Source organism: Amblyomma mixtum, chromosome 3, assembly GCF_055824585.1.
Source record: "Amblyomma mixtum isolate Tamu chromosome 3, ASM5582458v1, whole genome shotgun sequence".
Taxonomy (NCBI): domain Eukaryota; kingdom Metazoa; phylum Arthropoda; class Arachnida; order Ixodida; family Ixodidae; genus Amblyomma; species Amblyomma mixtum.
The window spans coordinates 68,014,800-68,158,978 of record NC_143014.1 but is presented as its reverse complement, the minus strand read 5'-3'; the positions used below and the strand labels follow the sequence as shown (position 1 = coordinate 68,158,978).

The window sequence follows — 144,179 nt, the reverse complement described above, 5'->3', positions numbered from 1 at the left end:
AAACTGTATTTACATGGTTACATGATTAATTACATTATTTACATAGAGCGGGACTGAGAATGGCTCTCAGTGGAAGGGGAACGTCTTCGTCAACCGTAGTCGACTGGAGCTAGCAGGCTTCTCTCGGCCACACTCACGGCCGAGTTAAATATCGTTCGGTTTCCCCAGATCCCTGGCTGGGGAATAATGGTCGACGAGCACTGTCCAATCGGATGGACCGAAGGGGACGTTCTTGTTACCACCCACGGCTGGGCAGGTGCGGGTTTTTCCACTCTCTCGCAGCTGGGTCGATGAGAGGGGGAGATGCTGACTCATCCAGCCCTGCGGGAAAGGAATCTCCCGAAGTCTTCCAGCAGGTGAATGAACTTGCTTCCCCGCCGATTGCCCAGAACGCGAGTCGGGGACACAGAATTCTTCAATTATCCGCCAGCGTGACCGGCGCCGGCACGTCGCCTCCGCTGTGGTCGCTCGGACAATACCTCCGGCGCGTCCCCGGCCTTCGCCGCTATAGTGGTCACCTCCGCTCAAGGAATTTCGCTGGGGTTACTGCTGACAATGGCCCTTGACATTCTTGCTACACTAATCCGCTGAGGCTCGGAGGGGCATTCCAAGCATCCCACTTCCCACCGCCGTCGCGAGGTTGTCGGCCTCGATGAATGTTCACGGTAGCTGCTTGATCGGGCCCACGTGGTCCGAAGTACGGTCACAACAGCACGTCCGCCGCCCGAAGAGGTCTCGTAGTGGTTGCAGCCAACGCTGCTGCGCGCAGAGACCTGGAGTTGTGTCCGTTCGGCTTTTGGTCACAGCTGGGACCAAAGGTTCTTCTTGCTTCGTTGACAACTGTAACGGTCTCAACCAGCAAGGTACACAGCCCAACAAGCAGAAAGCGCCAAACCGACTTTAAGAACTGCCAAGCTGTTTTCGGTCGACAAAGTCTGTTTAGAAAAAAATGAGCTGTCGCGTGAAATTTACGTCCTCTTCCGAAAGTTTCCAAGTTTGACCAAACCAGAATACACAGAGCTTGTTTAGCCAAAAGGGAAAAATTTCCTAAAATTTTTTTTTTGGGGGGGGGGGTGCCGTAGCACGGTTTTTGTCACAGAAAGCCACCTCCCGTGAGAGCACAAAGGGAAGGTGGAGCTGCTGAACATACATACAAAACAGAGAAAAAAAAATGATTCCCGCTAAAGCAAAAAACAAAATACAAATTTGCATAGCGGATTAACGCCCGGGGAGTCAGGAAAGGGCATTACACGGGAAAGCTTCGGCTGAGGCCATCAGCGTTGCCATTACTCGCACCTTTCGGCAACGCATGTGAACTGAGTCCCGCAATGCCAAGCTCCGAAATTTCGCTCTCATTTCGCATAGGAGAGTGATATGAACAAAAGACAAAAAACAAGCATTAAACTCAATATGAGATTATGCGTCATATCCGCCCCTTGCGCGGCCGTGGTCCGACAGATGCTTTAGCAGATGAGACATTACATAATGCTAGGAATTTCAGCTTGCATTTCTGTACAGGAGAGTTAAATGAACAAAAAGAAACAAGCAATAAACTGAATAGGATTATTACTCGAAACCGTCCAGAAACAACGTTACGATTAGAGGAATTTACTGGTTCCTATTCTTCAGCCGCCCCCTGCGCGGCCGCGGTCGGATTGCTGCTCTAGCAGGTGCAACAGGACACAAGGCTAGGAATTTCAGCTTGGGACCCTTAACTGTTCCTCGTCCAAGTCTCGCGGTTCTGAAGTTTGGCTGACGCTCAGAAAGCAGAATGCGAGAAGGGAACGAACGAGTGCGAATGCCGTGCCAGCGTATCCGTCTCTCTCGGATTGGGTTCGCGCGTGGCGTTCTCTTGGCTTGTGTTCCCACGGGGCGGGTGCTAACTCTTGAGCACCGAGGTGCCAAATTGGGGCGGCTACGCGGTTCGGATTTCAGTCGAGCAGTCAACAAGAGCCGCACTTTCCCCTTAATTAACTCTTCCCGTTTGGCCACCTCTTTACGCTGCCGCTCCGTGGAAACCCTCGCTGTTAGTTTGCGGGGCGCGTCACTAGCCATCGCGGAACCGTCACAGGTTAAGTCGTCGGCGTTCGCCTCATTTCCAATTTGTGATCCAGCCTGCTCTGGCTCACTACCGTGAGAGTTTATAAGGGTTACAGGGTCACGTTTGCCCTCTTCACCCGCGTGCTCTGCTGGCGCTGCGAATTCTGGAGCCTTCGAACTGGTGAGGACCTGCGCAGCGTTATCTCCAAGACTAAGGCCCTTTTCTTTGGGCAGCCTATCCAAGCGATTTGGGAAAATCGAGGGATGCTGCATAGGCAGGTCTTGGGAGACGGCTGCCTCGGTCAGACGCAGCTCGAGCGGGCTCTCGATCGCGACGCGGGCAGTAAGTTGGTCGTGTTGGATACCTTTCCTATCCTTATACTGGCGGTACAGCAGGCCAGAACGGAGCTGGAAAGGTATGTTCTTCCGTGACACACCTATGTCACTTTGGTGACTCAAGTTGCGTAGAGATTGGTCTTTCTCTTGCTCAGCGGTGAACGTTTCTCTGTCCACACGAAGGAGTTCGAGAAAGCCATCTGAGTGGGGCAACACTAGATTCGTATTCAGTTCCTCACCTAGCCCCAGCTCATCCCTTGCGCCTACTTCGGAAGACTCACTATAGCCTGCACCATTGTCGGTACTCTTTACCCCTGTGCTACCAGTGAGTAAGTCCTGGGCTGGCTCGTCATTAGGTAGCGCGGAGCCGTCACAGCTTAAGTCGCCGGCGTTCGTCTCATCCACAGTTTGCAATAAAGCCTGCTCTAGCTCATGACCGTGAGAATTTACAGGCTTCGGGCTTACAGGTTGAGGTTTGCCCTGTTCAACCACGTGCTCTGCTGGCGCCGCGACCTCACGAGCCTTCGAAATGGTAAGGACCTGCGCAGCACTATCTCCAAAACAAAGGCCTTTTTCTTTGGGCAGCATATCCAAGCGATTTGAGAAAATCGAGGGATGCTGCTTAGGCAGGTTTTGGGAGAGGGCTGCCTCGGTCAGACGCACCCCGAGCGGGCTCTCGATCGCGACTCGGCCAGTTAGCAAAGAGACGCTGGTTTCATTGGAACATAACTCATTTTCGGGTGTTTGGTCGCGAGCGGCTGTCATTCCCTCATCGTTAAACTGATCATTGTTTCCAGGCAGCGCAGAGGCGCCTTCCTCGCTTACAATAGAACTTGCAGTTGCCGCTTTCAGCGCGCGACTGCTTTCTGGAGGACTACATTTTTGCTCTGCGCCTACGCCTTTCTGGGTTGGAAGGACAATCTGCGCGGCATCGCGCTTTTCAGCTAATGCCGCGCTCTGGCTTGGAGTTCCACAGTCGCTTTCAGGTCTGCCCTCTTCAACTACGTGCTCTGCTGGCGCTGCGAATTCACGAGCCTTCGAAGTGGTAAGGACCTGCGCAGCGTTATCTCCAAAACAAAGGCCTTTTTCTTTGGGCAACATATCCAAGCGATTTGAGCAAATCGAGGGATGCTGCTTAGGCAGGTTTTGGGAGATGGCTGCCTCGGTCAGACGCACCCCGAGCGGGCTCTCGATCGCGACGCGGCCAATGGGCAAAGACACGCAGTTTTCATTGCCGACTTTAATTTCTTTTCGCGCCGAAACCTCCTGATTTAATGTCGAATTCCTGTCGGCGCGCTTCGCCTCTAAAATTTGTTGCAACTCCAAACGCTTTAGAGCAATTTCTTTATCTAACCTGTCAGCCTCCTTTTTAGCGGCTTCCTTGCGGTAAAGGCGTTCTTTTTCAACCCTGTCGGCCTCCTCCTTGCGTTCTTTTTCAACCCTGACGGCCTTCTCCTTGCGTTCCTTTTCAACCCTGTCGGCCTCCTCCTTGCGTTCTTTTTCAACCCTGACGGCCTTCTCCTTAGCGTTCCTGATTCCCTCCTGAATGACTTCCCAGGTCTCCAAAATTTTGTCTCCCTCCTCCTTAGCACCACATTCCTTAATAGCCTCAATCAGCTGCGGCTTTCTGTGACTTTTCCTGGCCTCAATACCCAGCTTTTCACACAGCAACATCAACTCTGGCTTCTTTAGCTTGCTCAAATCCATGGCAATTCTCGAACGAGGACTTTCAAAAATAAGCTGCTACGTGAAATGCTTAAGCGAGCACGTGCAGAAAAACAATCTACAGGTAGTGATAAATTTCCAGAGTTATCAAGCCTGGCAGATTCTTAAAGAAAGTCAAGCGCTCACCACTGCTGAAGCCAGGACCAAGCGTGGACGATCCCGCCGCTGCCAACCAGTTGATATGTTTTGCCGTGCTAGTAGCGTGTCCCACCAGTCTCCTCGGAGGCGTGGGTTCGGATCCCACCGCTGCCACCAGTTGATATGTTTCGCCGTGCTTGTAGCGTGTCCCACCAGGCATCTGATCCAGGATCACCGCCGCATTGCCGAAGGAGGAAGGAAACGTGCCCGGAGACGGGGAGTAGGGGAAGTGAAGGAAAAAACTGTATTTACATGGTTACATGATTAATTACATTATTTACATAGAGCGGGACTGAGAATGGCTCTCAGTGGAAGGGGAACGTCTTCGTCAACCGTAGTCGACTGGAGCTAGCAGGCTTCTCTCGGCCACACTCACGGCCGAGTTAAATATCGTTCGGTTTCCCCAGATCCCTGGCTGGGGAATAATGGTCGACGAGCACTGTCCAATCGGATGGACCGAAGGGGACGTTCTTGTTACCACCCACGGCTGGGCAGGTGCGGGTTTTTCCACTCTCTCGCAGCTGGGTCGATGAGAGGGGGAGATGCTGACTCATCCAGCCCTGCGGGAAAGGAATCTCCCGAAGTCTTCCAGCAGGTGAATGAACTTGCTTCCCCGCCGATTGCCCAGAACGCGAGTCGGGGACACAGAATTCTTCAATTATCCGCCAGCGTGACCGGCGCCGGCACGTCGCCTCCGCTGTGGTCGCTCGGACAATACCTCCGGCGCGTCCCCGGCCTTCGCCGCTATAGTGGTCACCTCCGCTCAAGGAATTTCGCTGGGGTTACTGCTGACAATGGCCCTTGACATTCTTGCTACACTAATCCGCTGAGGCTCGGAGGGGCCTTCCAAGCATCCCACTTCCTACCGCCGTCGCGAGGTTGTCGGCCTCGATGAATGTTCACGGTAGCTGCTTGATCGGGCCCACGTGGTCCGAAGTACGGTCACAACACCCCTGGCTATCCGCGCGCAGCGAGAGTGCCTGCCGCCGAACCCCCCTCTTTATTGCAACCCTGCCGTTATCACTGTTGGAAAGATGCTGAGCTGGTTCGGGCAACACCGCCAGGTGCTGCCTTCACCCAGGCGTGCTCACTTCAGCCTCGGTGGCCGCGCGGACTGAAGGGCCGAGATAACACGTAATGCCAAAACGGCCGTCTTGCGCCCATGTACAGCGCACGCCGCTCCTCGATGCGAGAAACGGGGCAACGAAGCGCATGGCGCTGTCAGCAGAGTATCAGTCGATCATGAATCAAGGGACTGCATGATATGTGCTGTGATGTTGATAGGCCTGCAGAAAAAGTGGGTCCGTGCTACCGGCGCCATCTCGCAGCGTCCTGTCGCCGCTGCTAGGCAGCGCGCGTAAGCACGTTTTCGCTGCTCCGCGACCCTTCCTGTGCTCCGTATTATTCTGGCCGCACCTGTACATGCTGAAATAATTTATTATACCGAGCAACCTTTACACTGCCTGCTTGCTTTGTGGTTCTGGCATGTTCATCACGCTTTCGACTAGCGCTGGATTAGGGCTTATTCCTTCACTGCTGATGACATCTCCCAGAAATGCTATTTTCTGGACGCCAAACTCGCATTTTGCTATAGGTTGAACGTTAGGCCTGCAGCTTCAGCTGCTTTCAGTGCAGACCTTAGCCGTTCGTCGTGTTCTTCCCTAGTCGTACCCCAAACGAGAACGTCATCCACATACACCCGTACTCCAGAGATTTCGTCAAACACCTCATTCAGTGCCTTTTGAAATACCTCTCTGGCAGACGCGGTCCCGAAAGGAAGCCGGCAAAAGCAGTACCGGCCGAAGGGCGTTGCGAACGTGCACAGTTCCGATGAACGCTCATCAAGCGGGATCTGGTGAGAAAGCCGGCGTTCGCGTCCAGACAAGAAAAGCACCTCGCACTGGCCAACTCCACCTCGATATCCTCCCGGCGCGGCATTTGGTAATGTTCTCTCTTTAGGCTGGCATTGATTCTCCTGGGGTCCATGCAAACCCTCATTTTGCCATCTTTCTTACGAGCAATGACCACAGGGCTTACCCAGTCGGTCGGGTCACTGACCTTCCTCATGATTCCTTCCCGTTCCATCCGTTGTAGCTCAGTACGCAAAGCCTCCTGTAAGGCTATGGGCACCCTTCGAGCAGCTTGAACGATGGGCACAGCATCCTTACGCAACAGTGTTCACGCCATAGGCGCCAAGTTCCTTCAAAGAGCCGAGGGTACATCTTAGCCACTTCTTGGGAGGCGGTCGTCGTGACGGTTTCTACTGTGCGCTGGAGTAGCCCTAGATGCTCGCTGGCTTGCAGTCGCAAGATGGCCTGGTGGTCTTTTTTGACAACGAAAAATTCCGTGAAAATTTTTCGCTCACCTATTTTCACCAGTGCTGAGCACGTGCCGCAGTGTTTGATGATACCACCTCCGTACGACCGCAGGACGGCACCGCTGGGCTTCAGTGCGCCAGTGTTTAGCTTTCGAAAGAGCGAAATGGGTACAAGGTTCGCCTGGGAGCCAGTGTCGACCTTGAACGTCACATCCTTCCGCCAACTTCGGCCTTCACGAACCAGTCGCGGTGGCTGTTACGCTACTGATGGCTACGTCCGGTACGGCGAAGTTGTATTCCTGCTGTACTTCCTTGCACACTGCGATACGATACACTGAAGACCCCCAAATTTGGAAGTTGGCCCAGTCCAGAAACTTCCAAAGGAACCCCAAAATTTTGGCAGTAAACCCACCACAGAAATAGGACTAAGACACTGAGGATGTATTCGTTGGTGGATTTATTGGGTGGATTTAGTATAGTAAAGCACTCGAACATTCTGATCCATAAGGGCAATGGAAGCGGTTCCGACACGACTTCTGACGGGAAAGTCGCAAGAACATTAGGCACTCACTGTAAACACCACAACAGGCAACCTAGCGGCTATCACATTTTCTTCTTTAAGGACTTTGGTTAAGAAGGCCCCAGAGTTTTTTATAAGGTGTATACGTCCTCGGGAATTCAACTATTTTCTTACTAATCTATTGCTAGCATTCTGTTACATTTTATTTTTCAAAAGAAACTTGTAACCAGTGATATAACTTCGAGAGATTGAAATCGGGGGCGAACACTCTTGTGGCATGGAATTGCCTCGCGTTAGAGCGACAGCGGTCGATCTGCGGAGAAGCCACGCACGCGAGGATTTTCGCAAATGCAAGCCCCAGCGACCTGCATTTGACCAGCCCCCTGGTCCGCTCTTCGGTTTTCGCATTTCACCACGACAGCACAATAGAATGTCGCGTTTAGTGGGCTTAGGCTTTGTACCAGAGCGCGAATAACAGGAAAGAGCGACGTTTTGCGTAGCTTCATAGTGATGCGCACGATCTTCGTGTGTTAAAGCAACGCACTTCCCTCCAGCGCGTGCAAGGAGACAGACTCTTCAGTGTGGCTACTGATGCGTTCACAAGGAAACATGGAAAAAATACTGACGAGAAGCGCATGTCTAGTACAGTTCTATCGCCTCTTGCCTTCACATGTGCTTCCGAAGAATTCAGTATGCTTTACTAACTTACCTCAAGAGGCAACTTTGCCAAGCCAAAATTTGCAATTTACAATTTTTTCATCCGCCGACAGACTAAGAATCATGCTCTGTCTTATCAGCTAGACCACCGATTTTCATACCGGGAAACACGAATGGTAAGTTGAGCACGAAATATGGATCCCTTAAACTTTCTTTCTGGCAAGCTGAACAACACCCTTTGTCACCAGGATGAAGATGCTAGTAGCGAACTGTAACAAAGAAACAAAGCTTGCAAAGTTTTTGCGCACGCTAACCTAACAATACTAGTCATGACTCCCAAGTCGTCAGTATAAGTCAAGGAGCACACAACCGACAAAAAAGAAAAATAAAGAGCAAGCTAAGGCTGACAAGGTATACACGATAGAGGTAGGACAGAAAACTGGGCTTCAATAAAACGGAGAGTTGAGCTAGGTGGTACACACTGCTGGGGAAAAAACAGCGCTGAGACAAGGGACAAAGAAAGAAGACATCAGGACAACAGAAAAAGAAAACAATAAGAAACAGCGCTGGTCCTGTTGACTTTTTCTTTCTTTGTCCCTCGTCTCAGCGCGGTTTTTTCCCCAAAACTGGGCTTGTTGGTACGGGCTGATTTTGTGTACATCACCACGAAGTCTCGCGTCGTCTTCCCTTCGTCTCTCGTTATCTCGAACTTCACACATAATGGCACCGGGTAAGTTGAATACATGCGCATGGGGCTGGACTTTGCAGAATCCTGAGAGAGCGGAGGCTGGCTTTGCATATGCTGGACAACTATAGGCACCCAGTTCACTGCGTTGTAAATTCTATAGGTATTGCAGCCTGTATGAACGAAGAAACCTTTTGCAGATAAGTCCACATTCCGGCGGCGATTCGTTGTGCGCGGCAGAAGTAAGGATGTGTGTTATGGACAGGCGTGAGAAGCTCTGTGAAAGATCTCAGTCGGTAACAACACTTAACAACGATGAAGTTCGCACAAAAGATCTTCACTCTCTTTACAGTGGCATATACGCTAGATTTAAAACCCCCGTTTCCCTCACGCAGTCTTCGAAATCCTCACACAAGTCTCTCCGTTTTGAAGACCGTGCCGAAATCTGACCTGTTATCACATTTATAAGGGTGGTTTTGGCACTACATGTCCTTCAAAGCGCCTAACACCACACCATTCTAGCTCTCCAGAGCGGAACAACCGGACAGCACAATAAAAGTGCCCCACTACAGCGCAGTATCAGCATCGAGAGCAATACAGGTAACACTACAGTGTCAGGGAATGAAGTGTCACGTGCCCTTGCCTGCGATAAAATGGATACGAGACCAGCCCCTCCCGTGGCCCGGCGAATACGACCCAAGAATACATCGGGACGCCGTAATGTCACCTTCTTTGAAAGCAAATCAGTGGTCCTTGCTACAACATACGCATAGTATATAGCCACAAGAGTGAATAAGTAGGATAAGGCAAAGCGTTCCGCTCGCTCGAGCCTAGACGCAGCATCGAAGTAACGAAAAACACGAAGCAATTCTTAGGTGTTCTACTGAATAGCGCAAGGATTACCAAGGGCGAAGTAGGGCCAGGAGGAGTGAGGGGAAGAGGTAGGGAGGCATGTGCGCATTTATTCTGTATTGCTCTGGCCGAACGTTTGCGTGCTCTGGCCTACCGCTGACATGCAGCACCCCGTGCACGACGCATACTCCTTGGCCCCACACGGAAACACAGCGCATTCACAATCGCGCTTTTTTCCGTTCGGTCATGGTTGCCCGACTGGGTAGGCCATCGCTGACCTATACGACGCTTCTATTCGCGATCTAGTTCCCGCCATAATGATTGCGCGTGCACAGGCCCCGGTATCTCTGCGGCGTTTCAAGTAGTCACTCAAGGACTTCCCAACAAAGGAGGAGACAAAGAAAAAAAAATCTCATGAGCCCGGTCATCTCCCGCGCGCACGCAATTCCTCCCGACCTCCTCCTCTATGCGGTTACGTCATCACAGGGATCGATGCGCGAAGCAACGACCAAGAGAAATACGAAGAGGTAAAGTATTTGTCTTTGGATCCATTTTGCAAGCATTTTATAGTGAATCACAAAATGAAGAACAACTCGCAGTGAACCTTCATTTCAAACTGCAATGAACAAATTATTGCTGCGGCCCGGAAAAGATGACGACGTCTGAGTGGAATGCGAGCAGGGAGAGGAATAAGAGAATGGAATGTTTTTGCCCACGATCGGAACGGGTTCGGACAGTGTGCTTGGTCACTGATTTAGTCTCAACATTTACGATGCCTGAGACGCGAAGCCGACCTGATGTGCAAGATGCGAACGCCGAGGATTACAGTCGTCGAGGAGACTCCTTCCACTTGCCACACGACGACGCCGCCGCCACAACCAAGATCGACGCAGTCCTTCGCCAAGCGCAGCCGGTGAGCACCGCTTCACCAGCGTCGCGACGCCACATCCAATACGCCCATGCTTCCTCGCGCCTTCACTCACGCCCACTTCCCTGCTGTGGTGGCGATGGAGAAGGAGGAATTTTGGAGTTGTCGCGGAGGGGCTTCGGTGGCTGCACCTGTCTCAACTGCTCGCTCGTCCAGGACACCACGACGCGGCGGACGTCGAAGTCTTCCTTCCTCGGGGACAACCAGAGACGCTTGCAAAGCAGCGTTGGAGTTCCTGTACTGCTGAAGACAGCAGCGTAGCCCGCGTACTTGGGGCTGGAGGTCAAAGCTTCCCCGACGCCGCCCTGTTTATGACACTGACCTCCGCTGCGCCTGCCACAAGCATCAGTCGAGAAGGCCGTATTTGGCAGGGAAGAGAAATTGGACGCATTTCAGAAGAAAAAAAGAAAATATGCAATCATAAATTCGTTATGCGATAATGAAAACGTGCAGCTATTGTCTCATATCTCCCAGCTGCAGCCGCGCCTTTATGTAAGTGATGAAGGAGGGATCGAAAGGAGTGAGAGAGAAAGAGCTGTCTTAGTTCCGGGCTTCGGATTAATTTAACCACTAGGGTTGCTTAACCCAACTTTGGGCTACACGCTTCTCAATAATTAAAGAACCTAACAGTAACGGTTAAAAGTTAACTTTTCAGTATTAGTTAACCAGCCTGCTAGTTAGCACATCTTAGCTGTATTCTGATGCACTACACCGCTAACAATGTTATGCCGAGAAAGAACGCTCTTCTAACTCAAATAGCTATTTTTGAAAGTTGTGTAAATGCTTATGTGAATCAAACAACGCGAAGTATTGGACGGCGTCGAATCATCGCCTGCGCAGGAAATTCTATGGAGGAGACAGGACGCTTCTAGTCAAAAACAAAATTTAAAAAATAACGACCAACGTATGCAGCGCAGGGCGCACGTGCGGGCGTAGAAAGTGCCTGCTTGAATACGGCCGCCCAGTTCGGGCACGCTGTGGCTTGAATTTCACGGCAAAGCAAGATTTCGTGTATAAGCGGCACGTGCATTTCCGGCAACCTTTAAAGGTAAATTTCAGCGACAGCTTCGGCGGCATGCAATGCTAAATGTTCGCGACTACGCCGTTTCGTTGCGATGTCGGTGGCGCTCATAATTGTATCTGGCGTCTGTGGGAAGTTTTCCCGCTGCGCGATTGTGGCCGCGTTCCGTGCGACACTCGCATAGACGGCAGTTATGGCTTTTGCGGGGCTCCCGTTGACGTGACGCGCCTCATACACGAAGCTCACTCTCGGCTGCCTCCATGGACGCCCAGCACTGACATTCGATCTCTCTGCTTTCAGGCCATGATTGCACGAAGACTAGCGTCTGAATCAGTCACTCTATAGCGGTTCTCACCTGGCCCTTCACGGCCCCCCTCCCACTCCGCTTGCTCCCCATCGTGCCTTCCTCTTCCTCATCTGCGGTAACGTACTATAGCGATCGATGCGCTCCCCAGTGACAAAGCAGCGGAGAGAAAGACGAAAAGTTGAAGTGTGTGTGACTTGCTTAGCTTTGTAGGCTCATGTGGTATGTAATGAGCATATATTATTAATACCGTCGCACTGAACCTTCATTTAAAGCTGCAGTGAACAAATTATTGCTGCGGCCCGGAAAAACGACCACGGGCAGTTGGAGTGCACGAGCAAGGCGAAGAAGAAGAGAAAGGACCGTTTTTGCACGCGATCGGAGCTGCTTCGGACAGTGTGCTTGGTCACTGATTTATCCTCAACATTCACGATGTCTGAGATACGAAGCCGAACTGATGTGCAAGATGCGAACACCGAGGAATATACTCGACGAGGAGACTCCATGCACACGCCCCACGACGACGCCTTCACCACCACCAGGGGCGACGCAGTCCTTCGCCAGCCGCAGCGGGTGAGCACTGCTTCTCCAGCGTCGCGAAGCCACATCCAAAACGCCGATGCTTCCTCGCGCCTTCACTCACGCCCACTTCCCTGCGGTGGTGGCGAGGAGGCGAAATTGTGGCGTTGTCACCGAGGTGCTTCGATGACTGCGCCTGTGTCAACTAGTCGTTCGTCCAGGACACCTCGATGTGGCGGACGCCGAAGACTCATTTCCTCGGAGACATCGGAATACTCTTGCGAGCAGGAATTGGTGTTCCTCTACGGCTAAAGACAGCAGCGTATACCCCGCGGACTTTGGGCTGGAGTTGAACACGCCGCTAACGTCAGCAAGCCGTTTGTTGATAACTGTGACCTCGGCTGCGGCTGCCGCTGCTGTCAGTCGAGACGATTTTAGTAGTGAAATGAATTGGTCTCAAGTTCGGCAAAAAAAAAAAAACTCGATAAGTAGTGTCCTTAATAAATTCGTTATGTAAAAATAAAACGTGGAGTAGTGTCTGTCTCTCGGTGGACAACTCAAGCGTGCAGTGATGGAAGGGATGAAGAAAGGAGTGAAAGGAGGACGAGGGAAACAGGGCGCTGTAGAGAAGGGCACCTTATTAATTTCGGAGAGTTGGGGTTCTTCAATGTGCGCGGACATCGTACAGTCGCGGACAGAATAAAATGGATCACGGCTCCGGTTACAAAAACGCGGCTCAGCGCCATCTAGTGGAAATGCTGCCTGGTGTCGAGACCTTTTCTTGAGCATGCTTGCCCTATATTAACTCGCAGCCTCTCCACATTGCTCGCTTCAGCTCGGTGCGCGCCAGTCGTAGCGAGTAGCGCGAGATGACGCCGGTGTAGGCACCGCAGGTGATGCGCTGCCGGAATAGCTTCCCGCGCGCGATTGTTCGCCGCGTCCCGCTCCCGCGCGGCAGCTGACTACAGCTGCGTAAGTGCCGTCGCCGGCCGGATGAATTTTTTCTACTGCGTGAAGAGAATCCAGCTTAGACGGCGGCCGAATGGTGTGGCGTGGCCCTGGTAGGTTAGAATTCTCGGTTAGTGACCGGTCTCGAGAATGACGGCGCGGGATCCGCTGTTGATACTAGTCATATGTTGTCTTACGCTGTACGCTTTCTAAGCAGTGGATGTAGTTTTAGGTAACTCCCATAGTCCGCTCTCATGCTGTTTTTTTCCTTCGAACGTGGAGTGCTTGAACGCCGTGCAAACAATATGTCCAGTTTCAGGGTCTACCGCCTACAGCTAGAAATTAACAGCCTTTCTTTACAATGACTGCCTTGCCGTCGCTTTGGAGCTTTTTGTTGGATTGCAGGTGCGATGTGCAAGCATAGCCGGAGCCTTTTAGAGGTCGCGGCCTTTAATTATCTCCATTTATGTGCCGACCTCGAATATCAGCGCTCCGAGTTGCATGCAGTGCACAATTTCGAAAACGTAAAACTCGGTGATCTAGTCTGTGATACACATCGACTACCCCTCTACACAGGAGAACATTGTATGCGCATTTTTTTTATTGATATGCACACACTGCCACCGTTCTCAGTAAACAACCCTTCATGTACTTGTTCTCCTGCGCTTGTGTTCTCTGCCGTCACTTAGGAAGGTAACCCAGTGATCAATGGCAGCCACAGAGAAACCGAGTTTGTTAGCGATTGTTTATTCGCACTTGAAGAAAATCATGTCGAATTTCTCACTAGCGGCACTTTCTTTGCGTTCTGCATATTCAGTAGCTTACGAAGTGTCCTCCCGCAGCCAAAACTTGTGCTACCCGTCGAGGCATTGATTCCTACAAGGACACTACTTCGGGATGCGCTCGGAGCGCGTTCCACTCGCCGATGACTTGCCCCAGTTTGTCCGCTGTGTCATTTCCGAGGCGGCGTGCAGCTAGGCGCCTTTTCATAAGCCCCCAGACATTTTTATTGTGTTTCAAATCAGCGCCGTTTGGCGGCCACTGCAGCACACCGACCTCGTGGTCCTTGAGCAGCCTGGACACTCGACACCCTGTGTGCACCGGGCTCCGGTCGTACTGGAGCAAGTACAGGGCGTCTTCGAATGGCCCGTCCAGCAGGTACGGCACCAGACTGTACTCCAGTATGTCACAATACTGCCGCGCCCTGAAGCGGTTCTGTATTCGTACAAGCGGGCCCAGGCCGTCTTTGGTGATGGCGCCCCAGACGTTCACCGAGCGCCATCGGTGTCCGTGTTTGGAACAGCCACCTGCCTGAAGTAGGAGGAGGAAAAATGTTTAAAGACCAAATAATAGTACTGACTGCCCTGCTGGTTGGAATTCCTCAGTCTAGAGCCCCAGTGTCCTTGGTCGACGAGCGCACCAGTTGGATGAGCGCTCGTTGGCTCTCCAAGGTGAGGCTGGTCAGCTGTACTTCCCGCTGCTTGGGTGACGTGTCCGGTGTCTGCAAAATGTTCCGGTTTATCCTGACACCCCCGTAACATATGAAAGAATGTCGGACTAATGCTGCACCAAAGGCAACGGTTTTGGTATTGGGTGGGATGTGAAGTGTCGAATCTGCAAAGGTTTGGAAAGGCACTTGTTTGAATTTGACGCCAAGCATAGGCTTCCTCTGGGGTGAGGCACCTACGTTGTGGTGGTGAATAAAATCCGAAGCTCGAGCCGCTAAGTGTTCTAAATACCGGGGTGTGGCGGGGGGGGGGGGGGGGTACCGCTGCACTACTGCACCAGAAATGATGTAATGATTGGATTGGAGGCCCCGCGATCTATGAATGTGAGAGGGTCGTGACGCACCTCCATTATAGAGCACCTCCAAATCTGAAAATCTGAAGACCCCCCAGATTTAAAAGTTGGCCTACCCCCGCAACTTCCAAAGGACCCCCAAAATTTTGCCAGCAGGCCAACCACAGTAAATGGAGTAAGGCATTAAGGTTCTATTAGCTGGTGGATTTAATGGGTGGATTCAGTATAGTCAGGCACTCGAACGTTAAGAAGATGGACTTATGCTTTCCATGAGGGCAATGGAACCGGTTCCGACCGCAGTTTGTTTTGACGGGAACCTTGCAAGAGGATTAGGCACTCATTGTAAACATCGAAGAATCAACTTAATTGCTACCACATTTTCTTCTTTAAGTAATTTGGTTAAGAAGGTCCCGAAGTTTTTTGTAAGGCGTATATTCTCTCGGTAATTATTTTCTCAGTAATCGATTACTGAATATCTGCCAGAATTTATTTTTCAAAATCAAGTTGTAACCAGCGATATAACTGAGAAATGAACTCGGTAGGAAATGTTTCACGGAATTACCTCGCGTTGGAGCGACAGCGGTCGAGCAGCGGAGAAGCTACTACACACGCGAGGATTTGCGCACATGCAAGCACCAGCGGCCTGCATTTAAACAACCCCGTGCTCCGCGCTTCGCTTTTCGCATTTCACCAAGACAGCACAATCGAATGTCACGTTTGGTTAGCTTGGGCTTTGTACCAGTGAGCGAATAACAGGAAAGAGCGACGTTATCCGTTGCTTCGTGGTGATGCGCACGGTCTTCGTGTGTTAAAGCAACGCTCTTCCCTACAGCGCGTACAAGGAAAGACTCTTCAGTGTGGCTACACATGCGTTCACACGGAATACTGACGAGAAGAGCATGTCTTGCACAGTTCTTTCGTCTCTTGCCTGCACATGCGCTTCCCAAGAATTCAGAATGCTTCACTGCCTTATATCAGCCGCCGCGGTGGCTCAGTGGCTATGGTGCTCGGCTGCTGGCCCGAAAGACGCGGGTTCGATCCCGGCCGCGGCGGCTGAATTTCTTTGGAGGAGAAATTCGAGGCCCGTGTACTGTGCGATGTCAGTGCACGTTAAAGAACCCCAGGTGGTCGAAATTTCCGGAGCCCTCCACTACGGCGTCTCTCATAGCCTTAGACGCTTTGGGACGTTAAACCCCATAAACCAACCAAACCAACTGCCTTATATCAAGAGACAACTTTGTTAAGCCATAATTTACAATTTACATTTTTTTCATCTGCTGACAGTCCCAGAATCATGTTCGGTCTTATCAACTAGACGCCCGATTTTGATGCGGGGAGCCACGAGTGGTAAGTTGAGCTAGAGATATGCATCCCCTTCAACTTTCCTTCTGGCAAGCTGGACAAGACACTATGTGCAAGAATGAAGACGCTACTAGCGCACTCTAATAAACCTAACAAAACAAGTAATGCCTGCAAAACCGTTAATATAAGTCAAGATAAAGACAACCGACAAAAAAGAAAAAGCAAGCTAAGATCGACAATGTATACACTAAACAGGTAGAACAGAAAACTGGGCTTGTTGGTTCGGGCTGATTTTGTGCACATCCCCACGAAGTCTGGCGTCGTCTTCCCTTCGTCTCTCGTTATCTCGCGCTTCTTCACACATAGTGACACCGAGGAAGTTCAATACACGCGCATGGGGCTTGACCTTGCAGAATCCTGTGAGAGCGGAGGCTGGCTTTGCTTGCTTTGGACAACTATATACACCCAGCTCACTGCATTGTAGATACTATAGAGTATGCATCCTGTACGAACGAAGAAACCTTTGCAGATGAGAACACGTTTCAGCGGCGATACGCTGTGTGCTGCAGAAGTAAGAATATTCGTTATATGCAGGCATAACAAGCTCTATGAGAGGTCTCAATCGGTAGCAACACTTAACAGCGGTGAAGTTCGCACGAAAGACCTTCACCCTCTTTACAGTGGCATATACACTCGTTGTAAAACCACTGTTTCCCGCGCAGTCTCCGACATCCTCACACAGGTCTCGCCATTTTGAACAGCCTGTACAAATCTGACCTGTTATCACATTTACAAGGGTGGTTCACTACATGTCCTTCAATGCATCAAACATCACACCATTCTCGATCTCCCAGAGCGGCATATCAGGGCAGCACAATCATTCCCACTACAGCGCAGTATCAGGGTCGAGAGCAATGCAGGTCACAATACAGTCCCCGGGAAGGAAGTGTCCCACACCTTCGCCTGCGACACAATGGATGCGAGAACTGCCCCTCCCGTGGCCAGACGTATATGACCTAGAATACTTCAGGACGCCTTAATGCCACCTCCTTTGCCAGCAAATCAGGCGTACTTCCTACAGCATACGCATAGCTGCTACAAGAATGATTCAGTACGTTAAGGCAAAGCGTTCCGTTGCTCAAGCCTGGAGTGAGCATCGGAGTGAACAAAAACACGAAGGACGTCCTAGGTGTTCTACTGAACAGCGTAAGGATTACCAAGAGCGAAGCAGGGACAGGAGGAGGGAAAGGAAGGTGTAGGGAGGCACGCGCGGAGTCATTCATTATTCCACTCGCCGCACGTTTGCGGGCTCTGTCCTACCGTTGACTTGCAGCACCCTGTTGCGGACGGAGGAGCCCTTAGAGTTGTGTGGGTGTCGTTCAGGGCCGCAGGTCACGGCTTTGAAGGAGGATGGCGAACTCCATTAAGGAAGAAACTGTACAGGAGGTTTATTCTACATATTTACAAGTGTAAGTGAAGAGATCAGAAGTGAGAGACGATTCTGCCGCATTCGTTGTCGACTTTTATATCCTTTTTGTTCCCTAAATTCCCTATGTTGTGGACGCCCACGCCAGAGTGGGAGGGGCCCAGAGCTTTCACTTGTGCGCACAAACACAACACCGCACTTAGGGTCACTCCCCCGTCACATGTTGAATCTGAGGGAAAGAAGGTTGCTGTCGAGGAAGCGTCGACTGCGGTAGGTGATGGTTTCCGGCCAGCCGAAGGTTCCGCGGGTCACCGACATCTGTTGTTCATCAAATGACACCCGCCGCTCGAGGCCGGAACGAAGAGGTCACGAAAAAGCCGGAAAGTGGTCCCTCGTCCTTGGAGATGTTCGAATGATGCCCGCCAGCTCGTCGCGGTGCTTGGCCCGCCAAAGAGCCACAGGAAACGAAGCCCTTTGTTCCCCGGCACGGTCACGGCAATTGGGGAAGATAACGTCCGTCTCCACGCGGCCGCGGCGGCGACACGTGAAGAGACTTCGGAAAGGCGGTCTGGTTTTGCTAAAACTTCAGCCCCTTCTTTTTGGTTCTGCACTCCGACCGGGAAGGGCTCGGTAATGGGAATCAGCTGTCACCTGGGTCCCCTGTGTGGTCCATGACGGCAGGCTTGGGGCAACGGTCGCCGAGTAGAAAGCAGGTACTCTCAGCCACCCAGGATACATATGTGTTCTGGCTGCTTCCGCCGCTGCTTAGCCTTCGCCGTACCTTGCTTCACGATGACACCCGTCTGGAAGTAATTCTTTCCAGGCCCGTGTACTACGATCTTAACCGCTCCTCCGCGGCCAGGAGAATCTCGACCGGCCAGTGGTCACGATCACTCGCCGACGAGAGATGGGCTTGAGATGTAGTCTGGGATGCCTATCTTGATTTTCTCTGCGAACATACAGCAGAGTCCTAATCTTCGCACAAGGGAGGCATTAGTTGAAACCAACCACACAACACAGCGCCACTTCCCAGGCAGTGCAGGGAAATTCACCCGAGATCCACCATGCAGGCTGTTAAGCAATATAAATGGGAAGCCTAAAATTGAACTCAGAATTTTGTAGTTGACAACAACAGTCGTGGCCATAAAGCGAAACTACATGTAACCTCATAACGGCCGAAATCAAACGGCCACGTAGCACGATTTAGGCGTGGTCTCTCAAAGCTTTGACCCACAACTAAAATTTCGATTGAAACCGCAAAGCTTAAATCACCCCAATATCCTCTGTCAACTAAAAGGATTTGCCTCAGTTCAAAATTTTGCCCAGCTCATCCTTACGTGATCTTTCCGAGGAAACACTGTCGAAAAGATTGCTATCTCGAAGTTGAGAGTACATTGAAGCATGCAGATATAATTCGGTCATGGTTGCACGACTGGATAGGTCATCGCTGACCTATACCGCGCGTCTGTTCCCGATATAGTGCCTGCCGTAATGATTGCATGTACACAGGCCCCGGTATCGCCGCGGCGTTTCAAGCGGTCACTCAATGAGTTCCCAACTGAGGAGGAGACAAAGACAAGAAGAAAAAAAAAAACTCACTCGCCCGGCCCCCTCCTGCGCGGGCGCAATTCGTTCCGACCTCCTCCTCTATGCGGTTACGTCATCACAGGGATCTATGCGCTAAGGTGTGACCAAGAGGAATACGAAGAGGTAAAATAATTGGCCTTGGATCAATTTTTCAAGCATTTTATAGTGTATTATATAATGAACAAATATTATTACACATCCTCACAGTGAACCTTGAGTTAAAACTGCAGTCAACAAATTATTACTGTGGGCCGGAAAAGACGACGACCTGTAAGTGGAATGCACGAGCAGGGAGAGGAAGAAAAGAATGGAACGTTTTTGCACGTGATCGGAACGGGTTCGGGCAGTGAGCTTGGTCACAGAGTTAGTCTCAACCTTTACGATGCCTGAGACGCGATGCCGACCTGAGGTGCAAGATGCGAACGCCCAGGCGTACGCACGAAGGGGAGACTCCTTCCACTTGCCCCGAGACGACGCCATTACCAGCACGAGGAGCGACGCAGTCCTTCGCCAGGAGCAGCCGGTGAGCACTGCTTCTCCAGCGTCGCGACGCCACATCCAAGACGCCCATGCTTCCTCGCGCCTTCACTCACGACCACTTCCCTGCGGTGGTGGCGAGGAAGGGAAATTTTGGCGTTGTCGAGGAGAGGTTTAGACGACTGCGGCTGGGTCAACTGCTCGCTCGGCCAGGACGCCACGATGCGGCGGACATCGAAGTCTTCTTTCCTCTGGGACATCGGAAGACACTTGCGAGCAGGCATTGGGGTTCCTGTACGGCTGAAGACAGGAGCGTAGCCCGCAGGCTTGGGGCTGGAATTAAACGCGTCCCCGACGCCAGCAAGCTCTCACTTCGATGACTGTGGCCTCCGCTGCGGCTGCCGCTGCTGTGAGTCAAGAGAATTTATTGGTGAAATGAACTGGTCTGAACTTCCACAAAAAACTTCATAATTAGTTGCCGTAATAAATTTGATATGTGAAAATAAAACGTGCAGTAGTGTCAGTCTCTCGGTGGAGACTTCAACCGTGCCGTGAACGAAGGAATGAATAAGGGAGTGAAAAAAGGAAGAGAGAAACAGGGTGCCGCTCTGGAGGGCTCCTTATGATTTCGAACATTTGGATTCTTCAAGGTGCGCTGACATCGCATCAAACATGCGTGTTTTGCATTTCGTTTCCTTCGAAACGCGACCGCCGCGGCAATGATTTCATCCGGCGTCGCCGTGTTGAGCAGCCGAACGCCTTAAGCAATGAGCAGCCGCAGCAGTTTCAAGTTCAAACTACGTGAAAAACACGGCACTTCAGAACTAGGAAGTGTCATCTACGTGAAAGATCAATAGATTGCTGCCCGCTTGTCAAGTGAATCACAATGTACAGCCTTTGTCAAAAGTTTAGAGCACAGTAGGCAGTCTTGTACTTAACGTGTTACGAGTAATAGATCACCTGTAATAACGTACGTTTCCTTGTAATTTAGTAATGAACTGATTACTTATGATGCGACAGCATGCATGTTGTCTCGTACAAAAAAAAAATTCGGCTGCTCTGCGAAGAAATTCTCTGATTGGTCGAGGGAGCTTTCGTGGCCTGCTGACGCCATCCCAGCCTGTCCACAATGGCAGGTGGCAACCTGCCCATCATATTGTGGAGAAAACTGCGCAAGAGCCCTGGGGGAGCTCGGGATGCGCTTCCTGGACCTCAAAAGCTCCACCAGCGGCTGTGTTTGGACGAGCCACCTGCCTGAAGTAGAAGGAAAAATGTTTTCAGACTAAAAAATAGTACTGACTGCACTGGTGGTTGGAATCCTCAGTCTAGAGCCCCACTGACCTTGGCTGACGAGCGCACCAGTTGGATAAGCGCTCGTTGGGTCTCCAAGGTGTCGCCGGTCAGCTGTAGCTGCCGCTGCTTGGGTGGCTGGCGTGTCCGGTGTCTGTAAATGTTGCGGTTTAGCCTGGCACCCACAAAATATATGAAAGAGTGTGGGACTAATGCTGCACCAAATGCAGGCATTTTTGGTTTTTATTGGGATGTGTTGTGTCGACTCTCCAAAGGTTTGGAAAGGTACTGGTTTGAATTTAACGCCAAGTATAGGCTTCCTCATAAGTGAGGCACCTATGTTGTAGTGGTGGATAAATCCGGAAGTCGAGCCGCTAAGTCTCAGGGTGTTCTAAATACCGGGGGGGGGGGGGGGGGATCCGTTGCCCCACGGCACCAGTAATAAAGTAATGATTAGTGGACCCCGCAGTGACTCGGTGGCAAACACTCGAATAGCGCGGAATTGCCTCGCGTTAGAGGGACAACGGTCGAGCTGCGACATTCAAGCCCCAGCGGCCCCGTGCTCCGCTCTTCGCTTTTCTCATTCCACCACGACGGCACAATGGAATGTCACGTTTAGTGAGCTTGAGCTTTCTACCAGAGCGGGAATAACTTGAAAGAGCGACGTTTTGCGTGGCTTCGTGTTGGTGCGCACGATCTTCATGGGTTAAAGCAAGACACTTCCCTCCAGCGCGTGCAAGGAGAGACTCTTCAGTGTGGCTACTGATGCATTCACAAGGAAACGTGGGAAGAAATGCTGACGAGAAGCGCATGTCTTGCACAGTCCTGCCGTCTCTTGCCTTCACATGCACTTCCCAAAAATTAAGCATGCTTTACTAACTTATCTCAAGAGACAACTTTGTTAAGCCATAATTTACAATTTACAATTTTTTCATCTGCGTGCCGACAGACTAAGAATCATGTTTTGTCTCATGAACTAGACGTCCGATTTTGATACGGGGAGCCACGAGTGGTAAGTTGAGCTAGAAATGTGCATCCCCTTCAACTTTCTTTCTGGCAAGCTGAAGAAGACCCTTTGTGCAAGAATGAAGACGCTACTAGCGCATTGTTTTAACAAAAAGCAAACCATGCAAAGTTTTGGCGCACGCTAACCTACCAATACTAGTCATGCCTCTAAAATCGGTAATATAAGTCAAGATGAAGAAGATAAAGACAACCTACAGAAAATAAAAAGCAAGCTAAGGACGAAAAGGTATACACCAAAGAGGTAGGACAGAAAACTGAGCTGGTTAGTGCGCGCTGATTTTGTGCACATCACCACGAAATCTGGCGTCGTCTTCCCCTCGTATCTCGTTATCTCGCGCTTCTTCACACATAGTGGCACCGAAGAAGTTCAGTACACGCGCATGGGGCTTGACCTTGCAGAATCCCGAGAGAGCGGAGGCTGGCTTTGCTTGCTTTGGACAACTAGAGGCACCCAGCTCACTGCATTGTAAATACTATAGGAGATGCAGCCTGTACGAACAAAGAAACCTTTGCATCGTAAAAAAACCAGCGCTTAAGAACACGGATAGAGGACAAGGTGAAACAGACTGACGGCGCCTTCTCTTCTGTCCGTGTTCTTAAGCGCTGGTTTTTTTGCGATGGATCACCACCATCTCGCCCAATCCTCAGTTCTTCTGCAAACCTTTGCAGATAAGTACACGTTTCTGCGGCGATTCGTTGTGTGCGGCAGAAGTAAGGATATTCGTTATATGCAGGCGTAAGAAGTTCTATGAGAAGTCTCAACCGGTAACAACACTTAACAACGGTGAAGTTCGCACAAAAGACGTTCACTCTCTTTATAGTGGCATATACACTCGTTGTAAAACCACTGTTTCCCGCGCAGTCTTCGACATCCTTACACAGGTCTCGCCATTTTGAACACCCTGTCAAAATCTGACTTGTTATCACATTTACCAGGCTGGTTTTGGCCCTACATGTCCTTCCCAGCGCCAAACACCACACCATTCTTGCTCTCCCAGAACGGAATATCCGGACAGCACAATAAAACTCACCCACTACAGCGCGGTGTCAGCATCGAGAGCAATGCAGTACACACTAGAGTGTCAGGGAATGAAGTGTCACATCCCTTGGCCTGCGATACAATGGATACAAGAACTGCCCCCCCCCCCCCCTGTCCCTACGAATATGACCCTAGAATACATCGGGACGCCTTAATGCCACCTCATTTGCCCTCAAATCTGGGGTACTTACTACAGCATACCCATAGTACGTAAAAAATATTATTCAGTACGTTGAGGCAAAGCGTGCGGCTCGCTCGAGCATGGAGTCTGGAGTCTGCAGCGGAGTTAACATAAACACGAAAGTCTTCCTGGGTGTTCTACTGAATAGCGCAATGATTACAAAGGGCGAGTAAGGACAGGATGAGGGAGGAGAAATGGTAGTTAGGCACATGCGCAGTTATTCGTTATTCCACTCGCCGCACGTTTACGGGCTCTGTCCTACCGTTGACATGCAGCACCGCGTGCACGACGCATATTCCTTGGCCCCACATGGAAGCCTAGCGCTGACACATTCGCGCTCTTTTCCCTTCGGTCATGGTTGCACGACTGGGTGGGTCATCGCTGACCTATACCGCGCTTCTATTCGCGATCTAGTGCCCGCCGTAATGATTGTGCGTAGACAGAGAGACCCCGGTATCTCCTCGGCGTTTCAAGCAGTGGCTCAAGTAGTTCTCGACAGAGAAGACAAACAGAAAGAAAACTCATGCTTCCGGCCCTGTCCCACGCATTACGTCATCACAGGGATTCATGCGCTCAGCAGCGACAAAGAGAAATACGAAGAGGTAAAGATTTGTACTTGGTTCAATTTTGCATCATCATCAAAATCGTCATCAGCCAGACTACGCCCACTGCAGGGCAAAGGCGTCTCTGATTTCTCTCCAATTAACCCTGTCCTTTGTCAATTGCGGCCGCCGTATATGGCAAACTTCTTAATCTCATATGCCCACCTAAGTTTCTGCCGCCCCGTGTTACGTTTGCCTTCTCCTGGAATCCACTCCGTTACCCCTAAGGACCAGTGGTTGTCTTGTCTTCGCATTAGATGCCTTGCCAAAGCGCATTTCTTCCTCCTGATTTCGCCCACTTCCGATCTATTAAGGTTACACCTATCATTTTTCTTTCCATGGCTCGCTGCGCTCTCCTTAACTTAAGCTGAACCCTATTTGTTAGCCTCCACGTTTCTGCTCCGTAGGTGAGTACCGGTAAGATACAGCTGTTGTATACTTTTCTCTTGAGGGATAATGGTAAACTGCCATTCATGATCTGAGAGAACCTGATATATGCGTTCAACCCTATTCTTATTCTTCTAATTATTTCCGAACTGGAAACTTTTGTAAACATTTTACAATGTGTTATATAAGGAACAAATATTACTCCACATCCTCGCAGTGAACGTTCATTTAAAGCTGCGGTGAACAAATTATTGCTTCGGCCCGGGAAAGACGACGACGAGTAATAGGAATGCACTAGCAGGGAGAACGTTTTGTACAAATTCTAGCTCTGCGTCCCAAAATTTTAGATTTAAATATACTCCATTCTCTGCACATGAGTGCGTTTGTATCCGCTATGCACCCTGGCCAATCCCCCGCCGTGGGTATGTGCCATTCAGCCCGAGGACATCATCATCATCATCATCATCAACAAGAGAAAGTACGTTTTTGCACGTGATCGGAACGGGTTCGGAGAGCCAGCTTGGTCACTGGTTTAGTCCCAACCTTTACGATGCCTGAGACGCGAAGACGACCTGAGGTGCGAGATGCGAACGCCCAGGATTACGCTCGACGAGATGACTCCTTCCACACGCTCCACGACGACGCCATCACCACCACCAGGAGCGACGCAGTCCTTCGCCAGCCGCAGCGGGTGAGCACTGATTCTCCAGCGTCGCGACGCCACATCCGAAACGCCAATGCTTCCTCGGGCCTTCACTCATGCCCACTTCCCTGCGATCGGGGCGAGGAAGCGAAATTTTGGCTTTGTCGAGGAGGTGCTTCGACGACTGCGCCTGGTTCAACTGTTCGCTCGTACAGGGCACCATGACGCGGCGGACGTCGAAGTTTTCTTTCCTCGGGAACAACTGAAGACGCTTGCGAGCCGGCATTGGTGCTCCTGTACGGCTGTAGAGGGCAGCGTAGCCTGCGGATTTATGGCTGGAGTTAAACGCGTCCCCGACGTCTGCAAGACCTCAGTTGATGACTGTGGCCTCCGCTGCGGCTGCCGCTGCTGTCAGTGTAGACGATTAGTGTGGTGAAAAGAGCTAATCTGAAGTTCAGCAAAAAACTCGATAAGTAGTTGGCGTAATAAATTCGTTATGTAAAAATAAAACGTGAAGTATTGTCTATCTCTCGGTGGACACCTCAACCGTGCCTGATGGAAGGGGGCAGAAATGAGTGAAAGAAGAACGAGAGAAACAGGGCGCCGTAGTGGAGGGCGCCTTATTAATTTCGGACAGTAGGGGCAAGCTGGTAAGCTGGACAAGACTCTTTGTGCAAGAATCAAGACACTGATAGCGTACTCTAACAAAAAACATAGCATTCAATGTTTTTGCGCAGGCTAACCTTACAATACTAGTCATGCCTCCCAAGTCGTTTATATAAGCCAAGATAAAAACAACCGACAAAAAAGAAAAAAAGCAAGCTAAAGCCCACAAGGAATACACCAAAGAGGTAGGACAGAAAACTGGGCTTGTTGGTACGGGCTGATGGTGTTTACATCACCACAAAGTCAGGCGTCGTCTTCCCTTCGTCTCTCGTTATCTCGCGCTTCTTTACACATAGTGGCACCTAGGCAGTTCAATACATGCGCATGGGGCTGGACCTTGCAGAATCCTGAGAGAGCGGAGGTAGGCTTGACATACGTTGGACAATTAGAGGCACCCAGCTCACTGCATTGTAAACAATATAGGAAATGCAACCTGTACGAACGAAGAAATCTTTTGCAGATAAGTCCACGTCTCTGCGGCGATTCGTTATGTACAGGCATAAGAAGCTCTGTGAAAGGTCTCAATCGATAATCACTTTTAACAGCGGTGAAGTTCGCACGAAAGACCTTCACTCTCTTTACAGTGGCACATACACTCGTTGTAAAACCACTGTTTCCCGCGCAGTCTCCGACATCCTCACACAGGTCTCGCCATTTTGAAGACCCTGTCCAAATCTGACCTGTTATCACATTTACAGGGGTGGTTCACTACATGTCCTTCAATGCGTCAAACATCACACCATTCTCGATCTCCCAGAGCGGCACATCAGGGCAGCACAATCACCCCCACTACAGCGCAGTATCAGCATCGAGAGCAATGCAGGTCACAATACAGTCCCAGGGAATGAAGTGTTCCACACCTTCGCCTGCGACACAATGGATGCGAGAACTGGCCCTCCCGTGGCCAGACGTATATGACCCTAGAATACTTCAGGACGCCTTAATGTCACCTCCTTTGCCAGCAAATCAGGGGTATTTGCTACAGCATACGCATAGCAGCTACAAGAATGATTCAGTACGTTCAGCGTTCCGTTGCTCGAGCCTGGAGCGAGCATCGTAGTGACCCAAAACAGGAAGGACTTCCTAGGTGTTCTACTGAATAGCGGAAAGATTACCAAGAGCGAAGCAGGGGTAGGAGGAGGGAGGGGAAGGTGTAGGGAGGCACGCGCGGAGTCATTCAGTATTCCACTCGCCGCACGTTTGCGTGCTCTGGCCTACGGTTGACATGCAGCACCCCGTGCAGGACGCATACTCCTTGGCACCGCACGTAAGCCTTGCGCTGACGTTCGCGCTCTTTTAAGGCTAAAGCCTTTAATGGCTCATACTGATGTCCTTTAGCAGAGGGGGTCACACCTTTGGCAGCGTTTAACTCATGTTAACTAGGGAATTGAAAAAGATAGCACAAAACGAATGGTTGCTCCAAATAGAGGAGGAAAAAATGACCCTGGAAGCCACGTTTAATGGCTGTAGAGTAATTAGTTAATTAATTACAGTAAAAAATGTCTAAATTGCGTGGAATTAGCGCGGACGTCGATACAGCCATGGTATGGCGTGACGTCACATCCACCGGAAGTCGTCACGGCATAGTGAAAATTGCCACAGATTAGTCGGAAAAACCTCGGATTTTTGTCAAATTAGATGGGAAAATGTGTAATTAAGCGTAATTAACACTTAAGATCCGCGAAACTTGTATAATTTGGGTATCGATGTAGCCACGGGAACGGTGTGACGTCACATCCACTGGAAGTCGTCACGGCATAGTGTCCTGAGCTTTCGCCGCTCAACACTTTAGTTGCCAATGTGTGCTCGCAATTTTTTCCTTCTGTCATGGTTGCACGACTGGGTAGGTCATCACTGACCTATACTGCGCTTCTATTCGCGATCTAGTGCCCGCCATAATGATTGCGCCTACACAGGGTCCGATACCTGCGCAGTGTTTCAAGCGGTCATTCAAGGAGTTCCGAACAGAGAAGACAAAGACACACAAAAAATTAAATATCATGGGTCCGGCCCTCTCCGGCGCGCGCAGTTCCTTGCGACCTCCTCCTCTATGCGGTTACGTCATCACAGGGATCGATGCGCTAAGCAGCGAAAAACGAAAATTACAAAGATGGTAAGTTGTCCACTGATGAATTTCGCAAGAATTTTATTGTGTTTATATAATGAACATATATTATTTCACATCCTCGCAGTGAACCTTCATTTAAAACTGCAGTGAACAAATCATTGCTGCTGGCCGGAAAAGATGATGAAATGCAATCAGAGTGCACGAACAAGGCGAAGAAGAGAAAGGAACGTTTTTGCACGTGATCGGAACGGCTTCGGACAGCGAGCTTGGTCACTGATTTAGTCTCGATCTTTGCTATGCCTGAGACGCAAAGCCGACTTCAGGTGCGCGATGCCAACGCGGAGGCTTACGCTCGACGTGGAGATTCTTTCCACATGCACCACGACGACGGCACCACCGCCACCAAGAGCGACGCAGTCCTTGGCCAGCCGCAGGCGGTGAGCTCTGCTTCTCCAGCGTCGCGATGCCACATCCAAAGCGCCCATGCTTCCTCGCGCCTTCACTCATGCCCACTTCCTTGCGGTGGTGGCGAGGAAGCGAAATTTTGGAGTTGTCGCGGAGGTGCTTCGACGACTGCGCCTGGATCAACTGCTCGCTCTTCCAGGACACCACGACGCGGCTGACGTCGAAGTCATCTTTCCTCGGGGACAACGGAAGACGCTTGCGAGCCGGCATGGGGGCTCCTGCACGGCTGAAGGCAGGAGCGTCGTCCGTGGACTTGGGGCTGGAGGTCAACGCTTCCCCGACGTCGCCCTGTTCATGACGCTGGCCTCCGTTGTGCCAGCTACTTGCATCTGTCGAGACGACCCTATTTGGCAGGAAAAAGAAACTGCACGAAGCTCCGAAGAAAAAGAGAAAATATGCAGTAATAAATTCGTTATGCGATTATTGTAAATGTGCAGCTACAGTCTCAGAACTCCCAGTCGCAGCCACGCCTTGTGGTAAGTGATGAAGGAGGGATCGAAAGCAGTGAGAGAGAAATAGGCGGCGTAGTTGTAGGCTTCGGATTAATTTAAGCACCAGTATGGCTTAACACAACTGTGGGTTACAAGCCTCTCAATAATTAAGGAGCCTAAAAGTATTAGTTAACCAGCCTGCAAGTTAGCACGTCTTAACTGTGTTGTTGCGGAAGCAACACTACGCTAAGTGCGAGCGATTTCGCGGAGCCCCGAAGAGCCCCATCTGCTCATGCGCGTGGAGCGACTGTGAGACAGTTCCTGCGTAATTTCGTTTCCTCAAATACAGGTTTCATTTTCTTCATTACGGCCCCTGTGATGTTCGCTGAACTTTCTGATGCGCCATCCAGTCTCCAGCACAGAGTGTACCGAGCGAGACTTTAACATGTGCACTTGTCCCTGGTCGAAGGGTTACCAAATTCGTGGAACCGCGAACGCACGACAGAGGCTCAGTGGCTGCTCTATTGTTGCCTGTGGCACCGCCGGCAGAGCGCTCGTTCCGTCTCCCTCTTGCCTTCCCACCACAGATATCTTTCCAACACGCAGCTTTGTGGTGTGCTCAGTGTTTGAGTACTTTCAGTCGTGTTTGTGGTCAGTGGATGTTTTTTTTAACCTTCTCGTTTCCCTACGTGTCAGTTATTCGCTTTGCTCATGTATGTACTACATGGTTTATTGTGAGGACGCAGGTGTACGGTGGCCGATCGGTACGCGATGCGGCGTCAATGGGTCGTTTGATCTTTGGGTGCTCAGAAGAGGCACCTGGGCGTTTGACCCCTCAGCGACAGCTTTTTTTCTTTTTTTATAAGGAACCTTGAGTGATTGTTCCCGAGGCATACGTGTGTCCCGTATGCACGTGCGCGGAAAAGCAGACGTAGAACAAGGCGGAGGTTCGGAATGCAGTCAGTTCAGTGCTGTTTGTAAGCGTGCTCGGAACCTCTCCTTCCCCAAGTATTTGGTTACCTGATATCCTTTCCCCAGTCTTTGATTAGCTGACGGAAACTTTAGTTTCCTTTCCCTAACAATCGACTGGTGAGAAGTGTCGCCTGTTTTATTATTGGTTGCTGTCCCCGCCAAGGGCGGACACAGAGGGCTTAAATCTAAGCGCTCTCGGTTAAGCGGGGGCTGATTTCGTATAATCAACGGTTCAGTCATGCTGTAAATAGTTTTCTCCTTGCTCGTTCCTTATTGTTTATTTTTGTGTAAATAAATAGTTAACCTTCTTTTCCTGCGTCCAGTAATGTAAATGTTTGCGAGTCCGAACCATCAATCCATCGAGAAACCCGATTTCATCATCTACAAGTGTTTCCCCACGTCGCCACGTAAAGGGGAAACTCAACTGCCCCTCTTTCTCTTTCTTTCACTCCGACTTCCTCCCTTCGTGTACGCTGCGGTTCAGGTGTCCACAGATATGACAGAGAATTACTGCGCCATTTCCTTTCCTCAAAAAACGTTGCGTTCAAAGGGCAAAGAATCGCGCCGAACGGGTGGTGGCGTTCCGTGGATTCCCTGGCAGCGTTCCACTACTAAAGGCGAAGCTTAAGCGTCATTAATTAGCAATTAATTAGTATTTAGTCATTAATCAGTAATTACCCATTAATTAGTAATTATCATTACTTAGTAATTGGTACTTTATTATGTGGGACGTCATCCAGAGGTGACGTCACCAGTGCCACAGAGGCAGTCAAAGTGGTGCGGAAAACGCTTTCGCCTCTACGCACTTTAGACAATCAAAGTGCCGCCTGAGATGCCGCCGCCGCTGCGATTGTCGCGCCGTTGGTTCCGCAATTCCACTCGGGATGTCCATTGGTCAGAGCACAGCCAATTTCTGATGTACTACACTGCTGACAATGCTATGCCGAAAAAGAGCACTCTTCTAGCTCAAAAAGCCTATTCTTGAAAATTGTGTAAAAGCTTAGGTGAAACACCTTGTATAACAACGGGAAATACTTGACGGCGTCGAATCAGCGCCTGGGCAGAAAATTCTATGATGGAGACAGGGCGCTTGCAGTGAAAAAAAAAAAAAAAACGAACAACGTATACAACACAGGGCGCAAGTGCGGTCGTAGAAAGTGCATTCTTGAATACGGCCGCCGAGTTCGGGCACGCTGTGGCTTGAATTTCACGGCAAAGCAAGATACCGCATATAAGCAGCACGGGCATTTCCCGCAACCTCTAAGGGGAATTTTAAAGACAGCTGGGGTGGTACGCAATGCTAAATGTTCGCGACTACGCCTTTTCGTTGCGATGCCGGTGGTAAGCACATTTGTATCTGTGTCTGTTGGATGTTTTCCCGCTGCTTATTTGGGGCCAGCGTTCCGTTCTGTGCGCCGCTGGAATATATCGCAGTCATGGCTTCTGCGGGCCTCCTGCTGGCGTACAGCGTCCCATGCACGAAGCTCACTCTCGGATCTGCCCGTAGAAGCCCAGCACTGACATTCGATCTCTCTGCTTTCAGGCCATGATTGCACGAAGACTAGCGTCTGGAGCAGTCGCTCTAGCTGTTCTCACGTACCCCTTCACGGTCCCCCTCCACCTCCGCTTGCTTCCCATCGTGCCTTCCTCTTCATCATCTGCGGTAACGTCACTACAGCACCTTATGCGCTCCCCACTGTCCCCAGTGACGAAGCAAGAAAGAGAAAGACGAAAAGGCGAAGTTTGTGTCCCTTGCTTAGTTTTGTAAGGACCATAGTGCGGTATATAATGAACATATATTATTGGATACCGTCACAGTGAACCTTCAGTTAAAACTACAGTGAACAAATTATTGCTGCGGCCCAGAAAAAACGACGACGTGCAAACGGAGTGCACGAGCAAGAAGAAGAACAAGAGAAAGGAACGTTTCTGCACGTGAACAGAACGGCTTCGGACAGTGTGCTTGGTCACTGATTCAGTCTCGACCTTTGCTATGCCTGAGACGCGAAGCAGACCTCAGGTGCGCGATGCCAACGCCCAGGATTACGGTCGACGAGGAGACTCCTTCCACTTGCCCCACGACGGCGCCATCAGCACCACCAGGAGAGACGCAGTCATTCGCCAGCCTCAGCCGGTGAGCTCTGCTTCTCCAGCGTCGCGACGCCACATCCAAAGCGCCCATGCTTCCTCGCGCCTTCACTCACGCCCACTTCCCTGCGGTGGTGGCGAGGAAGCGAAATTTTGGCGTTGTCGAGGAGGTGCTTCGTCGGCTGCGCCTTGATCAACTGCTCGCTCGTCCAGGATACCACGATGCGGCGGACATCGAAGTCTTCTTTCCTTGAGGACATCGGAAGACTCTTGCGAGTAGGCATTGGGGTTCCTGTACGGTTAAAGGCAGCAGCGTAGCCCGCAGGCTTGGGTCTGGAGTTGAACGCTTCCCCGACGCCAGCAAGCTCTCACTAAGGTGACTGTGGCCCCCGCTGCGGCTGCCGCTGCTGTCAGCTGAGACAATTTTAGTGGTGAAATGAACTGGTTCGAAGTACAGCAAAAAACTTGATAAGTAGTTGCCGTAATAAATTCGATATGTGAAAATAAAACGTGCAGCAGTGTCTGTCTCTCCGTGGACACCTCAACCATGCCATGATGGAAGGGATGTAGAAGGGAGAAGAAGAACGAGAGAAACAGAGCGCCTTATCAATTTCGGACGCTTCGGGTTCTTCAACGTGCGCTCACATCGCACATCAAACAGACGTGTTTTGCATTTCGTTTCCATCGAAACGCGAACGTCGCGGCAATGATTTCATCCAACGCTCCCGTGTTCAGCAGCCGAACGCCTTAATCACTGGTCAGCCGCAGCAGGCTCGAAATCAAACGACGAGAAAAAGCACAGCGCTTCAGAACTAGACTAGGAAGTGTCATCTACGTGAAAGATCAATAGATTGTCGTGCGCTTGTAAAGTGAATCACAATGTACGTACAGCCTTTGTGAAAAGTTTAGAGTAGTACTTAAGGTGTTACGAGTAATGTATCACCTGTAATAACGTACATTTTCTTGCAATTTAGTTATGATCTGGTTTGGTTTGGTTTATGGGGTTTAACGTCCCAAAGCGACTCAGGCTATGAGAGACGCCGTAGTGAAGGGCTCCGGAAATTTCGACCACCTGGGGTTCTTTAACGTGCACTGACATCGCACAGTACACAGGCCTCTAGAATTTCTCCTCCAAAGAGATTCTAGCCGCCGCGGCCGGGATCGAACCCGCGTCTTTTGGGTCAGTAGCCGAGCACCATAACCACTGAGCCACCGCGGCGGCTCAGTTATGATCTGATTTCTTATAATGCGATATCATTTAGGTTGTCTCTCACAAAAAAAAATTTCGGCTGCTCTGTCAAGAAAATTCCTGATTGGTCAGGGAGCTTTCGCGGCCTGCTGACGCCATCACAACCTGCCAATCGTATCGTGGAGCAAACTGCGCAAGAGCCTTAGGGCAGAGAGGGATGCACGACCTGGATCCCAAAAGCCCCACCGGTGGCTGTGTTTGGACCAACTGCACAAAGTAGGAGGAGGAAAAATGTTTAAAGGCCACAAAACAGTACTGACTGCCCTGGTGGTTGGAATCCTCAGTCTAGAGCCCCAGTGTCCTTGTCCGACGAGCGCTCCAGTTGGATAAGCGCTCGTTGGCTCTCCAAGGTGACGCTGGTCAGTTCTAACTCCTGATGCTTGGGTGACGTGTCCGGTGTCTGTAAATGTTGCGGTTTAGCCTGACAAACCCATCACATATGAAAGAGTGTCAGACTAATGCTGCGCCAAATGGAGTCGTTTTGTCTTTGGGTGGGATGTGCTGTGTCGAATCTGCAAAAGTATGAAAGGCATTTGTTTGAATTTGACGCCAAGTATACGCTTCCTCTGAGGTGAGACACCTATGTTGTGGGGGGGGATAAAATCCGAAGGTCGAGCCGCTAAGTGTTCTAAAAATCGGAGGGCGGGGAGGGACCGCTGCACCAGTAATGATGTAATGATAAGAGGACCCCGCGATCTATGAATGTGTCTGAGAGGGTCGTGAGGCCATCAACACCATTTGAACTTCATGCAGTGAAGCAATCATAGAGCACCTCCAAATTGGAAGACCCTCAAAATATGGAAGTTGGGCCACCCCCGAGATTTCCAAAGGATCCCCAAAATTTTGGCAGCAGGCCCACCTCAGAACATAGACTAAGACATTAAGGTTGTATTATGTGGTGGATTTATTGGGTGGATTTATTACAGTAAGGCACTCGAACATTCTAGAAAGTGAACTCATGTTTTCCATAAATGCAATGGAACCGGTTCCGACCGGAGTTCTTCGGCAAAATCGCAAGAACATTAGGCACTCATTGTAAACAACACAGCAGGCAACCTAACTGCTGTCGCATTTTCTTCTTTAAGGAATTTGGTTAAGAGGGCCCCCGAGTTTTTTATAAGGCGTATACGTCCTCGGTAATTCAATTATTTTCTCATTAATCGAATACTAGTAATCAGTGACATTTTATTTTCCAAAAGCAAGCTGTAACCAGTGGCATAACTTCGAGAAATTGAACTCGGTGGCAAACACTCATATAGCACGGATTTGCCTCACGTTAAAGCGACAAAGGTCGAGCTGTGTAGAAGCCACGCACGCGAGGATTTTGCACATGCAAGGCCGAACTGCCTGCATTTGACCAGGCCCCTGGTCCGCTCTTCGCTTTTCGCATTCCACCTCGACGTCGCAACGGAATGTCACGTTTAGTGAGCTTGGTCTTGTTGAGGACGAGGTTCGGGGTTGCGGCTCGACGGATCCACGGTCAGCACGACGCCCGTTCCCACCTCCAGGCCTTGGACAGGAATGCCGCTGAGCGACGGAGTTAGAAGGTGGCGAAAGAAGACTTGAATTTATTTACATAATTACAACAGTTAGAAACAGAAAATGCGACTGTGACTACATATGTACTAGAGTCCGGAACAGGAAGTGTCTCTGCGACTGCTTTCGTCGCCGAGTTTTATGCGATCCGTCTTCCCTAGCTTCCCCAGGATGATGACGTCAACTCCAGGCTAGGAGAGGCCGGAAACCTTCACTCGCGCGCACAAACCTCCACCCCCGCACCTGTGGACACTCGTCACGCAAGTCACGTCACGCGATGAGCCGGGGAGACAAGGATGCCTTCGAGGTAAAGTTGATTCCAGGATGCAAGGTTCTCGGACGCGCCGAAGGTTCCCCGGGCTGCCAACACCTGTCCGTCAGAAGACATCACTCACGAAGGGTCGGAATGCGAGACCATGAAAAGGGTGGAAGTGGGCCTTTGTTCCTTGAGGACGTTCTTGAATGTTGCGGAAGTCCTCCGCCAGCCCGCCGCGATGCTCGATTCCCAGAAGAGCCACCAAAGACGACGGCCCCTGACATCCGCCATAGTCGCTTGTGTCCTCTTGTTCGGGTGGGGTCCCGCACTGAGACGTAACAAAGGAGGCTACCCTAGCCTCGTGCTGAATCCGGAACGACTTGAGGCAAGCGTCGTTGAGTTGACAGGCGTTTCTCGGAACCATCCAGGCGACACCTGCATGTTGGTTGCTTCCCGCTGATGCCGTCCTTAACAGCTCCTCCGCGGCCAGGAAAATCTCGATCGGCCAGTGGTCACAATCACTAGCCGAGGAGAGATGGGCTTGGGTTGTAGCGTGGGATGCCTTTCTTGAGTTTCTCTGCGAGCACACAACAGCGTCCTAATCCTCGCACAATGGAGGCATTAGTAGAAACCGACCACCCAACACAGCGCCACTCCCCAGGCAGTGCCCGAGATTCACCCGAGATCCGCCAGGCTGCTATGCAATACAATTCGTTGTGGGCATAAAATTGAACTGAAAATTTTGCAATTGACAGCAATAGTCGTGGCCATAAAGCGAGACTACATGCAACCTCATGACCGCCGATGTCAAACCGCCACGCTGCACGATTTAGGCATAGCTCAGAGGATTATCTCACAGCTAAAGCTTCGATGAAAACCGTAGATCACCCAATACCCTTTGCCAACGAAAAGACTTCATCTTAGCTCAAAATTTTGCCCTCCTTATCCTTACAAGATCTTTCCGAGGAAACACTGTTGCAAAGCCTGCCATCTCGAAGCCGAGACAATTAATCAAGCAGATGTAATTCTGCTTCTTGTTATTCAAGCCACGTGCCCGTACACGATGCTCTGCCGGAGTCTTTCCGTTAGTGTCTAAGAACACTATCGGCTAACTAAACAAAAAAAAACACTGTGCATAATCACACCTTAAATGCCCTCAACCGACACTTTCTATTGTCAGTTACCATTAATTGCCACAATATCACAGTCTGTCCTAACGTGATATTTCCCTACTCATTTGGCAAACTGAACTAACCTTAATTTTCCCTGTTTGCCTTTCTTCCTAAAGGAAAACCATAAACAGAACAACTAAAAAGAAAGCTCCTGGTCCTAACAATTTACTCTCTAGGACCCTGCAGAAACTTTTGCTGAGCTTTAGCTTGTCATCGCGTGTTCAAACCCTACAACCAACTTTCTCAAAATGCTAACAAAAAAGAAAGCGATAAGCACATGTTCCCTCTCTCTTGTGTTCAGGGATTCGTTTCAGCCGCGCCCTTCGGGGTCGCGTCCGTCTGGCCTTTCTTCCAGCTCCGGAAGCGTGACGAATGACGTCACCCCTGGCCTGAGTCATTCCCTGAACCCTGTCTCGGTCTTTGTGCCTCGTCCAGACGCTGGGGAAACCTCGGTAGCGCGTCTAGTGCCGGACCCTACTACACAACAATGGTCTTCCAGTAAGGGGATTGCCTGTCCGCCCTTCACACTTGGCGCCAGCTACACTATTCCCCCTCTGACAGGTTTACCGACACCGCAGACATAAACGAGTTCCTCGTACCTTTCTCTGTAGCCTGGCTCTACAAACCTGCCGTGCTGGCTTACGACGCTGTCTTTTTCTTCTGGCGATAATTCCCTGCACTTTCAAGGAATCGCGTGGTCGGATGTTTCTGCAGTCTGAGCGCGTTACTTCTACTTTTATTCTCCTTTTTCGAGAAACTGGTGCTCTGTTGCCAGCAGGACGACTCACTATCATGCTGACTGCCCTTGTCTTAAGACAACATGACTCGGCCACTTTCGCACGTGGTCTTTTTGTTGGCTTACTGCCGCTTCCCGCTTTAGGCGACAGCTTCCTGACTTTTTTGGGGGGTTTGCTATCTGACCTATCCGCACGCGTCGCACGATCAGAATCCGCTTTCTGACACGCAGTGCGGTTCTTTTCTCTAGGCTCTGGAACCGCCCCATCTTCCTTTACATCAGCTACCCTTCGCACTGTTAACTCTAGACACGAGCCTTCCAGTCCTTTTTGCACCGGCAGTGGCGCGCCTTCTCCTTGCTGCGAGCCTCCCACGTGCACCTCGGGATCAACCACCAACTCTTTAGGCTTCCCGTACGCGCTAAGGGTACACCTCTCTCTGGGATGACGAGCAACCATCTCGTTGGCGTCGCAGCTACTCCCCAACTCTATGCAACCGACCTCCGGAGGTTTCATGGCCTCCGGGTTATTCGACCCAATCCTCTGAGAATTGTTCTGTTGCATTTGCGCGCCTACCTGACTGCCTTTGAGCACACCTGGCTCATCTTCGTCAACCACCCTGCGGTGGGACCGTTCTGCACTGTGTCGAGCACACTTTTCAAGGCTGCCCTCAATTTCACTTTGGGAACCTGTAGATATGGGCACCTCTACTTCTTCCCTTTTACGCCCGTGCCGCTTGGACGCCTGAACAAACTTCGTTCTCGTGACGTCACGCTTATTCAAATCGGCCACGCTCTGGCGTGCCTTTCCCTGAAACTCGGGTGCAAGGTGTTCCCCTTTTCCTGCTGCACCTTCGTTCCGACCAGACGCGTGCATGGGTCCCTCTATCGTAGCGTTGCGTCGGTCCCGCTCGGCAACGGTCTCTCTAACCTCTTCGGAACTTCTCTTTAGAGTTGTCGCGTTTCGATCCCACACGTTCCGATAACGCGCCTGTTTCTTATTCGCAGTGTTGAGACCTTTACTCTCCGCAACAGTCTTAAGCTTAGCGGGTTTCGTCTGGACAGAAGCGGTATCGTACTTAAATGGCTCCCTCACTTTACCGTTCAAGTTCATCCGGCCGCTTACGCATTCTGTCCAAACTCCAAAGTGGCGGAATAAAGCTGCCTTGGCTGTTCCGTAGTCATCCATATCCTCATCGGACAGGCTCAGTACTACATTAGCAGGCTGAGGCGGCAAAAGAGACACTAGCATGTGGCTCCAAATATCATTGTCTAATTTAGACTTCTCACAGCTACTTTCAAATTTGTCAAGAGATTTTGAAATGCTTTCTCCTCTCTTGAGTACTCGAAGCTGAGATCGCGTCAGATCCCAGTTTCCCTCGACAATGCTCTGGTCGACTTTTGCTATTATGCGCTTGTGCTCTGCCTGTTGCGCCTTTTCGCACCGTTTAAAACTACCTTCTTCTTGTGCATGTTCTTGGCACTCTGATTCCCCACTCTCCGCTTTTGTCGAAGTTCTGCTTCCTTCATTTTTGACTGCGACTCGTAGCATCTCAACTCTAAGCTGCATTATTTTCAACTCTCGTTCCTGTTCCTCTATTTCCCGCTCTTGTTTCTCTACATCCCGCTTCCGTTGCTCTGTTGCTAGCCGTTGCTCTTCTACTCTTGTTTGCTCATTTTCCTCTTCCTTTCGCTTATCTTCTGCTTTCTTTAGCTCGGGTTTGAGGAGTTTCCAAGTAAACTCAATTGTTTCCTCGTCAGCGGTTTCTAAGAGCGACTTACAAATATTGGCTTTCTTCATCTCCTCCTGTACTACCGCACCCAACTCCTCGCACAGCGCTAGCAAATCTGCCTCCGGCCATGTCACGAGATCCATGCTTGCTGCTCCTAGACCCAGCTTTGCTGTTCAAACTGTTGTCGTGAGGTTAACACACACACGCCTCATCGAACAACTTCCCACGATTCCCAGCAGTTCAACGTTATAACCCAAACATTTGAAGCCTGGCAAATCTCAAGCAAAGTCCGAGCACTCACCCAAAGAAGCAGCACCACGAAGCATGGTCGATCCAACCGCTGCCACCAATTGTTGAGGACGAGGTTCGGGGTCGCGGCTCGACGGATCCACGGTCAGCACGACGCCCGTTCCCACCTCCAGGCCTTGGACAGGAATGCCGTTGAGCGACGGAGTTAGAAGGTGGCGAAAGATATTGGAGCACATGCTCCTTCGCTGTACCGCTTCTGCAGTGCCGCGTCGCGAGATGCTCGCGGCCTACAGGGCGCTGAGAATCATCCCGGACAGTCTCGAAGCGCTCCTGTGGCCGCGCGGCAGTGCGCGCACCCGTGACAGAACAATGTTGAGCCTCTGTGCGTTCATCGAGCAGGCGGACTTGACTCCCCGCTTGCTCTACGCCAGGTAGTGCACGCGTGACACGAACGCTCCGTGGGTGCTACCTCGGACGGTATACGCGGCCGGGCGCCCCACCCCAGCCACTAGTGCAGTGTGCCGCGCGCGCGATTAGTCCGAGACAGGACGCTACGTGCGCGCGGCTATGTACATACAGTTTACTTCTTGTGTAAGTGATTGTGCGCAGTGGCCGTTCGCGCGCACTTATTTTCGGACAATGCTTGGACATTAGCGCGCGAGCGGCGCGAACTTGATTACTTTTGTATTTTGTAAATAGTGTACAAAGCTCTCCCCTGTCCTTTCTTGCTGTCGCTCCCCTCTATACTTCTCCTCACTATCCTTTCCCTTTCGTTTCCGCCGGCTGCAGCTCGGGTGCTTAAGATATTAGATAGCAATTGCCGCGGCCGGCAACACTCTTTTGCTTCAATTTTTATTTTTTAAATAAACCACTACCACCAGAAGGTGGCGAAAGAAGACTTGAATTTATTTACATAATTACAACAGTTAGAAACAGAAAATGCGACTGTGACTACATATTTACTAGAGTCCGGAACAGGAAGTGTCTCTGCAACTGCTTTCGTCGCCGAGTTTTATGCGATCCGTCTTCCCTAGCTTCCCCAGGATGATGACGTCAACTCCAGGCTAGGAGAGGCCGGAAACCTTCACTCGCGCGCACAAACCTCCACCCCCGCACCTGTGGACACTCGTCACGCACGTCACGTCACACGTTGAGCCGGGGAGACAAGGATGCCTTCGAGGTAAAGTTGATTCCAGGATGCAAGGTTCTCGGACGCGCCGAAGGTTCCCCGGGCTGCCAACACCTGTCCGTCAGAAGACATCACTCACGAAGGGTCGGAATGCGAGACCATGAAAAGGGCGGAAGTGGGCCTTTGTCCCTTGAGGACGTTCTTGAATGTTGCGGAAGTCCCCCGCCAGCCCGCCGCGATGCTCGATTCTCAGAAGAGCCACCAAAGACGACGGCCCCTGACATCCGCCATAGTCGCTTGTGTCCTCTTGTTCGGGTGGGGTCCCGCACTGAGACGTAACAAAGGAGGCTACCCTAGCGTCGTGCTGAATCCGGAACGACTTGAGGCAAGCGTCGTTGAGTTGACAGGCGTTTCTCGGAACCATCCAGGCGACACCTGCATGTTGGTTGCTTCCCGCTGATGCCGTCCTTAACAGTCTTTGCACCAGACCGCGAAAGAGCGATGTTCTGCGCAGCTTCGTGTTGGTGCGCACGGTCCTCGTGTGTTAAAGCAACGCACTTCCCTCCAGCGCGTACAAGTAGTGACTCTTCATTGTGGCTACTGATACGTTCAGAAGGACATGTGGAAAAAATGCGGACGAGAGAGAGAGAAAGAGAATGATGAACGGAAATGCAGGAATGTTAACTAGGTGACGCCCAGTATGCTACCTTTGAAATGCTGACGTAAATTTCCAAAAACAGCTGCAGGCGAAACTGTCAATGTAAGACAATAGATCAAGCAAGACGCACTAGCTCATTCTCGTCCCTGCATATTTGCGCTATGCTAATAAAAGATGGTCCAGTGTTTACGTTAATCCCCCAAGGTGGACTAGATTTGTATTAGGGGAGAATTACTCCTTAGCATCCACTCCAGTGCAGCCATACGGCTGCAAAAGAAAGCTATGCAGCTTACACATCAAAATGGTATTGAAAAATTCGTCCTGGTCCGGAGTTAGAGCCCAGGATTCCCGCCGCTCTTGGGCAGCCGCTCTACCAACTGGGCTAACCTGGATCTAACTTGGACGGCGAGCCCGTTGTAGCGCGAGAACGAATTGATCAGCAGCTGGAAGTTGGAGCACAGTTGGTCTAATGTTTAAGGGAATACCCCAAAGTGGTGCGGGTTTGTAATAAAATCGCAATTACTTGTTATCATCCACACAAGCACAGCCGTACGGCTACACATTAAAGCTATACATCTTCCCAATAGTCTTCGTGGTCGAGGAAAAAATTGGTCCTGGTCCGGCGTTTAGACCCAGGACCATCGCCTAACATGGGCAGTCGCGAAAGTGAATTCAGCAACTCGGAGTTGTTGATAAATTCGCTCTCGCCCTACCATGTGCTAGCCGTCCAGTTAGCTCAGTTGGTAGAAGTACTGCCACAGTGAGGTGGTAGTTCCGGGTTCAAATCCCGAACCACCACGAATTATTCTTCAGCTGCGAAGTTTACGCGGAAGCTGTATACCCTTCCTTGGTAGCCTATGGAGTGGATGACAATGAGTAATTACTCCATACTACTAATAAAAGATGGATGAAAAATTACGTAACTGTAATCTATAGCTTCTCTGCAATTGTTCAGTTACTTTTGGGGGGCTGTAAATGACGGCTGAAATCAGTTAGATTGCAGATGGAGCTGTAATTTTAATCGGTTACTTGTTTTCTGTAACATGTACAAGACTGTCACAGGGGTTTGCGTGACCCAGAAGAAAACCTGACAAGACTCTAAAGCTTTTGACAACTGCTATACGTTGTCAGAAAAGTAAAGCAATTTGCCTATATTGCTTTAGTGAAACGAAAACAAAGGGATCTCTGTCACTCATTACGAACAACGGCTACTATCGTTCATCTTCATCAATATATTTGAACCAGCTTTCATTTTTCCAGCCCTTTCCTTCTCCGCTTTCGCGTGTATCGTAGGTCGTTGTTGTTGTTGTTGTTGTTGTTGTTGTTGTTGTTGTTGTTGTTGTTGTTGTTGTTGTTGTTGCCTCAAAAACGATGGCACGTACCCACGGTGGGGGATTGGCCAGGGTTTGCTGGAGATCCAAACAGGAAAAAAACTCATCCAGGTTTATCTCAAGCGGCTCTTAAATATAAATAGAGGAATTTGTGGGAAAAAAAAAATCTCGAATTTTGAGAGAACTTGAGGAAATCTTAATGAAAATCGAGGAAACAAAGCGGTGTGGGTTGAATAACTAAATTTTAAAGCAATAATCAGAAATAAAGTAATTTTTGAGAGAAAAGTAAAGGCATCCAGAAGTTCACGCGAAAATCTCCCAATTTCAATAATATACTTGTGAAGAAGCTGACACACCTGCTTAAGGACATGCCCTTTGAAGGTTGCAGGTGTCGTCCTATTAGCATCACGTGCCTGGCGCTACCTTTGTTGTCGTCGGGTGAGGCACGCGCTCTCCCACGATCACGTGATCCCTGCGTTAACGCAGCTCGTGTCTCGCGTCTCATGTTACCTTCGTCGTCACAGGGTGGGGCGCGCGGTCGCAACAATGCGTCACCAAACGCCTCGAAACGCTTCTCACGAAAACACCCTGAGATTCGTCATGGCCTCCTCCATCGCCGGTTTCTGTCGCACTTCGCCAGTCGTCGTTTCTGGCGACTGGGGCCGCACCCTGTCAGCGTTGCGCCTGGAGAATTCACTCTCGAAACCAATCCAGTGCAGCCGACAATGTCACGAAACACAGCGATTGATCTGGAGTTCTGATCTGACCTGATCTGGAGTGCAGTGTACAAAGCGAGTTGACCTACAGGCTCGCATTTCACCGAATAAAAACAGGCATAAGCTCAGTCAAAAAATGTCGTTACTAATATCATTGCTTAATAGTTTACTAAAATCATACGGAGTGCGCAATAGAATTAGGCGGCAGGGTAGCTAGACACGATACTGGCAAGCTATCGGAGACGCAAGCTTGTTTAAAGAATGTCAAAGTATGAAAGCCTCTAACGCCACAGATATTAGAGAGCTGGAAAAACTGTAAATGGTAATCAATAAGCCTGAGGTAAACGACATAAGGAAGCACAATATGGGGAAGATTGAGCAAGCTCTAAAGAAATGGGGTATCCTAAATGTGGTCAAAAGGGTATTAGTCATTGGCAAATATCAGGTTTACACCCTAAGACTGAAAACTGGGCTAGTTGGAATAGACTCATATTGAATCTATTCATATCGAAGCCAGTGGTGTGGACGAGTTAGACATCGCGTCGCTAACGGAAGGAGTGAAGAAATCCTTGCAGGTAATGCAAAGGAGGAACTACAGCTAGTTGGGATCAGGTCTCTGCACATCTGTTGAAAGAAGGTGGCACACTGTGCTAGCAAAACTTGCCACTCTAAGCGCACTGCCTCACGACCTCGAGAATATCAGTCATGGAAGAACGTTAACATCATCATAATCCATCAGACGGGGTACGCCAAGGACTTCAAAACTTACAGACCGATCATTTTACTGTCCGTTGTTTGCAAGGTATTTCCTAAGGTAATCGATAATCGAATTAGATCGACCTTAGACTACAGTCAACCAAAAGACCAGGCTAGCTTTACGAAGGGCTACTCGACAATAGCCCATATTCACACCACCACTCAGGTGAGAGGGAAATGCGCAGAATGTAACCAACCTGTATATATACTATAGCCTTTACAGACAGCGAGAAAGCATTTGACTCAGTCGGAACATCAGCAGTTATGTAGGCATTGTGTAATCATGGTGTGGGAGAGGCATACGTAAAGGTGCTGTAAAATATCTATATCGCGGTTGCACAGTGACCATAGCCCTTCATATTAGGCAAAGTGATAAAATACAATTCAGGAAGGATGTCAAGCAACGAGACACGATCTCCCCGGTACTATTCACCTCGTGTTCACAGGTATTCAGAGAACCAGAGTGGAAAGAGTTGGGGATAAAAGTTAGTGAATAATACCTTAGCAATCTTCGATTTGTTGGTGACATTGCCTGGCTAACTAACTCATGGGTCGTGCTCGGGGCTCGAGGTAGCAAACGGAAGCGCAGAATAAGCGAAAACCTACAGCTATAGTCGCACAGCCAAAGCCGCAAGGCACAGAGGGCAAATGTCAGCGCTATAGGCGGTCATGGATGCGGCGGAGAGGAAGCATCATGCTCGGGGTCAGCGGGAGGCCAGGGTCCACAACTGCTGTTATTGTGGTGTTGTGAGCAGAGTGGATTAGGGAACAAACGTGAGTTAACGACATCCTATAATCGAAATAAAGAAGAAATGGCCTTATGCAGGGCATGTAATGCGGATACAGGTTAAGCGATGGTCCATTAAGTAAGGAAGAGGATTCCAAAAGAGGGCAAGCGTAGCAGGGGGGTCGAGAGCTAGGTGGGCTAATGAGATTAGGAAGTTTGTGGTGGATAAAGGGGCCCGCTGCAGGCACAGGACAGGGTTGATTGGAAGGGTACGGGAGAGCCCTTTGGCCTGCAGTGGACGTAGTTAGGCTGACGATGATGATGGTGACGAACTCGAGCTATGTCAAGCGTGGCTGCGACCTTTCGCTCGAATATCATACAAACGCCAACGCTCCCTTGAGAAGTACCTGACTCGTGAAATGAAATGGTTTACAGCATGCCATGCCAATTCAAGAGCAACCTTAAAATCAATAGAGGTGGGTGTGCTCTGCGAGGAAACGTTGCCAACTCTTGCAAATCGCTTAGTAGACTAAGAAGACGTTGAGAAAACTGCAGCAATGCTTATAGAAATTATTACCGGCCGTACCATAACTTTATGACATCGCATGCCGCTGGTGTCAAGACATGATGTCACTGCACGAGCGTTTTCAGCACAACTGTTGATAAAGGCCATCACTTCAGCTCACCAAGTTACAAAATCAGTGTTTTCTTTGGCATAAACCTTTCTCTTTCTCTGTTACGTTGAAATGTATTTGTCTTGTTAGACACCCTTAGGTAAGAAATGGTTACAGGCTGAGCGAGCCACACGGTCATCAAAATTCGTGTTGTGAAAGATTACATCGCGCTTCGTTTCCGGGTCAATGCTTTCCTCTACGCCCAGCTTATCCTGCGTCAACTAGTGGCGTCACCGTACTTGACGTCAACGCAAAACACCGCGAACGGCCAGGAGGTGAGGGTGGTGAAGCTAGGAAGGGGGGTTTCCTCGTTGCGTGTGTCATGTGTCGCTGTGCCGTCACAACGCTAAGCGCGAACAAAATAAATAAACGCCTGTCATCAGGCTGCCTCTGCTCTGCCGTCGCAGTGACACACATGGCCATTCAGGCCGCTAGATAGTGCAGCGTGGCGTGCGGGCACAGTATGATCAAGTTTCACAAAAAAAATACAAACCAGGCTGCTCGAATACGTGCGGTCTCGTTTTCTACACGTAATGTTCACTCCTATACGGATAAAAAAAAAGTGGCGTGCAGTTCTGACTCACATAGCTCATGAATAGAATAAATAGCAAAATGGCTTCCTTGGATGCCTTTGTTGAACGACTTTGTACGAAATAGCTTCGTTCAACATTGAACCGAAGTCGAGTTCACGTTTTGCATACCTGTATAATAAAGCAGTCTTTCCTCAGTAACCTTCGTCTATTCAGCGGCTGGCACAGCTCAATGCGCGGTCGAGGTAAAACGCCTGTAAAATGTCAATATCGCCTGCAAAAATAACTGTTTAAATACTATTCTATATTAAATTTTAGGTTCATTTTAGGCATTGTTATATCCAGCTCTAGTGGTCGAAAGTTGTGCATTAGTGTTATAGGCACAGAAGTAACCAAAAACGCTGTAACAGGCATGCTAACCAAATCAAGACCCCTGGAGGGCTAGAGTTGCACCGACTAATTTCCCCACTATAGCCTGGGAGTTCAGAACCGCAAGAAAATTTGTGTTTAAAGAACCCCGAGTAAGCGGCGGATTCTTTGCGAATGAGCAAAGCGCTTGAAAAGCACAAAGTGGAAAAAAATGCGCGAAGGAAGTCGTCAAAGGAACTCCGCGATGTCAGGTTAGACGGACTTATTCGGATGACAGAGGAGAAATGTTTACTAACAGGAACTGCCCCCTCCCCCCCCCCCCCTCAGACTATCCTCCCCCCATGAAAAATGAAAAAAAAAAAACGTTTGTCACGACAATACATCACCATACATCATGCGGAAGTGCGGAAGCATTGAATGAAAGATTATGTTGTAACGCTGGAGGTATTTGAAATGAAACTGCAATCTAAATCCCACCTTCAAACTTACTAACACGCGATAATTGATGCAGTTTTTGAGAACATACAGTGTAGTTTTGTGGGCAGGCAAGGCACTGCACGCTTCAATGAATATGAGAAAGGTAGAGAGCAAACTCAAATTATTGTTTTGCTTCAGCGACAATGGACAAAGACAAGCCGCTATATCTGACTCAAAACGGAGGCCCTCTAGTAATAACCAAAAGGCGTAACTGCGCTCTTTCGCTTCCTGTGCGTCTTTAGCGGCAAAATCTTGCGAATGCGCCTCTCTGGTGCATTTTCCTTCTCCTCTTCGAGCGCAAGATCGCGATGATTCTGGATGCAAAATAAACAAGTTCTTCCGGACCGACGCAGAAGTGAGCTGTGCGCCCCTATTTTCGCAAGGGCTGGCCAGTGCTGGCCCTCGAGCAGCGGCAGCGGGGCAGTAATTGGAGGTGTCAGTGACTTTAACGCGAAGTGTAGCCGACGCGCGGTAACCGGGGGGACCGCGTCAGCGGCGGAAACCGTCTGGGTGCGCGCAGCAGGCCCGCCGCGCACGGGGCACGCGACCGCTGCCGGCGCGGGGCAGCTCGCCGGCGGCGCGCCCCGCTCAACGCCCTCCCCCCGAGGCGTCCGCCCACTCGAGGGAGACGTTCGGCCCGTCCTGATTTACGATTAGCCCCGCAACCAATGTGGGCAAGGCCCGCCCCCTTTGCTCTTGTTTTGCTTGCCCGTTCCCTCGGGCAGCCTCCCCCCTTCTCGCCGCGTTCTAGAGCCAGACAAGTGCCCCAGCCGTCAGCTGCCTCGCCTCAGGGCTCTCCTCCGGCTTCGTGCGACGCGCGAGGAGTGCGCGCGCGACGGTTCCACATCGCTACTCCGCGGTTTCGGATAGTGAGCCCTCGTCGCCAGCGGGGCCCTCATTGAGCGCAGCGGAAGCTACCATGGCCGTACGGTGCTATAAACGCGGGCTTTCGACCCTGTGAGCGGAAGTTGGTGAAAGCAGCCGCGCGAGCGGGCGCCTCTTGGCAGGCACACGATGAAGATGGTCAAGATCGAAATGCCAATGCCCAACGCCATGGACACCACCCACGACGCCAACCAGCTGTGTGAGCACACCCGTTTGGACGAACTGTCGATCAGCATGCCAGCAGTGAGCACCACGAATAACTGCTCGTCGAGCAACAACGCCAGTCTCAATGCCTCCAGTGAGCCTGACTCTGAGGACAAGGTTGTGTCTACTACAAAGAAGTCTGGGGCAGGCGTACGGCGACAGGAGAAGCCTCCGTATTCCTACATCGCCCTCATAGTGATGGCGATACAAAGTTCCCCTACAAAGAGGCTGACGCTGAACGAGATATACAACTTTCTTCAACAGCGATTTCCCTTCTTTAGAGGAACCTACCAAGGATGGAAAAACTCAGTCAGGCACAATCTGTCGTTGAATGAGTGCTTCATCAAGCTGCCCAAGGGACTCGGCCGCCCAGGAAAGGGACACTATTGGACTATTGATCCGAGCAGCGAGCCCATGTTCGAGGAGGGCTCTTTTCGCCGGAGACCCCGAGGGTTTCGGAGAAAATGTCAGACCATGAAAGCTTACACGACCTACTACCCAACGCCATCAAGCACAAGCCTTCTTTCTCCGTCACCGTACGACCTGCTCAGCCAGCCGCAACATCATACCGGTGTCCTACCAGGCCACGCTCAAGTTGGAACAAGCCACCACCAGGCCTACATGTCTCCCGACCCGCAGTCAATGATGCCGTCATCCACAGCTGCACTGGCGCCTACGTCTCACTGCAGCTTCCCATCAACGGGCCAAAACTCGCTAGGCCCCGTGGGGCATCACTACTTGGCCAACTGCTCTCTGCCCCAGCCCATGACGCCCATGTCCACTGCAGGCACTGGCGACCTCCCCCTCAACTCGTCCATGTACTCCGCCGCAGCTCCGGGCATCACCATGGACACCATGTCAGCGGCTTGGAGCAGCTGCCCGCCGCACCCGAGCGTTACTCATAGCTCGCAGTACATTAAGCAGCCCCCGCCGAGCCCCGTGCCCAGTCCGGTGTCCCAGATGCAAAGTCTGCCGCCGGACCTCAGCTCCATGCCTTACTCTACCGGATCGCCGAGCCTCCACGGGCAGTCGCTGCTAGGAAACACGGCAGACAGCATGGACATCGCATTAGCAGGTGAGCCGCAATTCATTGCACACTGCGAATTAAATGGAGGGAGCCTTAAGCAGCAATTCAGCAAGCATTCCAACCGCACTCCCAACCTTCCGAAGTTTGGAGAATGGGACTGACTGTCTCTTCTTATCTATGGAGGTTTGGAGTGCCAGGGGTGGTTTGGAGTGCCAGGGGCACGAGCAGGTGCCAGCTTCGCTCAAGCGCACGTTGGGCTCTTCTAAGCCTGTACTTATGCGTCACAGAGGGCACGGTCCGATACGATATTGCTTACAAGATTACTGTTTAAATTTAACACAGTAGGATTTCCGACATTCGAAATCTACGTAACAGCACTCGTTGCGGAAAAGCTGATAACACAGTGCTCTAAGAACCCGTGGGGTCGCTATTTTCACCCTTACGCGCGCCCGTGAAACCATAGTTCAGTACCCTGATGCGGCCACACCGAACTCCTAAGAGGATTCTGTCTGGTCGAGTCAGGAAACGCATGCCCTACCAAGAAGTTCAAGCAAACGATGCTAAAAAATGAGTGCTTTGTTTTTATGTCTCACATAGCGCCACTGCATCCATACATGAACGAAATGAACCTTTTCTTGTCATGAACGAAATAAATGTTTACAGTAACGCCGTTTCATTGTATACAAATAGAGACGTACACCGTTGTCAAATATATACAGGCCAACAGGCTTTTATACTGGACCACACATGCGGTTCTTGTAGAACTTCAAGGGCTCATGAGCTCTGGAGAAGTGAGTGCGATAACCTCCCACATCCTCGCTAGGTTTGGAACGCTGGAAACGCAAAACAAGCCACACTGCACCGCCCAGAAGCTATCCAAATAGCCTGCATATCTATGACGAATTATGGACGTGATCAGTCGTAAAATCACAGCGAAAAGTCATGAAATGAAAAGCGGAAAGTGCGAAACATTGAAACTAATTTCAACGTTTTTTTTTTCTGTGCACAAAAACGAACTTCGATGAATTCTTTCATCTACCACAAAGGAGCGTTATGCTACAGGCATGTTGCGTATTGAAAAACCCCACCGGGATAAAGTTAAACTATGGAGCTACCTTCTTTCTTGGCTTTCGTAACTGAAGCATGAGCGGTAAACAGTAAATCTGCACTGCGAAAAGAGCTAAAAGATATTCGCTGAAAAGGGCGATATCGTGATATTACCGTAGCCCTTCTGCTACAATCAACTTGGTTAAATCCCTCACTTGTGGTTGCTCCATGGCTCTTGTTCTTAGGCACTATCACACGGAAACGAAATGCAGATGCATCATTGTGCATTCACAACTTCGACACGCTACTTAATTCATCCCTTTCGCAACTGTACGGGCCTCAGTGCGCAGAGACAATAAGCGCTTTCCGGGGCACTGGAAAAACTTGTCACCAACTCACTACGAAAATGAGGATTACGTCAACCAGTTTTAGAACGACACCCGGTACGGACACTAACTAAAATATTGAGGCTTGCAGGCTTGAGCGACTGTTCATAAAAGTGTTTCAGCTTCATTCGCAGTGTTTTCGGGAACGCCCTGCTCTTGCTTTGTTTTCTTTCTTCTTTCCGCTCTTTCATCTTCCCAGTACAGGGTAAGTAGTCAAAGGTAATGGCCTCCTACTAACAGCCTATCTTTCTCCTCCCGATCTTGTTCCTCTCTTTCACGTTATATATTAAACGATCACTTCCGAAGAAACCTCAGGCCATTGGTTCTTCAAGGTGCCATAACCTATATACACTCCACTACTAGTTGCGAGTGACGCGCAACAATATGTAGAGTACAGAAAAGAGTAAACCAAGAGGAAAGTTTGTCAGTTAAGAAAAACAACACCAGGCCTTTACTTATCCATCGAAGCGAAATTGAGGCATTTATTTAGCCCAATGAGCCGGTGTTGTGATAAACTACAATAGGAAACCTTGATATATACACACCAAAACCGCACTCATTTTTACCACAGCGTTAGGGCAAACAACTATAATGTGCCATCCACGGTGTGTGCCGCACATTGCGTCCCGCCGTGCGGGTGACGCACAGATGGAAACTGAGAGGCTCAGCCATTTCTCACAATTTTTCTTTCCTCTGATATATAATTATTTTTTCTTCTTTGCAAGGACAGCGCCCGAAACGCTGTTCCGTGAAATGTAAGCAGTCTGCGAACACTTACTCGCATCATATAACAGCTGAATTTGCGAAGTTTTCCATTCCTCTCTTGCTGCTGCGAACTTTGGCTGCATTTCGGCAGTGCTTATTGTTCGGTAGAGCGATAGTAACATATTAACGAAACTTGATTATATCTCATATTTGCACCTCCGAATGGTTGCACAAATTATACCAGAGTCACATCACTGTAGGGCTGTGCTTGCATCTATTTTTTGTTTCGCTTCCACTTCTCGCTAACGGCGACCTCCTACAGGGCATAATAAATAAAAAGCATAAACAGCCACCAAGCTCAGTGGAAGAAATACCCTATGGGGAATTTGAACATCAGCGCAGCATTTTTTTTTGGACACATATTCGTTTCATGAATTGGTGCATTCAATGGCTTTTCACCGACTGAGAGAGTTGGCTGAGCAGCTCTGTCTGTGTTGAAGCTCGCTTGGAGGAAATCTTTAGTTCATAATTTCTCAAAAGTTTCTGCAACATAGCTTAATGATTTATTCTAGTCTGTTAAAAAAAGTAGCTACCGTCACCTCAACGCAGGAAATGTATAAACAAAAAAGCAAAGAAAGGGTTCTCCTCTAATACCAATTGTGTTTAGAGAGTGTATTTATAATATATTGATCATTGATAATGCATTGATAATTGATTGATAATGTAATGATAACTTTCATCGGTGCAGCGGAAATTAGTAATTGCTGTGCACTTCATCGCACTGCAGTTACGAACGACAAAGAGGCATAACAGACGAAACAGGTGCGCATCCATTGCGTCTCCTTGTCCTTCTTAACTGTAGCGCTATGGAGCGTTCAAAATTTCCCACCAACTAGCCCAACTAAAGGCCTTCTTATTAAAATTAGTAACACTGCTTAATCACAGAACTACAGACAACCTCAGATACATTGTGTTCCGAAAATATTGCAGCAAAGCCATCAAAACTCCGTAAGGCATGCATGTTGCCGGGCCAGTTGGTTTTGCATCTCTAAACTTGGAATAAAACCACCTTGGCGCAAATAATTTCACGAGGACAAAACAGACGAGGAAACAAAGGACAGGCGCTTGTCCGTTGTCTCCGAGTCTCTTTTGTCCTTGTGAAATTATTTGCGCCAAGGTTGTTTTATTCCATGTTTTAAAAACGCCATCATGCATAAAGTAAACGATGCCGAAAATTATGTTAACAGCCAGCTACACCATGTCATTGCTCTTTCAAAATCTTCTCTCGGTTTCATGTACACTCACACAACTTCGTAGCTGTGCGCTTGGTTTATTTTGCTTGCCTCAGTATTTCCTACGCCTGTAAACAGCGATTGTCACAGGTCAATCTATTTTTGGAACGTAAAAATATTTTGCTATCAGTCCAAATGACGCCGAGACAAAATCAGTGTTTAGTATGACGTCTGTGTTTATCAAAGAGGATGTTGCTTGCCGCAATTATTACGAGATATATTCATATATATCAGTGCACTCACTGCAGCGCAGTATCTCACTGCAGTGGAAACCTCGGAAGTCATGCAAGCACTGCGGAATAAGGGCGTAGAAGAGACTTGCGTGAAAATACTGGAAGATATCCATAACGACTGCACAGCTGCAATATTCCTCCATAACGTCAGCAATAAAATTCCAATAAGGAAAGGTGTCAGGAAGGCAGACACGATCTCGCCAGTGCTATTCACTGCCTGTTTACACGATGCATTCCGAGGCCTTGATTGGTAACAGTTGGGGTTAAGGGTTAATGGAGAATACCTAAATATTTTCGATTCGCTGGTGACATTGCCTTGCTGTGTCACTCAGGAGATGAGCTTCAAAGTATGATCAATGAGTTAGACAGGCAGAGCAGAACGGTGGGTCTAAAAATTAACTTGCAGAAAACAAAAGTAACGTTCAAGTCTCGCAAGGGAGCAGCAGTTCACGATTGGTAGCGAGATGTTGGCTACGTGGAGGCTAACGAAAAGGGTTCAGCTTAAGTTAAGGTCAACGCAGCAAGCTACGGAAAGAAAAATGATAGGCGTAACGTTAAGAAACTCAAGCGGGCAGAGTGGGTGGGGAACAAGCGCGGGTTAATGACATCCTAGTCGAAATTAAGAGGAAGAAATGGTTGGGTTTATTGGGGTTTAACGTCTCAAAGCGACTCAGGCTATGTGGGACGCCGTAGTGAAGGGCTCCGGAAATTTCGACCACCTGGGGTTCTTTAACGTGCACTGACATCGCACAGTAAATGGGCCTCTAGAATTTCTCCTTCATCGAAATTCAGCCGCCGCGGCCGGGATCGAACCCGCGTCTTTCGGGTCAGCAGCCGAGCGCCGTAACCACTAAGCCACCACGGCGGGGCGGAAGAAATGGGCTTGGGCAGGGAATGTAATGCGAAGGCGAAATAGCCGCTGGTCCTTAAGGGTAACGGAGTGGATTCCAAAAGAAGGTAAACGTAGCAGGGGGCGGCAGAAAGTTAGGTGGGCGGGTGAGATTAAGAAGTTTGCGGGAATACGGTGGCAGCATCTGTCAAAAGAAGGTTAATTAGAGAGACATGGGAGAGGCCTTTGCCCTGCAGTGGGCGTAGTCAGGCTGATGATGATGATGCTATTCATATACTATATTGAAACATGGAAGGAAGTACATCTGTATGGACCAAGCTGTGACCGCATATCCAGACCACGGGAAAGAAACACAGGGCAGAAGAGTGGAGAAAATTTGGTAGGCACTCTCAGAATATGATCAGCAACCTACCAACATCCATTAAAAGGGAAATGTATAATAGGTGTATCTTGCTACAACTCGCCAATGGGGCTCAACTTGGAAGCTAACAGAAAGGCTTGAACTCAAACTGCGGAGAACGAAGCAAGCTATATATAGGGCACCACCCAGGGGAACTTCATTTCCAGGAGCAACGTCAACGGAAAGAGAAACAGAGTTCATTAGAGAACGAACTCGACTTGATATTGATATCAAGAGGAGGAAATGAAACTGGCAGGACACGTACTAAGGAGAAGAGATTATATTGGGTAAAACAGCGGACTACAAGCAGTGGAAGGAGCATATACTGTACGTCATGGATGCGACAGAGAGTCGTGCGGAGAAGCTTGATTACGAAGTTTGCGGGGATAGGTTGCGGCAACTTGCGCACAAGTGGCCTGATTGCAAACTGCGTGGAGGTACTGTAATACAGACTTTTTGAGCTTGTCCCCCACCGAACGCGTTCAAGCCGTCATCTGCGCGCTCTCAGCGCACTGTTCCAAGGAGCCTTAGCTATTTGGCGCAACCGTAATACGTAGACGGGCAGCACCCGCAGTATCCGCGGAAGCGAAGCATCTCCGACACTCCACAGGGTTCTCTCGCAATGGCCCCGAGGTTCAGGTGACATGAGGTGTATGTGTGATGCCGCAGCCTTTTTGCTTCCGGAGATCGGCTGTCTCCACCCAATAAAGGTAACGAGGATGAGAGCAGGCACATGTGGAATAAGGGATTGACGAGAGCGACTTGTCTGGGACCCTAGATTAGGGTTCAGGGCATCGCTACTTCTGTTCGGTAGAATTCCGCAAGATTCGTCAAAACTAAAGATTGCTGGGAACGCAGGTCCCATGTGAGATCTATGGCATGTGAGATCTATGGCAAAAATGCGATGCCTACCCGACTAATGAAAGCTTAAAAAGTCTGCGATTGGGCTAGTTGGTGCACTGTTTCCCGTCATGTTAGTGAAAACCTGTTTAGGGGCGTACTCTCAAATGCATAACACGCAACTTGTAAATCGAACGCCCAGTGCTACTTCAGGTGATCCGAAGCCGCTTCGGACACAACCGGAACATTCGCCGAGCCGCGCTCAGTGATTTACAACGTTACAGCCCTCTTATGAAACACAGCGCTGGCGGACAACGGACGAGAATGAAGACACACAGAAGACACACAATGCGTTTCTGTGTGTCTTCATTCTCGTCCGTTGTCCGCCAGCGCTGTGTTTCAAAATAATGCTCTTCCAACTCGCCCAGCATCATACCTTGCTCACGTTACAGCCCTGGCTCTCCAGAGGATTTAGAAAATGAAAGGGATAGTCCGCCTTTCTTCTACACGACTGAAACACGCTATTATTCTTGAATCAGGACAGCCAGCAGCGTAAAAGGACTGCCCTAACACTGCTCAGCGACATGTGCGATCCCATAGGAAGTGGTGCGAAAACTCTCGAAACGCATTCTGGGCAACTGTATACAGTAGAGGAAGCACGATCCATGATGAGAGGGACATGTCTCGGGAAGTACGTTATCACTCGGGGCATCATTACCTCTATTCTCGTGTGCATAGCTGAAAATACGATTCGCTGTTTTGAGGGAACTAACTGAGCTTGTTGTTAAAGATGGGACATTGAGAATACAGTAAATGAAAATTCTTCAAATTCAATATCGCAGCAACCTTCTGTCTATATGCATTATAAATAGAAAGTAGCAGAGAGTTTTTGTTCTGTACATGACGGGACAGAAGTAAGCTTCAACCTTTTTTTTTTTCTTTAGAACCTGAAATTGGAGCCTGGTGTTAAATCAGTCAGAACATGTGCCACAGCAGACGCTGCAGGCTGTGTCCGTTCGTGTCCTCTGAAAACAAGGAACTGAAGGCGTTGTTCTTTTTGATATTAGGCTTCCAAAGCGTTTTTGGGAAGCCTTGCTTAAGTTTACTTTCCCCCTTCTGCCCATCATACCAAGTATATTTCAGCTCCTTTATAATTTTAGATTGAGCCTTGATGCTGCCAAAAAACACTGCATATTGAGTGTTAACGACCTCTCACCTTTCTTCACACCTTTTGCGCTCTCGGCTGCGGAGTAGCCGCATAAATAAGTGCAGTCAGCCTTGCACTGTAATGCCGGCAAAGCTCCGCCGATTCAGCTCATTTGATGCTCGTATAAAAGTGTGCTATAAAAGTCACAATGACATTAAGTCTACATTTTTAAGGGCATTGAGAAAGACCGCTTCACACTTTTCTTACACTACACTGTAGCGCCAAAAACACTCCTGCAGATTCCGCATCCACGCTCAAGAGATTGTCGGTATTTTATGCAGCCGTTACGACCTGATCACTCAGGTGTTGTAATAGCCGTGCAACTCAACATTGAAAATTGCAAGACAACATGCAATGTCCATGGGCTCCCGTCAGTATGGAAAACACTGATAGACATTGCAAGGAACTGAAGTAAAATGCCTGTGGATATTATAAATAGAGTTAAACAAAACAATAAAACAAACACTAGTTTTCCTGTTTTGAGCTTACGGGCGAGATACGGAAAAGTTTCGTCAAATGCATAACGCCGCCCCAAAAGTGCATAACGAGCATATGACGCAGTCATTGAGAGTGGTGGGGTGAGTTTCCGAGTGGAACTGCCGAGTGATCTCAGAAGATGTTACGCGGCATGTCATTCTCCAGGTTCGCACCTACAGCATCAGCCCCTTGCTGGTTATGTAAAGGACTCCACTTGCTTTTCAGAAATGTCCTCTGAATTGCTGAAGACAGGAGGAGGGAAGCCTACGACCTACAGTGAAGTCGCAGTGCAGTGACAGCCTCTCGCCTGCGTACCTACACTTCTAAGCAACACTGTAGGTGTAACTAGGAGTAAGAAAATGAGCAACTATTGGGTCTTTCCTAACTAATGCAATGTGAAAAAAAGTGAATAGAGAACGAAGGCATAAGTTGATATTTAACTACTTCAGTGAATTAACGACAGCACGAACCCAGAACACAAGCCGAGCAGTTAAATGTTAACGTTCACTGCAGCTCACGCCCTGCAGATGCAGCGATCCAAACAACTGATTTTCATCGACGATGACGTAATTACTTGAATGCCGAGGGGCTGTGTTGCTCTGTTTTATTTCCCAGCGTCGAAAAAGGCATAACACGAAAATGTTTAAAGAAAGCGGGATGTTTCGCTGAAAGAATTTTCTCTTCATTACATAAAACCTAGGAGTTGCTCCTTCCGCAATGGTTGCCGCTATAATGGCCGTGGTTTTCCCAGGTTTTTCCTCATTGTTTTAATGCCTTCGAATGCTAAGCCCTAGGAATATAAGAGCAAGAGATCAATGCCTAGAAAGACCGACATGTGAACCTGCTGATGAGCAAGAATCGATTATCGCTCATCAATAACAGGAGCTCCTTTGTGCACACTGCGTCTAAAGTCACTGCTGTCTCAACAAAAATTCATTATAGGCAGTTCCTTGCCATCGAAGAAGGAAAAATTACAAGGCGAACATTGAAGATGCTGCGAATTTCAGCGCTATAGCCGGTTGCTTAAGCCTGCTTCTTTGTGATGTTAAAGATGAATGGGGCGGTTAAGCGTGCAGCTGCCTCTTAAATTCGCAGCAACTTCGAGAGTCTGCTGCTGAGCGAACACGCGAATCCGAACGGGCTGGCGTTGAAGCGACGCTCAAATGACCCGAGCGGCAACATCGTGCCCTGCATGGTGCCGTTGTCTCGTGTTCTCAGTCAGCATCGCGAGCTCGAGGATCGGGATCATCTCGCCGTTGACGCTTTCGCTTCGTTTCACGGGCTTGGAACTCCAAGATTTTCAAGTAGTCGCAGCTTGTGCTCGTGGCGACTTTAGGCGAACTTCTTTCGAGGGCTGCTTCGGGCGGCCTATCTTCCTTGCCACAATATAGCAATCGACCTAGTGGCGGCGCGTTCACGAGCCACATGACGCGAGAGCGTGACGGCATAAAAGCGCATGCCTTCAGATGGCGCGAGTCCACCGCCAGTACCTCTAACAGTGCGCAGTAAAAGACCATTTCGATTCATCAATCTATAGGAGACCTTTTCCCACCTTACGGACACTACTCTTTCACATCATCGCTATAAATGCATTCCATCTGCTATCACTCTTCGCACAAGGTGCATCATCTTTCGCATCAATAAGCACTTCCAGATAACTTCAACAGGCTTGTTTTTGCAACCGCCATCCAAGAGACGAGGCATTATTTTTTGTACTGACAAGACACACTGTTTTACAGTCATCGTTTTATACAAAGATCTTGCGATGTTGCCTACCTCACCAGCAACTCTTAGTTGTTCAAACAACGCTCTGCAAAAATGAGTTCATGGGCCCCTTTCGACATGATTCCCCTTCCTTGATGAATGCGCATATAAAATCATTTGTGGTCGTATTGACATAGTGAATAATCTGAATAAACGTAGCTGTAGCTGTAGGGTCGAATGTGTGAAACTTGGAGGTAATGCATGCGAAGTCTTTTTCGGCTAGCACTTGAAATAGTGAAGTAATCACCGATTGAAATCCGGACGCCCTTCAAGCTTCTCCGCAGCGCACAACACCAAGTGGGGGGTGCATGATGACGTCATCGAAGGTATCGGTACATTTCTAACGCACAAACGCCTGCTTTGAAGGAATAAAACCAACACCACCGAAGGCGAACCCTGATGAGAGTTGTTTGGCAGCGTCTAACGCCTGAGGGCAGGGTGTGGCGGAAAGACAACGGTAATTTGAAATCATACCTTCCGTGACGTCATTCTGAGTTTCCCTGCACACCTCCGGTGCAGTGAGGAGAAGCGCAAAATTCAATCGTCGATTACGTCATTGTTTTAAATGCTAGTGCAAAAACACTTGGCATGCTTTACCTGCAGCCTACAAAGTTTTGAATACTTGAATATCGCGAAATTCTCAAAAAAGTGCTGCAGTTGCTCTCTAAGGAGGACGCAGTTTCGTCCCCTTCTTGTCAAACTGGTCTATAGACAGTCTACAGACTTCTTATAGACTCCATTACCTTCCGATAGATATTTCCATTTGTCTATTCACAGTCTATAGACTCTCTATACACAAAAGTCTACTACAAGTATACGGCCATAAGTCTATCGATTGACTATAGACTGTCTATTGAATTTGTGTTGCCTATAGATTATTCTCGAGGATTTGTCTATAGGCAGTCTACAGACCTTGTAGACAAAAGCCAACGTCTCCCTCAGACCGGTCACTACCCCAACCGACCAATTACCGGCTGCACTTCTCGCCGGTTCATCGAACGAGGAAAGGTCACAGAGGAGCAGAACACTCCCACCGAAGCTTGCGTGTGGAATATTGTCTACCTAGTCTATGTATACTAACACGAACGTGTTCTCTGCATGACTCCAGGGAAAGTCTGGAAAATCTGTCTCATGTACTCATGGCACAAAAACTCTGCCGATTCGAAACAAAGCGTGCCTTACTCGAAAGGCAGCTGAGATCTACGCGACTGCAAGGCCGACCTCTTGGCATAACGAAACTTCTACTTCTGTCGCCTCCTTTCGTATATCATACAGTAACGGCGGACACTTATGCACACAATGTCGTAAGACATTGAAATGTCAGACAGAGGCTAGAATTATTTCAGGTACATTTGTAGCTATGATCTTCGGGGCGATGCTAGCGCTGGATTCAGCTCCTTGAACACTTCCAAAGTCTTAATGACGAACTCTCGTAAATATATATATGCGCACTGGTCGTGCGTCAACGTCTGCATGATGTACCGCAATGCGTTTCAGCCAGATACTGTGGCGCGCCGTCAGCATAACAGCACATCATCATCCTTAGGACCCGGTAGAAACTTAATTCCGTACAGATTTATGGGTAAATTTTTATTTATAATTTTAGAAGAAAATCTCAAAACAATTCGCGCTCCCAGCAGTCCAGACAGATGGGATCAATTTGCGCTAGTTTGTAGCATGTAACATTGAGCGCCCCAAGGGCAACCACATTTAAAAAATTATGATGTACTTTAGGAAGTTTGAAAATTACAGGAAAAGATTTGACTCAAAGTATGGTATGGTATCGTGGGGGAAGGTTAACGTCCCAAAGCGACACGTGGGCTGAAATACGCCTCACTGAATTTTCACAACCATCTTCACTATGAAAAAACCTGCTTTCGCAGTCTGTTCTTCCGGTGTCTCTTGATTCATACATACGTCACGAACGCGCCATTCTGGCGAAGGAAAAAATGCATTTTTACATTGTCTTCCAAGCAGAGAAATTGTTTTCAGGGAGTCAAACTAAAAGCAATGGATTCACTTTAAATATCACAATGAAGTGAACAAAAACAATGCTTCGCTTAAGCCTGCCACCTCGCGGTGCGTGCAGGAAGACCTGTCTCACCCTGAACCCACTTTCTGTGACATAAAGAATGGCCGCGAGGCTGGGGATGAGGCAGGCGGCCAACTGGTCAGCGTCACGGCTTGCGTCGCTGGCAATGCGGCCACATTGAAGAACGCTACCGAATTAAGCCTGCCAAAAGACAGAGACGTCAACAAGCAAAGCCGCAGGAATTGGCCGCGTTCCGACTAGCGAAAGAGGCGAGAGCTGGAAGCTTATTGCATTGCCACGTACCGGTCGTAGATTGCGAATGACGCGCCTATTGCAAACGGGATGCCGAAAGCGCTGGCAAACAACAGGCCGACGGGCCGACAGGCTGTGCATCCTGTGCACTTGGACACGAATGTTGCGCAACGTATGACGTCTCTTAGCCATCTAGCAGTGCACTGCGATTTACTCTGGAAGGATGGAAAGTAAGGCGAGTTAGTCGCGACTGAACATGGTTGACACAGAGCTCCGTGTTGTCTCGCCCGTTCTTCTTTGTCCTTCGGCTTTTGCGGTGTTGTAACCATATTAGTGCACTGAACTAAGTGCATTACGGGCTCATTTTATCTTAACAGCACGTAATGGTAATTGTGATATAGCTCTTCTTCCGCTGCATTAAGCAGCGGTGAGTTGACCTTTACAGACGCATGTCAGGAGCGCATCCGGGACCGCAATGAGGTTGTCAAATGCTTCTTCTTTCAGTATTGGTTAGCCTTTTTTATTTCGGGCCGTTGTTACTTTTGTGCCCCACTCCTAATATAAATATGTGACGTCTTTCAGAAATCGAAGTCGGTAGTGACGCTAATCATTCTGTCTTGCGTCCTTTCTTACTCACGCTGTCGTTATGATCTAGCGACACAGCGCAACAGCTTCCATGTCAAACCAAAAGACTTATCAAACGCTTACGATGCATTCTACTGGTGCAGTATTCACTGCGCCATGCGTTGACAAATGATACCACACGATTGCGAACCATACCAAAAGCTGCATTAACTTGAAGTGCACCATGGACTCGTCATTGATCACGGTGTTGGAATTTATAGCAGTGCGATGAGAAAAGAAATGCCAAAACAGTACGCAGCGTCAAGTTCACGCCGAGTTGTAGTAAAAGCATCATTAAGAGCCTTGAACCTGGTTTCTTAAAATACAACCACAGATAGAGAAAATAGATTTTTAAAACTAACTTTGCATTCGGTTCCGTAAAACTTCGTGGATGGTTCGGGAACTCACGCTGCACGCGAAAATTCTGCTCTCCTAGTTAATATACGGCCAGCTAGGCATACAGCATGACTCCGGCCTGAAAGGCGAGTGATTTTTCTACAGCTATTGATCACCACTCCTTAGAGATGGCTATGTCGTATTTCCGGTTCTCGACTGCAATATATGTCAAGACCACAGCAATACACAACAAGTAGCTTTGCTGACTGCCCTTCCAAAAATGTGAGGTCGGGATCAGAGGCTCTTGAAAGCTTTTGAACGAAAAGTTTAACCTCTCGTTGTGTCTTGCCCGATACGAAACACAAAAGAAAATCCAAGCAATATATACAACCGAAATACAGAAGCCATAGAAAGAGTGGTCTTAGCGGCTCAGCAACGCCAAGATTTTCAGAAATAAACAACTCGTAAAAAATTAAGCGAAGCTAAGTTGTCCGCAGTAGCAATACAAAACAAACGTGTACCGCGGCACGCAGTGTAACTAACGAACAGTTTATTCTGTCAAGGTCGTGCCCGTCGCCATTCTAGTGGTTTCTCACTCTCTCGACAAGTACCACGCGTTTTGCCAGCGGCATTTTAGCTTTTTGGAAGTTATGCACGCTGTGACTGGTGAGCCGGGATGGCCATAAGGCTGAGTCGGTGGCGGTGTCGGACTTGAGTTGAATCAAGTTATAAGCTGCTGGTGGTGTTAACCTTGCGATTATTCTGCTGGCAATTTCTTCACCGTTGCTACATTAAGCACTGATTGCAAGAGTTTTGGCACATGTGACCTAGCACAGCTACATCGCCACGCACACCGCCATAACCCTACCCCACATAAACCCCATAATAGTCATCAACTGCTGCTGTCACCATTTTGAGTCCAGAATAGTACCTTGAATGACCGGATTGAACAGCGCACAATGCCCAAACTGCCACGTTAGAACCTCTAAGGAATTTTTAAAAAAGGCAGGAGGCCTCTTTCCTGTACGTCCGGTTTCCGTGCGGGGGTAAACAATGTTTTGAAGTAATGCGATCGTTCGTCGTACAGTGTTCCGGGTGGTGTCATACGATTTCTCGTTGCATATAGCATACGTCTCTTAGGTTGGAACCTCGTTCCAGGCAGGTATTCGAACCGAGTGTCCGAGTGTTTCATTCGGCCCTTTTTGGATTCAGCGCTTATGGAATCGGCGTGCAGAGGCGCATATTCGTTTAATTTCTCAGTGCGCAACTGCGCCTTCACAGCACGTAAGCACCCTTAAGTGCCCTCTGAATTTTTGTCGACGATTATGACAGATATCGAGGCTGTTGCGGTGATTTTAGCCACAGACGGGTTGCCATTTCGAAGAACTGCACAATTGACATTTGAAGGAATAAGGGAGGAGGATGGCGCTGAACTTTTCGGCACACCACTTGAGTCCACGCCTGTTTCTTTTGCTCCTCTATGTTTCTCGTGCGCTATAAACATGTTAATCGCGCAAAACTACACATTCGTTTTGTATAAACAAGTGCTCTCCTTCGTGTCTGTTATTAGAACGTCTCTCTGCGCTACGTTTTTCCATCCGCACTTCGCAGCAACCAGGTGCCGAATTTTTACGGCACAAATTTTGTTGCTTACAACGCCAAAGCTTTTGTTTGGACTGCAACTATAAATCGTGCAAATATTTAAAAACTGCGAACAAGACGCGCAGTGATAGATAAGGTCGAGTGGTGTGCTGTTGTCATGCGATGTTATACGCATGGACTTGCCTGTGTGGTGTAGCGCCTAGTTCGGTTATACACCTGTTATTTACAATACTACATATCGTGACCCTTTGTAGAAAAAGAGAAATAGGGCAGAGTAAGGTGGAAGGAAGCAAGGTAGGTTAAATGGAGTGGTGCTCGGTGGTTTGCTACCCCACGCTGGGAAAAAGGGCACGGGGAAGAAAGAGACAAATTAGCGAGAAAGACGGGATTGAGCAGAGAGAGAGAGAAATACTTTATGGACGGGTGAGGAAACATGCCACAAAGTCAGAGGCGTCAGGACAAGACGGCGTACTTGAGGAAGCGTGTGGTGTATTCAAATCAGCATGAATCGACGCGTGATGACGACAACCAATTTCCGACGCAGAGGGTCTGCTGTTCTCAAATGTATCAAGGACAGCTCAAAAGAAGTTGATGTATGGCCTCCATGCAACCACAACCGTTGCACACAGCACTGTCAACCACTTCGACGAGGAAAGAATGAGCTTCCATGAAGGTGACACCTAACCACAGCATATACGAATGAGTACAGATGGAGGAGGAACGTTCTGTAAGAACGTAAAATTTTTGAAAGATCACTGATGTGGCACGTTTCGCCAAACTATATGGTGTCTGCAGTAAGTGCTCTGTGGTGCTTGAAAAATGGCAGCACTCAGGACAACGGCATGCTTTCCTTAAGAACGACAGCAAATAATTTTGGAAGAAACCTCTCAAACATTTTTCATACAATGACAGAGTTTGTTGACAAAATGTTTGTTTACGACCCATTTAAGATAGAGAGGGCAGTACAGACGCGGCCGGTCTCATGGTAAACCACATATTTATTTTGGCTTCTCGGTCGAAAAATCGAGTTCAGCTTGGTTTTCCTTGTAAAATTTCTCGTTTGAGGCGGGGGGGAGTGGGTGAGGGGGGGCGCCAAATTTACCCCTGGGCTTCAGTGATGTTCTTATCGGCCCTGTACACCAAGAATCGTCCTCATTCGCATGAACATTTTCCACTGGCACTCCAAAGATTTCTGTACGGAAGCATGAGTTTGAGGATGCTGAGGGTGTAGTTGTCCAGAAAGTATGGACTTGGCTTGCTATAGTCAGCCCACGAATCTTCGGTTGCGATGACTGTACATATCATTTCGTAATAGTGATGTGTGCATCCATATTTCCGGATGCTGTTTCCACCTAAAAATAAGGGTAACAATGTCGACTTATAACTGAAAAAATGTCGTAAGGTAAAAGTTTAGATGCGTATGTGCATGCGAGGAGGAATAGTTGATTTGGTTTGCTTCGTAATCGTAATCGTCGTAATCCATCGTAATCGTTTATATTCCATTTCTCCAAACCGCCCTCCTAGTAAATACCCCCTTCGGCAACACAGAAACTTGGTCCCTAAAACAAGGACAAATTACGGAAAACAAAAGCTCGATTATCAGATTCCAGTCGTTCTCAATAACCCATCTCTAAGTGTCATGTTTGATTTCCCAAAGAACAAGTTTAAAAAAGACATCAAAAGGTTACTAATCAGCACTGACGCAATATAATTTCGGTTTTACTTAGCGTAGCATCTCTTGTTTTCATGTTAAATTGTTTGTGTGTTTGCGTTTCCTTTTGTGACCTCCTGCCATGTTTATATACTACCTTTGATATGATTTATGGCGCACTGTCTTTGTTTTATTTATTATTGAAATACTGTCGCTTGCTGCAATGTTTTTTTGTCCCAATGTATTTTTGTCATATTACTTTAAATTGTGTTATTTATGTGCTGCACACTGCTGCATGAACTGTATTGGGGAACTGTGACCTCGTCAGGCCTTACCGCCTTTTGTCACAGTTCCCTCTTTCATTTATTTGAAGGAAAATAAACCTCAAACTTCAAATAGACCTCAAACTTATGGCGGTTTAACGTCCCAAAGTGACTCAGGCTATGAGGGACGCCGTAGTGAAGGGCTCCGGAAATTTCTACCACCTGGGGTTCTTTATAGCGTTTATTGCTTGTCGTTACGTGTCGATACATAATTGTTTATTGCTTCCGTGTGCGTGTGCGCGCACGCGCACGTGCATAAACTATACATGAGCGGGACACCGCAAAACGCCAGACGTAAATTCCCTTTTCTATGAATTCCCAGAGAAAGAGAACTCGCGCGCAACAGAAAAGGCCTACGAGTGTTCGCTCAAGTGTCGTCTACAAATACAAAGCAGCCATAAATGAAAACTGAGAATAGACGAAGGTAAAAATAATGCAGGTACATATATTCAACTTGGGGTTTTAAGCGAAGCGTTGGACTCGACGGAAACTTGGAAATAGGGTGCCTCACGGAATCTGATTGCGACCGCTACTACTTATATTAATCCGAAAAGTGTTTCGTTTCATTTTTGTAACATATAACATTTCTAGCGCCAGCTTCACGGAAGTCGCGTTGCTCTTAAATTTCAGTCAATGGAGCCAACAGGTTAAGTCAGCCTAGATAGAGCAGGCGAAGAGCCACAAATAGAAAATCTGAATGTTTAAGACTTCGGAAAGCGAGATGAGGAGGGAAATATTGGTGGAGAAGCGCTCGCCTCCCTTGAGCTTATATTTTACGGAATAAGAGCGGTGATTTCTACAGCTGACAGTTCCTGATTCACAGCGCATTCGTCTACATTCGAAAGTGTGAGTACACATTGCAATGCTGACGGGTGGTGGACATGTTATCTCGCCGTCGCAAGGCGAATTCTTAGCTTCGAGAAAACGATGCACATCAACAGCGAATAACTGTCCAAAGTGATAAACGCTTGTCCGGCCCAAATTTGTTTCACTGGCGAAAAATAAAGGCTGGCTGTACTCGGCGTGCTTGCGCGTGCGACAGCAGCGGCATCGGTCGCTGGGTTGGGGGAGGGCGTGTGATTTATTCCTGCGCTACAGCGAGCCGACCCCAGCCAGATGACGCCTCTCACGAGTGCCATGCCGAATGTCGAACACCACCAACGGCGTGTCCCGTCTGTCCGTCGGCTACAGTTTCAATTTTAGCGCGGCCCTAATTTTTTCTGACGAGCGTCGTAAAAGAGCCCCTATCCCGGCACCGCGCGCGGGCCAAGCTGCTCGCTCCAAAGAACATAAACAAGCGTCCGGGGCTTCCTCCCGCCGGCAGCCCTCGGCGTTGCAATGCCTCGGAAGAGGGAAAAGAAAAAGACCAGCCGAGTCGGAGGGGGGTGGGAGCGCGCGGTTTCGGCAGCAGCACGTGGCGGCCCGGCGGCCAGCAGTCGGGAGTTCGCGCGCGTTCAGCACGGAGGGGGCACCAACATAGCCAAGAAGCGATCCGAAGAAAGCGAGGCGGTCCCGCTGCCAATAGCCACAGCGGCGCATGCACGGACGGGCACGCCGGACGGCGGAATGATGCGCGCAGCGCTTGGAAGCCTGCCCATCAGCCGACCGGCTGTTTGCTTAGCGCACGGCCCCACGCTCGGGTATCCCGCTGTGCCCTCTGGCGGGGGCGCTGAGCGCGTTCGGCGCAGCCGGCGTCGGCCGTACGGCGCAGATGAATCTCCGAGACGAGGTGGAAGGCCAGTATTCACTTTTCGAGGGGACCTCTCCAGGCATCTTGGAGAGGTGGTTTTTGCTCGAAGACATTTTTTTCGCTTTGTACGTCACGAAAGTTTGTTAACCATGTGGCTCCAAACGTCTTCCTCAAAATTCACGTTTAAAAAGCGCAACAGAATTCAACTCTTTATTTCCCAGAAATATTCTGGTGAGTCACCGGGGCTAAAAGCTGCCATTGTAAACTTGTCGAGGCCCAGGGCCCAATACACTACAAGGTAGGGCATACCATAAAAATTAGACACAAATATAAAACTACATGAAAGCATGAATGCATAGCAAGGATGTATGCGTATCAAATTTCGTTCGATCTAGGACGTGTATAAAGTTTCGTAGTATTATAGCGATATGAAACCATAGATATGAGAGATTATCAAAACAAATACCTAAGCAAACTGAATAACATGAGTCCAATACAAGATACACAATCAGAAGCAATTGAAACGCACGCGGGGAGAGTCAACAAAGTGTTCAAAACACGATACTACTATAAAAGATCTCATTTTCACGAGGACCAAGTTTCCGTATTTTCCGCGAACCGCACAAAGGTAGCGAACAGTATGCTCCGCGAATAACTTCGGAAAAGCATCGACTTATAATTTGGCAACAAATATTTCTGAAATTAAACGCGTTATTTCTATCTACAACTGCGTGTAACGGGCAGAGACGTTCCTACTCCCATTCTGAAACTGAATTTATTAAGTTGTCATCGTCCTATAACCTGCAGCGCGAGGTTCTGTTCGTTCGGTTTGTTTGCGTTTGCCGAGCTCATCACCTCTCCGTGAAACATCTGGAGTCCAGCGACGAGCACGGAAAGCGTCATGTAGCTTTTGACGGCATTTAAGAGTAAGATTCTGTATAATTCGAAAAACATAACAGAAGATTTTGTCATCCCAAATGATTTTCGAGCTGTTTTTGTAGTAAAATTCTTGTAGTAAAAACACAATTTTCTTTATTCCTTGTCGTAGTGACAGAGCTGCCGCTGCAACAGGCGACTTCGCATTACTACAGAAAAATCTGCCGTTGCGACAAGACAACGTAAAATTTTGTCGTATTTTGGGACCGACTCGGTCCAAGTTTTCGCCTGGGTTAAGCTAGCCGCATGAACGAACTGAGTTTACTAGAAAAAAAAAAAGGAATGTATACGTCCTGGCTGGAGGATGCGGAATTCATCACGCGCTGGAATTATTTCCAAAAATATCGTATGTAAGGGGCAGCAATCAGTGCATTTTATTTTTACCTACTGTGCCGATTTCCTGCTGATGACGCTTCCGCGAGAATGGGGCACTATGTATAATGAGCCACGCACACTCTAAACCCGAATACGCCTATATGGGAGTAAGATGTCCTCTAGCGCACTCCCTTGTGTTCGCGAAACATGCCTAAATTGCGGCCTTAGACTAATTCGCGAAATACCGAGCCTCGAAAAATAAGTCGTTCGCAGTAATCGTCCTGAAGGGATGGGTGAGTTTATAGTTAACTTTTAATTGGGCCTATATATGAAACAGAAGTATTTGACGAATGTTCACGAGTAAGTTCTCCATATTATACCACTAGAGCTCAAATTGTGTTAGTGTGTACATACTACGGCGTGAAAAGTAAACAAGACAAAGCTTCGAGACCAAAGTGTGCAGACGGGAGGCCTTGCGGAACTTAGCAGACCTGTATACCGTGTTTACTCGCACAATGGATGAATTTTTTTTCTGCAAAAAATCTCTGAAAGTTTAGGGGGTGCGGTCATCAAGCTGGGTAAACTGTTAATCAAAAAATTGCAGGGGCAAAGATTGGACAATCATAGAGTGGTGGAATAAATAACTCAGCTGATACGACTCATCTTCCGAATAAACCAAAACGCACTCTTCAACGCAGTGTTCGCGCTCGAGAGCACAGTCAACAACTTTTATCTTAAACCCGCACGTATAAATGCGTAGCAGTCCATATTTCTATCCAAAGAGAGAACAACTAGAATTCACTCTAGCATGATTCACAAGATTCAGCGCAGAGCCCAAGAGGAGCAAGTTGCTAACGAGAGCGCTCATGTAACTGAAGCCCGTTGTAGTTGTAGTTGTAGTTGTCGTAGAAATGGCAGACCGAACACCGAAATTCGCTGCGGCCAGGCATTGCTTCGAATCGTTCCCGGATTCCTCCAAGGACGAGGTTGAAAAGCTTTGTTTAAGGCCAGCACTAAGGCCCAGTGGAGAAGAGCGCTTGTTCCGCCAAGGCCCGTTAGTCACCTGCCTAGCCCGAATGAAGCCAAACACTACAGGAAGAAGCGGAGGGTAAGGGAAACAAGGAGAGGTAATGGCAGTGTTACCTGAGTAGTGAATGTGCTCTGTGTCTTTCTTGATCTCTGGACGGTTGGGACAGTGAGCTGTGTCACGCCATCCGAAGTCGCAGAGCATTAGGCAGGAGAGTGTTACCTTTAACTTTCCGAAGGACATGTGCTTGTTCCTTGTTCTGTGACGGGTGAGGTACGGGGTAAAATGGTGCGATTTAACCTGGTGTTCTAGTAGTGTTGAGTGAACTATTTGGCCGTTGTATGTTGCGGCGTCTTCCACTGACGTTGGATTTGGCGAGGGAATCGAAGGCGCCAGGACGTTGATTTTGCGGGCCCGCTGATGAACCAACTCATTTCCCTCGATCCCATCATGACCAGGTGTATCCAACGCTGGGTGATTGTAATGTTCGAATTGCTGATATAGGAGTCTACTAGAATGGCATGTAGGTGAGTTTCCAGTAGTCAGCGTTGTATGTTGCGGATGACTCTGCTGGAGTTGGATGTTGATATTAGCGGTTTGGTGTTTTGTCAGTAAATATGCTTCCTGCATGGCATACATTATCGCGTGCATTTCTAAAGTGGCTATGTTGGGAGGGTTGGAAAATGGCCCAGCTCCTCCCGGAAAATTGTTGTTTCCTGTTCGTCCCGTTCGCAGAGGTGTAGCATGTCTTGACATTCAACTGACAACTCTCTGTAGTGCTGCGTAGTTGTTTAGGCGTTCAAAAAAGGGCGCCTTCTAGTAATCACTGTCATGATCAGCAGACTGCGCAAAGAGACAGGGGTGCGTCCATTACACGAAGGAGGAAAAATTTTTGCTTTTTGACAATCAATGTAGAGGGTGCGTTCCTTATGCGAGTAAATACGCTATATGAGGGTTTAAGTGCACATTTGCTGCAGGAATACATTGCGCCTCCAAGTTATAATACCCCGGACCACTTTGCAGTTTATCAGAGGATCTTGTTTGGTTCAGTTTTCACGCGAGTGGTACTTGCGAGAACGGGACACTCCTCTCAAGGGAAGGACTTGTCTCGAGCGTTTTCGAGAGACAGCGTGGAGGATGCCCGTTGCAGTCCAGGCGTTTCTGCGTACACGCAGGACGACCGAAAGCGCGTCTGAGCGATACTGCGTACCATGAAGCCCCGCTCTTTGAGTCCGTCACTGCTGTCACTACGTAATAATGCAGGGAAACTTTCCTCTATTATTTGGCCTAAGCTCTCGGCCACTACATATGATCGCTTCATAACAGCATGGAATGCTCATGGTTGAGGCACGCAGGCCCGGAACCTCGGAAACCAGTGGTGCTGCCTTTAAAAGTACTGAAACCTTGTTCAGCAGACAGCTCTGTGACTTACGGCTGTGGGCCCGGTGCCCGACCACAAATTTCATGAATGCTGTCGTGGGACATACCATCCACTGCGCTCGGTCCTAACTTTCCGCCTAATGCGCACATACCAGAAAAAAACGCTCCGATTCAGTCGTGTGCGAGCCGAGACGCCCCCTCCCAAAGCGAAACCACCCAAAGAAAGGAGGGAAGAGAACGGCGCCGCGTTGCGCGAGATGCGAGGCGCGGCTCAAGGGCCAAGGCCTCGGGGCAATCGCCTTCCCCGCTCGCTCTGGGCATAGGTGCTTGTTCGGTGCCCGGATCGCTTACAGCGCCCAAGTCCTTGGTGCCTCACATTTCAACGCGCCTGTAGAGAAACTGGCAGGCCGTGAAAGAAGACGAAATCCGAGACTCCGTTGAGCTTTCTCTGCAGGCGAAGAAAGGCCCCGAGAAAATATGGGCGCCATTCTTTTTTCCATCTCGCCCTCATTTTTCCCCGTTTCTTGTTGTTGGTAGGTCCATGGCGGGGATAATTTATTGCTCGCCCTCATCGCTGCGGGATAGCGGACGGAAGGCACACGCGCCCTCGGCCATTTCTCTGGGTGCTATATAGACTGCAGCTCTCGGAAATATGCCCGAGAATTACGGTATATCGAAACGGTGCTCCGTAGTTAGGCTCCCCATAACTCCTTTTTTAGAAGTCTCTATTGCTCCTCTTTGCTCGAGTCTCAACCAACACACATATCACGGGAACAGAAACCAAGTTGAACACGGCGCGAAAAACACGAGGATCCCAAGGAATGCGGGGCATTGCAAAAAATCAAGTCTGTAGAGCACGGAAATGCGTGAACTACGCCAGCGGTGATGTAACTTTCCTCACATGTGGCCTGAGGGAAATTAGGAGTTGCTGTAAACGCATGGATGACAGTGTCGGTGGCACGGTCGCGCATGAACATCTTAATTCCTGCTAGAACATGCATAAACGCAGTCAGAGCAGCTCCACACCTGCTATTTACTTCTCTGTCCACGCGTGCCGCCCGTAAACAATCGCATCAGTTGTTATCCTGCTCTCAGATGTCCTTACGATGTCATATTATTGTAGCGAAGCGTGCTTTCGTGCCGGGACGAGAGCTCCGCCGCATCGAAGAAGGGGACCAGCAGGCGTCGATAAGATGCATTGATCAACTTGATTTATTAAAGGTAGATGCGAATCACTGGTTAAACTTAGAAACTGAGACAAAAATATAACAGGTGACATAGTAAAACAGTCAGTCGTACCCCTGGGCGTGCAGCATCTTTGGAGCGGAGGACCCGAGCAGCAGCCGGGAGGCAGCCGTTCTCTCTCGAGTCCCCTTGTTGTTGAGAAACCCGCTCTTAAATACGCTTCACCAGCATTCTGGCGACCCTTTTCTTGACCAATCAAAAAAGCCGCCACCGGAGCCAACCGGAGGAGCTCCGGCAGCATTCTGAGGACCCTTTTTGGAACCAATAAGACCAATCAGGAAAGCCGTTACCGGAACCAATCGAACACATCCTTTCAAGACATGCCGACAGCAAACTCATACACTTTCTCAGACTAAAATACACAAAAACACCCAGTGTGCGCCGGCTCGCAACCTTGTACGGGTAGGGACGGAATGCGCGCGCGTTTGAGTGTGTATGTTGTGCGCAAACCGGGTGACGACGGACCTAACTGCCCAAACGCATACCGCGGAACGCGGGCCAGAGAGCCCCCTGCGGCAAGACCTGGGAAATGGCGCCAGAAAGCGGTCGGGAATCCACAGCAAAACACCGACTCTGTGATCTGATCCGACCGCGCCTAGCGAACAGAAGCGGGGGACGCACGCGGGGCCGCTCCACAGGGGAGCTGTGTCTTCCTCGCAACAAGAGGGCCGCAACTATACGAAAACCGATGGCACCAAGAACGCACTCTTCTCGTCGGCTCCCGGCTCCAGCATTTGGCGCGAAAAACTCGAAAACTCGCTATGCGACATTATTAGCAAGTATACCCTTTGTCAAAAATATGCGGCCCAAGTGGTCTGCTTCTGGGCATTACAACAAGGCTCGTTTTGCATCGTCATCGGTCGAAATCGCTTGAAGGTGGGAGAAACTCTTGTCCTTACCTTTCTACGTCTAAGGGTGCTAGAGAGCTCCCAAACCCCTCGGACCGTATATTTTTGACAAAGGCTGCACATAAACAGGCGCCACGCAGCGCCAGAATATGTGCTTGAATGCGGACGCTCATTTTCATTGTATTATCTGCGCCAGTCATATGATGGCTCGGCTGCTAGGGCGCCTTGCTTCTAACCGCGAATCCGCGTGTCCAACGTCCGAACGCACTGGCTGCCCCGCGAAAGGGAGCGAAACGCAAGCAAAGAAAGGCGTTTCCAACATTCTTGATCGCGTTAAAGAACGTGCGATGATCACATCGGGATACTTGAGAGCTGTACTGTGTAGCGCTGGTGTGTATTTCTAAAATATGCGATAAATAATCTAACCGTAGGTTTACAAAAACTGTGTATCTATAGACGCCCGCAACGCGATGCAAATTTCCGCCTTCGGTGCCGCTACCTATAGCATGCTTCGCAACCTTTGTGTAAGCGGAAGCTAGAAGAACCGTGACGAGTTTGCCATATATGTGCAAGATAAACGTAAGGCTCAGAGCACATATACGAGTACGCTCATGGCTTGAAGTATAAGCGCCCACGACGCACTCGAGCGCGCACTTCAGACGCACAGCTCACGGCGGAAGGCAACCCGGTCGACGCCCCCAGACCATCTCTGAGTGCGTTGAGGTTTCTCGCAAACTATAGCCCGCTTCGCACTTGGCGCACGTAGGCTGGCCACTCGAGATCCGCGCTCTGTGTTCCATGGGCAACGACCAGCTCGGGACGCGAGTGAGCGCATCGCGCTTTTCAGCGTCACTTGTGTTGCCGCCTTAAATCACGCCGCGTGTGACTCCTCGGGCCTCCATACGTAACGGCGTGCATGCAGAGAACGTTACTTGCTGATGCCGTTACCTGAAATGCGCTGTCCGTTGCTCGCACCGCCTGCAAGGCAGCAAGTCAGCTGCAACTCCGCTAAGTGGACGCACGGTTCATCTAAACTGGCGTTGTTTTCGCGCGCATGACGCACTCCGTGGGAAACGCTGTGTGCGAAGCGCACGGCGCGGACGGTGGTGCTGTCACGTCGCCGCGGACTTCCTGAGCTCCGAAAACCGCTGCACGCGCGCCGCACTCCGTAAACAGGGCAGCAGCAGCATACATGCGCGTGGTGTGGGTACAGGCGTCCACAGCTGTCAACAATGCGTTTGCGTGCTGCGCGTTATAATGCCATTCCTAACCAAGCATACGAAATGCACGTCCCGAGCACCCCAAGAGATTGTTTGCAACGGTCAGTATAAGTCGCGTACTTGGTGCAAAGCAGAGACGGACTTTGAGTCGCATAAAATATAAGGTGATGCTCGGGGTTTGCTTGCATGGCGTCGACGAACGAGATCAGCTGTATCTGCGCTTAACTGTGCAACACTGAAGATGTTGCCCTGCTGCACTCTTGAGAAGCAATAAAGTATGTTTTTGGTTGTCAAGAGCGATCACACAGTGCCATCGTACGTTTAAAAATGTTGTTTATTAGCACCAGTGAGACGAGTGCACTGTCCGCGAAGAAACTATACCACCCGTTGGCTTTTTCACAAAGAATTGCCTATTATAATGCATGCATTTCATTTGCGCCACATAAAAAAAAAGGTTCACCTACATTCCTGAGAAAAGAGTCTACTGGTACGATTTTTGTGGCTATCATCACTTTAAAAAGCAGATTTTTAATGAGTCCAGCCAGAGCTGCTTCCTTGATTTATTTGTTGATTACGCCACGCTATAAGCCCTTGACCCGATCCGCTTGCATTGTCAGCTTCAAAGGAAAGGATGCTCGTCTGAAGTGCTGTCTTCTAACGATGTCTGTCTATAAACTCTGAGTGCACTGTTCACGAAAACGTTAAGTGTTGTGTTTACGCGCTGATGAGTGTAGAAGCACCACGGGAAGAAACATGCACGAACGCGATGGACGAACTGCTTACGACCACAATAATAAACACGGTCGGGTTGTTGAACACCAAAAACAAGCCTGGGAGCCTGGGCACCGTGCAGAACGTGCTTTCGCTCTAGCGCATTTAGAAACGCGCTGGCACTAATAAGCTCAGGCGTTCCAACACAAATTTCTACCGTGCAACGGCAACGCTCAAAAGGCGCCGACACTGGCAATACTGACATGCAAGAGCTCGAAAGACGGGCACGCACGTCAACATCGCACTTTCGCATTCCTGTGTTGGAGTACGAACGTCACGCTGCCGCAAAGTTTGAAACTGTTCACTTATACGCAGTTCGGTCCACGGTGGGAATGTAAGTATCAGTTAATTTTGAAATGGAAACTGCTCTTAAGATATATTGACCTATTTGAGCATTTTATGCAGCCAGTGAATCATGGCTCTTGCTTTATCGTCGAGCTTGCCAGCCATTTAAAATTCAGCTCGAAAGAAACTGCTACGTGGTATAAAGGGCATGCTAGAGGTTCGCCATTATTTCGAAGTACCACACCAATAATTTTCTACTCTGCTCTTAATTACAGCCACAATTTGCATTGCTTCATGGGGCGCTCAGAGTTCCACTTCAAAACTTACAAAATCAAGCTATTCCCATCATCTCTTAAAACCGTCGCCACGCTAACCTTGTTGCATTATTGATGTCTTTTAATACTCTGTCTTTACAGGATGTAATTCGATAAAACTTCGCCATATTTGCTTACCGAGTCATTCATGAATGCAACCTTCTTCAGCAGATTCACCCTCACCAGAATATTGATCTTAACCGAACTAGATCTGCATATACCATCATTCAACACAGCCTACTAGTTTCCAAAGTTCGAATTACAGCATCCAATCAGTTAGTTTTCAGATAATTTCTTTACGCCCGCTTTATGGTTTAAAAAAACGCCTTAATTGTTGATCTTCAACTCGTGTGATCTGATAGGCAGCGCGCTGGCACGAGGCAAAAGAAGAGTCGACTTCGAAAAAAAATACAGCAATGCAAAATGCGCAGTTATACCGAGCTGTCCGCAGTTATACAGAGTTGTCTGGCCAAACTTAATACACAGGCTCATTCTAAGTGCTGAGAATGCAGCATGCATAGTGATGAAAGTGTAGTATTTCAACTTGCTGTTTCGCGGAAGTCTGTGCCATCATTTATTGCCGAAGAAAATTTTCCTTGCGCGCGTACTAGATAAACAAATTTGCTTACAGTGGATACTGTTAGTAAATGCGGTTATTTCGTATCGAGGGCTTTTGATAACTCCTTTTTGGACAGCGTCTGAAAGACATATATTTGGGAAGCGACACCGACTGACCCAGAGTTTACTTTTGGAATGCTCCTTCCAACTTGCAGATCAGAAACATGGCTTAAACGCATTTGGCGATCGTTTTATAAAATGCACGATTCTGGCATCTGGCGGTTACTACCATATCCTCTTAGATAAGAAGCAACCTTGCCAGTCGCAGTGTATTTTGAGGTAAAATACGCGTAGAGGTGGATATGCACTCCACCGATTGAAAATATAGAGGCATGGTGCAACGCCCATCAAAAATTGCATTTGCATCCTAACGGTGTGGAAATGCGTTGAAGGCGTCAAATTCCTGAGGACACGTGTTGGGGTGCTGCAGGCTCCAAGAATTTTTTTTTTTAAGAGGATTAATTTGTGGCACAAACACAGACAGAGACAGGCGTTTTTGAGAGCTTCAGTTTTCCCGACGTGTGCGTATTGAATTAATACACTCACGCAAGGTTCTAGCCGCGTGCTTATAACCCACTCCGGGACCTAGACCTTTCGATAAACAAAGAGCTCGCACAAATAATCGCCGCACAGTGAAACGTCCTGCTGCTAGGAAGCTTAGGGAGCACTCTCCATAAATATCACACTTTCTCCTCCGCTCTGAGAAAACGCTCGTCGCACGTTCCGGATACAGCGGTTAGCGACTAACGTGCGGAAGCATCGGCACTGGCCCCATTTGCGCGAAATCGCTGGGGCGGCATGCCGGCAAGCGAGCGTGAAACGAGCAGCGATCCGGCGGTGAGAAAGCGGAACCGGCCGGTGTCGGGTTGCGGCCGGGGGGCCCGCCGCTGTTGTCACACGTGTATCCTGTCCGCCGCTGGTGGCCACCGCGACGCACGTGCGCGCTGCCGACGCGGCAGCTCCCTTTCCGCGCTGATTCACGCGCCACTCCTTCGGATGTTGCGGCCACCTCGATTCCCAGTGGCATCGCGCTGTCACCCTTGTTTACGAGACAGCCTGTACGACGAGCCTGTGCGGAGCTCTGCACTGTAGTTGAGCGCCGACGGTTGAGCGTTACAGAACCCGCCAACAGCTGCGCACTTCGTCGCATCGAGCTCGCCAGCCAGTTCATGGGGGTAGGGGAGGGGGAGTCGCGCAGTTCGACCAGCTTCCCTCTGTCCGCCGTTGTGCAAGCTGCGTGCAGCTGCAGCGTTCTCAAGCATCTGCGGTATGGTCGTCCTCTGGTGCTCCACTAACGGATCGCGCGCTCAGTTCTTCGAGGAAGCCAGTGGAGATGCGCTGTACGTCGCGTCCAGTAAATAAGTGCGCTGCATGGTTCTGTAACTTCGTCTTGGTGCGGAAGGGCTACGGCAACACTTCGAGGAGACTTCTGGGGGCATTCAAAGTCGTAAAAATCGGCACCGGGAACGGAGTACTGAAGACCATCTGTATAAGAGAGGGTACGACAGATATACTCTAAGCACGAATACGCCTTTATGGGGGTAAAAAGGGAGTAACCTGGTATTTAGCGCCACCAGATGATAACTTTACTCCATTTTACTCCTTCCTGTTTAGAGTGTACGGCAGCCATCGGTAGTGTTGCCTCGCACATCCGAATAAGGGACGAAAATAACCCCGGGAGGAGCTCACACATCTTAAAGACCGTAAGCGAGGTCTGGGGAGAGCAGGGGGCTTGAGAAGGAAATGACGTGATTACAGGGAACGAAATAAGAGCAGGAAGTTTATAAGTACGGCTCTCATATGCTTCTAAAGTTACAAATGTAGAGGAACTCATGAGCATATGAGCACCGTGTTAATTAGTAAACTTGGCATCCGCGTAAGTAAAGGACAAAGGCACTGAAGAGGCACTCGGTACAATCGCTGGTCCCGTGTTAGAGCAACGCCACGCTAAAGAAGCTGCAGTGAGAGTTTCTGTGGTCAGAACGTCGACACACGGAAGGCGAGCTGTCTCCAAACTATGGCCTGTTGAAACGAACAAGAACAAAAAAAAACTGTATATAACATAAAATATGTATGCACATGCATACCACAAAGCCACTTTACAAGACGGCTTGTATGGCAATATGCACATGCTCCGTTTGTTTCTTCGCGCTGTTGAAACTGTTTATGCAAACTTTCACCTTCGTTAGCTGGAGAAATGCGCGTGTTACTATACCAGGTGTTTCAGGGAAGCCCGCCACTAATTTTTAAACTAGGTTGTTTGAGTATGAAGGCCGCTTCTGCGGCACAGCAATACCTGCGTTTCCGGACACCAAAAAACAGTCGAATAATGTTAACTAGCTAACGGCTTCAATAATTTCTGTGCATTAACTGTTATACTTGGACACCCGGTTGAAATTAGAGATTTGTAGCCGGTCGTTGCCAATAAATAGCCTTATCAGTTTTTAGAATTTCGAAAGCCCCATTACCCTCCGCTTTGTGGCTGGGCAAATTAGCTATTTCGACTATACGTGTACAGGAGATGTTGTTTTGCCTGCATGCTTTTCGAAAGTGCGTGTCTTTTCGTACGATGGAGCAAAATTTGTTGGGCCACATCGTGCCCTGAACACCTGGTATATCGCTGCGTGACATTAACTGAGCATTTTCTTTTCTTTAAATTTCAAGAAAAGAAAATGCATCACGAACTAGCCCGGCAACGTGGTTTATTAAGCGGACATCAAGTGAGCACTCGTGACATCGCGATTACTTTGGGGCTGACTCACAGCGCAGGCGCACGAACATATACAAGAACACACAACTAAAAATTTCTCTCTTTGATCTCTGGATGGGCGTTAATGCAATGAGTTCTCCAAGTTTAAGCGCATTTCGTCATTTATAGGCTCGGAAAAACGCGCGGGACGACTACAGCACTGAAAAGCGTACGTCCTGAAAGAAATCCCTTCTCAACCCGGACTACCGCATAGCGCTACACCAAAGCTCTAGCTGGGCCTTGTCATTCAGCAGGTCGTCAATTGTCTTGGCAACATTGGACGCTCGCAGCACCAGCCAGCTCCGTTACTGCCGGTGAGCGAGAATCAGTCTTCGGTGTGCGCCTTCCGCCCGCGCGGCGATCGAGAGCCGTCTTCGAGCTGAGCGGAGCCCAGTTTCTGCGACGACGCAAACAATAACTGTAGAAGTAACCTTTAGGCTCCGTCGGTTCGGGGGTAACTCTACACCCGCGGCTGCGAGGCTGACAGCGGGCGCCTCATAAACAAGCGCGCCTCCGCGCGGGGCCCGGCGCGCCGTCGCCGCACGGCCTCTGGCCGCGCCAGGATCGCTCCCGAGGCAGTGCGGCCTGCCTCGCGGGGACTTGCAGCCTTGTAGCCGCTTGCGCGACGGAGCCGGGCTGCATTCCACCGCCTGCGGAGATCGCAATTGGCTTCTCCTTCTGCTCATCCCGAAGCCCACGGGTTTTGAAAGCACCGTCATCGCCTCTGGAAACGTGGCGTCACTAGGTACAAAGAAAGCGCGCATCCTCCCGCTGAACGCTGTCTCTTTTAGCTGCCATTTTTGAGTGCCTTGCCGTGATGGTTAGTTATTGATAGACTTTCTTAATCGTTGTAAAGGTACTTAAACGCAGTTTGGTCTTTAGTGTCATCGGTACACAACTTAAATACAGCTCGCTTACGCGCGTCTAATCTAACGCCAAGCATTGTGGATCATGCAGTGAGCACATTTTGTCGCCTCGGCTGCACGCATGTAGAGGTTGGGCACCGCTTCCGAAGCCAGCGCGCCGGATCTTTGATGTCGGGGCGTGAAGGTGTACGCATATCTCGTCCCTCGTATCATGCGTGCTCGGAAAAACTTGCACGAGGGAATTTTTATCTCGCATGACAATCCGTAACAGTGGCTCAGCGTCTCATAGTACCTCTTTCAGAAATACTCCCTTCGGTTTATTGCCCTTATCGAACCCAACATAATGCATTGAAAATGTTTTGATCGCCCGCATGTGAACATATTTTCCGGTTTAGGCGGGAACCAATACCATTTCTAAAGAGATATTTTGCAGCTAGCCAGCAGTGAATGATGCCGTAAGAAGGAGTGCAAACTTCATAAATAAAAACTTGTAGGCTTTAACGTATCGAAGATACACATTGGCTATCAGGGACGCTGTAGTGGAGGGCTCCGGATTAATTTAGACCAGCTGGGGTCGTTAACGTGCACTGACATCGCACAGCAAACAGATGCTTTTGCATTCCGGTCGCCGTAGCTGCAATTCGATCCCCCGACCTTGGGATCACTAGCCGAACGCCAAAGCTACTACCTACGCCTCGGCGGCGAGTCGAGAATGCTTCCTGCCTCACACGCTTCTGGAAGCGATGAATATGCACCAGCACTTAATAATGAACGTAATATTCCCTTGGTGCAACTGACCTATCTCATTTTTGAGTTTGTGCATCCTATGATCTTTTCTTCGCATTCAGCATTCAAGATTTGTTCACTTTAAGACGAAGTTTTCGGAAGGCGTACCACGGATCTTCTCGAAGCTGCTTTTGCCTCAGTGAACCAGTCGTTAATACCAAGATGGTGAATTAAACAGAAAACGAGCAGTCATATTTAAGCGGAAATTGATATAGGCGTGTTTCACATTTAACCGGTTTAGGCAACTTCAACGTAGACGTGAAAGCAAAATATCAAGAAGGTGTATGTCAAAGTTCGTCACGACAGTTTTAACCTTTTCGATAACCTACTTCTCGAGGTTTCATGATTAAAACTTGTTTTCGTTCGTGCAAGCGTCTATTAGCTTACCGTTGTAATCATTTCTCATTGTCCATTATACGCCCGTCCTTACGTTTCTCTCTTCTTTCTGGATTGTCTAGTGCTTGCGCTCATCGTTCATCATAAGAATATCGTGCACCAACTAGCCCCAACCAAAGTTTTATTGAAGTTCCATTATAAGTCTCTCCGAACAGAGCCTGCTCCTGACCGGTCTCGAGTAGGAGTTAAATGGGGCTCGAATAGATGCAAGCTTGAACAGGAAAATTTGATCCTCGTGAGCAGATAGGAAAAGCACATTACATGTATATTCCACGCTGTTGCAAAGCAACACGGTGGTGTCTTTACGTATATTTAGAAGTTTATACTGCGATATGCAACCCTTACATTTCAAACGCATACGCTCACAAGATGCTTTTACCTTCCGGTGCGAACGACATCAGCAAAACAATATGCACTACAGTGCTACACTGCACACACGTATGAGACTGCCGCATGTAGTATTCATGGTCTAGACCACTTGAAACCACCACATTTACTTCTTATTACCAAAAGGAAGATGCCACAGCTATGACAAATGGACATTATATTACTGTTACACGGACTGTCTTTTCGGGTTTGGTCGTAAAATCGAACTATATTCTTTCTTATAACTTCATTTCCTACATACTAATCTCCCTTTCTAGTCATATGGTTACATGCACACTCGGCGAATAATAACAATTAAATTTCGTCTTCTCCCCATGCTCCGTCTTGCTGCTTTTAGGATAAAAAAAAAGCAGAAAGCCTACAAGAAAGAGAGAAAGAGCAAGAAATAGAAAGAAAGAGCTTTAATAAAGCAAAATGAGTAAATGTATGCGTCCCCTGCTTTCAAGCGCGCGTCTGCTGTGATGTCGTGAAAAACGGAGGTCTACACTGTCATTATCACTGCGCTTCATGCTTTCCTCGAATAATGATTTGGGGCCTGAGCGGACTCGCCGACGTTATAGACTAAACAAACGCTCGCCGCAAGCCCCACAGCGACACAGAGCTGGCGATGGCTTTTGTGCAGACAGACATAACACTGCTTGCAGTGCGCAGACACGTTCCACGTCCTTGAAAGAAGAGGTTTTACTTGCGCTTTGGAATCTGCTGATGTTCGAGACAAACGGATAGCCACAGCACTTAGCACAAGATGTAATAGAACGAAGCATAATAAAAAATTCTGCTTTTTTCCTTATCGGTTTAAAGATTTCACCGCAGCTTCTTCTATTATGCTGACTCCTTCAGACAACGTGTTCGTATCCACGAGTGTTTCACATTGAGTTTTCAGTCTTCCATGTGTAAATAACGTGAGACTCAGAAGTAGCAGGCAGCATCGCAGATAAGTGTGAAAGAAAGCCATTGAATTTCAGTTCATTTTAATGGGCTCCTGGGAAGAAGAGAAATAGGTTGCCAGAATTTCTCAAGTATAAAAACTATAAGGCTGACACAAAAATCCCCCGAATTCTAGCTTGAACAAGGAGCGGCGACAGTTGTCCTCCGCCGTTGTCCGGTTTCACGAAATTCGCCATCTGGTCGAGAGGTATCGTGACCTTGTCACGTCATCACAGCGTACCCACCATAGCAGGTGGCATCTGTCAACCGAACTGTGAGCAACGTGCGTGCCCTCGCCCTCGCCCCCCCACCCCCCCGTCCTCTCCGATTTACAGTGCCCCAAAATTCGTTGATTGGTCGAGAGAGGCCACGTGTCCTTGTGACGTCCTCACAACATGTATCTCTTGGTTGCAAGCAACCTAGTTTCTTCACAGAAACCTAGTGTTGTGTCCCCTTATTGCTTTTGTGTGTGTGCGCCCCCTCCTAACGACCACTCGCATTCCCCTCCTAACGACAGTTCGCATCCTCCTCCTAACGACCACTCAATCCTCCTCCTAACGACCACTCGCATCCCCTCCTAACGACCGCTTGCCCCTCGTCGCACGCTGTCGCCGGATGCCCCCCCACGGTGCGCCCCCGCACCCTCCTCCTGTTCTGGGAAGCCACTCCCTGCCGTGGACGCTTCTCCACTCCCTCCTTTCTTCGGGCGGCCAGTTCGGCTCCTGCCTCGGTCGACGCTGGTCGCACCCTCATCGGCTTTAAATAAACGAAGTCTTAAAGTACCGTGTGCGTCTTTCGCTGCATTCAACACAGCGACCGGACACGACAGTGGCGACGAGAAAGTGGATTCGACCCGCGCTACGCAACGCTATTGACAAGCCATGGCTACGCGAGGGTTTCCCAATCAGATACCAGAGTTCAACGGCTCATCGTGGTCATCGTGGGTTGGACGCCTTCAGTTCTACTTTGAAGCTAACAACATCACAGACCCAGCCTTGAAGAGGGCCAACCTGCTGACGCTGTGCGGGGAGCAGACCTACGATACTGTCTGCGCCCTTATTCAGCCAAGCACACCAGCGGCAGTGTCTTACGACGACATCGTAAAAGCGCTGCAAAAGCACTACGACCCAAGGCCATCCGAGGTCTACAGCCGGGCTCGCTTCCAACGACGAGATCAACTGGGAGGAGAAACTGTGAGCGCCTACGTAGCCGCGCTCAAGAAGCTCGCTGCCGACTGCAATTTTGGAACGCTGTCGACAACAGCTACCGGGCAGGAGGGAGACGCAGCTTCTTCTGCTAACACCACCATGCTTCCCTTGGACGTGATGTTACGCGACAGATTTGTGTGCGGACTGAGTGACGAGTCACTGCAGCAGCGCCTGTTCGCTGAGAAAGACCTCACATTCAGCAAAGCTTACGACATCGCCGTTCGAGCGGAGAGCGCCGGTCACCAGCAGAGAGGGATTCGCCGGAACACCGAGCCGGTACACCAGACAAGCAACCAGGTGCGCAAGCCTTCTGTTGTTGTAAAATCGGTCAAAAAGGCACAACGCTGCTGGCGGTGTGACGACCAACACAACCCCCAGGGATGTCGATTCCAGTCAGCCACGTGTAATTTTTGCCACAAGCGAGGGCATATCGAAAGAGCATGCATTACGAAACGGAGACTTGCCAAGATAAAGTCACCTTCCCAGCCTAATCACAGCGTCAACGCCTCAGAGAATACGCCGCTATCTGATCTCCATGGAACAACATCAGCAACACCATCTGTGTTGTACGACCTGAACACCATGAATCTCGGCACGCGACCGAAGATTTTTACAGAAGTAAGCGTACATCACCAGCTGATTAAGTTCGAGGTGGACTCCGGCGCAGCCTGTACTCTGATCAGTGAGGACACGTTCCGAACTTCATGGCCATCTGACGCACCCGCCCTGCAACAAGACGACACGCACCTGCGAACGTGGTCAGGACAGAATCTGCCACTATTGGGCTCTGCCAACGTGCAGGTTAACTACAACGGCCAGACCCATACGCTACCTCTGCTTGTTGTGAAGGGCACAGGATCAAGCCTTCTAGGGAGAAACTGGTTTTCTCCACTAGGCGTGATGATATGCGGCATACACCAGACGCCGAGCCAGAACATGGTTGGTAAACATCAAAACGCCGATGCGCTAAGCCGTCTGCCACTAGACGCAACTGTTGACGAACCATTTCCACCAGGAGACGTTCTGATGTTCGAAGCACTGCCAGAACCTCCGCTTACAGCAGGCACAGTTGCAGCATCTACGCAGAAGTGCGCAGCTCTCCGGCTAGTTTACACAGCTGTTCAACAAGGCAACGTGCATAAACTCAAAGGGGACAACTTCGACGCTTACCGCAGGCGAGCTACAGAGTTGAGCACCCATCGCGGCTGCATCATATTTGGGTCCCGAGTTGTGATGCCGAGAGAACTACGCGCACAAGCTATGTCTCTCATCCACGCCGGACATCGGGGCATCGTTGCAATGAAAAAGTGTGCCAGAAGCTACATGTGGTGGCCTGGCATTGACAACGACATCGAAACAGTGGTGCGAGAATGCAAGCCTTGCCAGAGCAGCCGGAGCGCCCCGCCGAAAGCTCCTGTCCCAGAATGGGAAAAGCCAGACACACCATGGCACACACTGCACATTGATTTTGCAGGACCAATTGAGGGCTGCACTTTCCTTGTGGTCGTAGATGCCTACACAAAGTGGCTTGAGATAAGGCAAATGGGACAGACGACTTCGGCAGCAGTCATTGACAACCTCCGATCACTATTTGCAACGTTCGGCCTGCCGCGCAAGGTAGTGTCGGACAACGGAACACCGTTTGTGTCTGCGGAGATCCTCAAGTTTTATCGCGACAACGGGATCTCATCAGTTACATCGGCCCCCTACCACCCAGCGACAAACGGACAAGCCGAGCGCTACGTAGCCGAGCTAAAACGCGCCCTTGAAAGAGATCAGACAGGCTCGCTGCAGCGCCGCCTTGCGCGCTTTCTCTTCAAGCAGCACACGACGGTTCAGAGCACAACAGGCGAGACCCCCTCGAAAATGATGTTCGAGCGTGAAATGCGAACCCAGCTCACAGCCATCCTCCCCGAGCCAAAGGCAGAGACGTTCCGGGAAGAAAAAGCAATTCCGCGCTGCGGCACGCTTAATGAGGGGCAGCGCGTCCTCGCCCGACAGTTTCTGAAAAAGCCACGCTGGGAGGAAGCTACAATTGTCAGACGCATAGGCCTGCGCTCTTGGCTCGTCAACATACATGGCACAGTAGCACGCCGACATCTCAACCAGCTGCGTAGATTTACGACGCCGTCTGAGAGCTGTCCGCCAGCGGAGAGAACACGTGCACCATCTTCCCACATAGCCTGGCACCTCTTCCCGGAAGAAGAGACTTCGCCCAGGACAGACCTAGGAGACACAGCGAACAACAGCCAGCCTACAAGTGTTTCTCCCCCGAGCGCACAAAGCCAGCGCGCCTCCACGCGTGAGCGCCGACCCCCTGCACGATACCAGGCAACTTTCTAAGGGGGAAGGAAGTGTTGTGTCCCCTTATTGCTTTTGTGTGTGTGCGCCCCCTCCTAACGACCACTCGCATTCCCCTCCTAACGACAGTTCGCATCCTCCTCCTAACGACCACTCAATCCTCCTCCTAACGACCACTCGCATCCCCTCCTAACGACCGCTTGCCCCTCGTCGCACGCTGTCGCCGGATGCCCCCCCACGGTGCGCCCCCGCACCCTCCTCCTGTTCTGGGAAGCCACTCCCTGCCGTGGACGCTTCTCCACTCCCTCCTTTCTTCGGGCGGCCAGTTCGGCTCCTGCCTCGGTCGACGCTGGTCGCACCCTCATCGGCTTTAAATAAACGAAGTCTTAAAGTACCGTGTGCGTCTTTCGCTGCATTCAACACAGCGACCGGACACGACACCTAGATAAAAATTTAAAAAAAAAATGCAATGCGATATACGCATATGTCGGCACCTTCACAGCGTAGTGGTTACCTGCTACTGCAGCTAGAAGTCCGAATATGACGGTTGATGGACCGACCATTGCAGAGAAGCTTCCGCAAACACACGTAGAAGTTGCAACAGAAGCTGCTACAAATGTGAAATCTAGTTAATACTATCGCATTTTTTTAGGTTACTAAGCGTCCCCCTAGTTTTTGTCGTTAATATTGCGGCGCAAGGAAAAAATATCAACAGGACGATCATGAAACTTAATATGAGAATGCTGCAATAGCAGTTGGATTTAAGCTCGACAGTTACTTTGATGTTTTCACTGCAATGAATGCTTCTCCTCTAATCCGTGGCTCCGCAAACACGCGACAGAATTTTCCTCGAGGGGGAGGGTGGGCGTAGCTGGGTGGTGGATGGTGATTCTGGAAGGTGGGGTAGGGAGGTTGGTGGCGAGCGGTGCTTGTGGAGAGCAGCTGGCCTTCCCACTCCGTTTTTGAACTCGATTTCGCCGCCGCTTTTCAGCTCCGCCGCTGCGGGGGCTTCTAGAAGGTAGATGACTCGTGGAATGGGGAGGCAGGTGGATTGGTGGTGGGTAGTGGGTGGAGTTGATGTGGGTACGTGGTAGGCGCTTTTGGAGGGTGCAGCTTCACGCGCCGAGGCTTCACACAGAGACGCCAGCATTTTGGCCTAGTGCCACCGGTATGCTAACGCAGTAAAATATTGTCATATCTTTAAATTTGCGAACAAGTGATGAACAGTCGATATCGCTGCAGAGATCTGTCTCGTGAAGAAATAATCAGCCAGAACGCAGTGATTAAATTCTTAATTATCGGCCTTTGAGCACAGGCTTACACTGCAAAGCTTTGGGCTATAAAATGCAAAAACTGACTACGTGAAATTTACCGCAACCACGATTTTCAAGACATTACATAAAAACGATTATCTTAATATTTCCTCATTATAAATCTAAGAGCGAACCTAGCTGCCCCTTGCTTGAGGTAACCAACGGGAGATTCAGTTACCTTCACCCTGATACACCGCTATCCACTTCGACGTGTAACTATCTGAGCTTGCACTGGCATTAATGCGTACCCGCTGTATGTTATAATAAGGGACGAGGTTTCCAAATTTGTTTGGGTGAATTTTACTAAACCGGTTAGTGTCGGCCACTTGTTGCCTGCATTTCTGCAATAGAAGAATATCCGTAAACTTAAGCTATTCGTATACCCAGCACGCACATTTTATGTAAACATCCATGCTTTATTGAAAGTCACTGCAGCACACAATTTTCGCCTTGCGAAACTCCAGACCTGCAGCAATGCAATTCGCTAAAGTTATCGTAGCTTTTTTCAAGCAGTAGCAGTAGTGAAGTCAAGCAGTTCTGTTGTAAAAACAGCTACCCTTTCTACCTTGGTGCGGGCAAGCATTCTTATGTGCAGACGCAGAAATGTGGGTTGCTTTAAGATATTATAATTATCGTTATTATTTCAAACATATACTACGAACCCTAACTGAGGTTTTTGCAGGGTGGGTATAAAGCGGATGAGAACGGAAAATAACCAAATATGCCAGTTATACAGTACAAAGCGTTTGGTGGCATCACCAACGCGCTAGCACAAATCGGACCTGATATAGCGTAAACACAACCTGCTTAGCAAGCCCTATAGGTCCGAGGACTGCAAAAACAAAAGTATTAAAACGATAGCGGTGAGGGTGCCGTTCAGAGGAAAACCCGGCGGCGTCGTGGCGGCGACGGCGTGAGCGAAAAATCCACAGACAAGCAGGTGGTCCACCTGCCACCTAAGTACCGTCACCTTGCGACGTAATCACAACTGCTGCAGAGACCAGCGCGGTAATGTCATTGACTGCAATGAGGGCGCTTACAAGAATGGGAACGGCTTACAACGGGATGCCTTCTGCCACTATGGTCTTGCGTTGTCGTTGCGCCTGCATTCGTGATGATACACCGTTGTGGCTCCGCTTTTATGCCTATGGAAACGGTGTGGAGGTGTTCAATCTATGGTGCCGGCAGAAAAAAAAAAACTGTGTGCAAGGCGAAAGTGCAATATTTTTGTGGCCCATAGTGGCAGTGTCAACTGGTGAACTCATCGGGTGATGGCTGACCAAGCTCGAAAGTCTGCTGCGGTTTCTATCAAACAGCTCTGTCACCGAATGCTCTAAGGATGGAATATGGATGTGCTTTGACGGAAAGGTATGATGCAGAATAAATAAAATGCGCCGAGCGTAGCTGGCGGTTGGTGCCAACCGAGAGGCTCCCTCTTGTTCTCGTCACGTCACCGCCATAAGAGCAGCCCACATATTGGCTTGACGTCGTCTCGTCCGACTTGGATTTAGGCCTCGCGGCACCTGCGCGTGCTGGGTAGGAGGATCAAAGTGACCTGTAGAAAACAGTGCTAGTTTTCAGATTTTTAAATTTGATGGGATGCGCTCTTACAATATAATTACGTGTTTAACTTTCCTGCTTCAAAGGGCGTATGGCAAATGCAACGAACGCGTTGATATACTGTATTGTGCATCTTTATCGTAAGACTTCTAAAAATTTTGCCGCCTCTACCTATTCCAAAACCCGGGAAGAAACTTGAAGTGGGCAACCTCAGGCCGATATCGCTAACGTCCTGCCTGGGGAAGCTGATGGAACATGTCATATTAAACAGACTCCAGGAATACGCAGAGGAAAGGGAGGTATTTCCTGAAACGATGCTAGGCTTCAGGAGCAAGTTGTCCACGCAGGACGTCATGCTCCAGCTCAAAGCAGACATCATAGACCAGCCCAACAAAGGGGGCGCCAAAACTATACTGGGCCTAGACCTACATAAAGCCTTCGATAACGTCAAACACGAGGTCATACTAACTAATCTGGCGGAGATTGCCCCTGGAAAGCGGACCTACGATTACGTAAGGGACTTTCTAACCGGCAGAACCGCAGAAATAAATCTAGGAGACATCCAGTCAGAAACTATTAAGCTGAGAGACAAGGGAACTCCGCAGGGCTCAGTGCTCTCTCCTTTCTTATTCAACCTGGCGTTGAAGAACCTACCGCCGTTTTGAAGACTGTCGAAGGTATAAACCATACGCTATATGCGCATGACATAACAATATGGACGCATACAGGAAACGATGGGGAAATAGAACAAAATCTCCAACACGCGATCGATATTGTCCAGGATTACGCGGAATGGGCAGGACTAAAATGCTCGCCAAGCAAATCCGAACTTCTGGTGATCCGGGGGGCTAGCAAACGCGATACCAACGCAGGAGACATTCACGTACTGGTAAATGAGACTCCGGTAGCCAGAGTTGAAAAAATCAGGGTCCTAGGACTTATAATACAGTACAATAGAAAGAACACAGAGACAATAAACAGGCTTAAGTCCACAATTAACATGACAACCAGGCTCATAAGGCGAATAGCTAACAAAAGACGGGGAGTCAAAGAGAAAGATCTCTGCCGAATGGTTCAGGCTTTCGTGATAAGCAGAATAGTTTACGCCGTTCCCTACCTCAAGCTAGGGCTGGCGGAACAGAACAAAATAGATGGGATCATAAGGCAGGCACATAAAGCAGCATTGGGGCTGCCCCACTGCACTCCTACGGAAAGACTTCTTAAACTGGGGATCTACAACACCACCACGGAACTATGCGAGGCACATATATTTGCGCAATTAAGGAGGCTTGCGACCTCACCCCCGGGGAGAAAGATCCTTAGCAACCTAGGATTACATGATAGAATTCCGGAAAGAAACGCGCAGGCAAAATTACAGAACAAAGTTAGAAAATTACGCACTATTAAACCACTTCCAAAAAACATGCACCCTGCTTTTCACGAAGGCAGGAGGAGATCCAGAGCGAAGGCCCTTGAAGCCAAGCTCGAAGGCTCGGAATACACAACCTATGTAGACGCGGCGGAATACGAAGGAGGCGACTCCTTTGTGGTCGTGGCCGTGAACGACTCGGGTGAAACATTAACGGCCGGTTCGGTCAAAAAAACTCAGGGACACCGGAGGAGGCGGCTATCGCCACGGCAATGGCCAGCACCAAAGCAGTCACCATAATTAGCGACTCCAAGGTGGCTATCAACAATTTTGCGCGGGGTATGATCTCCCAGGAGGCAGAACGAATATTAAGACATAAAGACTTGGACCAAAGAGAGGTGGAACTAATATGGGTGCCGGCACACTCGGGGAACAGGGGAAACGAGTTGGCTCACAGTATAGCTCGAGGTTATGTCAGCCGAGCAGTGAGCCGGGTTGAGTCCCCAAATTTCACGAGAGATGCATTCATATCATTTCACGAATACACTAATCAGTTTAAACTGGAAAGGAGGATCTATCCGCCACCAGACAAAAAGCTCGACAAAAGCCAGGAGGTAACGTGGCGTCGGCTCCAGACGCGAGTCTTCTTTAGCCCGTCGAGACTAGCACACATGTATCCAACACAATGCAACGCTACTCGCACACAATGCGGCGAGATAGCCGGATATGACCACATTTTATGGAGCTGCAAAAAGGCGCCGCCACCGGCGGACCTACTACCAGTCCCTTCTCTAGAGCGGTGGGAGGCTATACTGTCCAGCTCAGACCCGTTGACGCAAGTCCGGGCCACTGAGTGCGCTCACAAGGTCGCCAAGAGCCATGGGCTCGAAGCCACCTAGTATAATGCCCACTAGGGCTCAGTGCTGACAATAAACGTTTTCCAATCCAATCCAATCCCGCCTCTACCGCCGGATCTTTTGCGGTGAAACTGCACGCACAACTTCCGTATAGTGGTAACTTTTGTTTCGTAGCAAGTTTGATAACGGTACTTAGTTCAGCCGCGCATGGTGCAAACACGTAGTCTGCGAGAAAACGGCGTTGGTGGCTTTTGGTTCGTCGATCTCGGCGCAGACGAGTACGGGTTTACATCATGCGCGGTTGAGCCAGGTAAGTACCGTTGTCAGACTTACTACGACACAAAAGTTACCATAATACACCAGCTCTGTGCGCAGTTAACCGCAAACGAGCTGCTAACGGTTGAAGCGGGGAAGTTTTCAAGTCTTCACGATAAAGATGCATAATACTATGGCTCCCGAAGCAGAAGGGATGCCATGGATCGACAAACTGTGGTTTGAGGTAGCCAAAATTCGGATGTTTACGGACTGCCGCTGCGCCCGTGGTCAATAACGTAAACCACGTTGAAAACTTCGAGAGTATTGATAAATGCCTAACCACCTGGCAACGGAACCAGAGAAACAGAAGCATTAACAAAAATTCATAGGTATAACAGTCCGAAAGATGAAGCAAAACGGCACAACGTTTGAGACCACTGCGGTAACCCGCATTGAAGTAATTCGAAAGCATTGACGCCTCCTCGCCCCTCTTTTTCTCCACCACATCACGCCACTGGTGACGTCACGGTGGTCCGATAAGGAGGCGCGCATGCGCACTAGTCGTCTCCATGGTGATCCCCTTAGCGCGGCGACGCACGGAGGCAGCACAGCGAGCGCGCTCCTTCGCGCCCGGTGACGTCCCTTCAACATCACGCTATGACGTCACGACGTTGCGTCATACGCTCCATATTAACTGCGTTGATCCGTCACCACCATTTTCCCAATTACATCACTGCAATTATGGTTTGTTAGTGCAGTGACTGAACGTTTGTTTTCAATTGATTAATTGGTTGGTTGGTTGGTTTATGGGGTTTAACGTCCCAAAGCGACTAAGGCTATGAGAGACGCCGTAGTGGAGGGCTCCGGAAATTTCGACCACCTGGGGTTCTTTAACGTGCACTGACATCGCACAGTACACGGGCCTCGAATTTCTCCTCCAAAGAAATTCAACCGCCGCGGCCGGGATCGAACCCGCGTCTTTCGGGACAGCAGCCGAGCACCATAGCCACTGAGCCACCGCGGCGGCAATTGATTAATTATCGATTGATTACACGATCCATGATAGATTGATTGGTCGATGTTTGGTAGATCTACACTCAATTACTTAATCGATCTAATTAATCATTACCACTAATTTGATGCTTAATCGTATCCGTGACTTGTTTGTTTTGATTAATCATTAATTCATTAACTGATTGGATTTCGATTAACTTCGATTATTCCCTCGTTTCATCTTAGTGCACATTTTAAGTTTTTGAAATTTGGCGCCACGCTTTGCCCTAGCTACGCCCACTTTTTGGGCATATTTTGCGCTAATTAATTAACTAATAATCCTATCAACATAATTCTTTTTGTGGCATCATCCTCGCATTGCCCTCTTTCGATTACAACAACTTGTTTGACGCTACTTCTTCTGAGAACCTCACAACTGCTGTGGACATCTTTTGGGGGCACGAACACCGCCGGCATAGCCTAGAATGACCTCATGTAACAGTAGCCTTTATTGGCCGCTTCCACATGACGCCGACATCCGCAAGCACCCGAAAAGGGGCCCCTGGGAGTAGTCGCTTTTTGAAGCGGAGTTTCGTAACTGGCATGACGTGATGGTGCCCGGATGTGCGGCCGAGCGTTGCGCCACAGTGGTGTAAAAAAAAATAATCATCTTTTTGTCTGCTAAGAGATCCTCGATTTACGATAACGTTCTTCTAAACTTTGCAAGTCACCGCAAGCCTCTGCGACCTAAAAATCAAAATGTATTCGATGTTCTGCGTCATTAAAATCTGGCAAAGCTGTACAAATTACATAGCCTCAATTAGGCAACAATGGAAATATTAGGTGAGTGGCTTCTGGGAGTAGTCCATTTTGAAGTGCAGTTTCGTAATTGGCATGACGTGATGGTGCCCGGTTGCGAGGCCTAGCGTTGCGCCCCAGTGGTGTAAAAAAGAATAATCCGCTTTTTGTCCGCTAAGAGATCCTCGATTTACGATAACGTTCTTCTAAACTAAAACACACTTTTGCATGTCACCGCAAGCCTCTGCGACCTAAAAATCAAAATGTATTTGATGTCCTGCGTCATTAAAATCTGGCAAAGCTGTGCAAATTGCATAGCCTCAATTAGGCAACAATGGAAATATTAGGTGAGTGGCTTCTGGGAGTAGTCCATTTTGAAGCGCAGTTTCGTAATTGGCATGACGTGATGGTGCCCGGTTGCGAGGCCTAGCGTTGCGCCCCAGTGGTGTAAAAAAGAATAATCGGCTTTTTGTCTGCTAAGAGATCCTCGATTTACGATAACGTTCTTCTAAACTAAAACACACTTTTGCATGTCACCGCAAGCCTCTGCGACCTAAACATCAAAATGTATTTGATGTTCTGCGTCATTAAAATATGGCAAAGCTGTGCAAATTACATAGCCTCAATTAGGCAACAATGGAAATATTAGGTGAGTGGCTTCTGGGAGTATAAGCGCAGTTTCGTAATTGGCATGACGTGATGGCGCCCGGTTGCGAGGCCTAGCGTTGCGCCCCAGTGGTGTAAAAAAGAATAATCGGCTTTTTGTCGGCTAAGAGATCCTCGATTTTCGATAACGTTCTTCTAAACTAAAACACACTTTTGCATGTCACCGGAAGCCTCTGCGACCGAAAAATCAAAATGTATTTGATGTTCTGCGTCATTAAAATCTGGCAAACCTGTGCAAATTACATAGCCTCAATTAGGCAACAATGGAAATATTAGGTGAGTGGCTTTTGGGAATAGTCCATTTTGAAGCGCAGTTTCGTAATTGGCATGACGTGATGGTGCCCGGTTGCGAGGCCTAGCGTTGCGCCCCAGTGGTGTAAAAAACAATAATCGGCTTTTTGTCTGCTAAGAGATCCTCGATTTACGATAACGCTCTTCTAAACTAAAACACACTTTTGCAAGTCACCGCAAGCCTCTGCGACCTAAAAATCAAAATGTATTTGATGTTCTGCGTCATTAAAATCTGGCAAAGCTGTGCAAATTACATAGCCTAAATTAGGCAACAATGGAAATATTAGGTGAGTGGGCTTCTGGGAGTAGTCCATTTTGAAGCGCAGTTTCGTAATTGGCATGATGTGATGCTGCCCGGTTGCGAGGCCTAGCGTTGCGCCCCAGTGGTGTAAAAAAGAATAATCGGCTTTAGTCTGCTAAGAGATCCTCGATTTACGATAACTTTCTTCTAAACTAAAACACACTTTTGCAAGTCACCGCAAGCCTCTGCGACTTAAAAATCAAAATGTATTTGATGTTCTGCGTCATTAAAATCTGGCAAAGCTGTGCAAATTACATAGCCTAAATTAGGCAACAATGGAAATATTAGGTGAGTGGCTTCTGGGAGTAGTCCATTTTGAAGCGCAGTTTCGTAATTGGCATGACGTGATGGTGCCCGGTTGCGAGGCCTAGCGTTGCGCCCCAGTGGTGTAAAAAAGAATAATCGGCTTTTTGTCTGCTAAGAGATCCTCGATTTACGATAACGCTCTTCTAAACTAAAACACACTTTTGCAAGTCACCGCAAGCCTCTGCGACCTAAAAATCAAAATGTATTTGATGTTCTGCGTCATTAAAATCTGGCAAAGCTGTGCAAATTACATAGCCTCAATTAGGCAACAATGGAAATATTAGGTGAGTGGCTTCTGGGAGTAGTCCATTTTGAAGCGCAGTTTCGTAATTGGCATGACGTGATGGTGCCCGGTTGGGAGGCCTAGCGTTGCGCCCCAGTGCTGTAAAAAAGAATAATCGGCTTTTTGTCTGCTAAGAGATCCTCGATTTACGATAACGTTCTTCTAAACTAAAACACACTTTTGCAAGTCACCGCAAGCTTCTGCGACCTAAACATCAAAATGTATTTGATGTTCTGCGTCATTAAAATCTGGCAAAGCTGTGCAAATTACATAGCCTCAATTAGGCAACAATGGAAATATTAGGTGAGTGGTATAGTGCCTAGAATACAGTGAGTGGCTTCTGGGAGTAGTCCATTTTGAAGCGCAGTTTCGTAATTGGCATGGCGTGATGGTGCCCGGTTGCGAGGCCTAGCGTTGCGCCCCAGTGGTGTAAAAAAGAATAATCGGCTTTTTGTCTGCTAAGAGATCCTCGATTTACAATAACGTTCTTCTAAACTAAAACACACTTTTGCATGTCACCGCAAGCCTCTGCGACCTCAAAATCAAAATGTATTTGATGTTCTGCATCATTAAAATCTGGCAAAGCTGTGCAAATTACATAGCCTCAATTAGGCAACAATGGAAATATTAGGTGAGTGGCTTCTAGGAGTAGTCCATTTTGAAGCGCAGTTTCGTAATTGGCATGACGTGATGGTGCCCGGTTGCGAGGCCTAGCGTTGCGCCCCAGTGGTGTAAAAAAGAATAATCGGTTTTTTTGTCTCCTAAGAGATCCTCGATTTACGATAACGTTCTTCTAAACTAAAACACACTTTTGCATGTCACCGCAATCCTCTGCGACCTAAAAATCAAAATGTATTTGATGTTCTGCGTCATTAAAATCTGGCAAAGCTGCGCAAATTACATAGCCTCAATTAGGCAACAATGGAAATATTAGGTGAGTGGCTTCTGGGAGTAGTCCATTTTGAAGCGCAGTTTCGTAATTGGCATGACGTGATGCTGCCCGGTTGCGAGGCCTAGCGTTGCGCCCCAGTGGTGTAAAAAAGAATAATCGGCTTTTTGTCTGCTAAGAGATCCTCGATTTACAATAACGTTCTTCTAAACTAAAACACACTTTTGCATGTCACCGCAAGCCTCTGCGACCTAAAAATCAAATATATTTGATGTTCTGCATCATTAATATCTGGCAAAGCTGTGCAAATTACATAGCCTAAATTAGGCAACAATGGAAATATTAGGTGAGTGGCTTCTGGGAGTAGTCCATTTTGAAGCGCAGTTTCGTAATTGGCATGACGTGATGGTGCCCGGTTGGGAGGCCTAGCGTTGCGCCCCAGTGGTGTAAAAAAGAATAATCGGCTTTTTGTCTGCTAAGAGATCCTCGATTTACGATAACGTTCTTCTAAACTAAAACACACTTTTGCAAGTCACCGCAAGCTTCTGCGACCTAAACATCAAAATGTATTTGATGTTCTGCGTCATTAAAATCTGGCAAAGCTGTGCAAATTACATAGCCTCAATTAGGCAACAATGGAAATATTAGGTGAGTGGCTTCTGGGAGTATAAGCGCAGTTTCGTAATTGGCATGACGTGATGGCGCCCGGTTGCGAGGCCTAGCGTTGCGCCCCAGTGGTGTAAAAAAGAATAATCGGCTTTTTGTCGGCTAAGAGATCCTCGATTTTCGATAACGTTCTTCTAAACTAAAACACACTTTTGCATGTCACCGGAAGCCTCTGCGACCGAAAAATCAAAATGTATTTGATGTTCTGCGTCATTAAAATCTGGCAAACCTGTGCAAATTACATAGCCTCAATTAGGCAACAATGGAAATATTAGGTGAGTGGCTTTTGGGAATAGTCCATTTTGAAGCGCAGTTTCGTAATTGGCATGACGTGATGGTGCCCGGTTGCGAGGCCTAGCGTTGCGCCCCAGTGGTGTAAAAAACAATAATCGGCTTTTTGTCTGCTAAGAGATCCTCGATTTACGATAACGCTCTTCTAAACTAAAACACACTTTTGCAAGTCACCGCAAGCCTCTGCGACCTAAAAATCAAAATGTATTTGATGTTCTGCGTCATTAAAATCTGGCAAAGCTGTGCAAATTACATAGCCTAAATTAGGCAACAATGGAAATATTAGGTGAGTGGGCTTCTGGGAGTAGTCCATTTTGAAGCGCAGTTTCGTAATTGGCATGATGTGATGCTGCCCGGTTGCGAGGCCTAGCGTTGCGCCCCAGTGGTGTAAAAAAGAATAATCGGCTTTAGTCTGCTAAGAGATCCTCGATTTACGATAACTTTCTTCTAAACTAAAACACACTTTTGCAAGTCACCGCAAGCCTCTGCGACTTAAAAATTAAAATGTATTTGATGTTCTGCGTCATTAAAATCTGGCAAAGCTGTGCAAATTACATAGCCTAAATTAGGCAACAATGGAAATATTAGGTGAGTGGCTTCTGGGAGTAGTCCATTTTGAAGCGCAGTTTCGTAATTGGCATGACGTGATGGTGCCCGGTTGCGAGGCCTAGCGTTGCGCCCCAGTGGTGTAAAAAAGAATAATCGGCTTTTTGTCTGCTAAGAGATCCTCGATTTACGATAACGCTCTTCCAAACTAAAACACACTTTTGCAAGTCACCGCAAGCCTCTGCGACCTAAAAATCAAAATGTATTTGATGTTCTGCGTCATTAAAATCTGGCAAAGCTGTGCAAATTACATAGCCTAAATTAGGCAACAATGGAAATATTAGGTGAGTGGCTTCTGGGAGTAGTCCATTTTGAAGCGCAGTTTCGTAATTGGCATGACGTGATGGTGCCCGGTTGGGAGGCCTAGCGTTGCACCCCAGTGGTGTAAAAAAGAATAATCGGCTTTTTGTCTGCTAAGAGATCCTCGATTTACGATAACGTTCTTCTAAACTAAAACACACTTTTGCAAGTCACCGCAAGCTTCTGCGACCTAAACATCAAAATGTATTTGATGTTCTGCGTCATTAAAATCTGGCAAAGCTGTGCAAATTACATAGCCTCAATTAGGCAACAATGGAAATATTAGGTGAGTGGCTTCTAGGAGTAGTCCATTTTGAAGCGCAGTTTCGTAATTGGCATGACGTGATGGTGCCCGGTTGCGAGGCCTAGCGTTGCGCCCCAGTGGTGTAAAAAAGAATAATCGGTTTTTTTTTGTCTCCTAAGAGATCCTCGATTTACGATAACGTTCTTCTAAACTAAAACACACTTTTGCATGTCACCGCAATCCTCTGCGACCTAAAAATCAAAATGTATTTGATGTTCTGCGTCATTAAAATCTGGCAAAGCTGCGCAAATTACATAGCCTCAATTAGGCAACAATGGAAATATTAGGTGAGTGGCTTCTGGGAGTAGTCCATTTTGAAGCGCAGTTTCGTAATTGGCATGACGTGATGCTGCCCGGTTGCGAGGCCTAGCGTTTCGCCCCAGTGGTGTAAAAAAGAATAATCGGCTTTTTGTCTGCTAAGAGATCCTCGATTTACAATAACGTTCTTCTAAACTAAAACACACTTTTGCATGTCACCGCAAGCCTCTGCGACCTAAAAATCAAATATATTTGATGTTCTGCATCATTAATATCTGGCAAAGCTGTGCAAATTACATAGCCTAAATTAGGCAACAATGGAAATATTAGGTGAGTGGCTTCTGGGAGTAGTCCATTTTGAAGCGCAGTTTCGTAATTGGCATGACGGGATGGTGCCCGGTTGGGAGGCCTAGCGTTGCGCCCCAGTGGTGTAAAAAAGAATAATCGGCTTTTTGTCTGCTAAGAGATCCTCGATTTACGATAACGTTCTTCTAAACTAAAACACACTTTTGCAAGTCACCGCAAGCTTCTGCGACCTAAACATCAAAATGTATTTGATGTTCTGCGTCATTAAAATCTGGCAAAGCTGTGCAAATTACATAGCCTCAATTAGGCAACAATGGAAATATTAGGTGAGTGGTATAGTGCCTAGAATACAGTGAGTGGCTTCTGGGAGTAGTCCATTTTGAAGCGCAGTTTCGTAATTGGCATGGCGTGATGGTGCCCGGTTGCGAGGCCTAGCGTTGCGCCCCAGTGGTGTAAAAAAGAATAATCGGTTTTTTTGTCTCCTAAGAGATCCTCGATTTACGATAACGTTCTTCTGAACTAAAACACACTTTTGCATGTCACCGCAATCCTCTGCGACCTAAAAATCAAAATGTATTTGATGTTCTGCGTCATTAAAATCTGGCAAAGCTGTGCAAATTACATAGCCTCAATTAGGCAACAATGGAAATATTAGGTGAGTGGCTTCTGGGAGTAGTCCATTTTGAAGCGCAGTTTCGTAATTGGCATGATGTGATGCTGCCCGGTTGCGAGGCCTAGCGTTGCGCCCCAGTGGTGTAAAAAAGAATAATCGGCTTTAGTCTGCTAAGAGATACTCGATTTACGATAACTTTCTTCTAAACAAAAACACACTTTTGCAAGTCACCGCAAGCCTCTGCGACTTAAAAATCAAAATGTATTTGATGTTCTGCGTCATTAAAATCTGGCAAAGCTGTGCAAATTACATAGACTAAATTAGGCAACAATGGAAATATTAGGTGAGTGGCTTCTGGGAGTAGTTCATTTTGAAGCGCAGTTTCGTAATTGGCATGACGTGATGGTGCCCGGTTGCGAGGCCTAGCGTTGCGCCCCAGTGGTGTAAAAAAGAATAATCGGCTTTTTGTCTGCTAAGAGATCCTCGATTTACGATAACGCTCTTCTAAACTAAAACACACTTTTGCAAGTCACCGCAAGCCTCTGCGACCTAAAAATCAAAATGTATTTGATGTTCTGCGTCATTAAAATCTGGCAAAGCTGTGCAAATTACATAGCCTAAATTAGGCAACAATGGAAATATTAGGTGAGTGGCTTCTGGGAGTAGTCCATTTTGAAGCGCAGTTTCGTAATTGGCATGACGTGATGGTGCCCGGTTGGGAGGCCTAGCGTTGCGCCCCAGTGGTGTAAAAAAGAATAATCGGCTTTTTGTCTGCTAAGAGATCCTCGATTTACGATAACGTTCTTCTAAACTAAAACACACTTTTGCAAGTCACCGCAAGCTTCTGCGACCTAAACATCAAAATGTATTTGATGTTCTGCGTCATTAAAATCTGGCAAAGCTGTGCAAATTACATAGCCTCAATTAGGCAACGATGGAAATATTAGGTGAGTGGTATAGTGCCTAGAATACAGTGAGTGGCTTCTGGGAGTAGTCCATTTTGAAGCGCAGTTTCGTAATTGGCATGGCGTGATGGTGCCCGGTTGCGAGGCCTAGCGTTGCGCCCCAGTGGTGTAAAAAAGAATAATCGGCTTTTTGTCTGCTAAGAGATCCTCGATTTACAATAACGTTCTTCTAAACTAAAACACACTTTTGCATGTCACCGCAAGCCTCTGCGACCTCAAAATCAAAATGTATTTGATGTTCTGCGTCATTAAAATCTGGCAAAGCTGTGCAAATTACATAGCCTCAATTAGGCAACAATGGAAATATTAGGTGAGTGGCTTCTAGGAGTAGTCCATTTTGAAGCGCAGTTTCGTAATTGGCATGACGTGATGGTGCCCGGTTGCGAGGCCTAGCGTTGCGCCCCAGTGGTGTAAAAAAGAATAATCGGTTTTTTTGTCTCCTAAGAGATCCTCGATTTACGATAACGTTCTTCTAAACTAAAACACACGTTTGCATGTCACCGCAATCCTCTGCGACCTAAAAATCAAAATGTATTTGATGTTCTGCGTCATTAAAATCTGGAAAAGCAGTGCAAATTACATAGCCTCAATTAGGCAACAATGGAAATATTAGGTGAGTGGCTTCTGGGAGTAGTCCATTTTGAAGCGCAGTTTCGTAATTGGCATGACGTGATGCTGCCCGGTTGCGAGGCCTAGCGTTGCGCCCCAGTGGTGTAAAAAAGAATAATCGGCTTTTTGTCTGCTAAGAGATCCTCGATTTACAATAACGTTCTTCTAAACTAAAACACACTTTTGCATGTCACCGCAAGCCTCTGCGACCTAAAAATCAAAATGTATTTGATGTTCTGCATCATTAATATCTGGAAAAGCTGTGCAAATTACATAGCCTCAATTAGGCAACAATGGAAATATTAGGTGAGTGGCTTCTGGGAGTAGTCCATTTTGAAGCGCAGTTTCGTAATTGGCATGACGCGATGGTGCCCGGTTGGGAGGCCTAGCGTTGCGCCCCAGTGGTGTAAAAAAGAATAATCGGCTTTTTGTATGCTAAGAGATCCTCGATTTACGATAACGTTCTTCTAAACTAAAACACACTTTTGCAAGTCACCGCAAGCCTGTGCGACCTCAAAATCAAAATGCATTTGATGTTCGGCGTCATTAAAATCTGGCAAAGCTGTGCAAATTACATAGCCTCAATTAGGCAACAATGGAAATATTAGGTGAGGGGCTTCTGGGAGTAGTCCATTTTGAAGCGCAGTTTCGTAATTGGCATGACGTGATGGTGCCCGGTTGCGAGGCCTAGCGTTGCGCCCCAGTGGTGTAAAAAAGAATAATCGGCTTTTGTCTGCTAAGAGATCCTCGATTTACAATAACGTTCTTCTAAACTAAAACACACTTTTGCAAGTCACCGCAAGCCTCTGCGACTTAAAAATCAAAATGTATTTGATGTTCTGCGTCATTAAAATCTGGCGAAGCTGTGCAAATTACATAGCCTCAATTAGGCAACAATGGAAATATTAGGTGAGTGGCTTCTGGGAGTAGTCCATTTTGAAGCGCAGTTTCGTAATTGGCATGACGTGATGGTGCCCGGTTGCGAGGCCTAGCGTTGCACCCCAGTGGTGTAAAAAAGAATGATCGGCTTTTTGTCTGCTAAGAGATCCTCGATTTACAATAACGTTCTTCTAAACTAAAACACACTTTTGCGTGTCACCGCAAGCCTCTGCGACCTAAAAATCAAAATGTATTTGATGTTCTGCATCATTAAAATCTGGCAAAGCTGTGCAAATTACATAGCCTCAATTAGGCAACAATGGAAATATTAGGTGAGTGGCTTCTGGGAGTAGTCCATTTTGAAGCGCAGTTTAGTAATTGGCATGACGTGATGGTGCCCGGTTGCGAGGCCTAGCGTTGCGCCCCAGTGGTGTAAAAAAGAATAATCGGCTTTTTGTCTGCTAAGAGATCCTTGATTTACGATAACGTTCTTCTAAACTAAAACACACTTTTGCATGTCACCGCAAGCCTCTGCGACTTAAAAATCAAAATGTATTTGATGTTCTGCGTCATTAAAATCTGGCAAAGCTGTGCAATTTACATAGCCTCAATTAGGCAACAATGGAAATATTAGGTGAGTGGCTTCTGGGAGTAGTCTATTTTGAAGCGCAATTTCGTAATTGGCATGACGTGATGGTGCCCGGTTGCGAGGCCTAGCGTTGCGCCCCAGTGGTGTAAAAAAGAATAATCGGCTTTTTGTCTGCTAAGAGGTCCTCGATTTTCGATAACGTTCCTGTAAACTAAAACACACTTTTGCATGTCACCGCAAGCCTCTGCGACCTAAAAATCAAAATGTATTTGATGTTCTGCGTCATTAAAATCTGGCAAAGCTGTGCAAATTACATAGCCTCAATTAGGCAACAATGGAAATATTAGGTGAGTGGCTTCTGGGAGTAGTCCATTTTGAAGCGCAGTTTCGTAATTGGCATGACGTGATTGTGCCCGGTTGCGAGGCCTAGCGTTGCGCCCCAGTGGTGTAAAAAAGAATAATCGGTTTTTTGTCTCCTAAGAGATCCTCGATTTACGATAACGTTCTTCTAAACTAAAACACACTTTTGCATGTCACCGCAATCCTCTGCGACCTAAAAATCAAAATGTATTTGATGTTCTGCGTCATTAAAATCTGGCAAAGCTGTGCAAATTACATAGCCTCAATTAGGCAACAATGCAAATATTAGGTGAGTGGCTTCTGGGAGTAGTCCATTTTGAAGCGCAGTTTCGTAATTGGCATGACGTGATGCTGCCCGGTTGCGAGGCCTAGCGTTGCGCCCCAGTGGTGTAAAAAAGAATAATCGGCTTTTTGTCTGCTAAGAGATTCTCGATTTACGATAACGTTCTTCTAAACTAAAACACACTTTTGCAAGTCACCGCAAGCCTCTGCGACCTAAAAATCAGAATGTATTTGATGTTCTGCGTCATTAAAATCTGGCAAAGCTGTGCAAATTACATAGCCTCAATTAGGCAACAATGGAAATATTAGGTGAGTGGCTTCTGGGAGTAGTCCATTTTGAAGCGCAGTTTCGTAATTGGCATGACGTGATGGTGCCCGGTTGCGAGGCCTAGCGTTGCGCCCCAGTGGTGTAAAAAAGAATAATCGGCTTTTTGTCTGCTAAGAGATCCTCGATTTACGATAACTTTCTTCTAAACTAAAACACACTTTTGCAAGTCACCGCAAGCCTCTGCGACTTAAAAATCAAAATGTATTTGATGTTCTGCATCATTAAAATCTGGCGAAGCTGTGCAAATTACATAGCCTCAATTAGGCAACAATGGAAATATTAGGTGAGTGGCTTCTGGGAGTAGTCCATTTTGAAGCGCAGTTTCGTAATTGGCATGACGTGATGGTGCCCGGTTGCGAGCCTAGCGTTGCGCCCCAGTGGTGTAAAAAAGAATAATCGGCTTTTTGTCTGCTAAGAGATCCTCGATTTATAATAACGTTCTCCTAAACTGAAAACGCACTTTTGCAAATGGCTGCAAACCTTTACGACCTAAAAATCAAAATGTATTTGATTTAGTGAGTCATTAAAATCTGGCAACAGTGTTCAAATTAAGTAGCCACAATTAGAAAATTAAAATATTAGGTGCTTTTTAAGCTAAATAATTGTCACAGTTTACCAGTGCATAGGTAAAAATATTGAGAAATAAAACAAGAATTATGCGATTTTTGATAACATTTCTGAATTTGTTTAAAATTTCAAAACTTAGCATTTTAATACTTTCGCCACAACCAATGCAGAAATTTGTGGAGGTTTCTACTTTTGATGGAATTGAAAAGTGCTCTATGCTTAAAAAACATGGCGTCCTTGGTTGACGCCACTCGATGGAGACCTTGCGCACACATACGGTGCCGCATGTTCGGTAGCGGAGGCACTATACTGTGGCGTTCGGCCTCATAGCCCATGCCGCATCGACACGCTTAGCGGCCGCTTAGCGGCGCCACAAATAAGGTTAAAAAGCTTTTCGCGCGCTTTATTCGCATCGTTTGATTCGTGAGACACTAGATGCGGCCGTTCTTATTTTCGATGCTTGTTTTCGGCGTGGCAAGGCATGTGCTTTAGCGTTGACTCACGGCTGAAGTGTGCTAAAATAAGCCTTCTTGCTGCGTTCCTCTGTTCAAGTAGAATGAAAAGATGAAAACTGCAAGGCTATCTTCCGACGAAGTGCCAGCCGACATGCACTTGCGAAAAAAAAAATGGCTTGCCGCTATTCGACCAAATGTTTTGACTCCGAATGATACATACCGTGTTACATTAAGGTGTGCAGTCGACACTTTAAAGAATTGCGTGCGTGCGTGCGCGCGTGCGTACGCGCGCGTTTGTGTGTTTGGTTTATTCGGGTTGAACGTCCCAAGGTGACTCAGGATGAGGGACGTCGTAGAGAAGGGCTCCGGAAATTTCGACCACCTGGGGTTCTTTAACGTGCACTGACATGTGTGCCTGTGTGTGTGCGTGTGTGTGTGTGTGTGTGTGTGTGTGTGTGCGTGTGTGCGTGTGTGCGTGTGTGTGTGTGTGTGTGTGTGTGTGTGTGTGTGTGTGTGTGTGTGTGTGTGTGTGTGTGTGTGTGTGTGTGTGTGTGTGTGTGTGTGTGTGTGTGTGTGTGTGTGTGTGTGTGTGTGTGTGTGTGTGTGTGTGTGTGTGTGTGTGAGAGAGAGAACACTGGAAGCTCCGACCCCCTGGAGGCCCTAGCGGATCGGAGCGGATAGCGGCCGGGCGCACCTCCTATGGGATGCACCTCCCAGCCTCCCCCAAAAGCCGACAGCGAAATGAAATTCAACTACGCAATGGAGAGGCGATCAATGAAAAGCGAAATGTACAGCTAATACTGCGAGCGCATATTTCTCGGATCACATCAAGTGAAATTTATGGTGGCTAAAAAAACTGCTAAATCGAAATGTTCCGCCATATGAACAGAAAGGATGCTAAAAACAACTGGTGGAATTCGTGATAGAAGTGGGTGCGTCAGGAATCGCTTCCGAAATTCGCCGTTCTTCAAACCAAAACCGCAAAAAAAAAAAACCGCGGCAATTACTCAGCACCAAAGGGGGGGGGGGGGGGGGGGGGGTATCTGTTGCAGCCGGCGTCGTCGCTTCGGCGGACGCGGTTGTTGCGACGCGCGTCTGTTCTTTCACTCTTTCGTCGCATTTTTCGATCCTCGTCTATCTGCATGTGGCAGCGGTGGTGGCTCTGCTCGAGCCAGTCGGAAGGACCGTGCAATTTCCTTTTCATCATTCTTTCAGTCGCAACAACATCAGCGCTGAAGTGGCGCAGAGGAAACAATACTAGGAACCACTCGGCCTCGCAGCTTTGGCGATTCGGACGTTCGGTGGCTCGCAGCTGGCCGTAGGAACAGCAGCCAGCGGGCGCGCGTTGCAAACGTGTGCTGTGAGCGACGCGGACGCCAATCACATGCATATTTACCGCACGGCGACCGCCCGCCCGCGAAAGGGTAGTAGTTTTTGTTTCGAGTCATCTGCTTTCTTTCTTCTGTCACACACGAGAGATGGCGCTACTGGTAGCCAGATGCGCATATGGCGTTTTTTACTTCTTACATCTTCGGCTGGCCATTTCACAGAGCGCTCTGAAGCGTTCTGAAATGCGATCGCGCATTCGGGTGATCGAAATCGGTCGCCCTGACTTCGCTCAGCTTGTTCTTTCAGAGGGCTCGCTTCCCGTCGGAGAGCCCTGTCGAGACTTCCTTCTCATAGCCGTCCAGCCGTCAGAGCTCTGGGTCACGTGGTTAGTTCCCACCAATGCCAAGGCGGCGCGGTCGCTCGGTGGCGGGAGATGGAGTGGTTGTTAGACAGTGTTTGGATGTGTTTGCACTCGAGTTCTGCACAAGCTTCAAGCCGAGGAAGTTTATCAGTACGTTCCAGAGACTCGGAACATTCATTCGCTGTGGGCAGCTGCAGGGACCAGCGCGGTAGTGTTATTGACTGCAATGTCGGCGCTTGCCAGAATGGGATCGGCTTACAACGGGACGCCTTCTGCCTCTATGGTTCTGCGTTGTCGTTGCGCGTGCATTCGTGATGATACATCGTTGTGGCTCCGCTTTTGTGCCTATGGAAATGGTGTGGAGGTGTTGAATCTACAGTGCGTGCAGAAAAGAAAAACTCCTGCGTGTGCAAGGCGAAAGTGCTATATTTTTGTGGCCCATAGTGGCAGTGTCAGCTGGCGAACTTATCAGGTGATGGCTGACCAAGCTCGAAAGTCTGCTGCGGTTTCGACCAAACTGCTCTGTCAGCGAGTGCTCTGAGGATTTAATATGGATGTGCTTTGACGGAAAGGTATGATGCGGAATAAATAAAATGCGCCGAGCGTGGCTGCCGGTTGGTGCCAACCGAAAGGCTCCCTCTTGTTCCCGTCATGTGATCGCTATGAGAGGAGCCCACATATTCTGTTGACGTCGTCTCGTCCGACTTGGTTTCAGGGCTCGCGGCACCTGCGCGTTCTGGGTAGGAGGATCAAGGCGACCTGTCGAAAATAGCGTTAGTTTGCATATTTTTGAGTTTGATGGGATGCGCTCTTACAATATAATTGCCTGTTGAACTTTCCTACTTCAAAGGGCGTGTGGCAAATGGAACGAACGCGTCTGGTATACAGTATTGTGCATCTTTATCGTCTAAAAATTTTCCCGCCTCTACCGCTGGATCATTTGCGGTGAAACTGTGCACAGAACTTGCGTATTGTGGTAACTTTTGTGTCGTTGCGAGTTTGATAACGGTACTTACTTAGTTCAGCCGTACATGATGCAAACACGTAGAAAACGAGAAAACGGCGTTGGTGGCTTTTGGTTCGTCGATCTCGGCGCAGGCGATTACGAGTTTGCATCATGAGCGGTTGAACCAGGTAAGTGCCGTTATCAGACTTACTACGAGACAAAAGTTACCACAATACACCAACTCTGTGCCCAGTTTAACCTCAAACGAGCTGCTAACGGTTGAAGCTGGAAAGTTTTAATTCTTCACGGTAATGATGCACAATACTATGGCTCCCAAAGCAGAACGGATGCCATGGATCGAAAAACGGTGGTCTGAGGTGGCCGAAATTCGAGTGTTTACGGACTGCCGCTATGCCAGTGGTCAATAACGTAAACCGCGTTGCAAACTTCGAGAGTATTGATAAATGCCTAACCGCCCGGCAACGGAATGAGAGAAACAGATGCATTAACAAAACATAGATGTAACAGTTCGAAAGATGGAGTAAAATCGGCAAAGGAAACGCTTTTCAGAATGGCCTCATGTAACAGCAGCCTTTACTAGCCGCGTCCACTTGACGCCGACATCCGCAAGTATAGTGTACTAGAATTAGGAGTAATTCTAGTACACTATATCCGCAAGCACCCGAAAAGTGGCTTCTGGGTGTAGTCGCATTTTGAAGCGGAGTTTCGTAAATAGCATGACGTGATGATGCTCGGTTGCGTGGCCGAGCGTTGCGCCACAGTGGTGTAAAAAAGAATGATCGGCTTTTTGTCTGCTAAGAGACCCTCGATTTACGATAACATTCTCCTAAACTAAAAGCACAATTTTGCAAGTGACTGACAACCTTTGCGACGTAAAAATAAAAATGTCATTTGATGTTCTGGATCATTAAAATCTGGCAACGCTGTGCAAATTATCTAGCCTCAATTAGGCAACAATGCTTCTGGGAGGCGGAGAGAAGTCGCTTTTTGAAGCGGAGTTAGTTTCGTAACTGGCATGACGTGATGGTGCCCAGTTTCGCTGCCGAGCGTTGATCGGCTTTTTGTCCTGCTAAGAGATTCTCAATTTATGATAACGTTCTCCTAAACTAAAAACACCCTTTTGCAAGTGGCTTAAAACCTCTGCGACCTAAAAATCGAAATGTATTTGATTTATTGAGTCATTAAAATCTGGCAACGGTGTGCAAATTAAGTAGCCACAATTAGGCAACAATGAAAATATTAGGTGCTTTTTTAAACTAATTAATTGTTGCAATTTAGCAGTGTATATGTCAAAACATTGAGAAATAGCAAGAAATACGATTTCCATAACTTTTTTTAATTTATTTAAAATTTGGAAACTTGGAAAGAAGAACTGAGAGAGAAAGAGGTGCCGTAGTGGTCGTCTCCGGAATAATTTCGACCACCTGGGGATCTTTAACCCCAGGTGGTAGTGGGACTTGCGGCCGTTCTTATTTTAGGTGATGGTTTCCGCCGTGTCAAGGCATGTGCTTTAGCGTTAACGCACGGCTGAAGTGTGCTACAATAATTCTTCTTGTTGCGTTCTTCTGTTCAAAGTGGCATGAAAAGAGAGAGAGAGAAGAAAAAATTTTAATGAGGGAAAGGTGGAGAGGTCGGCCGGTGGTAACATGGCCCTGGCCTGCTACTCCACACAGGGGAAAGGGAAAAGGAGGAAAAGGAAAGTGCGAATGAAGGCTGATGATGGCATAGTACAATGAGTTTCACGGGTGATGTCTACACACACACACACACACACACACGCACGCACGCACGCACGCACACGCACACACAGACACACACACACACACACACACACGCACGCACGCACGCACACACACTGGCTGGCACTCGCATCGCGGTTAGTAGACGCACATAAAACTCATAAAACTGGTGTCTGCAACACAAACACCGACACATGTCATTAACCATGTAGGTTGTGCACAGGCAGTCACAGACGAGTATCCAGGCCTGTTTCACACAAAAAGTTGAGCAGGGCCTTTATCACACGCCACCAATCAGAACGTCTCGTCCTGGCGCCCAGAAGAGTTTCCTCAGAGAGAGGGCGAGAGTCCAGTTGTTTCACGGTTGCCTCCAATGTTCTTCTTGCAGCAGTATAGTTCGGGCACTCGCAAAGAAGGTGTCCAATAGTCTCTGGAGTGTAGCACTGTGCGCAATTTGGGTTACTTTCGATGCCGATCTTGTGAAGATAGTGTTTGGTGTAGGCAACGCCAAGCCGTAGCCGGTGGAGTAAAGTCCCATGACGTCGCACCACCATAGATGGCAAATGTAATCGTGAGCCAGCGTCAAGCTTACAGACGCGGTCCTGTTGATGACTCGAATCATGCCAGTGCGACTGCATTGCCGCTTGCATTAAATGCGCCAACAAGGCTCCAATGTCTGATCTAGAAAAGGCTATCTCAATGAAAACACCATCACTATGTGCCATCCGAGCCTCGGCGTCAGCACGCTCGTTTCTCGGTATCGATTGAAACTTTATGATATGGCCGCGCGGTGGAAAGCTTCGGCTAACAAAATCACAATCTGTTGAACCAGCTGCTCGCATGCCCGACGAAGTGCCAGCCGACATACACTTGCGAAAAAAAAATGGCTTGACGCTATTCGACGATATGGTTTTACTCCGAATGATACATACCCTGTTACACTAAAGGGTGCTGTCGACACTTTAAAGAATTGCGTGCGTGCGTGTGCGCGCGCGCGCGCGCGCGCGCGCGTGTGTGTGTGTGTGTGTGTGTGTGTGTGTGTGTGTGTGTGTGTGTGTGTGTGTGTGTGTGTGTGTGTGTGTGTGTGTGTGTGTGTGTGTGTGTGTGTGTGTGTGTGTGTGTGTGTGTGTGTGTGTGTGTGTGTGTGTGTGTGTGTGTGTGTGTGTGTGTGTGTGTGTGTGTGTGTGTGTGTGTGTGTGTGTGTGTGTGTGTGTGTGTGTGTGTGTGTGTGTGTGTGTGTGTGTGTGTGTGTGTGTGTGTGTGTGTGTGTGTGTGTGTGTGTGTGTGTGTGTGTGTGTGTGTGTGTGTGTGTGTGTGTGTGTGTGTGTGTGTGTGTGTGTGTGTGTGTGTGTGTGTGTGTGTGTGTGTGTGTGTGTGTGTGTGTGTGTGTGTGTGTGTGTGTGTGTGTGTGTGTGTGTGTGTGTGTGTGTGTGTGTGTGTGTGTGTGTGTGTGTGTGTGTGTGTGTGTGTGTGTGTGTGTGTGTGTGTGTGTGTGTGTGTGTGTGTGTGTGTGTGTGTGTGTGTGTGTGTGTGTGTGTGTGTGTGTGTGTGTGTGTGTGTGTGTGTGTGTGTGTGTGTGTGTGTGTGTGTGTGTGTGTGTGTGTGTGTGTGTGTGTGTGTGTGTGTGTGTGTGTGTGTGTGTGTGTGTGTGTGTGTGTGTGTGTGTGTGTGTGTGTGTGTGTGTGTGTGTGTGTGTGTGTGTGTGTGTGTGTGTGTGTGTGTGTGTGTGTGTGTGTGTGTGTGTGTGTGTGTGTGTGTGTGTGTGTGTGTGTGTGTGTGTGTGTGTGTGTGTGTGTGTGTGTGTGTGTGTGTGTGTGTGTGTGTGTGTGTGTGTGTGTGTGTGTGTGTGTGTGTGTGTGTGTGTGTGTGTGTGTGTGTGTGTGTGTGTGTGTGTGTGTGTGTGTGTGTGTGTGTGTGTGTGTGTGTGTGTGTGTGTGTGTGTGTGTGTGTGTGTGTGTGTGTGTGTGTGTTGTTTCATGCTTTACACTGCGGAGGTGCCCGGAGTCGACGAGCCTTGCCGTTTGCAGCGTTATGAATGCCTGGAGCTTTTTCCTATTTAAAAACCACGTTCATCAGATGTTAGCCCATTGAGTAGAGTTTTTACGGCGTGGGCAGTCTTAGCAGGAGAAACTTTATCCTCCCATGAGGCACCATTACGAAATTCATGGATGGACCTCTAGACGCTTCACACGGGCTTCAACCTGCACCGCATCGTTTTAGAGATAATGGCGACCAAACTAATGCACTTGGAACTTACAAACTTGCCCGATTTCCACGTCATACCGTTGCTATGCACAGGAGTAGGCCATTATCATAAGCCCAACTATACAGGTAGCACCGAACATTACAACTATGTTATAAAATTGTTGCGTAACTTGTCCTAACGTTACATGTTACATTGGAATGCTAGGCTAATGCTAAAAATTAAAAAATAATGCCATTATGGTAAATATTAGTTTAACGTTAAATCTGAACGTTATGCTGTTACTGTGTTCTAAATGTTATTTTAATGTTCAAAACATAATTATAAAGCACCGTTACAATTTTTTTTGTTATACGTTCAAACTATAACCCCAAAAAACATTGCCAATATTCTCAAGCACTGCGTCTCAGAACTTTTCCCACTGTTTGCGCAGTTCAGCTTCCAGAACTTTGCACTTTCGCATATAAGATGATGGCCCGCCATATACTGCATGCACATCCCATAATTACAGTCAGCAAAATTTGAATGTTATCCATCGACTGCTATCACATATGGCAACCTTCGTACGGCTGGTTATATAAGCTGGAGAGCATATGCTATCTGTTAGAAGGTGAGTGTATGAGTTATGCATATTAGTTGCGCATTGTAATGACGCCCTCGTTTCCCCTTGATCCTTGCTGTTATAATTTAAGTTGTGGTGGACCACAAATGGCGGGGCTGGTCTTGCAGGCTGACGCTACTATCTTAGCAAAAGTTGCACATATGTTGTTTAAATGTTTAGCGAAAAGAACGATGAGGTTTTCAGTTAAATGCACTACACCAAAATGAAGCAAATTAAACAGACTTTTTAATAATATTAACTTCGTTGAAGTGTTGAATGTCTTATCAAATTTTCTTTTTTCGAAATAAAGGTTTTTAGATAAAATTTGAACGAAACTTCCAAATATATTTATTCATAAAAAAGAAAACTTTTAAAGAGACTTTTGAATGTAGAAAGTTTCTGCCAGTCCAATAAAAAAATCCTTCAAAAAGCATCAAAGTCCCAGCTCATACAGTTTTCCGGCTGGAAACAATCACTTTAGGCCCTATAATTGGTCACGCCATTGAGCGAACCCATCGCAGCGCAGGGGGTATAAAATCTTGACATATGATGCGGAAACCCCACAGATGAGACAAATAACGTCAGTAGCGGCAATCCCCTTTGCAAAACGGCAGCTGATCGGAACAAAACGGTCCCAAATGAGAAACTGGCAGAGGCGTCGCCACGGATGTTCTGGGCTGGTTCCACACGTCTTCCTTCCTTGCCCCCTGAACTAACCGGATGATGAGGCACGTCTTCAGAGCCACTGCTACCTATATCGTCGGCAAAATAAATCACGGGCAGTTCTGAATCACGAGATTTGCCGCTTTTCAGGACGAGTGCCACGCTGCTGGAGCCAGCCATTGTCTATGTCCACGATCGGCTGTTTTCACAAGCGATTAAAAAATCATCGTACGCGGAGTAAAGACAAACTAAAGAGAAAATGGAAGTAGTTTTCTAGCTTCAAGTCAGATTGCGGAGCATGTTCAAGAACGGGTGGAAATCTTTGAAATCTGTATTCATATCTATTGCAGCGGGCCCGCTAACGATGGTCAGTGGGCGCGGTATAGGCAGATAGTTAAGGTATTAAAAATGTCCTTCCAAAGGTCATTTGTGACGTTTCGCAAATGTTATAGAAAGGTCATCGACAGCAGTGCAATAGCTTTTGACCAAAAACTAACAGTATACTTGTTGTAACGTTTCGGTGCAACCTAAGTAAGCCCACTGCAAGACAAATGCATCTTCGGAAGCGCTGATCTGCAGTTAACCCTATCCTGCGCCTGCTACCACCACATTGTCCACGAAAATTCGGATAAATAACATCAGATTTTGTTTGCGAGATTTTAACAAATCTGTGCAGTTTGGTGCTGCAGTAACGCCCTTTTGTACTGCGCGTTATACTTTTAAGTAGCCTAGTTAATAATTTAGGCAAGAGTGATAGTCCGATATGAACTAGGTATATCATTATAGCATTATCGCTAGTTTTGTTAAATGCAAATACATGCTTTGGTGCGATGTACGCGAACAAGGGCAGTTATCTGCATATTCCACACGCCTAATTTTATTTATCTAAAATTCTTTGTAATATTTCGATTCTTATCTCACTGCTTAGAACGTAATTTCAAAGGAGTATTAGGCCTACAACTGAGCTTATTTGATCATGGATACGAGTTGGCGTGTCAACAATCTATGCAAGGTTGAACGTGAATACGAGGATAGTTATTAGATCATTTGTTGGAGTTCAGGTGCTCAAAGAGAGTCAGTTAAAGCCTGGAAGAAAAAAAAAGGCGCCTGGTCCAGTGTGTCTCCCTTGTGAAGGTCTTTCTGTTGCGCTAAACGTGCTACCCGTAAGAATTGCACTTTCATACAAAAATGATCAAGTGACCGCGCACCGTAACAAGTGGCTTCAAGAGATGTTTTCACAGAGCCGGCACTGAGCACCTTTAGGGCCGTACAGCGAGAGCGCTGCCAAAGTGGCGTCAACTAGAATTCCGCGATATTCTTCGGGCTGCTCAGCGGTTGCCCGGATTACAGGCGCGGCCTGCTGGCACGAACGCGGCAACCTAAGGTGGCAGCGCTCATGGGTTATGTGGCAGAAGAAGAGAAATCTGGGCTGGTCAGCTTTAATTCTTCCCTTGGCTGAGCTCAGTCAACGAAGAGCAAACAGCTTCCATTATAGAGTTTAAGAAGTTTGCATGCTTAAAGGGACACTCAGGACAATTCCATGCGATTTTTGTTGTCAATAAAAAGCGGTTGCGTAGCTCATCGTGTCTAGAGAAAGAGAGAGAAAACTTTATTTCAAGGCAATATTAAGTTTCGAGGATACCCTGGGCCAGGATCACCGAAGTCAACTGGTTGGTACGAGGCTCGTCAAGTTCGCCCTGTTGGGGGAGAAGGGTATGAAAAATGAGGGGACTGAATGGCAACGGGGCAGGGGAAAGGGAATGTTCTAAATTAGCAAAGGGTTCGGGACAATTTATACATGCGAGGGAGTGTCGGATACGGTGCAGAAAAGAACGGGCAACAGAGTAAAGAGTGTATTTGGGTGTATGCGTCGAAGAATGCGTAGTTGCGTGGCGGCGAGAGATTTGCCCGTACGAGGCAAGTGTACGAAGCGTTTCTCTAATGTTGTCATAGTCCAGATTTATTTCTTGTTTGTAATGGAGAGTAGTATCCCACGTGAGTGGATAGGCCAAGGAATCCCAGGCGTCTGGTGCTAAAATTGGCGGCCGAGGTGATGCACCACCTCATTGCCTTGGATTCCAGCGTGAGCGCCTCAGTGTGGGGACGTACTTTGGCGAGATCTTCATGTAGATTATCCCGCAGTTGTGCAGAAATGAAAGGGAAAGTAGCCTTTTTGTCATAACGCAGTAACATAGCGGTGCAAACCAACACCAGTTTGTTCTCAATGTCCGTCCAAAGAAGCTCCCGCGCGGACAAACAAACCTTCACTGCAACGCATGGCAAAGCGCCACGCACAATCCAGCTGCCGCTTTATGACAGCTTTAGCTTTCCCTCCCTTTTGGCACTGTCAGCGTGCCGGAAGGGGTACGCCTCGGGTAGCACATGCAAGGCTGCCAATGTTCGGCCGATATTATGATTGGTTTTACGGGATTCAACGTCTCAAAGCGAATCAGGCTATGAGGGACGCCGCAGTGGAGGGATCCGGATAATCTTGACCTCCTGGGGTCAAGATCCTGAACCTGGGGGTTCTTTAACGGGCACGGACATTACACAGACCTCCAGCATTTCGCTTCCATCTAAATTAGCCGCCGCGGCCGGGATCGTACCCGCGTCTTCAGGGTCAGCAGCTGCGCACCATACCCACTGAGCCACCGCGGCGGCCGATGCCATGAGTCTACGTCTACCCTTCATGCACGATGCTCTCGTAAACACGCTTTCTTCTCCTGTGCATGGAAGCCAACCAGCGGCGATGCTTTACTTCTATGAGGCCATAAATAGTAGGATAACGCCGCGATGGGTGAGAAGAACACATAGAAAAACAGGGATGAGCAGACAATAGTGATTCGGGGGCCTGTTAACGGCCTTGACAGTAAAATGTCTGGAAGCGACGCGTTAGGCATCATACACGTGAGCGACTAGGAAAACTGCTACAAGTTTAAATCTCTCATTTTACAGCGATAGCCGTTAGTGGCTCAAAGCATGAGGTCTCGGCGGTGTCCGCATCACGCGCAGCTGGGAGAGGAGGCCCGCACACGAGATGGCTTGAGCGCACCCGCCTTTCACAGACAGTAGAGACGCAGGCGCCTGGAAGAGTAGGTCGTATTTGGGTGTATTTCGGATTCTAGGTGGTGTTTAGCAAGCGCCGTACGTGGATAGAGGGTCGCCACACATAGAAGCCGGGAGAGGAGAGCATGATGCGGTATTTGGCGAGAGGGGAGACAAATGTGGAAGCCATTTGCGGCTGGTGTTGGAGAGTGGGAATTTCTCGCTGTCCACTTCGTACGGTGCGAAGAGGGTAACTGCAATACTGTGTATGTGTAGTAAACTCGCTGCGTAGCGTTCGCTCTCTCGGATGCGATGGGAAAGGCAGAGATAACGAACCCTGCTGCTGCACAAGCGTTGCGCTTCTAGCATTCGGTGAATTTCGAACCGCGTAGCGTAAATTTTTTAATTTAGCATTCCACAGAAGGCTGGGGCACCGTGCTAAGCTCCACTGTACTTTTGCCATCTTTGTGAATGCTGACTGCATGTTTTCCCGAGATGCGGCGGCAGGCCTGGTTTTATACTATAAGTGACCACTACACGTACAGTCTTTGCCAAAAGTAACCAAGCCGCATGGTTTGCTCCTCGTTCGTATTGTAGAACCCTCACGGCTTCCCTAAAGATCAGAAAGTTATTTGAAGGTGAGGACGGGGGTCCTCCTCACCATACAGAGATTCAGGGATTCAGGGCTGGCATAATAGCCTTAATATACGACTGACAAGCAAACCGCGCAGCCTGGTTACTTTTGGCAAAGACTGTACGTGGAGACACGACTTGGTGCTCTGCAAAGCGCGCGCAAAGTGAGAGCGACTGAGCGCTGCCTAGTTCTGCGTCATATGCAAGATGCTGAACGGCGCACATCCGTCCGACGTCAGTGCTGCGCTCTCGTTGCACAGCGTCCATCTTTTCGCATTCGATCGGCGCTGGCTCTATTGAGAATACTGTGCACACGGCCTGCTCCTTTGGCACAGAGGAAGCCCGTTGTTGGCTCGTTTTGTCCGCGCGAACACTGAGAATAGCTGGCCGATGCCCTCCGTGGCTGGCCCTCGCCGACTCGGCCTCTGACAGTAATGGCCGGGAGCCGCCGGGCGAAGCCGCACCAGCGGCCGCCTGACAGGCCTCGCCGAGGAACAGGAAGAGGCGGCCGGGTGTCTCCAGCTAAGACAATACGGCTGCCTGTGTGTGGGCCCGACCCGCTACGAGGCGCCGTGTTTTTCTTTCACCGGATCAAGGACAGAACGCACGCGGGCACAGAAACGCACAAAGCCAAGTGGCGCACCGAGAAGGCGAGAAGTTCCCAGACAGCTCGGCTGGGTCAGGGCCCCATGCGCCCGCCGTAGGGTCGGGGACGCGACTGTCGCAACTTCCGCTGCGCGCCCAGTGCGCAACACGGTGTCCCGGAGCCGTAAATTTCGCCCTAATCACCTGTGTCCCCCCAGTTGCCGCCTGTGTGACGACGGGCCGTTCGTCTGGTCCTCGAGTATTTGCTAGCAGATGGATCCGAATGGGAGAGCGAATAAGGCGTGAAAAAAAAAAAACGCCAGTTTGCCTCATCGAGATTTTTTCCGCAGTGTGCAGATTAAATAGATTTTGCTGGCCTTTTCCTTCTGCTGGCGGAAGCGGCTGTTTAGCGCGAAATAACAAGCATGCATGCTGTTTGATATACGATTCATCTTCTTGTGAGCCTCAACAATTCCCGGCTGAAAACAGCCTGTAAACCTAAAGCTTTTAGTCCTAGCCTACGAAGTGATATCAGATGCGCCAGTGATGTCTAGCAATGCGTTTCTTGTAAAGACAAGGCATGCCAATGCAATCAGCACACAACACTATCACGTAACGCAGCACAACCACAACTGCACGGTATGTACCAACTGAGCGGTACAAATTAAAAAGCGCTAGGCAAGGACGCTGGGAAAGACAAACTTCGCTCTGTTCAGATTTCTCTCACTGGGTCTGCAAGATGTCGGCCAAATACTAAGGAACTTAACGATTCATTTACCCGCACCGCACCCAAATTGCAAAATTTTCGGCTGTTCAAGTTTTTTTTTTTTCTCGTGGAGCAATGATAGACTGAGATACAGAGCCAGTTCCTAACTGACCGCAAGAGTGTACAGTAAAAGAATGAAAAGTAACTCACGGACTTTCAGTGGTTCTTTATGAAACCCCGAATTTTTCGTACGTGGAGGCGAACGTTTGTATAAATTAAGCAGGTACACCTGTTTAGTGCTGCAGATTAAAATCGATTATAACGTATTACCAAAGGCCAACGCACCTAATTGCAGTCAAAGAAGTCACGGAAAGCCACTCAATAAATGCCAAGCTAACGACATGAAAAAGCAAACTCGCACATTCTTGTCGTGATGCCGAAAAGAGGAAAAAGAAGCTTGCAGAAATTTTCCTAACGCCATTGAGTTTCTCATAGAACCAGCGGTTGACTTCAGATATATACCCTAATAAAAGTTTATTCACTCGCTTACCAAGAGGAAAAAGTGTCAGCGCGGTGCACTTCATTCCGGGAAGTGGGCACTTCGTATTTGTGTTGGCTCGTGTTTGGCAAAACACGTGGATACAGTCGTAACAATGCGACTTTCCTCAAGAGAAACCTTAACGAAATATTTTGCTAGTTGCCATACGAACCTAATGCTGGCGAGCGATGCGAAGCTCGGCCAACTAGACAGAGAAGGCGAAAGGCTCTGTCCGAAGTGTGCCGCGGACCTCCCCGGGCAGCCCGGTACGAGTACGTTAGGCAAGCGCGTGAGCGCGCTCGTTATCAGGGACGAGCCTAACACCAACCATCCACTTATGTTAAATTTGTTAAAGAAGTGAAAAACACTATATTCAAAGAATTTAATCAGCACAGAGTGGAGAGCAACGCGGCCCAGCTGTGATTATGCTCAAAATCGACGTTTTCAGCCGAACACTAGTAAAGCCAAATACGAATACCACTTCTCGGCATTTCCAAAGTGGATGAATTGCTGTTTAAAACTCGAATGAACGGTGGCGCCTCTTTTCCTTCTAGGTAATTTTGAAAAAAACTCTATGACTAATGCTAGAAGGCTGACAACTTTTCCCTCCTTCCAGCTTATCCCTCGTGTTTATGCGGGGTGGATATTTCTCATGGATTTGCTCCAATTCTTCCTCTCCTGTGCTGTGTCCACTGGCAGCTTCTTCTCCCGATGATGTGTCTGCACTAGCTCTCTCCACTCCACTCCACTTCGCGTCGATGTCCATCTCTAACGCTCAACGAACTGGCGGCAACAAATGTACGCCGCAGTTTGCCGATACTTACCGTAATCAAGTAGCGTACATTCACGGAACAGTAAGAATTAGTTCTATGATTACAGTGAAATTGTAGCCGCGTGTCATGCGGCGTTCCATCAAATGTTCAAACGTCCAAGAGAGAGGGATAGAGCATAAAAAGGCAGGAAAGCAGCGCGATTAGCGAGAGTGGTATCGCGCCTCCTTACCGTACTGCATTCGTTGAGGGGGCGCATGGAAACGTAAGAGAGCGAAAAAGAAAGCCCAGCGCAGCACACACGCCCTCAAAGAAGCGCTCAGCACAAAGTTCCATCGATATGCAAGGCCTTGAATCACTGCTGATTAAGGCATCAGTGGCAACTTAGTATGGGGCTTATAGCGATGCGAGCAGCTTCCATGATACGCGCATCTAGGAAGACGTGTCTCAGAACGCTCTCGGAGGTCCTGCGGAATTAAGCCGCAGCTTGTCGCCTCTCCTTTGCCGCCGGGGTTCTCTTTTACAATAAATGTGGCCGTGGTCGCCTCGTCTTGGACCGCCACAAGCTCACTCCGTTTGTACTATAGCTGAGACACCGGCAAACATGCACTGAGCTGTATGGCTCCATTATATTCCTCCAGCTTCTAAATCTGAACATTCTGGTGCAACGTAGAAACACTTCAGATACCTATTACAAATTACAATAGTTTCTAATTGCATTAATGCATCTGAGTTTCGACTTTATTTTTCCGTCCCATTTCAGCAGCTGAGCCCAAGGTCACAGGATCTAAACCCGGTCACGGCGATTGCATTTTCGATTGGGGGTGAAATACAAAAGCACCCATGTGCCGGGCGATGTCAGCGCACAGTAAATAACCCCAGGAGGTCCAAGTTAATTTGAAGCCCTCCACCTCAGTCTCCCTCATCGCTCCCCCCCCCCCCCCCCCCTCCGCGTGTATATTATGGAAATTAAACCTCACTCACCAGTAAATTGTGCTTTTTACCCTGCTTTCGGATTTGCATAGGTTTCCGTTCTACTGCCGCACCAGCTTAAGGCCACCGCTTCCCGAGCGAAGAAACGTCACTATTTTGTAAATGCCACACTGCTAGCTGGTACTACTCTACGAACGTTGGGTCACCCGAATGCACAACGCTTGCGCGCGCACTTCGGTACACGGTGTTAAGAGTGGACAACGTGGTCCTGAGAGCCGGGTGTGTCTCATCGCAAAGCAAGGGATATGACAAGGCCTGGCGCCGGCGGCAGAAGCATAGACGACGACGGCCGGGGCTGTTGCTCTCCAAATCACCGAACCGATCGAAGGACGCTGTCTACCACGGGCCTGGGAGAAATTACTGTCAGACGAGTGTCGTCGTTAGGCAAAGATGCGGCGAGAACTTGCGACAGCAACAGCAACGCTGGAAGCAGAGATGCACATGAAGCACGGCGGAAACAGTGGTATACGTTGGCCGAGTCGGCCTTCGGGTCACCGGACTGGATGCTGCTACGCAAGGTCACGCTGAGCGAGGCTGCTATTTGAAAGACGCTGTGTCGAAGGAGTCTCGTGCTTCGGCCATCCGGCGGGGGAGTTCGAGAAGGTTCAACCACCTGCGAGGAGACTGCGGGATTCTGCTTTCCCACGGAGGCAACGCACAGAACACTTGCGGCAGTGGTCAAGGTGACGCATCTGTGTTTGATGACTGTCTTCCCCTTCTCATCCCCCGAGCTGTGAGAGAGCGAGAGAGCTTCAGCACCGCCCCGTGCCGTGGGTGGTACCGCCAGCGTCATCAATGGCCCATCCGATTGGACAACGTTATTCGAACCAAGTTCCCCAGGCAGGGATCTAGGGAACGCGAACCGTATTTAACGGGATGTTGTTGTGTGATCGGAGGATTGCATTCGATTCGATTCTCTTCTGTAAATATGTAGAATAAACCCTCTTGTACAGTTTCCTCGATAGCGCAGTCCGTCAACGTCATTCGGAGCCGGTACCTGTGAGGCTAAACGAGTTAGTCATCTCCAGGACCCCTCCGTTCTCAACAACGGTCTCCGTTCGCAAGCGCTTGCGTTGCGGAGCCCTCTCTGGTCGCGTATCGCGTATTTTCTGAAACCCTCCTCCGGCTGTACGGAAGATGCGAGAATCGAAAAGGGAAGGGGAAGTTACGGCGCGGAAAAATAAAGTTTTCCCCTGTTTTGTGTGCGTTTGTTTAGAGAGAGCCAGCGCTGCCGCGGGCCGCTCTTTGGGTGCGGCGATATATTGTTTGGCTCGGCCATGGTACAAGAGAACCGTTATATCACTCCGCACTCGGTTTGTTGATACATGCGAGTTGTCGCGTAAACTCACACGGAGAGGTCATGCAAAGGCCGTATGTAAATATACACGGAAACCCGCGCGTATCGAGCGATGCTGAGTACCGGGGCAAACACGCCGGCAACTCTTGTACTAATTGCTTCCACACAAGTGCCGCGTATGTCCCATACGAGATGTATAGGTGAAAACATACCGCTCTTCCTAGGACTAAGTTTGGAACTTGCGTATTAGTAGTAAACATGCGCGCCCGACAGAGAAAAACAAACACCACTGCCTTGATCGGCTTTATTGACAAAAGGTCGCCTTATCGGCTTGACTCACTGGCCTCGTTCACTTCCTGATCCCAGTCTCTGCGTGATTAAGAGGCGTGTTTGCGATAATCGATTATTCATAGTTGTTTCGTGTGCGTTCTGACCTTAAAAAAAGAAAAAAAAAGCAGAGATAGGTGGGCAATCTTGTGATCCAGCAAATAGGCTAGCCAGTAACGCCATCCCTGGCGATAGCGCAATGTCACCTGCTATGAGGATATATAGGAGATCATGATCAGTACTTCTGTTCTCTTTATTTCCGTTAAATTCCCAGATTTTGTATGTCCTTGTTTCTCGGCTTCTCTTTATTTACTGTTGTTTTTGTTTCTTGGTGTGATTTCTTTTGCATGCTCCCTCCAATCCGGCTGCTGTCTTTGAAAGCGCGATGCCAGCTTTTTCTTGCTTCTTTCGCATTTCGAACGTTAGCAGCATCCTACTTGTAACAACATACCGGGTGTTTTTTTTTAGAAGGTCCAAAATATTTAAAGAAAGATAAATTCCTTTAGATTTATTTTAACCCTGGGGCTATACTGAGGGCTACGGCGGACGCCAGGTAAGAGGCAAACTACTTTAATTAGTTCGCTGATTAACTGAATACGTTAATTAACTTTTATAATTTTTATTTTAGGGGATATGTTGTATTAGCAGAATTGGAGATCGTCTTCCAAACAGTCCAGCCAAGAAAAAAAATTTTAATGAAAAAATTTTTTGCGCGCGTTACGAAGCGAGAAAAAGTCACCCTGGTAGGCAGCTTCACACTGTAACACAGCGTCTGTAAGCGCCTATGACGTAGCTCGCTCCGCCCTGCGCTTTGTGTCAGCGCGTTTTTGTTCCAACGCGGCATTCCGTGAGGCCGCGGAGCGAAGCGAAACAAGCAGCGATAGCGCAGGCCGCCCGTCCGGGCCTCGGGTGATATCAGCCGTGTGACGCAAAGCGCAGGGCGGAGCGAACTACGTCAGAGGCGCTCACCGCCGCTGAGTTACGGTGTGAAGATGCCTACCAGGGTGACTTTTTCGCGCCTCGTAATGTGCGTGAAAAATTTTTAATTAAAATTGTTTTTCTCGGTTGGACTGTTTGGAGGACGATCTCCAATTCTGCGAATACAACATAACCCCTAAAATAAAAATTAGAAAAGTTCATTAACATATTTAGTTAATCAGCGAACTAATTAAAGCAGTTTTCCTCTTGCTTGGCGCCCGCCGTAGCCTCCAGTACAGCCCCAGTGCTAAAATAAATCAAAAGCAATTTACCTTTTTTTAAAAATTTTGGACCTTCTAAAAAAACACTCGGTATATATCCCCCGCTCCACTGAAGAGAATTTACTCCGCTTAATAATATACATTAGCCTAAAGCAGACAGAGCCAAGCAAAGACACAACAGAACCGATGAGTTTAAGCTTAGTTTTTATCTTCATCTTCTTCAGGAAACGAGCATATATGTTTGTTTTTTTTTTTCATTTGAGCTTCAGTTTTTCTTTTAATTAAAAGTAGAAGACGATGCTAAGCGGGTGTGAAGTCTTGCGAGGCTTCGGCTCTCTTCATGTGCGTCCTTAATTAGATTGCATTATCAAGTTTGACATCGAAAGTGTGACAAGCAAAAACTTATACGTGAGCGTTTTCTGCGTAAAGCCCCAACTCCAAGGGCCCTTCCTGGGCGTACGCGCTCAGCGTCGGCGCTCTTGGCGTACGCTAGAACCGGTCTGCGCATGCGCACTGCAGGAGACGCCAGCGAACCTCGGCGAGGCGCCGATATCTGTCACTGCTAGATATCTGCGCCAGCGCTAGCGCGAGCGCCGGAAGCTGCTCACCGTCACGTCTCTCATACATCAATGGAAGGACACGGTTCTCGGGACATCCGGTGCGGCTTTTCGCGCGCTTTTCAATTGCTGTCTACATTTTTGCTTGGTGCCGAGGCTGTTCGCGCCATGTCGCAAAATAAAATAATAAATGAAAGTCTGATCGCCGCCGTAGAAAGGCGGCCGTCGCTCTGGCAGGCGAGCCATAAAAGCCATAAAAATAAGCTAATAAAGGCAGCATTGTGGCTTGAAGTGGCAGCGGAGATTCTGCCAAGCCTGCCAAGCACAGGTAAGCCGATATCTTGCTTGTGACGAGTGCTGATTGAGTGAAATGTGCTCGAAAACGCTTGTGGCAGTCAGACTGTTTTGGCCAGCATCTGCCTGTAAGGTCTAGCAACCACACAGCAGCGTGAGCACAAGCGCGAGCAGCGTGCGGCAGCGCTAGCCAGCGCCTAGTACCATGGAGGTGCGTACTGCTGCCAGCGCCTGTCGTTGCGCGGCGCCAAGAGCGCCGACGCTGAGCGCGTACGCCCAGGAAGTGTCGTTGGAGTTGGGGCTTAAGAGAAGACAAAAACTTAGTTGAAGGAGAACGCTTGTATTGCGCCCTTCCTTCCTTAACGCTGTTTTTTTTTTTTTTTGCTCTGTTGAGTATTATGATGGATGACCACCTATATAGGTCGCACTTCCACTCTTCGCTCTTTTCATTTCCTACCTTATGGCTGGAACGTGTCGATTTCAAGAGAGCAGCCAATACGAACGCTTGCAGCTCAGCTTTACTACTGCAGCGTTTTTACAATTATTTATGTTTGAAAGGGCATAGATGTGTGTAATCTTGACTAACTTGAGTGGCCGGCTGTTTTGTGCTCACAGTTCTGACCGAATTTTTAACGTATTTTAAAAGCAAACATCCGAAGAAGACAGATGTGAAAAAATAGCTATTAATAAAGTATGTGTTTCGCGAGTTCTTCATGCATATTGCAATGTGCAATGGTAATGCGCTGAATGGGCCCACATGTCAGAACATGAGGTGGCGCCAGCCACTCCAGCGCAGCCAATGTTAACAAAATTGAACGTTGAGCGCAGCGGCGCATCGGAAACCCCTCACCCTCGGGCTGCGTGTCACACGCTACTGCTACTCGACGCAGGCACGTTCATACGGCTTGGTTAAAGCAGGGCTTCCTATATATATATATCATTATGTGCAAGACCCCCCCCACACACACACACACGCACACACACAAGCGTGTGTGTGTGTGTGGGGGGGGGGGGGTCTTTCACATAATGATTGTGATTGTGAAAGAGAAAAGCGTAAGTGTCCTCCCCCCCCCCCCTCCTTTTTTTTCTAGTGTCATGCACACCTTCACAAGAGAAGCCTATTCCACGATCCCACAGCAGTGTATTTTTAACAGTTGGTGTTTCGCGTTATAAAACTAAATTATTAGCTTTCTGGTGGTATGCATATATTTCTTAGGCGGAACAATATATGTTTTTAATTTAAATGAAGAGTGGGGCCCGAGCGAGTCAACTAACTGCGCCGTTATGGCTTCTGACAATGCGATGGTATGCTGTGTGCTTACGCCTCCTTATAATAACTTCTTGTACACTCTTTGGCATGTGTTTCTCGTCGCCAATGCATTTCTGCATCCAGCAGATATCTGAACTGCAAAATTTTTTTGTGGTGATTCTCACAGAGGAGCTCGTGGCAGTGTTGAGCCGCGTACTGCGCGCGCATCGCCGTGATTCTGCGGCACTGAATTGCGCTTCGTGCGGTTCGCGACTGGGCGTCACGAGATGCCTCAGGGCCGTTTCACATGCTGCGACTAGAACGAAAATAGTCGGCCTAGTCGGTGACGCCGCAGTACGATTTTCGCAGTGCTTTCACATGCAACGCGTACCCAGCGAATTCCATCGGGGGACACGCAAGGTTGCTCGATGTTCGCACAGGCAACCCACGATTAAACGCGACAGAAACGCTGCACGGAATGTGTTGATGATGTTATGACCAGCGTGTTTTTAGATGCAAGGCATTATTTCCTATGTTTTGATTAGAATAAACAGTTTTGCTTACGCCGCGGGAACAGCTCCCACGTGACCCCACGCTGAGCGGCACGTGACATGACGTCACGTGGGAGCTGTTGCCGTGGCCGGTGGCTTTGGTTGGACGCACGCGCTCTCTCGCTCGCGCGCCTCGAGACCGGCCGTGGCCGCGGCAATAGCTCCCACGTGACGTCACGTCACGCGCCGTCTCGGCGCTGCCCATTGGCCAGTCGCAGAGCGAACACACCGACGCTGCGACTTGCTGCGACTGAATTCCAGCCGGACGGAACTTGGTCGCAGGCCGTCTACGGCTAGACCGGCGGCCCTCCCCAGTCGCAGACCAACAGAATTCGCAGCGTCGCAGGCGAGAATCGCATGCATGTGAAACGGCCCTCACGCGTAGGCCAGCCCTGATGGATAACAGAGCTTCGTTCGGTGAATCTGCAGTACATTTGCCTATATACATTGCCAGGTTACAAGCAAAGTTAAATTCCAAGCAATTTTAATTCTTTTTAAAATGGCAAACTGTTTTGAACGCCCACTACGAGGTACGCCGTTTCTTGGTTAGGCCCTTTTATTGATAGCGAATTTTTATGGCGCAAGGGCATCTGCGGTCAAAGAGCACCATGGTATAGGTTTTTGCGTTTGCTCAAGGTGAGGTCAAAGTCCCATTTACCAAGCATTTCACCCTGATTAAGCTGACCAGGGGAGAAGCTTGTACCCATAGTATCACCGGTGGGTACCCGGTGGCACTGGGGACCGAACCCCGCACCTCCTGCATGCGAGGCGCATGCTCAACCACTAGGACACCGCTGCGGTAGGGTTAGGCCCTTTTTTTTTCGCCTTTCGTCCCTCAAAATGCGGCGGCTGTGGCGCGAACTGAAACCTCTGGATCTAGTGTTTATCATCAGGACGCCGATGACGCGGAGTCCCCGCGGAGCATACACCGGCGCACAAATACACCGTTCGATAAGCCCAATCTTAAAGAGCTGTTGATAACGTTGGTGGTGGAACGTAGGGAAAAGAGAATACTAAATAGCTGAAAACACACGCAGAACGAAATTACGGCAACGCCGGGAGCCCGCGTCTACGTTTTACCAGGAAGGTTGCTTTCACAATCGCGGCGCCTGGTTAAAAGCCGAGAAAAGAAAAACAGAACGCTAAAAGAGCGCGGGAGGAAGCGCCACGCCTACGCCGATGCGTCAGCGTAGACTGGTCTTCGTCATGGTCCTCGTCGAAATGTTGGCAACGAACTGAGTCGCCCACTTTTATAGCTAGATTTTTTACGAAAATTTAACGCGGTAACGTTAAGGGTCCCGTGTCACAGAAAAGCCGGAGTCATCGTCATCGTCAACGTCGTTAGCCGTGAGCGAAAAATCCTGATGGAAGCAAAGAATTCATGAAATTCAGGAACTGGTTGAAGAATGTTCGAATTGACACAAAATTTCTCCGGGAAATTCCTGAAACAGAAGGAAAGTAACTGAGATGAAAAGTAAATTGGGTTAATCTGGGTTTGGGCGTCAATCACCCCCTTGACCTTCGGACTGCGAGACTAGCACGGTATACACATGGGCCATGAATGCTCGTTAGTTCAAGCTGAATAGAGGTGTATCTAGTGAATTTGTTCTGGTCTTTGACTTGAACTATCTTAGATTCGTGTACTGATGCCTAGTAATTGTGATTAATTAGGATTTAGGTCGTTGTGTAAGTGCTGGGTAGGCGATGTGAAAGGGACCCGATAACGCTTTCCCGTTCTATTTTTAAAGGCGAAGCATAAGCGTCCCCTAAATTTTGTCGCCTGAATATGCATCTGCCACGTCGTGTAGTCTGCTCACTTTTCTTGTGCACACTTATGACGGTTAATGGTGGTTGCTTGTGTTTCTTAGTTTTTTTTTTTCCATGCACTATATCACGCTTGCAGGCGTTTGTATCATAGCCAGTGTATCTGTACCAAGTTCCTTCTGCCGATATCCGCAAAGTGGAGGGAGTTTCACTAATAAAAATTGCTGGTATTGACTAGGGCAGCTGAACAACAGCTGGCCTAGTCTATATAGCGGGTTTGCTGAAAATTCAGGCAAGGCTGGACTTTTTCTCAATTACGAGGTTTATGCGGCGGGCCACCGCACCAGGTGCCGCGGACCCTAGTGATGCCTCTCAAGCTGGCGAGAATAGATGGTTCGCCAGTTTGAATTTGTAAGCTCAAGGATGAAAGAACTTGTGCTCAGCCGCGGTGGAAAAACAAAAACAGGGTATAAGAAAAAGTGACACAATTGAAACCTGATGGAAACCTGAGTTGCATTTACACTCGATGATTACTCTGATGATTTTGCTCTAAGCCGATTCTTCACACACGCGGCAGAATTTTTCTGATGGGTGAGGGGGGGGGGGGGAGGGGGTGATGAAGTGCAGGATAAAAAAAAGGGGGTGGGGTGGGGAGGCGGCTGGGGGGTGGTGCTTCTGGAGGCAGCCGGCTTTCACACTGCCTCTTTGAATTCGATTTCGAACTTGCCAGACGTGATGCCCAACAGTTTTTTGCTTTATATCAACCAGTGCGTTATCCGAGAAAAATTTTTTTAAGCTCGAAGAAATGAAGTGCACAGCTGTCTTTCTCCTCAGCCGGCGGCTGAAGCCATATGAGTTATATGTATCTTACTGTCAAGGTTTCGCATCTTGAAAGAACGGGGCACAGATGCTGAAACCTTCTTATGTGTGTGTGGCTTCTGTGTGTGCACTCCTCTGGTGCGTGGGGCGAAGATAGTTTGTTGAGAAAAATATCAGGCTAATACTTCGCCATGCTCACTAGAGCTGTCTCGCATGTTTGTGGAAATATTCGCCTTGCTTTCCAGTAAGTGTGTGACAGTTCTAAACCGAGAGATAGTTTCTATTTGTCCGATGAAAATTAAGCGTGCCGGTGTCGACAAAGAGTTCCGATGTTCCGCTTGGAGGGGCTAACGGAATGGTCTTAGTAAGACAATATTTCCAAGGAAAGCAGTTTGGGAAAGTTGTCGCTCGCAACGTGAAAGTACTGCAAGGCACAAGTTCTGCGTTAACCTATCAGAAAAGGTGTCAGTGGCGTATATTTTTTTGTTCCACCAGCTCCATAGAGATACCGTGGTTATCCCGTAACTACGGCTAACCGAACGGATGCAGGCGGAGCGTACGCTGCAGTGAACGAGTCAAGTGTAGTGTATCTCGCCGCACGTTTCGACGAAAAGGTGTACAAATAGGAGTTTGATAAAAGGACAAACAGTTTACATCTTTTTTTCGTTCTTTTTGTTTTAATCTCTTCTTTCTTTTGCTCTCTCTCTCTCTCGCAACAAAGATTAGCCTCCCCTTTCAATTTGCTAACAGCGCATTCTACAGCGTATGACGTTTCGTACCGACTGAGTCTTTCATAGTCGCTCCGAAGCAAAAACGGAATTCATTCCACGATACAAGGTAGAACCATACATAACATCGCGATCAAATCAGGCTCGCCAACGCTAGTACTTAGTAATAATATGCATGGGACACCATCGTCTAGGAGCACGTCGTACCCTCGCTCACAAGGCAGGGAGCGCTCTCCTCGCGTCGAAGCTCCTCTGGTTTCTGTCTTCTGTTGTGGATACGAACAGAAGGCGTCACGGCGTAAATAACGGTCTTGAGAAGAGCTCGCCTTGTGTGCGGTAGCCAAAACCAGCCACCGCCTACCGGAAAACGAGCAGCGGCACGCTGAAGCCTCTTTACGGCGCACATGATATCGACGCCAGTTGGCCGCGACACAGTCGCCTGACACACTGTCGGCTCTAGTATTTGACGGTATCTATGCAAAAGACGAGAAAAAAATTAGAAAACTGAATTTTGGCGCCACCTAGGTATGCAACATGGAGTCGAGAGTGTGCACTGCAACAACCCTTCAAAAAAGTGCCAGCTGAAACTTCGAATCACATATATCTGGGGTTGGGAGACAATTAAGGTTCTTTCTCTTTTTTTTTTCGTTCTATCGTGTGCACTTTTGGCACCAGCAGTATGTCATATTTAACACTAACACTGACGGCAGAACTCACTGAACTAATCTTGTTGATTCTAGCTGATTTCCAGTTCACTGAGCAAAAACATTTTACTTTCAAAGCACGTACTTAACCAACACCGTAAAAACTTTGCACTTACTGCGGTACGCTTCATGCAGTCCCCTGCGTTTGCAACAGCAAATATCACTGCCCTAAATCAAGCTAGCGTCGCGGATGCCAATTCATGCTAAATATATGCATACGCTGCCCTTATAGCAATGACATGTAATATATGCATACGCTGCTTTTATAGCAATCACAATCACTGTCTGGGCAGCGATTTCTCTCTCTCTCTCTCTCTGTCTTTTAATCTTCAATCTTTTTCACTTTGGCAAGGTGAAATCTGACTGCGAATGACAGCTTGTTTCTTGAGAAACTGCCTCAGTGCTTCACCCTCGTTGCCTGGACGCTAAAATAGAATTGCTGAACGAAACCTGGCAATTTATTGTGGGATACCACGTACAAAATGGAAAATACACTTTCCATGCCTCCTATTGCAAGCAGAGACCACTTAGGTTCAACGGCATGCGTACATATACATACCGTCATATCCGAACGGTACGTACATCACATTCTATCGCACACTATTGTTCCCTAGCTATTCTGATGCTATTCTATACCTATCCGCTTGTGCCAAGGACCCTACTCGCGTCTTACCATGTCCTGGCCAACTCGGCTCTTCCATGAGTGTCCTTGCGGTTATGTTCAGGCCGCATTCGCAAGAGCTGAACTGGAAGAGGTAGAAGTGAACGCGAAATGCGGGCCTTTAACGGCCGATACAGCTTCGACCGCGCAGTGTGCCGACAAGAGCTCCATCTGGCGAGCGCTAACCGCTCTCTGTTGCTTCTCCTCTCACGCAGGCATGCGGTTCTCCCACAGCGGAAGCAGCCCGTGCGAGCGCAAGGTCTTCTCGGCGGGCCCCTTCTCGGCCGCGCCGCTCTCCGGCTTGGGCAGCCTCAGCCCCAGTGCGCCCACGTCCGCGCTGCCCCAGCCGCTCTACTACGAGCCCAAGTACGCCCTCTGAGCAGCAGCCGCCGGACGCCTCCCCTCGTGCACGGAGTGTGCACAGATCAGAAGAACGAAGCATTCAGTCAAATTGCTAGTCGACTTTGAACACGATGCCACCTGAAGCCGTTTTAATTAAGATCGGCTTGCAAATCGCACACCACAGGCAATCGAGAAAGTGTCGCGACTCTGCCGGCCATTACATTTCGTGCCAAATACCGAGCTTTTTTGCTGTCTTCAGAATTCCGCAGGGTTACTCATGCTTGAGAAACTTTTCACTGTGTCTGGAACAAACATTATTCGGCAGCCAAGCCAACGTCTTTTCCAATTAATGCCAAGGTAGTGAAATCTTTTTTTCTTACAAGTGGGCGCGGTTGACTCATCACAGCTGTTATGGCATGCCGCTTGGTGGCGTTTTGTTGTCTTCCTTATTGAGCGCGAGAAGGAGAAAGGAAAGCTATCTTGACGAGGCGACCACTTCGCGGACTTGGCACTGCTCTTTTTTCTTTGCCTCGCAGAGCTAGTCAAGATGTCAGTTTCTTAAGCAATCAGTTCGTTGTGAAGCGCCCAAATTAATGCGTCTTTGTTGAGTATTAAGGACAAAATTAGAGCAATTAAATGCCGTAAAATTGTGCGCTGCATTTTTTATAAACACACGACTTCAACACTTGGACAACTTGCATTATTTTTACATATATATGCTGCGCTGAGGTTACGTTCCTGAGCAACGCGTCTGCCGGCTTGAAAAGGCGAAACTGAAAATGAATGTTGCGCGAGTGCGGAGATGGCGGTTTTGCTGATGCCACCGCCCTGAGCGGACGCGCTAGGGGGATTTTCAGCTTCTGTACGTGAAGCGTAAGAGAGTGCCCGTTTCGGTCCTCTAAAAGTCACTGAAACTGCTCATTCGATTTCTCTAAGACAAAGAGCTGCAAGCCGAATGTGCCTTGTCTATACTCCTGGTGACTGTTCAAACGCTTCTACCGCCCAAAGTGCCCTTTTCGGATCACAATGCGAAGTCGGGTATTAAAGGATCCCTGAGCCTCCTTTTGAGCTTGGCGAGTAGTGTCAGCCAAGTCGCAAGACGACAAGTTGCGCTTGCAACACCGAGCAACCAACTCGCCCAAACATTTACGCTGAACAAGTCGTAAGGCACTGCGAAAAGCAAAATTAAGGTCTCTTTCGTTTCTTCCGGCTGCTGTGTGACCTAACAGCGCAGTGAACTCATGAGAGGGGGGGGGGGGGGGGGGGGGGGTCCACGCACGCACTAACCAGCGCCGCCACTCAAGGTACTACTGAGTAGAGTTGTCATGGGAAACCGTGCCTGCTTTGGTGAGCGGGGCGTTGCTTTCGGAGGCGCTAGGCGAAGGACACCTGACAAGAGAATAATTCGAGTCAAAGGAATGGCAAGGGCTAAACATTTCACATTTAAATTTCCCGCTCCTTTTTTTGCAACGACATCGCTCGATCGTAAGGCGCTTACAGGCTCCTGGTGTTTTCGTGTTCGACAGAGAACGAAGAAAGGAAGGCGGTTCTGAGACCCACTTTGAAGCCCATTTGATGCCAAATATGTCTGGTGGGAAAGATCGTTTCTGTTTGTGGTCTGTGGTGTATTTTCATGGAAATAGGCTTACCTGTGAGGCGAAAAATGTGCCTGCCGTCAGTTTCGTTTTTTTTTTTTTGTCTACGCGGAGTGGTTGTGAAGCTCAGTGACGGCTGCGTCGGCGGCATGTACCAGTGCGTTTTTCTTGTACTTGTTCACAGCACGCGAGGGAAAAAGGGATGCTTCATACTGCTGTCATCTATTGTTGCTGCGCGCATAGTGATTGCTTGTACGCTACCGGCGCGTTTCTTGCACCTCCAAAGTATTATTCCGCCAAAATTATTCGCCTATATTCTTGCACAGTTGGCGACCTACCGACAGTATTAAACCACGTTTCTATTCGTTGACTTGGGCGCAGTTCTTTCCGTTCCTTGCAGGTGTTTCTGCACGCTATGAAAAAGGCGAAGCGGAATCAATCAGAGTTTCGTCTCACTGCATGGAACAGCTTTCAGACAAGCTGAACGTAGCCGGAGTGGTGTATATTTTGAGGGTAGGGCATACCTGAACCCAGCCTTCACTTGTTGTAGGACGTCTCGAAGACGCGTTAGCATACTGCAATGGTTGTTTATTTAAGGAAGCGCTCGTATGTATGTGTGTTCTTAGATGTGTTAGCTCCGGTGACTGTTGAGTGTTTAGTTTATTTTCAGACTCGAATTGTGCCTTTCGGTTTACCGCAACGGTACCTGCATAAGAGCGGCACGCTGAGCGCTGTGCCGTCTTTTCTAGTTGCTATCTCGAAAATGTGCTACGAGGCGAGCCAAGCGAAAGAAGCAAATAAGAAGTGTGTTTTCTTGTGCGCGTGATGAAGCAAACTTCCTAAACGTGCCTCTGTTAGTATTTATGCCTTGCGATAGCTATCAAACCAAGGACCTTTCCTATATTTTTTAGGCTCTCCTACGTCCTGCCTTTATTAGTGCTGATTTTGTTCCCGCAAGTCTTGCTGAAACAACTGTGTGAGTTTGAAAATGTGCAACCTGAACATCTGCGAATTAGTGTTTCACGCGCTGCATTCTATGCATGAGAGAAAAAAAAAAGGATGATGTTGTCAAATGCAGCAGAGCTGTGTCTAATTCTATTTCTTGACCCAACTGTCCAAAGACCTGGCTGTAATAAAGTGATTGGAAATTTCATCTAAACGTATCCGTTTCTGATGAGCTAGTTTTTATCAGTTACATAATCCACAATTTACCAACAACGTATGCACAAGCCAAGCGTTGGGACACTGGACTGCCAGCGAGCTAATTTGAGGTGCATCAAGTATTTTAATTGGTTTAGCGATAGTGGAAGCAATATGTCACTGGAATTCTTTATTCGAAAGTCAGCAGGCGCAATAATTTCCGCGAATTGAACAATTCCGTATGGAAGGTGAGAGGAGAAAGCGGTCCCCAGTTGCTAGGCCCTTGGTGCATTTCTTTCCTTTGCAGCCTTTTCGTCGGTTACGAAGTTCGACAGGGCACGAAAGGACGCATCGGTTCCCGTTAGTCGGTACGCATCGCTGCAGCTAAAGTATGAGAGATTGAATAATTTGAAGATTTCGGTTTCACTGCCGTGGCAGTACCTGCGCCGCTTGGAGAAAATGACGGCGTCGTCTGTGTGAAGCCTCGGCGAGTGAAGCCTCCATCCTCCAGACGCTCTGCTCACCACCACCCCACCCACCGCCACCCTCCACAAGATATCCACCCAATAGAAGCCCACGAAGCAGCGGAACAAAAAGCGAAGGCGAAATCGAATTAAAATACGCAGTGGAAAAGCCAGCTGCTTTCCAGAAGTGCCGCCCTCAGTCACCTCCCCATCCCAACCCCCTAGTTACGGGGCTGCCCCCCAACCCACCTCTGCCCACCTTCACCCTCCAGAAAAATCCTGTCGCGTGTGTGAAACCTCGACTTAGAGTAAAAGCATTCAGTACAGCAAAAGCATCAAAGTAATCAACGAGAGTAAATCCTACTGCTATCGCAGCTTTCTCGCATCAGGTTTCATATGACCGTTTTGTAAAAATTTTGACAATGCTTTTGATCATGCGTTTTGTAGCGGTGCGTGTAGTATGTTGTCCAACTAATATAGTGCACTTCAAGCGCAGTATTTTTCTAAATTTGCTTGACAAAGATAAGAAGCCACAATACGGAAGTTTATTTGCAACGTAACCTGATTTTTAAAAGTAACGTCTACGCATATATACAGCTTGGGAAACATGAAATGGTAGAAAACCAGCACATTAAATCCCACTTTCAATGCATGGCCAGCGTTCCCCTACGCTTCGTTATTTTGTTTTGTTTGTCTATCACAGAAAAGAAATAAGAAATATGAGCAATAAATTCAGCAAAACAAAACAAGCGCACAAGCGCACATTAAGCGCACAAATAAGTCCAAAGCGATCAACATCTAATGTGAAGCAACACGCCGGCATTACCTGCGCCGTTTTTACCCGGATCTGCTCACAGATCCGTAACACACCGACTCTTGCGGATAACGTTCGGGTTCAGTTCTATACTTGAACGCACTACTTTTCCGACATTGCATAACAGCAATGCAGCACACTGGCTGACTGAAGTCCAATGTTGCTCCGATTCTATTAGTTGTTGCCTGGTAAATGTTCAGTAGGTAACGAACAATAAGCTGATCGGTCTGAAGTTTTTCAAGCCATTGGCGTCTCCTTTTTCATGGATTAAGATAACGCAATCATTCTTCCAAGATACCGGCGCGCTCGAGATTGTGAAGCATTGCGTACACAGAATAGAAAGTTTTTCTATCAGACTTTCCAACGCGTTTCAACAGATGTGCAGTTACTTGATCCTCACCAGCCGTTTTTCTCCTTCACATTGCTTCTAAGGTTTTCTTCACTTTCTCTTTCGTTACCGGTGGGATTTCTAATTCCTCCACGTCACTGCCTCTGTTGTTAGCGCCGAGATTATTTCGACTGTTCTTTATATCTGCGTAAAATTGCTCGCCTACTGTAACTCTCTTATTCATATTAGTAATGGCACTGGCCTCCTTGCCTCTTAGTGAGTACTTATGATTTTTGCCAATCTCTAGTTCCCTCTTGACCGCATCTAGGCTGCCTCTGTTCTTAAGAACATGCTCGATCCTCTCCATATTACACTTCTTTATGTCAGTTACCTTACGCTTATTGATTACCTTTGAGAGTTCTGCCAGTTCTAATCTATGGAGATATTTTCATGTTTTGAAATTCTTTAATCAAGTCTTTGTTTCCTAGAGTGCTTTTCAGTATCCCATCTAACTATACCCTGCCACTTACTTCTATTACGCACTCCGTAATGATATTAGTGAGATTATCATTCGTCACTTGAACACTAAGGTCGTCGTCTTCGGTTAAAGCGGATAATTTATCCTGCAGTGAGATCCTGGATTCCTCTACTTTCGTCTTACCGGTAACTTATTGGTGATGTGCTTCTTCCTTACTAGTTTTCTCCGTTCCCTGTTCAAATCTAGGCTAATTCGAGGCCTCACTATCCTATGACCACTACATATTACCTTGTCGAGCACCTACACAGCCTCCACAATTAGTTCCAGGATGGGCTCACAGTATGCATCTGTTTTCAAAGCGGAAAGCTGGGCTAGTTGGTTTGACATAGTTAATTAAAAGACTAGCGCATAAAACTAGGACAAAGACAGAGAAGGAGACAGGACGAGCGCTCGTCCTGTCTCCTTCTCTGTCTTTGTCCTAGTTTTATGCGCTAGTTTTTTAATTAACTATGCATCTGTTTCATTTTAGTCTCGCCATTCAGGCTCTTCGAAGCCCACTTCCAGTTCTCCAGTTTTTTCGGAAGAACGTATTCATGATGCGTAAACTATTTCGTTCTGCGAATGCTACTAATAAATCCCCACCGCTTTTCCTAGATCATATGCCGCAGTCTATCTTCTATCTAGCTATCTACCTATCTTCACACTGAAGTCGCCTATCAAGACAGTACTAAGTTTTTACTCTTCTCCATTGCCGGTTCCACGTCTTCATAGAACCTTTCGACTATCTCGTCACCATGACTGAATGTAGGTGTACAGGCCTGTGCAATCTTCAACATGAACCTAGGCTCAATTACGACATCCGCCACGCTATGTTGCTAACAATATCTACAGTGACCGGGAATCCGACACCTGTTTCTCGTCGGTCTACTACGATCCTATAGTACAGTGGTGAGCAATACGAGAGGGAACAAGCATTTTGCACAAAACTGCCAACTTTCTGGTTCATTCTCCACATAATTTGAAGATCGCTACTGGATATTATACTCCAAGATGAAAACTATATATAAAACTGAAAAGAGTGTGCTTGTCTCGCATAATTATGGAGCAATCAATAAATGAATGCTCAAACTTTGTTCCCTATCATATTGCTCGCAGTTGTACGTGCCCGCCCTTCAGCACTGCATGCTACATTTGTCGTCGCAACCGCACTAAGCCCTATGACATATCACAGGGCATGTCATAGGGCTTAGTGAGATTACGAGGACAGATGAAGCCTATCATATCAGTCAAGTGACCTTCTCTCTCGCCTTTGACTTACCGCTGCGCCCTTATGCCGACCATCTCTCGTGAAAAGCACTGCTGACGTGCAGCATGTGCATCATATCCACGGACACCGACGGACGCGCCAGCAGAACGTCCAAGCACCAGCATATTCCACGGACACGAAACGTCGCGTAAAACGGTAAGGTGGAAACCTATCTAACCGCGAATGCACAAAGTGGTACAATACTGCACCACTGTCCTCCTTATGAGTCACCACTCCTTGCCACATGTTTTTTTTTGGAGGGGGGGGGGGGGGAGGGGCGGTGGCCCCGGTACAATTCGTTTGCCATGCTAAAGTGTGCATAGCAGAGCCGGAAATACCCCCATGTCACAAGAGCTTCGTTCAAAAAAGGTAGGAATCTACCAGACAACGATATCATGCATATCTAGACGAAATCCCTATGGCATGAGTTCGCTTACTTCACGCTCCTACCGACAGCTCATCATACATATTGCACTTTGAGCAGTTTCTTTTTTTTTTTTTTGCGATGTACGTCGATGAGGTTTACGATGCAGCTTGCGTTGGCACACGATAAGGGATTTTTGCGGCGCAACTATACGGTATGTAGATGCATCTTGAAAAGTAAAAGCTCCAGAACGCGACGCGACAAGCGGTCGTATCTCAGACCTTGCGCGAGCCAAACAAACAGAAGGAAAAGAAATTCCCCCCTCGTGTTGCCGGCGGCGCACAAAGCACTGCCCGACGCAAGACGTCGAGCGAGCCACGGCGCTTTCTGCGGCTCGAGCGATAGGCGCGGCCGGAACCTCCAGCACGCGGCGGACAACCGTTATCGGGCGAGGAGCTCCGGCGGCACGAACGAGACTGCGGGCCGCCGCATCGGCGGCGCGTCTGCGCTTCGTCACCTGACGCCTGCGTGAGGTCGGGAGCGCATTTTTTACGAGCGCCGCTCTGGAACGCAGCGCTTTCCTCGAGATGCGTGCGCGCTTTCTTCGCCGGTGCAGCCCCCCCTCCCGTCCTCTGCGCCGTGCAGCATGCAGCCGCCCCGATTGTTGATGCTGCCCTGGCGCGCACTTCCTTCTTTCCGGCAGTCTACCCGTTTTAGCAAAGGCCGCCCCATGACTTCACCAGCTAATCTCGATGACTCGCTGCTGCCACTTCCTTTCGCGTGTTAGCGTTGCACAGCTAAGTGGTAAAGCCTTTCGACCGCTGTGCTGATGACATGCCCGAGAACAGCTGCAAGGGCTCGTCCTATGTCTCTCTTCGGTGCTGCACTTCCTAATGTCCCCAGACCATTACACGTGCGACCGCAACAGTCGCCAAATGCCACAAATGACACACAGCCGGATTGAAAACGGTTTCTGGCCTCGCCACATATCGCCGTGTGATGCAAGTTCACGACCGCATTACGTTGCTTGTTGCGAGAATTAATCCAAAGTCGTCAATTTCTCAATATGATGCCTTCCATTTCTTGGAAATCAAACGGTCAGTCGACGCCATTTTTCATCAAAAAGTGCAAAGTTTGCAGCTCGGTCTCTCCCGCCGTTATTTCATGCCCCTTCCACTCACAGACTCTGATCTGTGTTGACCAACCCACTCAAAAGACTGCAGCACGAAAAGTGCGCATGACACAGAGCACCGTCGTTGAGTGTGTCACTGTGTGCCGATCACACTGGTGCTCTTGCATGTGGTGCTCCACTGCAACAATAGGGACAACTGTCTTTTCGCAGAAGCATTTTTGCTTTGCAGTTATTCCACCAGTGATCGCTAGTTATGTAGGCCGTCAAACTTTGAAGATACACATAAATTGAAATTTGGAAAGCTGAACATCAAATGAATCACCCAGCAGCGCGAGTTTAAAAATTGCTTCATTCCACTTTGTACCGTTGCCACACCTTCGTATTAAGCCGTAATACTTCCTGTCACCACACTGCTAAATAGTAAGTTTCCACTGGTAAGTTTTCATTTTTCCTACGCACCGATGCTTCAATCCACGCGCGCACACACTGAATCGAAGCCATTTATGGCGCTTAGGGGTGTGCGAATAGTACTTTTTCCAAACCGAACCGAATACGCATAGTGTAGCTTTCCTACCGAATCAAATAGTGAGAGAACCGAATCGAATACGAATCGAATATTTTGTCGAATATTCGCTACATGTGCGAATATTGAATGAGCAAGCGTGAGGAACAGCGAAGCGTTGCTTTAGCAGTTATAACTGTATCTGTTAAAAGACGTAACACTGATCTCCATTTGGGGGGTCGCAACGCTAAGTCAATGTATTAACTTTATCATTGCCATGTTATGCTCAAAGGAAAAGTACCTTTTAACGGAAGGCAACAAACTATAGCGCTACATCTCAGTGCACGAGACAGGCGAGAGCTTACGTAAGAGGCATGGCCTCCGAGGTCAGGCATAAAGGCCGCGTTTGCTGAACCTGCTTGGGCCCTGCCGCGTCGTCCAATCTCTGAGGACATGCATGAGGATTACGAACACCGCCACGTGAATGGACTGCAACGTGGCGCTCAACCCTCCATCCCGCGCATAACGATCGCGGCAGCATGGTAACGCGGCGTGTATGGTCCCTGTTTTTTGAATAATCGTAGAAGAAAAATACGGCAGGCCTTGTACAAACTTCGCGCCAATTATTCGAAAAGTAATCGAAAACTTTACGGCTTTTTCGATTCGTTTCGAACAATTTTGAACATACGCTATTTGATGCGATCGAATAATCGAATACGAGTATATTCGATTCGTTATTCGAAATTTGCGAATATTCGCGCAAGGTGCAGCGTTCGACAGCGGGAATTAAAGGCATACCACGTACTGGCTCTGCATTTTAAAGTGCTGCGCTTATGCCCCTAAAAAACACTTTATTTCACTTCAAAAGTTGTTTGCATGCATGCTTCTACGCCTGGAAGAAGTGGTCATTTTAAGCCCGACCTCGATGGACACTTCCGAGGCGTACACGCGAAGCGCCTGCGCGCCCAGCACGCGCCGCGACGGGCGTCGAAAAGTGGCATGCACCTCCATGCTCCCGGTGCTGGCTCGCTCCCCCTCGCGAGCCGACTGAAAAAATGTCAAGCCGTGAACAGAAGATGGTCGGGGAGCTGCAAAGATTCCAAGAAAATTTGGGGGGAACTTGAAAGAGCTTCCAGCCCCCGCGGTCCTCCGATTGTTGTAAACCGGACCCCTCTTCCGACGCGGGCTCTAGCGCCCGTGCGCAGGCGCCAATCTGACATGCACAGATATCTGCGCCCCGCTCGCGCGTCGCGGCTCGCGCATGCGCAGACAGGCTCCAGCGTACGGCCGTGCGCGTAGGCGCTCCGCCAGTACGCCTCGGAAGTGTCCATCGATGTGGGCTTTACAGTATTCTTTTCCGTCATCGTCTTTATCGCTGTGAGGCAGCGTGTGGTCTTCCATTTGAGACTGTACAACTTTCTTTCGCACCTCAAGGTACTCATGTTTAATAATGAAGTATTCTGTTTTTAAAAGAAAATATGCACCAGCTGCAGTGGATAAGCAGATACAGCGTTCTGCTGCCGAGCACCATAAATGGTAAGACTCCTGTGTGTTGAGGGTTCTGTTTTTGTTAGAAAAAAGCAAGCTCATCGGAATCAATCCTGATTATTCTACTAGAGTTTCCCTCAATTGCTCCAGAGCGTAAGTTTGGAACCTAAAAGTTCATTAATATTCTTCAGCAAAACAGCCTACTCATTAGCGGGACGATGAAACGATGTTTACTAAGGTTAGGAAAAGCGCTCGAGCGATCGGTATTCCACCACTCGTCACCGCACCGAAAAATTCTTTAACTCAGCATCATTGGGACCGAATATATCGGCGATTAAAAATGATGCTTCTCTTCTCACCCCTCAACCCATACACGCCAACACGCCAGAAAAAAAACAAACAAAAAAAAAACAGGTCGCGGCCACGCCTCGGCCCACCCATGTCACTAGGGCACGTCCAATGAAGAGGCTCGCCAAGATTTGATCCCCGCTCGGGGTCAGAGGAGGAAGGGCGGCTAAAAATGCGCGCGGCGAGGTGTCTTCTAAATCGTTCGCGAGCAGCAATTCTTAAAAGTTTCTTAACTACAGGGTCCCCGCGGAGCTTTTGAATTTGACTCGCATACTCACAAAGACTACGTCTAGAATATAGCGAAACACAATCACGAAGACAAGAAACGTCAAACACAACTGTGTTTGTCGCTTTTTGTATTCCTGTCCCGTTTTTCGCGCCGTTTCATTGCTATAATCATGAACCATCTGACCAAACAATCTTCCCTTCTGATCGTCCAGAGATTTGTTGCACTGAAAATGATCATCAAAATCATTTCAGTGGTTTATTTTTTTAATGTCGACCTTAGAGGGCAATTTTCTTTTCTCCTGCCAAGGTGAAGCCACCCGTGCCACAAAGAAATGCTAGCAGATATGCTGCCTAAGCATTAAATGCTACCACCAGCCAGGATAAGGAGGAGGAAAAATTCAGGGGCCAGTTAAAACCGCTTACATGCTGTGAAGGCCAAAGCATTAGTGTGTCATCGTGAACGTTCGGCCTCGACGTAGGCTGCGCACTGAGAACTGAAACGAACACGCGCCTCCGAACGCTGATTCCGCAAACGCTGAATCCACAAAGGTCCGAGTGAAACACTCGGTTCGAAAGCCTGTTGCGCGCTAGCATCCCCCTTGACTGGCACATGTGAGCTGTATGCAACGAAAAATCGTATGACACCACCCGGAACGCTGTATACGACAAACAGTTGCGTCAAAATTTTAATACGAAAATTGGTTTTTGATGAAAGTAAATTGCGCAGTAACTGTCTCACATCTCCGTGGGCACCTCAACCGCGACTTAAGGGAAGAGGTAAAGAGTCTGGGAAGGCATACAACTGAATCTCGTACAATTCACCAGTTTAGCTGGTAGAAGCATTCTAAGGCGCGCGTTTAATTGCGGAACACGCTGTATGTAGGACATGTATTATACCATTATTATACGTCTGATAGTAGTGCAGAACTTAGGAACAGTCATTAGGTTCCCCTACAGCTGTACAGCGGCTACTTGGCATTTACGCAATATTTGTAATTTGCATAAGCAAGAAAATCTATGCACGGAAGGCCCTCTAGATGCCGCTCCAGATGCTCTTCTGAGATAATTTCGAGCTTACCTTTCAACTGCGATATTTCTTCCTTCCTTTTCTTGTTAGTTTGGTTTGGTTTGGTTTGGTTTGGTTTATGGGGTTTAACGTCCCAAAGCGACTAAGGCTATGAAAGACGCCGTAGTGGAGGGCTCTGGAAATTTCGGCCCTGCCGCAGCTCGCAGCATGGATTTTCTATGACGTCGTGTCTTTAATTGTTGAAGATGTTTTCTTTTTTCTTATTCTCTTGCTTGTCGAATTTTTCGGCGCAGCCTTAAGCAATGAGGACAGACTTGTCCCGATGTTAACACAGAACAGTTCTTGACATGTCTCCTCTCTCCGCATCTTTGGTAGTGGCTCCCTCTCACAATTTTATTTCATTGGCCTGCTTCAGGACAGCTTCCACGTCACCAACAATGCGCGTGGCATGAGGAAATTTTCTGCAGCTTGCTGTACGCATTCATTAATTGCACATGGTAGCCGTTCATCAAACACAATGGTCTTCTCCATAAGCAAGTTCCCCTGCGTTAGACAGCGAGTGTAAAATATCCGGCATCTTTCGTCTGTTTCCTCATCACGAAAGTACTCAAATTTTCACTGCGTTGTCGGTAATGCGGCGGACTCCAGATGATCAAAATTAAAATCATTTGTGCAGCGCAGCTTTCCGGTTCGGGCTTCACTAATACAGTATCGGAATCCTGCAAGTTCTCTTCCGGCACTACTGTCGTCGCACACAGGGCAGCGCGATCCACTGGAGAGCTTTCTTTCAGTCGCGTTTCGGCTTTGAAGTATGCGCCGGCAATGATGGAAACAGCCGCGGGAGAGCACCTGGTACCAGCATCCATTTCCCTCTCTCTAAAAGTACTTGCTTACCTCGAACTGCATGGCGATAGTGATTTCGCAGGTCTTCTTCGAAATGAAGATCAAAAACTTTGCATTTCGAAGTCACTTTTCGATCTTTTCTGTGAAGCGCATGCTCCCACATTTTAAACTCGACGGTGTCTTTCGGTGGCCCGCAGAAATGACGGACGTCCAAGTCATCGTTGCGATACCCGCTATTGCACCCCGGTGCAAAGCAGGTCGGTATGGAGACGCACGGCCGGACTGGAGAGAGGCGGGCGGGCGCGCGCAGTCGCCGCTCGAGTCCGGCTGTGGTGAAGCCCCCCCCCCCCCCCCCCCCCCCCCCCCCCTCCCCTTTAGGACCGCCGCACAGAATTCCTCTACAACGAAAAAGTAGTCCGTTGTTGAAACTTTTCGTGTTACCTAAACAAGAAGCAATTATCACAGGAAAAAAAATTACAAGCTACAGAATTTTGACACTTGGCTTGTTTAATATAATCGGGTATTAAAAAGCTGATTTCATTCACTGCTCCGATTGGCCAGCGGAGTAATACAAAACGCCGCGGACGGTGGCCCAGTGTTAGGAATTGCTGTTTTTTTTTTAAGTTGTATCCTACTACAGATGTCACAAAGCACAAAAAAAATGATAAAATGAAACAGAGAAGCAGACGACGAGCAACGGCGGTCTACATCGCGCGTTTAAAACCAGGGCTAACAATCCATAAAAAGGTAAAAACTGTTGCTTGTATGTTGCCCGGATCATTGCGTAGCGGCATAGCGACGACAGGAAGGAAGCGGGAGAGCATTTGTGCGATAAACGATCCTCTGAGGGTCACGTGACATCTAATGACGCCACAGAAACTTGGTCATGTGACTGTAAGTTTGCAAAAAAATGTGCTAGGTCATGTGACCGAGCTTTTGGATGACGTTACGTTTGCCGCGAGCCCCTCTCTCGCTCCTATCCTCCCTCCCACGCGGGAACACGGAGCGAGGGACCAGTAGAAACCACGGAGTAAGAATATATTGTGGTAGAAACGGTACAAACGAGACGCGCTCTCGACCCGCTCCCTAATGAACCCTTTGGCTGCGTACCTACCTGAGATAAGATGTGTCAGTTGCGTCTCACTCCAGCATTGACTACTGCATATGCGGGAACATACGGTTATCACCGGAAAAGGCTCTCTCGCGCCGCGAAAGCATCTTTGCGCGCAGTTCTTTGCCCTCTGACACAGCGGTATTTTGGGATATTTAAAATAAAGCAGTCCGTTTCCAAGCTCGATGTTGTTCGGATGTGTGCCTGCTTTCTGCCCAAGCAAACCTCTGCATCCACAAACGCAGTTTTTCAGGCAATGTGTCGGGAAGATCCACTGCGAAATTTGCAGGTCAAGGAAGAGGAGCTGGTGCAGAAGTACTTGAGTGACTTCGAAGAAGATGAACGATGGATAGGGTTACTTTGCGCGATCAGAAAAAGAACTCTCAGAGTTGGAAAGAGAACTTCTGACCCTGGACGTTTCCTTCAAAACTGCAAGCTCGCACGGCCGCCTGCACGAATGAGCCTCGACAGATGAAAAATGTAAGCCGCGTTATAATGGCATTATTGCATGCGTTGTTGTAAATGGGATTTCAATACGGAGTGATAAATGTTAGCTCATGAGGCACAGGTATATGCGTTAATAGTAAATAATCACAAAGTGAACAAGGGAAGGGAATGATTCACGGTGCTTGAGAACGTTTCGACAAGAGGACTTTTCTTCTGGGCAAAGCGTTCTGGGCAAGTGCGAATGATGTTAGTATTGGAGGGTGAATCTTGTCCTGGCATGATGGCTGCGAATGTTGGTTAACCGGATGACCTGCTAAACTGTGAAAAGAAAAAGGCCAGCTCAGCAGAAAGGAATCCGGGGGAGTGTAGCGTGGAGAGAGAGCGAGCGTTTGGAAGGCTGTGTGTCCAGCTGCGATAGGGGGCATGGTATGACTGGTTGTGTTGACCTGAAAAACTCAAATAAGGAATTAGACATAATGACGGAACGAAATACGGGGGGGGAGGGGGGAATAAAAAAAAGAGAAAACATGGAGACAAGTTCAGAGAAAGCATGGAATGCGAAAGACAAGTGTTCCTGAGAAATAAAGGCAAGAGAAGCAGGGCACAAGCTAAAGATGAAATTGAACAAAGAGAGAAACAAATAAAATGTCATTGGCGGGGGGGGGGGGGGGGGGTAAAGGTTGGATCGGGGCGGAAGGGTAGAGTGAAAGAAAGGATTAAGCGGTGGTATGAAGTGCTGGTAAATGCTCTGACCAGGTGAAAGATCTGTTTAAAGAATTACGCCAGTGCCAGAACGTACAGCTGCCCACAAAAGTTTTCGAAAGACAAAAATTGCAACAAACTTAAGCCTAATATCTGGACACCCTAAGCATGCAGCCATGAAGTGAAGTGTGTGCTTTGTAGTTCCCAGCGCGACCGCAGCCCTCAGTGCCTGACTGCGGTTCTAGTCAGCGAGGAAATTGTGTTATAATTTCTCGATTTAGGCGTTCCGAAGACTTTTGTGGGCACCTGTACATGACAGATTCTAAGTTTTCGCTGGATATATGTTAACCCCTGCTGGTTGTATGGTTTTAAATTTGTGGATTAGGAATGCCTGTGTATTTCTGTCCCTTGCAGATTTGAAAGCCTTTAAATATACCTTCAAATTCTATTTGCGATTACCTTAGTAAATTCCTTGTAGGCAACGAACAGTAAACTGACTGGTAATTTTTCAAGTCCTTGACGTCTCCTTTCGTATGAATTAAGATAATGTTAACGTCCTTCCAAGCTTCTGGTACGCACGCTTCTGGTAGAGCTATTAACTTTGATAGCTCTACCAGTTATATTTTGTCCGTAGGTTTAGGCGCTTTCATGCTTTGGAGTTCCTTAATAAGATTTTTCGCCTCCCGAGATAGTTTGCCGGTATCCTATCGAACCATCCTAGCTACCGCCTACCTCTACTGCGCACTCCGTAATGATAGCTGTGAGATTATCGTTCATTGTCTGAACATTAAGATCGTCTTCCTCAGTTACAGTCAAATATCTGTTCTGCAGCGATATTCTGAATACCTGCTTTCCCTCCTACCCTTAACTCGTTCCGCTTCACTGATTTTTTCCGTTCCCTCTTCAGGTCTAAGCTAATCCGAGACCTTACCATTCTGTGGTCGCTACAGTGCACCTATCATGAGGACCTCCACGTTCTGCACAATACCAGGGTGAGCGCATAGTATGAAGTCTATTTCATTTTTAGTCTCACTATGGAAAGGAGTATGGAACCCAATTTTCCTGTCATGTTTTCTTCTCTACAATGAAGCGGAAGACATGAATCACCATGTAGTATTCACGTAAGACCGCTTTATAATCGTATTTTTCTGTCATGGCTGTTTCGGTTTCAACAATCGAATGATGGCTGTGACGTCGAAGAGTGGTTTTATGTCATGTAAGGCATGGAAAAACGTCGATATAATCGCTGCTTCATTGTTTTAATTCACTACAGTGCTGAAGGCAGCCTTCCTCAAGATCCAGAATGACAACGAATGTGGAAGCAGCGATTATATTGCAGTTTTTTCATGCCTCACGTTACATAAAACCACCCTTTGACGTCACAGTCCCCATTTGGCTGTTGAAATCGAAACCGAAACAGCACGAGAAAAATTCGATTATAAATTATTCAGCGGTCATAGAATACCAGGTAGCAATCCATGTATAATAATGCCTTACGCATCATTACAAACAAGAAACAATGCGACCAAAATGTAGGTGTCTATACTCCTTTAAGTGCCCTCCATAAATTTCAGACATTTGGAGGGGTACAACCGCGCAGATTTATTCACTGCGCGGTTATACTTTGCAGCTTTGCACATTCGACCATCCAACAACATTTTACACAAGGGGACTGCGAACCTCGAGTTTATTAGCGTCAGTGGATCCCTTCTACATTACAGCAGAAAATTACATGGCTACTCTAGCTCGCAAAGCACCTAGTGGGGCAAAGGCAGAATGCGTCAGCAGTGCCCGAATGGTTTTGCCACTGCCGCTGAACCGTTGCACCTTCTATTAT

At 48.4% G+C, this 144,179-nt stretch overlaps 1 protein-coding gene across 1 annotated transcript; it reads left to right on the top strand.

The window, feature by feature from the left end:
• Positions 1-46,430: 46,430 nt before the first annotated feature.
• LOC149350510 (forkhead box protein F1-like) lies at positions 46,431-129,266 on the top strand. Its single transcript, XM_089576893.1, has 2 exons — positions 46,431-47,899; positions 127,899-129,266. Exons 1-2 carry the CDS (start codon positions 46,750-46,752, stop codon positions 128,060-128,062), a joined length of 1,314 nt encoding a protein of 437 aa, XP_089433019.1. The 5' UTR covers positions 46,431-46,749; the 3' UTR covers positions 128,063-129,266.
• Positions 129,267-144,179: the final 14,913 nt, after the last annotated feature.

Coding starts and splice junctions, on each gene's coding strand:
- LOC149350510 (XM_089576893.1), top strand. CDS start 46,750: ATGAAGATGGTCAAGATCGAAATGCCAATGCCCAACGCCATGGACACC. Junction 47,900..127,898: donor CATGGACATCGCATTAGCAG/GTGAGCCGCAAT, acceptor CCTCTCACGCAG/GCATGCGGTTCTCCCACAGC.